This window comes from Schistosoma haematobium, chromosome 1, assembly GCF_000699445.3.
Source record: "Schistosoma haematobium chromosome 1, whole genome shotgun sequence".
NCBI classification, from domain to species: Eukaryota; Metazoa; Platyhelminthes; class Trematoda; order Strigeidida; family Schistosomatidae; genus Schistosoma; species Schistosoma haematobium.
Genome location: NC_067196.1, coordinates 58,077,989 through 58,193,355, shown reverse-complemented (window position 1 = coordinate 58,193,355; position 115,367 = coordinate 58,077,989). Strand labels below are relative to the sequence as shown.

The window sequence follows — 115,367 nt, the reverse complement described above, 5'->3', positions numbered from 1 at the left end:
CACTGGGTAGAGAGTTAATAATAAATAACCGATAATTTTTCTGTCGGTTATTCATTTACTCTGAAGAAGTGGTTTACATTGAGCCACGAAACGTCAGAAACACAATTTTCCTACTCATCGGGATACAACAAAAACATCTCTATTATAATTACAAGTGGTTCAATTTTATTTATTATTCAGTGCTTAGGCTTGGTCAGTAATCTGATGATGGTTAGTTGTGATCAGTGAAAGAATTACCAAAAGAGAGTAGTGGTTCACCCAGTTCATACTGAAAGTGCGTTGAAGTGTTAGTGAATCTGATATTTGGTTAGATCTTACGATGAGTACTGACCCCATAATGTTCACTCAATCCAAAGCTAAATGCTCAAACAGCAAATTAGGAGAAAGCTGCAGGTTCTGAAGACAAATAGATGTTAAGGAAAATAATGTTGAATTAGTAAACACTTATTTCTTCAACCAGAATGTACACCAGTATTTCCTACATAACGATAATGAATGATAGTAAATAGAAATATACTTTCGATCATAGGTGAATTTACCAAACTAATATCCAGAAGGGCTTGCTTTGCCAGGAATCGTTCTCGTTGAATACGTTCTTTCAAACTACTTGGAACATCTGGGATGAAGAAATCTAGAGCGTTCGCCAAAACAAATGCCACGTGCTATAAAATTAAATATGTCGTCGTTAATGAAACCAATTATCTACTAAGATCAAAGTAAATTAAGTGAAATGTGTGTAATCGAAATAATTACTGTTAGAGAATATTATTTAGTTCCCTTGGTGATTTTCCTGATTACTTGTTGCACCAAATTAAAACAACCGACAGAATCGAGACAGCAATTGTGTTTGAGATGCATTCAAAGAACCTGAGAAGACAAAAGTCCCAATTATGTTTCATTTAACTGGACAATTTTGTAACAGAATCATTCGGGTGAAGAATATTCACTCACTGTGATCAAAACTAAATGTTAAACAAATGTGGGGATTTTCGACTAGTTTATTCATTGAACAAAACGTACTGTAATTGAGGTAGAACGTTCCCATTTTATCTGGTTGTTACGTTCTTACATAGTTGAGCGATTGCTCAGTTCTTTTTAATCGTGGAACCAAAATAATTCAACATTAAGAGAAATGGTGCTGTGTTTTTTTAAAATAAAAAACCTCCTAATATTCTCGGGAAGAAAATTTGGAATTGCACAAAACCAACCATACTTATATCATATCCGGATCACAGCAACTATCCTACAACCAATTTCGATTATGGTTAATTTTGGTTAAGGCCTTTTATTAACTTATTTAACAGACAATGTTATTTGAACAGTAACAATTCACATATTTCTTTGTTCTGTTAGGATCACTAGATCATCACATGACAGACACTTGCTAGAATGTTGATCGCTTAAATATCACTCGATGATTCATCCTGCTCCCCATGTATATATGTGCTCAAATCCTATTGTTGAACTTTGCCTTGACTTGCTGTGCCCTAATATGATCTGACTATAAATTAATTTGCCTATGAATTGGCTCGTACATGCATATTGGCCTCCATGCTTCGAATTCGCTGAATGTGCTTATAGCAATGTGATCTTCTTTCCTGTCGGCTGAAAAACTGTAGTTGCCGCTTGTTATTGCCTTCTGATTTGAAACGCCGTTGAAATTTATGTAATAACGGTTTCAAGGGTGATTGAGTAACGAAGCAAAGTTACTACATGGTTAGCAATAGGGAATACGATGACTCAGATGAGGTCACTGTGTTTATCTATATTGTAAGTAGCTGTTATTGTTTTATGCAAAGTGTCTTGTAACAAGTACTGTAATCAGAAATTAAAAACACTACATACAATTCACTAGTGCACATGAATAAGAATATGAAAACTGGAAATTGTGTTGTATCACGTAAGCAATTTCGCCCTTCTTATTATACCCATCTATCAAATGAACAGACTAATTTAGCAAACTGCTTAACAAAAATCAATTTATCATGCTGCAATATTGTATTAAAAATGTGATGCTTATGTGAAATAGACTATGGGTTTCTAAGACAATATTTTAGTAGTTCATATACACATGTTGATCAAGTTACCTCGAAAACGATTACGAACGCTAGACGGAGAGCCAAAAGTCTCCAGAAAAACATCGAATATTCACCATTATTATCCCGAAAAGCTTTATACCTGTAAAGTATGGTAAACCAACTTATGCAATTAGTGGATGCCTTTACATAAATTGTTTAATCCATCAAACCAAATGGTGCTTTCACAGTAAATTTGTGTTTTTTAAAAGGGAATTTGAATTCTACATATAAAATCACTGTATATTATGATTTAATATTTCGAGTGGAATTCCCGGAAGGAATTTATATGACAGTTATACTGATTTCCACCTATGAGAATATCACTTAACTGATTTATTACATTAAAAAATATCATTTATTTTGTATATCGTTGATCTATGTATACACTAGTTTAGATGTGACTGTTCTTCATATATAGTGTATCAATCTATGAAAACATGATTCCTGAGAACGCCGTTAAATAGTTCCATAATTGACTCGAAAGAATTTTTTGTGAGCAGAAACTGTTAGCTTTAGAGAATCTTAACTAGAAGGTATTAGTTGTTGATCAACGAGTGTAGTAATTTAAACTGAAAAATCTTATGCGAATTCAAAGAACATAATGAAGAAACGAGTTATGGATTCGAATTTCTATTATTTTCTCTTTAAGGTGCTATTAAACTAAATTAGAATAAGTGTGAACATTAATACTAACCCCTATATTGTTCTTTCCGTTTTATCATCCCTATTGAGACTACAAATATCAAATTCGCTCTAGCAGTTTTTCCAGGGAGATTTTTTTATAGAATAAACCTTACCTGAGGTAGGATGTCTTATGCGAATTCAAAGAACATAATGAAGAAACGAGTTATGGATTCGAATTTCCATTGGCTTACCATCGTCGTCTTTGATAGGTCTCTGTTTGTTTATCATATTTTCCTTGTAGTTTCTTCGTTGCGTCATGTAGCTGTCTCATATTTCCTTATCTTGAAGTTTTTTTCGCTGTGGTTGCTAGCTCTTCCACACCTTGTCAGCTCTAATGCTCATCTTCACTTGCTTGTTCGCTTCAGTGTATCCAGCTTGTGACTTGACTTTCTATGCTCCTCTTCTGCTATTGTTTATTTCTGTCTTCTTCTTTAGTTTTATGGTTCCGTTCAAAATGGAGCTTATTCATTTTTTTTACTTTACACGTTCACCATCAGAAGAATTGAAGTAATGATTATATTCATATTCACTACAACCAAGCTATAGTGTTGAATTTGTGTATTTACAATTAATATTGATTTTTGTTGTTTATATGATTTAATATTTATGAATTATTGCTCAGTATTCTGTACAATCGTCTTTTAACCACTTGGTCATGAGGTAAAATCTACTGTTTACTAAATGTAGGTAAAGTTTCAGTGGTACCATTGGCTTTCACGAACATAAATTAATATTATGTTGTATCTTTGATTGTTTTGTACGAACATTTAATTTAAAACTATCAATCTTAGTCAACATATCAAAGTTTCTAATTATAATTTGTCTATTCGTTTTTTATCAATGTTTGGTATAGTGAATTTCAAATGTTATCTGCACATGATTATCTAAATGTGGATATTAGTATTATTATTATTGTTATCATCATGTGTAACAGAAATCTCGAATTTTTCGAAAATAAAAGCCATAAATGTGTATCTCTATTGTTTATTGATTAATTTTATGTTGATTAAGATGAGTAATTTTCTCTTTGCTGATAATAATAATTCTATGTTGTCTTAGAACATTTCAATTATTAATAACAGTTGAATACTTTGCTAAAGTATTTCCAACTGATTTTTAGATAATGAGTGTTTTGCACTGAGCAGAACTTTATCTGAGACTTCGTTACATGTATGTTTCTTTATTAAGCCTGTACATACATTTTTTTCAGTTTACTACACCACATTAACATAGCGAAATGCAGAAGTAGAATAAGCACTAACAGTATACGTTATAGTAGGAAAGATAAGTATTAACAATATAATTTGTGAAGAAGGTATACATTCGTGGAATTGGAAAAGAATGTAAGATAGTTTAGAAACTTAGGTGCTAAGGGGAAGACAAAGGGTGGGTGCACCTAGGTCATCGATAAGGATTATATATATCCTGATCAGTGTAACAGGTTATTATTGTTCAGTTATTGAATCTAGGTTGAATGGATATTCTTACTGACTGTACAAATTTCTAATTCTGTATTGTGATTTTCGGAATTGGAATCCGTACATGATGTTGGTGCAGAATTGACAGCCAATCCAAAATGGTACTGACAATATGGATTGTATTGTTAATGTCATATAAGTGACACTTTGTTTATTTTGAGTGATCTTTAAAATAAATATATGTGCTTATATCAATATCCATCTGTGTATTTTTAAATACTTCATTATTTTGAGTGTATTCACCTTATCATATATCGTTAATCAATTATACGTGGTAAACACTAATTACTGAAACGTGATTAAAAAATAGCTTGAGGTAAGTTTTGATAAACGAACCGATTAAAGGTCGAATCACATGAAAAAAGAATCAGTTGAATTGACTTTTTTAAAATATCTTTAGGTTAAATCATTCGAATATCATAATCAAAATGTCATTTAACCTTATCGACCTATTAATGCTACGAAATCATCTGGCATCCTTTTAGTACTCCTAAACATGAACTATCTTGACTAAATACTTAACCATAATCGGATTTAGTCTCGATTCGCCACGTCAAGTAGTCTGTGTTCATATCTGTTATCATCAATTTGTGTAATAAATTTACTTTTGACATTTGGATTGACAAAATTTTCCACTTATTTCAGCTTCTTTTGTGATAACGAAAGTGACCACAAAACATGTTTTGATACTAATGAATAAGAATTGAATGGCATCTAATGGAATGTGTTATATATCATGTTGTTAACATCAACATCAACAAATTACTAGTTAGCTGAGCCGTATTTATCTGCTTACAGTTCTATTAAATTATCGTCATATTTTATCACTGACAAACGAATAAATGGAAAATCTAAAGTTGAGTTTTTACTATAGATCCTACTCTGTTAGTTACAATAGAATTATCGTTTGAGGTAACTGTTCATTCAAATGAGTCTGGACAGTGAGAACATGATTTTTAATTTATTTCAATCGTCTAAATATGTTGAAGATATTTAGTGTATTAAAGGTGTAAAAAATTAACCACATGATAAAATAGTATGATGTATAAGTAGGTAACGCATAATAACTGTCTTTTCCAAGTACATCGTTTTATTATGTGAATTATGTAGTTTTAAAAACAAGTGACAATCATCATATTGTTATATGCTGTATACTGGTGCTAATTATAATACTATCATGTTGTTTTCAAGAATATAATCTAATTATTTGTAATTGTCTGGTATAAGCATGCATCATCTGTGTATTTCTCTTAGTTATTCGTATTTTTGATTGCAAAATATAATAAATCACAAGACAGTTATAATTAAGACCTAATTTTATTCACTCAGTAATTTCAGTACGCTCAATAATGCTTTTGAGTTTGTCAACTGTACAATAATAACCCTTGTTAAATTTGAAAATCCCACATTCAATAATGAGGAGTTTAGTGGAATCGCGCTATTGAAAAGTCCCAAATTTCTGTGAAACAACTCTCAGTCGCCATTTGGTTAAATATGATTTGTGACAGTTGATTTATGTGTAAATCTACACCTACATCTACAAAATAGACTTCCTACTTTTGTAATATTTTTACAGAACATTTAAGGCTATTTATTTGTGTACGCATAAGATTAATTTCTAATGTATGTGAAAAAGTTAAAAAATGTAAATCATTTGACTTGAACTCGATTTCTGAAGTAATATTCTAGTCACTGTGTAACTCACTCCTGTGTTTAATCGTGCAGAATTTAAGTTAGATTTGATCAAAATGTTTGATAAAACAGTTATCCAGTGGTGTTTAGCTTTAATCGATCTGCCATCTTATTTTAATCAGTGAATAAACTATTATTTAACTTAGTGAAATCTCAGATCATCTTACTTCAGTCTATTTTTATCAATGGAAGCTGGTCGTCAAATTCTGCAAAATTTATTGTATTGAATGGATAAACTAGTGAAACTAAGTTCTTTTTTATTGGTTGCAACGATGAATTATTCAAAAGTTGACTAATATTCTCTTTAATCAACTGTATTTTATTGTAATCAAAAGTGTTCGGTCTAGTGTTGACAAACATTTGGACATATTCTAGTTACACTGATATATTTAAATCCCAACTGACTGAAGACATGAAATCTACTGTCCAACCAGTTGAGTTATCTAAAGAATTCCAAAAGGTATGCAACTTATACTGATCAATTTTTCCTTTAATTGTGTCCTATTACAATCGATAAATGTATTGATTTTGTCTGTTAAGGTTTCCGGAAAATATTTATAAGTCAAAATTTGTTTCATTTAGTCACTTTCTAACACTCCAACCCATGGTTTTAAAAATAATTTAGAAGCTTAACTTAATTGTTCTCAATCCTTACCAAACTGAATGTCTAGAAGTCAGCTTGTTATGGTATCCTTTAATCTGTCTTGTAAAGTTTCTTTGTAGTCATGAAAAAACTGTTAGCAACCATGTTATTCAAATTGTCACAGTTGAGAAACAAACTCGAAAACATTTCCATTGCAATAATTTATGTGAGAAGTTTAAGTTCCACCTACTAATAATTAAAACGAAGAAAAGATCCTATCAATTATGATATAGTGAGAAATGTATGGGTATTACTTGATGCAGTTGGTGCGATAGTGAGCCTTCAATCGATACTGTTAACACAAATATTACGCACGCCAGACGAGCTACTTCGACGTATGCATTTTTGTAGTAAAACTGAGCGTGGCAAACTGAAAAGTGGCATCTGTCCACAAAACTGTGTAACTGGACCGTGTTGGTTCAGACTATCTGCCCGATTTTTCTAGCTAAAGGTTAGAAACGAATAATGTGACTCAGACTCGCTCTCAATGGCTCAGATGCATTCACTCTTAGTCTTCTCTTGGTAACTAAGTTTCTAAACCATCTTGTATTCCTTTTGAATTACAGTAATCTATATTTTCTCAAATCATATTATTAGTACTAATCTACCAGTAATACTGTAACTACCGATTTGATTGATATGCTTTTGACGGTCAGTCACATCGAGAAGAGGATTTCATGTATCCAGGCCTAAGTTTTTCTACAGCATTTGAAGATTTAAAAAGGATCCTTACAATTATCTCATTATAGCAGATCCTGATTGATATACATCCCTTTTGAGGTATAATTATTTGAAATCTATGTTCTTGTTCATTGCTTTCAAGGATTCAGAGTTTTTATAGTGAAGAGTACTTCTTAACGATCAGTGGAAATAATATGATTCAGGTTCAAATGAAATTTAATCTGTACAGATCTGAAATATGTTGTCGGATAACATTATTCTTATCAGTTGCTAATTTACATTCAGTCACTAGTAGATGTATATTTCTCTTCACTAAGAAATAAAATAAGGACAATAGCAAATGTTCGTGAAGTATTTTACATGAAGAACATTGTTTGGTTAAGAGATTTTTAAGAAAAGACGTCGTGTGTAATGTAATAAGATATTTATTCGAAGTATCTCATAATATATCTGTTATCATTGGTCTAATAGATGATTGAATGAGGTTGTATACAAAGTGTTAGTTTCTGTCGCTTTTTAAGTGCATATCATTTTTAAGACTCATTATGCGTAGAAATTATGTCTGCATTATCTTATCAATCGAAATTTAAATAATCCCAAAGTTTCACCCAGCAAAGTGGCACGAACTTATTCAGAGAAATTGCATTATTGCAAACCTAGCAATGATTTATCATCAGACATGGTTCTAATATTAAGTTTATTTCACTTTAAATATATATAAGGAACAAGTAATAAGTAAAAATGTTTCTTGCGATGTGTGCATGTTTTATAAACTCAGCAAGTCATTAGTAATAATATAAATCGAAGTTAAATCTGAAAAGTTATCGAGTTTGAAATACATCAGTTGTTTAACCTCCCAATTATTATTTTTGATAAGGACATTCAACTAAATCATAACAATTTAGTAATTAAAATATCCCAGAGTGTCATTGAATAAGAAAAAAAGAATTCAGCGAAGAAAATTTTCTTCTCGACGAAATCATTTACTTAAGCTGTATTTTCGTGTATAAAGTTATATGGAAAATGTATGTCTATAGGAGGATAGAAAAAATTGCATCACCAAAATGAATTCAAGGATAAATAACAAATGAGGTTACGTACTAATCAAGGGGTAAGGAAGAAAATCGTTTATCGGTCAGATAATAGTCCAATTGACAAATATAAAGAAGAGCGACAAACACAAATGTCATAATAATAAACTGAATAATAATCAAGAAAACTTGTATAAGGTAATAATAATAATAATAATAACTGACTAGGGTTTAAAGTGGAAAATAGTAATTTTAAAAATTCCATAATAATCAAATAAAAGTGCAGAAAAAAACAGAAACATACCCATTAAGGGAATTAGGGCCAAGGAAGGATGAGAGGTTAGACAAATCGTTTCTGCACGCAAAGTTCGGGCTTGAGTTCGTAAATTGCCAATGCCAAAGTAAAGAGTGAATTAAGTTCCTCTTTCTACTCAATGGTACCCAACACTAAGTCCTGAGTTCTCCAATTCCTTTGACTTTGTTGAACCAATTAAAAATATCAACGTAATTGGTAAGAAAATGATCTCATTAGATGTCACTTCGCTTTTTATAAATGTTCCGCTCACAGAAACTATATGCTTTTTATGTGACTACATTGAAAACAACAACCTTGATATATGTATCCCTAAACATTATCTAAAAGAATTACTTCTACGATGTACGCTCAATGTGTAGTTTAGATTTAATGATGATTTCTATAGACAAACAGATGGAGTTGCAATGGGTTCTCCATTGGGCCCTCTCTTGGCTGATTGCTTCATGATCAATCTGGAAAATTCTGTACTTCGTCCAAGAATTGAGTGATTTCATTTTGATAAGAGATATATGGATGATACTTTCATTATTTGTGAAGAAGACATTGACCTAAATGAAAATTTGAAAAGTTTCAATAATTGTCACCCCTCAATTCAATTTACCCTAGAAGCAGAGGCAAATAATGAATTTCACTTTCTTGACGACGGATTAAAAAGAATGCCCGATGGTTTTTTTACAGAGATCTATATATAAAAAACCTACTTGGAATGGGCAGTACACTAATTTCCATAGTTGTGTCCCATTGAGTAGAAAGAGGAACCTAATTCACTCTTTATCCTCTAGGATCAAGCGAATCTGTTCCACTAACACAATAGATGAGGAACTAATTTAACTTCGACAAACTCTCATCAGAAACGGTTATCCACCTAGATTGGTCGATAGTAACTTAACACCTAGAATTCATCATGTGGAAGTATCGACAATACAAAAGAAAACTATAATATTCGAATTATCGTATGAACTAGGAATTCCAGAATTAACGCAATTGAATTAAGAAGACACAGGCACAAACGAATGTATTGTATTTAGAATTCGAAATCGAGCATTCAACAAGTACAAAGATATCGTTAGTCCATTCAAACACCACATCCGCCACAGCTTAAATAGAAGTATAAGTGTTTGTAATCGGTTGTACGTCTTCTTGTTAAGTTCATCCTGAGTCTGTCCGACATTGTATAAGATAAAAACTTTGTAGTATCTAGAAAGTACTCATTAGTATTGGAATGAACAAACGAAATCGGAACAGACTCACCTGGAATTGTATACAATCAGCATATCGGTTTTGTACTGAAATCATTAATATCTAGAATTTGAACCATAGATTTTCAACACTATCCTCCCCCACGAAATAATGTTGGATCTTTATATTCCCAAGTTATGAATAATGTGGCTTCATTTAAAACATATTTCTCACATTGTTTAGAGTAAACATTAGAACTGTTTTTGTGGTAAGGGTAAACAGCAGTTGATATGAAATCATCCGAAATGTAATAAAACTCGAGGTCACTTAGTACTCATGCTTCACATTGAGCAGGTTTTTCACAAGGATCAAATGCATTATGAGGATAGGTAATATATGATATGACATCAGGATTTGATTCTTCTGAAATATTCTCATGAAATTCATTAGGACTGTCATTGCAGAGCGTAGGATCGTTAGAAAAATCAGCATCTATCCAAACCACATCAGGTTTTTGATCATGATTAGGTACATTTAACATATTTTCCTCCGAATTGCAAGTAATTTCATTAGAAATATGTGAATCATTAGGAAAAGTCATACCTGGTACAATGGCATGAGAATTCTGATAAATCGGTTGATTAGGAACTGTTGTCTCACAAGAATTCTGGATTTCATTTAACTCTGAACTGCCATATGACTCTGCACTGTCTTTTGAAATCGTTGATAAAGATAAATGATCATCATGAATACTCGACTCAGTAGAATCAGAATTACAAGACTTAATATTAGTTGCAGTAAGATGAACATTAGCACTACAAACTGACTGAACTTGTCCAATATCACGACATTTGAAGCACTTAGAATTACGAAATTGACATGAATTAGAAGAGTGGAACTTGCAACAGGACAAACACTGACCAAACTTGTCCCCATCCTCGTGAACTGCATCCAAACTCAACGAATTGTCTGCATAATCTTGAGTATGAACTGGGTTGGGGTGACGTAATGTGGTGGACTTTTTTATATCCTCATGAATCATTTTACAAAATCTTCCTCCTTTACGACATTCGAAATTTGTATACTGAACATAGTCTAGCAGCAGCTCCTTGAGAGCTGTATAAGAAAGAGAAATGGGCTTTTCCGGCATAGCCAGAGTTCTTAATAAGCTGTATGTTTCTTTTCCAATGAATGTGAGGAAGTGTGCCACAATATTAACATCCTCATCATCTTCCTTGGTCATAGCCCAGATTTCGAACCTTTCAAAGTAATCTTCAAAAGCTTCAGGAGTTGAATGAATATCTAACTTTTTCATTGCAGGCTCCATCGCGACGCCAATATAGTATTCGAATTATCGTATGAACTAGGAATTCCAGAATTAACGCAATTGAATTAAGAAGACACAGGCACAAACGAATGTATTGTATTTAGAATTCGAAATCGAGCATTCAACAAGTACAAAGATATCATTAGTCCATTCAAATACCACAAAAACCCTGTTCATGAATATGGAATTTAAAGGAGACACGGCTGCTGAAATCTTAAATAAACGGATTTCAAAATCACTGAATAAAACTTTCTACACAGCCAAGCTCCGAATTGTTTTCTCAAGCCGGCCTACCACTCCTGGATGTGTTAAAGATAAACTTTCGCTTTGGACCACATCAATGTGTATTTATAAATTTACGTTCTCATGTGAGGCTCGTTATGTAGGCCGAACAAAGCGATCACTTTCCAAACGCATCTCAGAACACTATCCGGCTTGACATTAAAAAGGAAGAATGAATTTGTAAAATCTCAGCGAAAGAATTTGAAGTAATTCCTTTTAATGTCTCACATTAACTCGGCGCCCAAATATTGTGAAATTATTCTTTCAAATTTAGACAAAAGTTCTTATTTACTATCCGGCTTGGCTTGTAAAAGGAGAATGTAAAACAATCACTAGTTCTATGCAGGAGTATTTAATCAATTATAGACACACCGCTCCCAAGTACTCTTCTTTTAAAGTGATCTACAGAGTCAAAGGAATTGGATCGAAGGGGTGTCGAATCAATATTCTATGCACTGCTGAGGCATTGGCAATTCACGAACTCAAGCCCGAACTTTGCGTGCAGAAACGATTTGTCTAACCTCTCATCCTTCCTTGGCCCTAATTCCCTTAATGGGTATGTTTCTGTTTTTTTCTGCACTTTTATTTGATTATTATGGAATTTTTAAAATTACTATTTTCCACTTTAAACCCTAGTCAGTTATTATTATTATTATTATTACCTTATACAAGTTTTCTTGATTATTATTCAGTTTATTATTATGACATTTGTGTTTGTCGCTCTTCTTTATATTTGTCAATTGGACTATTATCTGACCGATAAACGATTTTCTTCCTTACCCCTTGATTAGTACGTAACCTCATTTGTTATTTATCCTTGAATTCATTTTGGTGATGCAATTTTTTCTATCCTCCTATAGACATACATTTTCCATATAACTTTATACACGAAAATACAGCTTAAGTAAATGATTTCGTCGAGAAGAAAATTTTCTTCGCTGAATTCTTTTTTTCTTATTCAACAATTTAGTAGTTGTATTCATGAGTCATTTGAAGCTAGACCACTATTGAAAATCGTGGAGCACTGGATGGCCGTTTCGTCCTGGCTTCAATTGACTCATGAATTCTACTATTAAATTGCTGTAATAACCACAAAACCCCTCTCTGATTATAAATCATAACAGCTTATGTTTTTCTATCTCTGTTTGGTTTCACCCACAGATTCCGTAAATGAATTGAAACATTCTATATTCAGATAACTAATATCTTTTCGTAACCAGAGTGTTATAAGTATCCTGAATAAGAGTACTATTTTGCATATTGATACATTGTAGTACATTTGATCGTCTCTTCAATACAACAGATATAAACGAAGGTCAGTTAATTATTTGTTTTTTTTTAAGAGTGCCTTTTACTTCTTAGCATCATACCAGTGAAAACTGTTCAACTTGCTGTCTAACAGTACTGAATTGTCAGTTACATAATTTACTATACAAAGAAGTGATAAAGAGTGATACATTATCCTGATAGTTTATAGTTATTCCATTAATAGTAAACCAATTAATTAACTTTATATTAACTTTAGATAAATTACAGTAATGTAATTAAATTTACAATTAATAGGTGAATATTGCAATTAACTTGTAAGTATCTGATATACACAAATTTACAATCTATAAATTGATTTTTGTATTTCTTCAACAGAAAATAGATATCACGTTCCGATTGAAAAGTTTATCACAAAAATATGAAATTTATTGGAGACGGATTGATAGAATTTTGTATAGATCTTTTAAAAACCAAGGAAGATAACAAACCAAGACATTTTTATGACAAAATTGAAGATATTTTATGAATACTGTTTTCTTTTTTTTAAAAAATTAAACTTTCCGGCCAGTGTGTCATATGTTTGTTCATTAATTGATCAATCACTAACATCCTTTTTAGTTTCCGGTTGTCTTGATTCCTACAACAATAACAAAATAAGAGTAGAAAATGTGGTAGTTTGGAAAAAAATTTCAAGATCCTTAACAACGATTCATTGTGTAACTATCTGAGTAGATATTTAGCTTGAAATTCTTTGAAAAGTGTGCATATTTGATACAATATCAAATAGTGAAATGAGTGCTTCTTTTACAAATCGTTTACTGTAGATTACGAAAATATCAGAGAAATTCATACCACATGATATCTTAAGGTAAGTTAATGAGATTCCGCATCTTTAGAGCTATAAGCTGTCTTTTGAATGACTTCATTTTAGAATAAATGAATAATAAAAGATCAGTTTTGAACCTGTTTCCTTGTTAGTTGTTTAGATGGTTGTTGGCAAGAATCACTAAACGAGAAAAATCTATCTGAATAATCGTCTAAAATGTTGGTTTAGAAGAAACTGATGTTTGCTTGAGTAGCTTAAATACCAAATATTGAACACTAACTACATGTTTTTACAAAAAACTTATTTCCCTCTTTTCTATCATCATCTATCCCTATTTTTGCATAACAATGAAGGTTCACTTACTCGACATCTAATAAATGGAATTTAGAAACAAAGAAACATTTATGTAAATAAACTATGAGTAAAAAGTACTAACAAATAAATTTATTAGTGAATTAAATAAACATTTAAAAGTCTAGTCTTGTAGAAAGATTGATAAAGTTATGATACATTTCCACTGAACAGAATTCGCTGACTTATAAATAAGGACGGAAATTTTACCTTCTGACGCTCCAGACCATACAGAACATTTTTATTGAATCTGGATATGATATAGTTTTTAGTTTGGTGAATCTGTGAGCTGCAGTCTGAGAATAAACAGATTGATATTGATTCAGTGGAGCCTCTTCATAAACCTACTCACTTTCGCTCTGATGATTTGAGTCCATGCTATACTAACATCAGTCGATTTTATCCTAAATGACACATTTGTCACGGTTCATGATCTAACTAGCAACCCCGGAGCTTAAGGATGCGAAACGTGTAATAATGGTTTGTTCGTACGAAAAGATAGTGAAGCTGAATAACATTGAGATTAGGTACTTGGTTCAAATAAATCTATCCATATGCTTGATTTAATGTAAGCGGCGTAGAGATAAAAATATTGGTTCTTTTGTGGAGTTAGAAATTATAGAATGCAGAGTTGGTTATTACATCCACAGTTGTTTAAGATAGCGCCGATATTCAGACATGCACCTACCAAATATAAAGCATCCGCCTAGAATGTTGTTCAAAGCTATATCAATGTTGAAATTTAATCAAAATACGGAAATAATCCCAAATGAACCATATATGATGAAAAATGTTTTTGTTGTGGCACAAAGTAGCGTGATATGTATAATTTTGTTACATTACGACAAATGGTATCAATAGTAAGGTTTGACTTGATAGTTTCAAATAAATTGAGCACTGGGTAGAGAGTTAATAATAAATAACCGATAATTTTTCTGTCGGTTATTCATTTACTCTGAAGAAGCGGTTTACATTGAGCCACGAAACGTCAGAAACACAATTTTCCTACTCATCGGGATACAACAAAAACATCTCTATTATAATTACAAGTGGTTCAATTTTATTTATTATTCAGTGCTTAGGCTTGGTCAGTAATCTGATGATGGTTAGTTGTGATCAGTGAAAGAATTACCAAAAGAGAGTAGTGGTTCACCCAGTTCATACTGAAAGTGCGTTGAAGTGTTAGTTAGTGAATCTGATATTTGGTTAGATCTTACGATGAGTACTGACCCCATAATGTTCACTCAATCCAAAGCTAAATGCTCAAACAGCAAATTAGGAGAAAGCTGCAGGTTCTGAAGACAAATAGATGTTAAGGAAAATAATGTTGAATTAGTAAACACTTATTTCTTCAACCAGAATGTACACCAGTATTTCCTACATAACGATAATGAATGATAGTAAATAGAAATATACTTTCGATCATAGGTGAATTTACCAAACTAATATCCAGAAGGGCTTGCTTTGCCAGGAATCGTTCTCGTTGAATACGTTCTTTCAAACTACTTGGAACATCTGGGATGAAGAAATCTAGAGCGTTCGCCAAAACAAATGCCACGTGCTATAAAATTAAATATGTCGTCGTTAATGAAACCAATTATCTACTAAGATCAAAGTAAATTAAGTGAAATGTGTGTAATCGAAATAATTACTGTTAGAGAATATTATTTAGTTCCCTTGGTGATTTTCCTGATTACTTGTTGCACCAAATTAAAACAACCGACAGAATCGAGACAGCAATTGTGTTTGAGATGCATTCAAAGAACCTGAGAAGACAAAAGTCCCAATTATGTTTCATTTAACTGGACAATTTTGTAACAGAATCATTCGGGTGAAGAATATTCACTCACTGTGATCAAAACTAAATGTTAAACAAATGTGGGGATTTTCGACTAGTTTATTCATTGAACAAAACGTACTGTAATTGAGGTAGAACGTTCCCATTTTATCTGGTTGTTACGTTCTTACATAGTTGAGCGATTGCTCAGTTCTTTTTAATCGTGGAACCAAAATAATTCAACATTAAGAGAAATGGTGCTGTGTTTTTTTAAAATAAAAAACCTCCTAATATTCTCGGGAAGAAAATTTGGAATTGCACAAAACCAACCATACTTATATCATATCCGGATCACAGCAACTATCCTACAACCAATTTCGATTATGGTTAATTTTGGTTAAGGCCTTTTATTAACTTATTTAACAGACAATGTTATTTGAACAGTAACAATTCACATATTTCTTTGTTCTGTTAGGATCACTAGATCATCACATGACAGACACTTGCTAGAATGTTGATCGCTTAAATATCACTCGATGATTCATCCTGCTCCCCATGTATATATGTGCTCAAATCCTATTGTTGAACTTTGCCTTGACTTGCTGTGCCCTAATATGATCTGACTATAAATTAATTTGCCTATGAATTGGCTCGTACATGCATATTGGCCTCCATGCTTCGAATTCGCTGAATGTGCTTATAGCAATGTGATCTTCTTTCCTGTCGGCTGAAAAACTGTAGTTGCCGCTTGTTATTGCCTTCTGATTTGAAACGCCGTTGAAATTTATGTAATAACGGTTTCAAGGGTGATTGAGTAACGAAGCAAAGTTACTACATGGTTAGCAATAGGGAATACGATGACTCAGATGAGGTCACTGTGTTTATCTATATTGTAAGTAGCTGTTATTGTTTTATGCAAAGTGTCTTGTAACAAGTACTGTAATCAGAAATTAAAAACACTACATACAATTCACTAGTGCACATGAATAAGAATATGAAAACTGGAAATTGTGTTGTATCACGTAAGCAATTTCGCCCTTCTTATTATACCCATCTATCAAATGAACAGACTAATTTAGCAAACTGCTTAACAAAAATCAATTTATCATGCTGCAATATTGTATTAAAAATGTGATGCTTATGTGAAATAGACTATGGGTTTCTAAGACAATATTTTAGTAGTTCATATACACATGTTGATCAAGTTACCTCGAAAACGATTACGAACGCTAGACGGAGAGCCAAAAGTCTCCAGAAAAACATCGAATATTCACCATTATTATCCCGAAAAGCTTTATACCTGTAAAGTATGGTAAACCAACTTATGCAATTAGTGGATGCCTTTACATAAATTGTTTAATCCATCAAACCAAATGGTGCTTTCACAGTAAATTTGTGTTTTTAAAAGGGAATTTGAATTCTACATATAAAATCACTGTATATTATGATTTAATATTTCGAGTGGAATTCCCGGAAGGAATTTATATGACAGTTATACTGATTTCCACCTATGAGAATATCACTTAACTGATTTATTACATTAAAAATATCATTTATTTTGTATATCGTTGATCTATGTATACACTAGTTTAGATGTGACTGTTCTTCATATATAGTGTATCAATCTATGAAAACATGATTCCTGAGAACGCCGTTAAATAGTTCCATAATTGACTCGAAAGAATTTTTTGTGAGCAGAAACTGTTAGCTTTAGAGAATCTTAACTAGAAGGTATTAGTTGTTGATCAACGAGTGTAGTAATTTAAACTGAAAAATCTTATGCGAATTCAAAGAACATAATGAAGAAACGAGTTATGGATTCGAATTTCTATTATTTTCTCTTTAAGGTGCTATTAAACTAAATTAGAATAAGTGTGAACATTAATACTAACCCCTATATTGTTCTTTCCGTTTTATCATCCCTATTGAGACTACAAATATCAAATTCGCTCTAGCAGTTTTTCCAGGGAGATTTTTTTATAGAATAAACCTTACCTGAGGTAGGATGTCAAAATGATCTTAAACAGTGTTTTGTGTTTCAAATATAATAAATACTTTACCTCTTTCCATTTTCCATGCCTCATCATGATGATATACACAACACTTTCTATGAGACGCATGTCTTCATTTTATAACACTAACCAGACGTATGTGTTTCACATTTCTCAAGATATATGTGTCATAATGTTGGGGAATTGGTAATATTTATACTTAGAGCTTCAAGTGTTTTATTTTCTTTATCTTTAGAAATTCTTAAAATAATAAATAAACCCGTCTACTTAAATGTACTTCATTATTTTGACAGTTTCTTCCGTTACTTACATTAAATCTCTCTAAAGTTTGAAGAGACAAACAACTGTTTCTTTATTCAATGTTATTCTACCATCTTTGTTTCCTTATTGTTTCGTAGACTAGAATTGATGTATATATACTTGCTTTCATGCAAACTAAGTTTTTTTAATGCTCATTTTCTCTGCAAAGCTTTTTTCTATCATTGTAAAATATCTAAACTCATGGTTTTTAATTCCTCAAGTCAATTATTTATTTCAACTTTTAGTGTTTATCATCGCGATCGTTACTATTACAAAGCAGATATCTAAATACCGATGTTAAAGACCCCTAATATCAGCTGTTCATTTCACTTTAGACGTATATCTATCTAATATATCTAAAAAGTTTGTATATTTCTCTTTATAGACCGATGATATACCATAATCTAAGAGGAAACTGTAACACCGATGGTCTAATTTAGCTCATTTTATTTCGTTATAAATATAATCATATGAACAACTAACTAAGTATTTCGTAAATATCATCAATCAAAAAAAAGAAACGTATATATGTGAACACATATAGAAAAGGCTCAAAAATAACAGGATCCACTATGAAGACTGTATACATGGACAGGTTATTACAAATGTTAGCTGTTTACTGACCAGATATTTTTGTGACTAAACTAATTATTTGATTGAGGTGTAGTAGTAGAAATAAAATAATATTTTGACAGTCTAATTCACAACTTGAGATTGACTCATGAATTCAACAGTTAAACTACTACAATCTCCACTAATCTTTATACTGAAAATAATATTTGCTTTAAAAATACAGCTTGACAAGTTTTACATAGTGATATCTATAATGTTATTATATTTACAAATACATGTTATGAAATATAAAATAATAAAGTCTACGTCATCATTGATCTTGTTAGCATGGTTTTTGATTATTATGTGATAAATGTGATAAATACACAGAAGTTATGTTGTTTGAGAAAAATTGGTTAATAGTCAATTATTTTGGACGTGATTTATTTAACATTATTTATATGATGAACTTTAACATGAATGAATTTTACAATCGAAGAGTAGATTTCGTGTATACTTTGATTGTAGTCGTTTAACCTTTCCTCAAGGTATTGAGATATGATTTTCAATTATAGCAACGTTTCACTTAGACAAATGAGAAAATATCATTGTTCAACTAAATAGTGATGAAATTATTTTGAATTTCTTTCAGCATTAGGTAAAAATAACAGAATGACATAAGTTTCATTCAATTTTTTTATTGAAAATTTATTATCATTCAGCTGAAGTAACTCAATGACCAATCAATCTATTTATTAATCGGTAATATTATATATCATAATGAAGCTGCTGAGTTTGACTGTATATCACTTTATCTCTGATTTCATTATACTCAATAGCTACCAGGTATAGCAGGAGTCAGGAGTAGGCACTTTTGTAATTTAATCATTATTCTCTGAATATTAAGTATCAATGTCAAGGTTGGACTTGATAGTTTAAAATAAATTGAGCATTGGGTAGAAAATTCGTAATAAATATATTTTTTTGTTATATACAAATGATATTTATACCAATGAATAGAAAATTGTATTTCTGATGTTTCGTAACTTAATGCAAGTCACTTCATCACAGTAAATAAACAACCGAAATAAAATTAATCCAAGTTTAAATAGTGCAAAGGAAACAATACAGAAAATATTTAGTACAATCAAAATCATAATACGTTTGAAGTCATCAATGTCAAGTTATTCTTGGTCAAAATGAATTTGTGTGATTTGTCACTGTATTAATTTGTGCGTCCGAAGGTGGGTATGAAAAATGTGTACAGTTCTACAGGATTGTTAGGTCTTTAAAAAAGTTACAAGTTAAATGAACAATAGCAGTACATTCTGTTTTCATTAATCACTAGACTGATGGTAAAAATACCAAAATAATTCAGAAAGATTTTCCCAACTACAAAGAGAGGAGAGTAGCCGAAGCGTTTCATATCTGCTCTCATTAGGAAATGAAGCCTAGTTTGTTTATCTAACAACTGCATTTGATTTTATTAATTTTCAACACAAACAATTTCAACCCCACTGCTTTATACATTTTTCATACCCACATATTATGATTTTTATTGTACTAAAAATTTCTGTATTGTTTCCTTTGCACTATTTAAACTTGGATTAATTTTATTTCGGTTGTTTATTTACTGTGAAGAAGTGACCTACATTAAGTTACGAAACATCAGAAATACAATTTTCTATTCATTGGTGTATATATTATTTGTATATAACAAAAAATATATTTATTATTAACTTTCTACCCAACCGTTCAAGCTTAATTATTACAAAGAGAATGGCTAGAGTTTATTCGTACTCTGAGATAATTCCAGTAATCATTTTGAACGTTATAAACAAAACATCAGAAACTGTTTAATATCAAAATCAATCGACTTGGAACTGTGTTTTCAAACTTTTGGTGTTATTTGGTTGTATATTTAAATCACAACTATAGTGTGATCTTAGCTTATTGGTTTAGCGACATCGTAATAAGTACTAACTTAAGTCACGCAAATTGTAGATAATTTACCCATTGCATCCACGTTATTAAACAGATACTGTTTTGGCTGGGTTCTTCTAGTTATTGCATTTAGCTGTAAATCTGTCACCAGCTATAGCTGTCAATTATCAACATGTAGACAGAATATTTTGAAGACTGAATTAGTGGAAAAGGAAAACACATGAACTACTTTTTCTTGTAATGGCTTATATCCAACTTCTATAAACATGTATGGATTTGATTACTTTTAGAAATAAACTTGCTTTATTTCACAACAAAGTAGTTAGTAGTAAATATCAGAAAATTCACTAACCTGCATGGTTGTGATGTAGTATTCGGAGGAGCCCACGCTAGAGTAAAATTAGTAAATCCTACTAAATCACTTCTAACTTCATGTTTATACATGAGTTCAGGAAGAAAACTTGACCTGAATGCAATGATGAAGGCCTGCAACAATAGATTGAAAAGTACACATACAAAGTATCATTTTCTGAATGAATAACATTTACTCGAATAAGCGAATTTTATTTAATTCATCCGTGATAAACACACGAAGGTTACAAAAATAAGATGCATTATTTTCCTCTACAGATTTTTGAAATGGAGTCTGTCGATCAATACAGGTGCAGATGCCTAAAAGGCAAGTGGTTAATTGGAATTATGTACTACATTCTGATGAGAAGCATAAAGAAATTGGACTTACGTCTACGACTCGTTACGAGGTCTTATTTACTTTGGTGTGCAAATGGAGTATGAAGTGATAATTTGAGAACAGCATTAAAACAAAATGAAATTCTAATCCACACATACTTAGTGTTTTGTTAGCTGACAACAATCATTAATTCTATTTCAGTCGGTACATATTGTGGTAGATTATCGTATGGATATTAGCTTCACTATAACCTATATTCCCATAATAGCACTTTTATGATACGATTTTGATCTTTAAGATCTAAAAAACTCAGGTTTCACGGCTGAGAATAGGGATGAAAGTGAATGTGCTTTTGTATTCAGCAATACTCTGCCTCAGTGTTCATTATTTAAAATACTGCTGAAAGATTTGCTCAGTGTTATAATATTGTCGTTCATCATATAGACCAGCAGTCTAATAATCTGAAAACTGGTCCTTTTACTAACCCAACCCAGTTTCTTACGTTAATTTATCTTAACTACGTAAAATCACTTTAGAAACTAATGACGGGAACCATTTGAAAGCCAGATGCTTGAGTTTATTTGTTTTTGGATTTTCAGCTAAATAGTTTGATTTTAATTTTTGTATTTTTATTCGACATAACATCCATTTGTAATTCGTACCAAAGATGTTGACTGAAACGACATAGGTTGCTTTGAAACTGTTATTTTGAATATATTTTTTGTGAACATTCATTCAACTTAAACATTGTTTTATCGTAAATTAATATCAGCTGATAAAAGGCTGGAAGCAAGTCAGAAAGGCCGTTACATCCGAGATAAGAAATACTCAAAAGTAAACACATACGATCTTAGTAGTGGACAGAAAATAGGACCTTCAGTCTTCTTAGTGAGCATAGCACGATTGAACTCCCAAGTCGGAATTTAGTCGCTTACTTGTGATATATCGAGTCGACAATAAGCATACAGTTATTAGTTATGTTTCTCCGCAAGTTTCGTTCATTATAACGATAGCTTTCGCCACGAATAGATATTATCCGAACTGCGAATTATGAAATAATATATTTGAACGTTTCGTTTTTGTAAACTGATTTTCAGAGTTAAAATGATATAAAACTGGCTATTTTTCATACATTTAAACGGATGTAATATGTAACTTATGTGTTAGTAAATCGTCTGACAGGTTTTTACTACTGATTAATGTTTCAACAATATTTTATGCATTAAAGTTTGATAAGAAAATTATCCATCCGAATCGAAATAATGAAATATCCAGTACCTGGAAAGTGTAAAAGTGAATGTATTCATTGCTCTTTCACCACACTATATAAAGAAATAACAAACTGGTTGAAAACATATTGTTAGAATGAATAAATTGAAAGCTATCTATGCATCTTAATCATATATCTTCATTGTTTCAACGGATTAGATTTTATGTAGAATGAATTGTTGATGGTTTATCAAAAATAATTTTAAGGTCATATATTTAAAACACATTATGAACTGTATTTAAAGTTAACTTCTATAAAGTACAACTAGCAACACATTGAGTTTCTTTCTCAACTAGGGAATGCTGACAGAATTGATCAATTGGAAATTTAACTAGGCTAAGAAATAATTTAATAAATTTGTAATTTAAGGGCCACTTAGGAGTTTACTAAAAGAAACTCTATTGCTTAGGAAGTTGATTACAGAACAAAATCGCATGAAAGTTTTTTTAAAACCTTACCATATAATGTATAGAGTATTAGACTAAGATTTTAGCTTACTAGGCAATTATTTCAATCAAATCATACATACATGGAACTCTTTCAAAATATCACTTTGTCATAAAAAAAACTTTTATAAGAGAAATTCAGTAAGTAACAAGTTTTTTTTTTAAATCTCAGTGTACAAGTTTCACTTTATTATTTCAGCCTAGTTACATACGTCAATGCTACATTATAAATGTTAGATATTATTATCACCTGCCAATTAAAAACGTGTTGATTTCATACATGAATCAAATGACACGTTAAATAATGATAAAAGAATTAAAAATAGAAAAAATCTGTCTATGAGATATCACATTGTTAGTAGTGATACAAATTTTAAGAAAGAACCACAAAGCATGTACATGACAATAAGAATAGATATAAAACATTTAAAATTTGTTCAACCAATTTGCAGTTACAGTTCAGTCTGACTAATAAAATTGGTTATCATTCGTATATTTAAAAAAAACAAATTAATTTTACTTACATTTGAAATTACAGCCAATCGAACAAGAAACTCTAATATTCTAAACCAAACGCCTATATTTTGTGCTCGTTCCGCCAATGGTCTACGTGTTTCACATACTAATTTTTTGGCATCTAAACGAATTTCAATCCAATTGTTAAGTAACGCAAAGAATGGGGCTAGTGGAAAGGCAGCCACAAAGATTGTAATGAACCCGAATTGAAGAACTATAATAAAGTTCAATAGAATTTAGGTTATAGTTTTTGTTATGTATAGTATTATTTTTAGTATTCAAAATATTAAAGAATTCAATTTTATCTAACCAAGTAACCTATTCCTAATCTACTGATTAGCTAGGATTTCTACAAAATGTCCAATGTAATTTATCTGTATTAATTAATTTAATGATATCCATTTATTTTACTGCTTTACAGAACATAACTCCAACGAAGTATTTAAATGTACTGACTCACTTTTTTTCGAACCTATGCTATTACTCTACTGGGTAATAAGAATAGGCAGAAATAATTTGTGTGAAACTGTAGATTTGAGTAGTCTATACAATTTTGTGAATTTTACTTATAATTAATTACATTTCATAGGCATATTAGAAGCATTATTTTGGAGGAAATGTATTGTCAGGAAATATTGAATGACACTTGGATTTTATACCAAACTGTTGAGATCACTCACTGATTTACGTTAGATAATCACTGGACTGGATAGAAAATTCATTCAAATAAGGTGGTCCCGAGAAGTATGTATCCATGATTCTTACAATTCCTACAACTGAAGAACATGTAGAACTCAAAATACTATCAACCGATATCGAAGTCAGAATCCTCAATACAAACGTCAAGACAGTTCTGTTGAGCTGAAACATAGAGAACTACTACAACCATCATCAAAAATGTACAAATATTTATAAATATCTGTCTACAAATGACACTCCATATCTGTTGACTAGACGCTATCAACAACAACCTGCTGTGGCGGAGAACAAATCAGACATAGGGGAAATTAAGAAAAGACGCTGAAGGTGGATAGGACACACATTGTGGAAGTCATCAAACTGAGTCACGAAGCAAATACTAACTAGCAATTCTGAAGGCTAAAGCAAAAGATGAGGATAAAAGAATACATTGCGCCAGGAATAGGAGCAGACATAAAAAGAATAAATAGGACTTCTTTACAACTGGAAAGGAGAGTCTAGAACAGAGTTAGTTGTAAAATCCTGGCCAGCGGCCTGTACTCCGTCCAGTAGAGGTAACAGGCGTTAGTAAGCAAGTAGTAAATATGTATACATGTAATGAGAATAAGTTTATTGGATGAAAACGTCAATGAAAGCTGCTACCTTTTTGAGTAGTTGAACAATAATTATACCATAGCTTATTCCAGTATGGCATATCAAGAAAGAGCTTAAGTATTGTGCAAATTTCGTTGAAACGTTCACTCTCTATGTATTAGATCATTGTAAACACAACCAAAATGTTGATACCCTGCTACAGTTTTTTTAATGCATTCTTTATAAAAGTGAGATGATCACCCTCACATTAAAATCATTCTCGACTGCAATTTCAACCGAACTGCATTTTTCAAAATACTATTCTGGTGTATGTGTTTATAGATTACAGGACTCTTACCTCCCTGTCATCATATGTATGACTTCATTTGTGCGCTGAATAGGTTTTAAGCACTGGGGTGCCGGAGTTTATCTGCTTTAAATCCTAATGCGAACATAGTGGATGTATTTAGCTGTTTTAACGCTCGGGGTTTCCTCGTCTTTACAAATGGGACGAATATCTACACTAGATTCCTTCCCAGAGTATATTCTACGGGACTTCAACACAACTCAGATCAAGAACACGTGATTAACCTGACTAGAATGTAAATATATCTCCACATCAAAAGCCGACAACAAGTCGACACAATCTAGCAACAATCAACAATAATAATAAGGATAGCAGAATATGTAACTTATCTAACGCCTGTTAGACTATCTACAATTTTGACTAAGCAAACAACCAATCATTATCATTTTCGTCCACACATCATTAGCTAAGAATACTATTTTGTTCATCAGCTAGCTGAATTTATTTATTTAAAACAGTTCAGGGAAAATAAATATCCAGTTACTTAATTGTGTTCTTTGATCACTCTAAATTACCACCGTAAACTGTTTCGGTAGCTTTCACCTAACTTTCAAAATAAAATAACTGTTACTATGATTTTCACCCTAAGTTTCCAAATATATATGAATCGCTCTTACGTTCACACTTAAATTCATTAATCGACCGTTAGGAAATAATAAACTTTCGATTTTGTATTTATTTGCTCATATAAATAAAGATTGTTTTTGACACTGAAGAAATATATTTTTTCCCCAGATATGAACTATTTTCCCTAGTTGTCATCGTAGTTGAAACTGTTAAAGCTAGGTCAGTAAGTATGGGATAGCTGAAATTATTTGGCTTATCTATCCAATTAGAAATGTATGAAACTCACCAGTTGATTTGTACATAAAGAATTATTATTATGATGAAGTGAAAACAAAAATTTATCAGACATCAGAAAGCGGAATAAGATGATAAAAGTGTATTCTGTTAAAGGGAGTAAATATATTAAATATTTGAAACAATAGTTATAATTTTAGTATACTTGAATTATGAATACCATTTGAATTCACAATGTGGGTTTTATTCAAATGGTAGCAATAATTATTTAAGAAATTACAGTAGTGTATAGAAAGACTTACCCATTTCAAGATATTCATCAAATAGTCCTTCATATGGTATTAATTTATAGTCTTCAATAAATATATGCGCTGAGCTCAGATCACTAGTTGAAGCAACATTCCTCTTATTTAATCCCTTTCGATATTTATGGAACCAAGCACGTAGTTTACTGTGTAATAATTCAAAGATGAATCAGCGAAATTTAATTTGTTTTTTTTTGAGTTTTACAAATCATTCTTTCTAAACATTTTTAATAAATTAGATAAAAAGGAACTTAAACAAAAAGGTACCTGGACTGGGGAGTACACGTATTTCCTTAGCTTTGTACCGCTACAGTACAAACGAAACTTGATCAAAACCCTTAGTTACCGAATACGCACTATGTGTTCTGCGGATATAGTTGAAGATGAGCTTAACACCTTGCATAATGCACTTAGGGAGAACAGTTACCCTAGAACGTTTATAATTAAATATATGATCACGAAGGTGAAAATAGGCGAAATACAAACGGTGAAGAAAACATCTCTGTTCATGTACCTACAATTCAGAGAGGATGCAGCTAGTGAAATATTAACTCAGAGATTACGCAGGACAATACAAAAATCTTTTAACGCCGGAGAACTGTGATTAGTGTTTTCTACGCGCTCAATGGTAACACCTTGGCTAAAAGATGAACTACCTAGAATGATCACCTCATTTTGTATTTATCAGTTTGGCTGCTCCTGTGGAGCAAGTTATATTGGTCGAAGTTCTAGGGATTTACATTTTCGTGCTCGTGAACACCTCCTAGTGTTTCTAAACAAAGGTTTGATGAAGAAAGTGAACAGGTCGATATTGGACCATTCAGTACAAATTGGTCATAGTCCCAGCATAAACCAATGTTTTTCAATTATTTATGGGGTCAGTAAATTTTTGCCACAACTTATCCTTCAAACGGCTGAAGGAGTAGCCATCCGGATGAAGAAACTGGAATTATGTGTACAGAATAACTATCTTCAACCACTCCACCTCCCCTGGCCAACCTCAAGGCCAATTAATCAGTGGTAATCTTAGCTATTGAATAACCTAATTTAACTTTTGTACTTACGACTTTTCGTAGTCAAATGCAATTGTCTCTGTTATCTTTATTCACAAATCTTTGTATTATTATTATTATTATTATTATTATTATTATTATTATTATTATTGGTTAAACATCATTATTAATCTCCACTACAAAGTGGTTCATTCACTCCTCATTCATCCCTCCTTAATACGTCTTACGAATTTTCGACACAGTATAGCCTTTCACTAAACATTTGATCGAATTGTAATTGCACTATTATTTCTCTCAACTTATTTGACCCATATTTATTCTGATCATGGATCTTAAATTTCCACTTAACATATACACAGATTCAAGTTAACATTCTTTATGAGTCATATCAACATGTTTTGTTTAACAATCTTAAATTGTCATGCTTTAAACGATGTACTTTGCCCCTAACTTGACCATTTATCGGATTATTAATTTGTATATATAATTGTAGAACCTGAAGAGAATTTATCGAAAAGAATATTCTTTGTTTAAATATTAGTCTGTTAATATGATGGAGATCTTTAAACAATCAGATAAATGATAAATAGTGGTTTATAGTGGTTCCAGATCTAACCATTTATCCTAAATCTTCATTTACTTATTTTTCTTGTAAATTGTTTAGTTTTTTCAGTAGAAGCTTACAGATAATAAAGCCGTTGAAATTTGTGAATTTACACTTTAAAATTACGTTGAACTAGGTTTATAAGGTTTAGTAGTTAAAAGTTAAGTGATCACAATTATTTCTACATTTGTGTTATAGTGAGAATTTTCATCCCAGTAAATGAGAAACAGTTTGGATATACTTTGAAAATCATATTTTTTTCAAAAATAACAAACTATTCTCATCATTACTGTAGTCTATAACTTAATCCTTCAAATCTGATTAATTTCTAAGATGATATCATTATAAAAAACTAAACCATAGACAATGCTTTCTATTAATGAACAAGTGTTTTACTTATAGATGGAAAAATTACAGCTATTTCTATATGTTTATCATGTCTCCTCCTTTCAATAAACTTAACTTTAATTGTAAAACTTTAGCAGTATTCACACCAGTAATTCAACATGATGTGTAGAAAAGTATTGCTAGATCTATCAGTGTTAAATTTTGATCCATTGTTCAGTATCATTTATTACGATTAACAGCCTTATTGTATGATATTGCGAAAGGTTTATTTCATTGATTGACTTAACTATGAATTACATTTTACCTGAAACTAATCTTTACATTTTATGGCTAGTATCCCTTTGGGCTTCAGTTTAAAACTATAAATCTGAGTCCATCAGCAAAATGATGATTTCATCATTATATAATAACTTACGTAATTGAAAAAGTAGTCATCTAGACCGAGAATTACTGTCAAAAAATGTTTCAAAATATTGTGTACTCACGGAAGCAAAATTTCTTGACAATTACTAATGATTTGTTTCCCAACCATTATAACAAGTAATTGTTGGGCTAATTCAATCAAACAACCACCGTTATCGCATGCTTCGTTACGTAGGCCGAAAAAGGATGTGTAATGACCAGGATAACCAACCATTCTAGATTTAAAAATATGAATAATTTGATAAACCTTAAAAATACATTAAACTTCATTACTATGATGTAATACTACATTTACGATCAAATAACAATTTTTCCTAAACAAAGCAATACTGGTCTTAGAGGGAATATGATAACCAGTTACAAGGTAAGTTAAAATTGACCGTATGGTTTAGGATTTTAGCCAGACTTTATCACCTACAAGGATTATGAAACAATAAGTACAAAAGGTGGATAGTAGCTAGCAGTGGAATCCACGACACGAGTTTAGTCCCATTCGGGACTCGTCAGCTGGATGTACCTGCATCTCAGAGCTGATGTTCACTCTGGGACTCAAACCCAGTACCGTTCACTTCAAATGCCATCGCATTATACACTCAGCTACTGAGTTCCGATAGCCACTAGCTTGTGCAATGGAGTGAATTTAAATTCACTTGGTATTGTGTTTCCTGAATCTTCCCACTGAGGCTTAAGACTGCAATTGATCAGTCTGTCATTGGTATATGTGTATACTGTGCACAAGCAATTGGCTATGAGGACTCAGTAGCTGAGTGGATAATGCGGTGGCGTTCGAAGCGGATGGTACTGGGTTTGAGTCTCAGAGTGAACACCAACTCTGAGATGCAGGTACATCCAGCTGACGAGTCCCGAATGGGACGAAACTCGTGTCGTGGATTCCACTGCTAGCCACTATCCATCTTTGCTTATAAAAGTCTGTGAATTAAGGTAATATCGAGGCATACGCACAGTATGTACATATGCCAATAACAGACTGATCAATTGCAGTCTTAAACCTCAACGGGAAGATTCAAGTAAAACAATACCAAGTGAATAAGTATAAAATAAATACAACGTAAATGAAAAGAACAGTTTAAAAATCTACATAGAATGTTCAAAACTAAAGAATATTTGAATGAACTGTGGTGTGTGCTACTGATGTCGACAGATGTAAGTAGTGTGTATCATCAATCGAAAGTGCAATGTCTGGCGGCAGAAGGTTAAGAAGATCAAAGAAGAGATAACAAGAACAGAGAGCGTTTGGCATGGAAACGAAGAAACAGTTAGATCTGAGACAATTGATTGAAATTTTGCAAATGTAGTATTTAGTATATGGTTCTCATATTTTACTAAGAGATTCTGTAATTTTGCGATCAAATATATTTGGTTGTTCCCACTTATGTTTTCAGTGACGACATAAACTATTGATTTTAAGAAATCGATCAGCAGCCCATTATTATTGTAATAAATAAGACGTGGCAATGTTACGTTTTAAAAATAGTGAACTTTTGCATCTGTTGCGACATAAATAATTCAGAACAATTAATGATAGTGTCACGTTATTGACAATAGGATAGTAATACAATAAATCGTGTGAATAAATTGTCCGCTCAAATATTCTTTGTTTTTGAATTGAATAGGGTTTTAAAAGTGAGCTAACGTCTGAATGAGATCTTTTTACTATAAGTTCTAATTCATTGTAATGGTTTAGCTTCGATAATCAATCACCTCGATAACTGTTATTATATAAATCCCACGGTGTTCGAAATCAGAAGGAAATAAGAAGCGGCGAGTACAACTTATTTGCGGACAGCACAGATAACAAGGCTACAAGTACATCGAACGGATTTGAAGCAGAGAGGCGAATGTGTATATGCGAGCAAATACAGAGGCGAATTTATAGTGAAATCGAATAAGGCACAGCGAGGCAAGGCAAAGGCTAATAATAGGATTCGATTGCATATATACATGCGGAGGAGAACGATTCATTCGGCGATATTTAAGCTATCAACATTTAACCTAGAGAGAGATATGTACATAGGCTGCCATCTGATCAACAGTACACGTTTATACAGACAAGATAGAGATGATAATAGTACAGAGAAATAGACGAATTATTACTGTTCGAATAACATAGTCTGTTAAGTAAGTTAATAAAAGGGCTTAACCCAAATTAACCATAATCGGGATTGATTGTAGGAGAGTTGCTGCACATCTGTACATATGTAAATATATTTTAATATCAATATGCAATTGAAACCTGTACATGTGGAAACATCGATAGTGTATTGTGTGATTGACTATTGCAATTGTCGTCGGTACTCGTCCGACGGATGAGATTGATATTGACGGTGAGTGAGTGTGCATGATATTGGGTCAAGAGAGTTGTTTGTTGGTTTTATTAGTATATTGTGTGTTATAATGTGATTGATTGTGGGAAAGTGAAGGGGACACCCGGGTTCAAACCGGGGACCTCTCGATCTGCGGTCGAATGCTTTACCACTGAGCTATACCCCCGATTTCACGACGGTCACAACTTCACTACCCGAACACAACACAACACAACACCACACCACGTTCAACTATAAACACTATAATCAACGCACAACACCACCATCACCACAATCCCAACAAACAGCCACACACAAACACTCACACGCATGCTTCACCTGCACATGCAAACAATCTACCACAAAAACACGAAACACCAACACCAACATCAACAACAACAAAAACATCATTAACAAGAACATGCACATCCACACTGCCAACAACCAATCCATGAAGGTGTCGCGATGCAAATCCCTGATGCCCATTCATACGCTCTCTGGACAAACGGAGTGCTCTCAACAAAGCCGACTGAACACAAACATCTGGTAATCGGTGTTAGAGGCATGTGATTCCTCGAAGTCGGTCGAGACCTACAACAGTGTGTGAGGTCGCGAGTCAATCACCAAAAACACAATATCACATGATCGTCTCATCAACACACGTTTGAGTGTGATCGCGGCTGAGCGCGTTGATGAGCATTTCAATGTGTGTCTGTTCGTCGATGCCAAGTGGTACGTGAGGAGGTTACAAACGAGTCGGTCGTGTATAGCATATTAGCAACAACAGCAAAAATAGCATAACCGATTTTTAGTCTTGAAATGGACATCGTTATTATTATCATCAATTCCTACCAACAAAGAATGATACAGTTCCTCTGAGGAATAATGAAATTATAATTGTTTCTTAGATTAAACGGTTCTTAAATTTTTAAATATAAACCATAGTGTATTATATCATTATTCTTGATTAACTCATAGCATTCTATCTTGTTTTTTCGGTCTATTTTTTTAGTTTCAGATACGTTGAATATACAACTTCATCAAAAACGTTATTCTCTTTAGAGCATGTCTTTGAAAAAGTCAATTCAAAAATACACAACAACAACTCACTGTCCTTTGAAAAATGCTACATAGAATATGGATGAATAGAAATTCACAAATTGAAACAGAAAAACTTTAAAAATCAGCTGGTTGTCAAATTCACTTTGAGTTCGATGCATCTCTTTAAAACAAAACAAAAATAAACGAATAAAACTGTATTTTTATTTTACTACTTAAAGTTTAAGGTTTCTAAAATAAGTTCTAAATCTTAACATGATATTAGATTTTGATGTTTCAATGATAAAATTCACTTTAATCTGATATACTATTTTGTTTCTTGAAAAGATACCATAAAACCTGTTATTAGTCAACCTTCAAAATGTTTGTTTAGTCTGACCCTTTCCCTCTCTCTCTCTCTCTCTCTCTATATATATATATATATATATATATATATATATATACGATTGTTTAGAAATATAGTTTATATCTGTAAATGAGTTGTATATTTATTATTGGTTCGTTTAGTTAGTAGAATCCTCCCACTAACATTTGGTTGATTCACTCAAGTATCTGGTCGTGCGTTTTAGAAGTATCTATATCCAAATCAGGCTTAGATGACCTCACATAGTAACATAAAGTTACTCGTCATCCAGTCTCTTTTGATAATATTTATACATTTTGAAGGAACGTAATTTCATACAATGAAGGATCACAATAGTAAAAAAAGTGTGAGTAAATTACTCTTTACCGTTCACTGATGTATTCATCGGGTTCAACTAGAAATGTATTTTTTGTCTCATATCCAGATGTGTGATCAAATTTATTCCCTTTTTAGATACTTAACAGCCAAATATGAAATTAAATTGAAATCAATTTATTACAAGTATATCAAGTCAACAAGCCAAAAGTAAAGCAGTCAGACGTGTCAAGGCAAAAGAATGTGAAAGGCGTTTTAACATAACTATGACTGCATCATACATGAACCACAAATTATTCACTACATACGTTTACAAATATAATTTAAAGCAATTAGTCCCCTTTATGAATTTCGATAGAGCAATTAGAAGACGGATCAACTCCGTCTTTTTAGAAGAGAAAAAATTAATCTCTTGAACGCCTCATGATAATGATTAATCTTTTTTAGTAGCTGAATTCATGAAACGATTTAAGTAAGACCACCATTGAAAACCTGAAAGCACGCGAGACCGAAGGTCTTGGGTTCTAATCCCATGTGCGAGATTGTGGATTCTCACTGCTGAAGAGTCCCATACCAGAGCGAAACGGCCATTCAATGCTTCCAGGTTTTCAATGGTGGTCTAGCTTACATCAACTCATGAATTCAACTATTAAATTACTAAAATCTTCACAGACCCCGTTCTAACCATAATATTTTTTGGTCAATATTTTGAATTTTATGTAGGCGAAAGATACTTTGAGAATTTACTGAATTGATTGAATTACATTCTGCATTCGTAAACATCTATTAGGATGATTAGGTAAAACCTTCCGATTAACTTATTTCAACTATAAATCATAGAAAACATTGATTATAGTTTTACGGACCTTAGTACCGGAAAAAACATATGTACATACGAAGTTTATCATGCAGACATGGTTTTTTTTTACAGAAGAACATGATCTAAAGTCATCTTGCCTTAATTTTAAGAGTCCTACTTTAAGTAATACTATAATTTATTAATAACAATAAAGATAATACGCCAAACAATTTCAACATCACATATGTAAAAAATAAATGTGTATCTCACCCCATTGAGTCATTTTGTAGGCTAATGTTTCATACACTTTCCCCAAACACATAATCAGAATAAGATTTACAATAGCTGCTGAAAGTGTTGCGTATATTTCTGCATTGGAACGAAGTAGTTTATTTTGAAATAATGGAATTTTTATTAAAAACCGATAAATAATTACAGCTACTATGAATACCAATACCAACATAACCTACGAATGACAAATTAAAAAAGAGAAACATTTAGTCTTCAAAAGAAAGGCTTAGATTTTAACATTTGAAATAATTATTAAGGTAAGAGACTAAGTTAATCTACAATTACTTGAATTATTAGTTTGGACTACTTTAGCCTTAGTAACTGTCGGAATTGCCAGGGTACTCGCATTTTAGAATAAACTCATATGTGCAAAAACCACAGCAGCTGAGTGCTTTGTAAAATATACTTTGTCGTGTAGACTCCCTGGTTTATGATGCTGGATATTAAGTGTTTATTTGTGCATTTTGGATATATATTCTAGTTGAGCACCAACAAAGAGTATGGGTGAACTCAAAGTTATCTAGCTGGGAAACTGTGCTTAGTGGAGTGTTCCAGGATACAGTTTTGGGGCCAGTACTATTCCTGTTGTATGTAAATGACCTTCCTCGTCTCCTATCATCATCGGTCTTGCTATATGCTGACGATGTCAAGATATGGAGAACGATACGATGTGAGGGTGATAGCTTATAACTCCAAAATGACTTGAAGAAGTTATCTGAATGGTCTCAAACCTGGCAGTTGCCGATAAATACTTCCAAGTGTGTTGTGATGCATATCGGTCATCAAGGTACAGATACATACACGATGAATAACACTAAGCTACCTGTCATCCAGACACATAATGACTTAGGAGTCATCGTTAGCCAATACTTAAAGACCATTGCACACTGCCGTGCAATTAACTGATTACAATGAATAATTGTAATGTTTATCAGTTTCAGAAAGCACTGTGATCATCTATATGAAAGCAAACACATGTGTTTTTTGTGTTCTCTCCTCATTGTAAATAAATATGTTGTAATTTCTCTGCTTGAAATCATAAACGCTAGGACTAGTTGGCAAATAATTTAGATTTTTCAATAAATGCTGTAATGTTAAAAATAAAAAATATGTGACTAGAAAATCGTTTGATTAGTTTAATGTGTTTTTAAATTTTGTATTTTTTAAACTTTATTTCATATTGAAACTCATTTGTAGATGGTAGTGGTCAGTGGTTTTTTTTCTGAAAGTGAAACAAATAATTTAAACAATTTAAATGTTGCTAAGATCATACAAGTACATTTGATTTACCTACTTGTATAAATTTGTTTAATTTTACCGCTGTTACTAGATAGTTTCCAGAGACTTATACATAATTTAAACTTCTATATAGCTGTCATCTGTTATAAAACAGACTAATAAAACTTAGTGATATTGTGGGGTGATGGATATCTGAATTACATAATACTCATTTGTATAGATTTATGTTCATATGAATCCAGAAGGACTCACATTAACATTATCCAAATGGCTCTATGGACTATAAGACTGATGAGTAACAGATATTCGAAAACTATGATATTTCTGAGGAAGAATGTATTTGTAAAATCTCAGCGAAAGAATTTGAAGTAAATCCAACGATTCACCTGACAATCTGGTCCAAGCTTTTTCAAAGAAAATACATTCTTCCTCTTTATTGTCTCACATTAACTCGGCGCCCAAATACTGTGAAACGATTCGATCAAATTTAGACGAAAGTTCTTATCTATGATATCTCCTTTTTCCCAAAGATTCTATTCTCTGGGCTGGGAAAACAGATTGGTAGAATAAAATGGTTAAAAGTGTAATTTGAGTGTTTATCGGAATACGTTATTGCTCATACTTACTAACACATTCTTTATACACTATTTTAAATAAACTTATCAACCTAACCATACGTACACCCAGTTAGATTTATTTATAAATGACATATGCAATCAAAATTCTACATTGTCGATTAGAAAAGAACAAGAGGGACTTTGTTACGTTTGGAAAGGTTGAGTGATAGGCTTTCTTTAGATCTTATTTTGTGAAGGTGAAACGGCATTTTTTAAATTAATATAAATTATTATAATTATCACTGTCTTTGCAAATGTAGTCATCATTAATAGACTACTCATAAACGTTTCAGCAGTCTAAAATACAAAACGAAATTTCCGACTAAACCAAGCTCATACGGAAATATATATTAAGTGAGTACGTCATTTAGGTTTCCATAAACTCACATTCAACGTATAAACATTGGGAATATGGGCTGATGTTAACCACAAAGTTTCCGTTTTCACTGATTGTGTTTTATTCAGTACATCATACTATTCTTCTGTTCCTTTGGTCAGTGAGTGATAAATAATGAGGTGTGATTTCCTTAAATATTTCATTTCACAGCCCCAACTTTCACCATATTTGTGTTTTTTACTCTAAATGTCGGTCTCTCCCATACCGGAATTATCCATAACACACAGTATTAGATAGCTCAACCAAATATGTCTTCATTCTGATAGCAATCATGTGCTCACTGATGACTAGCATCAATATATATTTCCTGGAGTTCTAATGAGTGGGGGTGACCATTGAAGTCCAATCTGTGTCGGGTGTAAAACAGTTATCCACCTTAGACAATGGACCAAGGGTTGCGCAAGATCATAGATCTATTGAGGTTAGGCATTAATACTGTTGGATCCCAGCTCAGTGATCTAAAAGTTAAGAGTTCGCAGGCGAGACTGAAGATTTATGTTCGAGTCACGTGTGTGAGGTCGTGGATGTGCACTGCTGAGGAGTTCCATACTAGGACAAAACGAACGTTTAGTGCTTTTAGGTTTTCACTGGTGGTCTAGCTTACATCGACTCATGGATTCAACTGTTTAATTTATGACTTTATTTTTTCGGACAGAGGCGCGAACAATGGTCATAAAACGTTTAATGAATATAATGTAGTAGAAACCAACTATATCGCCTTTAAATTAATTCTTGTTTGTGAAAATACACTTGTCCAATCCCTGTCTATATTGTTTATAGGACTCATGGAAGTATTTATCAGTCAAGCTCTTTGGGTGACCCATCGTTTTTACAAAATCCCAGATGGCCGAAAGCTATCTTTTCAAGTCTAGTTCATCAGTAATCAATGGGATTTTGAGTCAGAGGTTCGAAAACACTAGAAAAGTGAAGTCATTGGTGCATTTATCAATACAAGGGAGAAATCATCATCATGACCTTAGATAATATTTGCGATCTTGAAAATAGATATTTTTTCTAATGAATCAACAGTGCTTAGAGTGATGGGTTTCTGTCTAATTGCACAAAACTAGGGGAATAGGTTTGGAATTGTCTTATTGGTTTGTAATCAAGCACTTAGATCAGTGATGGGAGTGGTGATGCAAGCTGAGTTACATAAATGGCTTCAGTAACAAACATAATTTCACTGTTTTTCTCAATGGATCATTTTAGATTATATTGACTTAAGATGGGAAACTTCATAGAAAGAATTCAGTCAATAAACGAAAATGACAGTGGTTACTATTCAATGACCAACTAATGTAAATATCACAGACTACGGCATGGGATGATATTGGTTCGAATTCTACAGAGAAAATCAGCTCTTTCATGGTTGCAGATGCATCTTGAAGACCGATGACAACTAGTATGAAACGTAGAATTATGATTTCCTGTTGATCACCTGTTAGTTTTAGACTTTTACCTAATTAATTGTTCTAGTTTTGTAAAACATTTAATAATATGTTATGAGTGAACAAAATTTTGTAGTGTGGTAGGAAGAATAAAGCAAAGACTATTGACGAAGGTTTGTTATACCCCAGAAATAGATTAAAAGCATGTGTGAATGCACTTCATATAATTTATTTTATTTGGTTAATTGTGATATTTTGGATAAATTCAACTGAGTTGAGCTTAGTACACAATAATCAATAACTTATAATATAAACATTATTTGCAAATATATCAAGGTTGAAACTTTGTGATTCACATGTGGAATCGACTAATTGAGTTATTTGTTTATTCGTTGTCCACACAACCTTTTTACATTTTGAGTACATGTAAAGGAGTTTGTTGGAAATCAACATGTATAGCCGTTCTCCTTCTTCATAATAACATCACATTATTGCCTATTGTCATGTGCATAGAAACAATCTAAAGACAGATTCATACTAACTTACTGCTCTATCTTCAAATGTAATAGGTTAGATTTTATGGGAAAAAATCGAAATAGTACAACAGAACGTTACGAAGAATTAATTGTAACATATGAAGGGAACAATATCTTACCATCACCATGACACAAATCAATCCAGCAATAATACGAGCAACACGAGCACGAGGAGGAAAATATGGTTCAAGAACATCCGTAATGGGATTTTTTGCATATTGTGTACAGTGGGCAGAGTATTGTGGGCGCGGTCGTTCTTCTTCGATTTCATAATCCAGCACATCCCATCGATGAGCTAATTTAGCATTTTTACGCTTCCAATACTCTAAATATGTAACACCTACGAAAACAGAGTGATTGATATAAAGTTCAGTAAATATAAAATATTAAATTAGTATTTTGTTCTTACAATTTTGTCAATAATTCACCCAAATCACATTGTTTTAAATGATGTTATCAAATGCCCATCTTAATACAACATGTGTTATAACCTAACAATCTCGCGAAATCTTGACTCGTGCCAAAGAACATATTAGATACACAAAGAAACCTCCTAAGAATCCCGTAGAATTGGATAGACTTCAAATTAAATCGGCAATAGCAGTTCACGCCATTTTCAACGATCACCAAATCGACGTCAATAATATCGAAATATTGTAAAAAGGCTTTTCCAATTACAAGGAAAGGAGAGTAGCTGAAGTGTTCCATATAATGCTTAATCTTACTGCTCTCAATAGAAAAGAAGGCCTTACCATACATCCTACTTGGACTATCTATCATAGCCACCTAGTCTGATGCTATTCACAATTCACACTATGATTTTACAAATTAAACTATCCTTTATCACCATAAAGATCACACATTTTTCATCCTTAACAGTGCACACTCACTTATACACAACTTTACATACATGTCGCTTATGAATCACCTTGACCGAAATGACATGACATTGATTTATTCAGACCTGTTTTTTGATTGATCACATAATATTCTTGTTGTTCCGTTGTACTGTTTAAACTTGGATTAATTTTGGTTTGGTCATTCATTCTCTGAAGAAGTGGCTTACACGTAGTCACGAAACGTCAGAAAACCTATTTTTTCTACTAATTACTTATTATAAATATATTATTCATTTATAACAATCAACCCAATGCTCAATTTATTCGAAATTATCAAGCCAAACCTTGATAATGATACCTACAAACTCATGTTATTATTTCACAGGTTGAAATCATGAGTCAATTGAAACTATTAAATCTTAAAAAAATAATTATATATTAGGCTCTATGATTGGCCTATGGTAACTGCTATTTACAAACCGCTGAGGATTCTTATAGCACGAGCTAGAACTAATATGACCTCGATTAGACAGGATGTCTGTCACACAACAACACTTCAACATTACTAATATATACACTAATATGAGATAAAGAAGACGTAACTTCTCGAAGATCTTCGTTCCCGTAGATGTCTGGCTGCTTAAGAAAATCAACTTCTGCCAAAAAATTAATGTCAACAAATATTACTCTGAATAAACATTTAGATCGACTACTCAGTTCACACAAAAGTCAACCGTTTTAATGATGATTGAAATTGCTTTTACTCCTTTAATCTTGTCCTGAATGTAACCTGTTAAAATTCTATCAATTTGTAGCTGTTCAACTATTCGTGTGTTAGATTTTGTTATATGAGACTATGTACTCAGAGAAACCACTGTATTAGTCATAATGAAATTATTCAATTCATTTCTTTCATCAAGCCTATCAACTCATTAAATAAATGTTTACTTAGTTTCTGATCCCTAAGAATACACAAATCTTATAATCCCAGACACGAATTTTTCATTCTGTACAAGAACTCTTTCAAGGTAGTGGAGAAGATTTGTAGCTCAGGTGGATAATTTTGATGGAGTTTTGTTATTTGAGCTGGATGGTTTGGCTATGGAGCTTTCATCGACAAAACCAACCAGCTCAGAGAATGAAACTCTATCAAAAAGAATATTTTTGAAAATCTAGTTATATGTACGAAAGAATCTTGAAATTACTTAACTAGTTACAAACATTAATTCTCATATACAATCAACAATATTACATATGAGGAAAAAAAATCCCGAGTTACGTACCCCAAATTACCATAAAAATAGCGTAGAATACAGAACCAGGATGGTCGAATAAGTAGGACATTTTCAAGTAGAAACATAACTCTCGTAAATTCCAATATCGACACCCGTGGGTGATATCACAAGTTGGACACATAACTGTGTCTCGTTCACAAGCTTCTTTCCTGTCAATAATTAAACAATTAAGGGAATGTAGGCAGGTTTTTTTATTTGTTGGGTATATTAGTAATTGCTAAATGGTATTATTGGTACACTGCGAATTGCAGTGTTCATTGAACATATGTTTAACTGTGACAAAGAAAGGTGAACTGAAATTCGACAAATATGAATATCTACTTAATTTTTAAGAGCAGATTTCAAAAAGTGATATTAGTTTACAGTTTATTTAAGAGTCAGACACGTTTGAAAAGACTAAAGTAAATAATCGGTCTGTTCTACAACGAAAATCAATTTCATTTTTATCTTTTAATGGATGATGAATGTAATTAAATAGGATATTAATTGTATGTTATCATATAGTATATTAGTTATTGGCTTCAATTTTACATCTTATCCATATAATGACTTTCATTAACCTCATTTCCGAAGGGATCAATTCAAAGCATGGGACGAACGTTCTAAGGTTTTTAATTATCAACCTTATTTAAGAATTATCATCCATTTACATAAACTCTAAACGACATTATTAAATCTTTCATTTGTCCCCTAGGGATGATCGTGAATTAATTAGACTTAGTTATAAAAATTTATCGTAATTCTAGTTATTTGATTGACTGTACTCTTAACTGAAATGTCAAGAAATTTAAACTTGCTTCAAATAATCTTACTGTCGTATTTTTCTGGAAAATCATTTCAAAACACCAATCAGTAATAATAATACTAACCATCTTCTAAAGATATAAACTTATTTTCAGAATGGGAGTTAGCAGTAATTTTAATAGTTGAATTCATGAGTCGGTGTAAGCTAGACCACCATTGAAAACCTGAAAGCACTAGACCGTTGTTTCGTCCTAGTATGGGACTCACCATCAGTGCACATATACGATCTCACACACGTGACTCGAACATAAATCTTCTGTCTCACGCACGAACTCTTAACCTCTAGATCACTGAGCTGGCATTCAACAGTATTAATGTCTAGCTTCAATCGATCCATGATCTTGCGCAATCCTTTATCCATTGACAAGTAAATTTTGCTAAAGATAGGTTATATCGTTTGACGAATCAAAGTTATACTGATGAAGTTCATCAAAATGCTATTTTCCACAAAATTCCGTAAACAGTTTAGGTTCCGAGAATGCATATTCTTTTTCTATCCCAAACTTTATATCTAACCTGTTCACTTTAATATTCTGACGTCATCAATGTCTCGATCAGATATACCTAACCTGCAATACTTCTAAATTGTTCAACATTTATTTAATTTACCGTCAGTTGACAAATAATGAATAGTGTTTTAACACTATAAAAACATAAAAATAAAAGTATTACGAACAATCATTCATCATCTGAAATTTCTTTTGTAGAGAACGTTTTCTAAATAATGTAAGAGAAGATTGCCTATTATTTAGTTGGAAATATTTTAAAATCTTGTTAAACAAATACAGTGATAGGAAGTATAAATGTAATCGTGAGATCTCTGATATACTGACTCATTGTTATTTTAGTCATTCATCATGGGTGTCATAGAGAATAGAAAACTGACCGACAACTGAAGTAGGTGTTTAAGTACTTACTTACGCCTGTTATCCTTCGTGGATTGGCATAGGCTGTCCATCAGCACTCTCAATCCAACCCTGTCCTGGGCAATCCTTTCCAGTTCTTTTCAATTGCTATTCATCTTTTTTTTGTCTGCTTCCAATTCTCAACGTAGTGTCTTCTTTATTCTTCCTCTTTTCCGTTTCTCTTCAGGATTATAGGCAAGCACTTGCCTCGTAATGTAGTTTGATGATTTCCTCAATGTGTGTCCTATCCACTTCCGACGTCTTTTCCTAATTTCCTCCACAGCTGAAACCTGATTTGTTCACTCCCACAATAGGCTGTTGCTGATGTTATCCCGTCGACGAATATTGAATATCTTGAATAAAAAATTGTCGTATAAATACTTGTACCTTCTTGATGATGGTTGTAATAGTTCTCCAAGTTTCAGCTCCGTATAGTAGAACTGTCTTGACGTTCGTACTGAAGATTCTGACTTTGATATTGGTTGATAGCCGTATCGAGTTTCATATTTTTATTATTGGCAGTGAATAGCTGATGCTGAATTAATTTGAAAGTGTAAATAGCTAACCACTAACAAGTGGTTTATGCTGTTTCTATGATATTAATTTATAATGTAAAAGTATTTCTGTGGATAAACGATTTAATAGATAACATTTATATCTAATCAATACTTACACAGGAACATAATCATTTATAGTTACAAGTCCATATATGAAAACAAATATTCCGACCAATGCAGCTGGTAATAACCATGCAGTGTATAAACCTATGAATAAATTAATATAATGTAAATAATATCATAAAATAATTTAATGGTAAAGATACTATTTCAATCTTTGCTATTAGTGATAACATTTCCGTATAGGCACTGAGAACTAATAATTCACCTTATAAAAACATTTTCCATTGTGTTATTGAATAAAAATGAAGAGAATTCAATGAAGAAAATCTTATTTTCGATGAAATCATTTACTTAAGCTGTACATTTTGTATTTGTGGTTGTATGGTAGAAACATGTCTATAGATGAACAGAAAAGATTGCATCCTAGAGTGAGTTGAGATTTCAAATATTAAATGCGGTTGCGTAATCATCATGGGGTTAGAGAAGAATACGACGAGGAAAATAATTTACTAGTCAGAATTATGAAAGATAATTGTCCACTTGATAGAAAAACGAAAAATATAAAAGTCAACTAACATTAATCAGCCCAACGCCAAAATTTAGTATGAAAGCCTCATTCATCAGACAAGTAATCTTACCCTCATATCTAATAAAGATTATGAACATTTCAAAACAACTCTTGTAGACTCTTACAATCAGTAATGTGAATACAATACTTACAATTGGGCGATTACTCATCAAAGAACATAAATCTTAATTATTCGATCTTCTGAGAAATCAGGATTTAGCTCTCTGTCGCTCAGATAAAGATACGGGAATTATCCAAATGGATATTATCAGACACTGTTAATTTCTTTAAGAAACTATTTAAGAAGACGCAACTGAGAAAATAGAACTGATGTTAACCAAAATCTTAAGAAAGATGAGTGATGAGTCCATTACGAATTGTGACCTTTATGAACATCTTAGACCATCGTGTTCCGCTTTACCAAGACTATGTGGACTTCTAGTGAAACAATAGATGACGAACTACCTCAGCTTCGACAGATACTCGTCAGAAATGGTTATCCACCTAGATATGTCTCTAGGAAATTAACACCTAGAAAACATCCGGAAAAAGCGCAAACAGTTCAAATGAAAACTCTTTTTATGAATATCGAATTTAAAGGAAATATGGCTGCTGAAATTTTGAATAAATGGATTTCAAAGTCCCTGGATAAAACTTTTCATTTAGCCAAGCTTCGTATTGCCTTCTCAAGCCAGCCTACCATTCACGTATATGTTAAGGATGAAACCTCGCTTTGGGTCACATCGATGTGTATCTATCAATTTGCTTGTTGCTGTAAGACAAGTTACATTGGCAGCATAAAGCGATCACTTTCAAAAAGCATCTCAGAACATTAGCTGGTGTAGCCTTTAAAAGGAGAATCCAAAACAATCACTAGTTCAATACATCAGTACCTAATGAACTCTGGACACGTCGCTCTACAGGAAGCTTCCTTTAAAATAATCTACACAATCAAAGGAACTGAATGAAAGTCAGGCCGAATTAATAAAGTATGCGCTTCTGAGGCGTTGGTGATCCACTGATTCAAGCCTGAACTCTGTGTGAAAAACGATACGTCCAACCTCTCCTTCTTTATTGACCCTAGTTCCTTCTTCAGTATGTTTTAATCTTGTTTGTTTTTATTATTGTCTTGTGACTTTAAACTGTAATCAGTTATTATTATCCTCTAACAATTTTCTGTGATCATTATTCAATAGTTATTATAACCTTAATGTTTTTCTTTCATTTTTCTTCATATCTGTCAAATGGACAATTATCTTTCATAATTCTGACTAGTAAATTATTTTCATCGTCGTATTCTTCTCTAACCCCATGATGATTACGCAACCGCATTTGATATATGAAATCTCGAATCACTTTAGGATGCAATCTTTTTTGTTCATCTATAGACATGTTTCTACCATACAACCACAAATACAAAATGTACAGCTTAAGTAAATGATTTCGTTGAAAATAAAATTTTCTTAGATTTTTTGTTAGATATCAGATATTGTCAACAATTTACTACAATCAGACGATAACTATATGTACAACTAACTATCTTTCCAACGTGTATTTCAGTTAGCAATTGGGAAATTTCATATTCAATCACAAATTGATATCATTCACAATTAATATCGAACTTTTATAATTCAATGACATAAGAAGTTAAAAGGTGTTATATCATTGATACTCTTAATATTGCATATTTTTGTTCTTTTTAGATACACTGAGGTTCATTCTTATACTATAAGTACTGAGCTATCAGTATGATAGTAAAGCTTACTTTACATCATCTTCTGATATAATGATAAAATACTTAACAGAAGTCAGAAATTCACTTGGTATTGTTTGGCTTGTATCTTCCCATTGAGGTTTAAGACTGCAATTGATCAGTCTGTTATTGGCATATGTGCATACAATACCAAGTGTTAAGTTTGTTTTACATTGTTCCTGCTCATTCCTTTCCTACTCTTTTGTATGTTGGTTTATACTACTTATTTATATTCAGTAAGCAGTTGTATGCCCAACAATTTTCACAATCATGTTGTAACTCAGGTTGTACTGTAACATTCTGAAATGTTCACATATATCTTTAATGTTTATTTTACTTATCATTGTATTTATCATTATAATCACTGTAATTTAATTGCTGTAACGGTTATCCACAGTTTTATGCATTTGTTTAAACGCAACAGTTTCCATATTGTTTGCTCTTGGTTCGAGTTTCGGTTGTTCATAAACTGTTATCAAATTTAGACACAGCTATCGTCTGTCTTTGGACTATCGTATGTTGTAATCATTCTTTATGTTGCTTTTACAGGAAGCCTTTACTATTTTCATTCTTGAACGACGCGTTTAAACGCCTAGACACCTCACAAGTTGAGGTTTATAACTAAATTTTGTGTATTATTTAATAAAGAACCGCCTTTGTAGACAAATCGTTGTTTTGGAACTTCGATTTTGCGCGTATCTCAATCGGGGTTACTTCGACGCTTCGATAGAATTAACACCAAGTGAATTTAAATGCACCCCATCGCACAAGCAAGTGGCTATCAGAACTCAGTAGCTGAGTGTATAGTGCGATGGCGTTTGAAGCAAATGGTACTTGGTTCGAGTCCCAGAGTGAACATCAACTCTGGGATGCAGGTACAACCAGCTGACGAGCATCCTGGATTCCACTGCTAGCCACTATCCATCATTGCTTACAAGAAGTCAGAAATCTTTGCATCTTTACATAACGGTAATTTCTGATATCTTCACAATGAAATGATAACCAACATATTTTTGTAAGTAGATTATAGATATTATTTGAACATTTATTCTTTTTTAAAAAGTGCGTTTTGAAGTTTGTGACTTTGTTAGAGGAATTTTCAAAATAATAAATACATCGTACTGTTTTCGAATCTGGTACTGATACACATTTTCTTCATAAGCGTGCCAAATCTAGTTGACTGAATAGGAAGACAGAGTGAAAAAAGACTTATTGACTATATCACTCTAGACATAAGAACATTTTATTATTCAGTCAGTATTTCAATAAATGCTGTGAACTGCAAAGTAACTGTTATTGAAATTCAACTAAAGATCTGATTTTTCATCATTGTCTTATTTTTATGTTAGTGATTATTTTATCTGCTAAAGGGAATAAGTATTTACTCAATGATCCCAAAATCACTATTTTATCTTTCTTCATCCCAGTTTAGAGTTTTTCATTCTACATCTTTGCTTAAATGGATTTTTCAATTATAATGTATATTAATCATTAACTGTTTGGTGAGAGAAGTTGATATACAATGAAGAATATATGTTTAATTCATGAAAATAAACTTACCAAGCCAAGCGAAATAGAAACCAATTTTTTCTCCAAAGTAATATCTGATATGATCCAGAGGTTGATATCTATACCAACAACCCCATCTTGCCCAATACCAATATAAAATTTGACGTGGATTCATTTTTTCTGGATTTTTTAAATCCTCTTCATCTACTTCATATGGACCCTATAATTAATCAAGAGATATATTACCCTTTGCTAGAACTAATGCTCATATTAAACTTTATTTAAATAAGAAATGATATCTACCACAAATTGAATTTCGTAAAAATTAAGTAATATTGTTTAAAATAACTAAAATGTGAGCGTCCGATTCATTCAACTAGTCAGTTTTGTGATGAATTTTATCAACTACTTTTTCCTGTTCAGTTTTTATCTCCTGTAATATCGGACCAGAAGTGTTTCTAAATATCGAAATTTTCTTCATTATCTGTACAAGATGTTATTCAGTCGATTTTTTAAAAACGAACATACCTTTTATTTTTATCAGATTTAATGCATCAATATAGATAAATATTTCTGAAACTACATAAGTGTTCAACTTTACTATAGGCAGGAATAAATTAGGATTACTTTTAAGTAATATCAGAAGGGGTTTTCTCACAATTGATTGATCACTGGGTGGTGATCAATTTCATGCGTGTCTAGTCCCTATTAATGCAGATCGAATGCTTTCGACCAGGGAGCACCAGTTCCCTCAAGATTACAGGTACACCTTGCTGATGAGTGCCAAGTAGTTTGAAACCCGGGTCCAGGGTTTCCTGCCGACTACCTCAAACCACAATCTAATCTCGAAGGGGTTTTGTGAATATTATAGCAATTCCAATGGTTGAGATCATGAGTCAACTGAACCTAGATCACCATGGAAAGCCTGTAAGTTAAAAAAATGTTTCCCGTAATATTTTGTTTAGTTATGGTACAATGGATAAATTAGGGACCTAAAGAGGGTATAATATGGTAACTTTATTTAAATAAATAAAAATATCACCATCATATACACTTTTATACAACAAATAATTGAACATGTGATAACACAAAAATGTGCATGATAAACACGTGATTGCATGTAACATGAGTTCTTTTGAGAAAATAGGTAGTTACTATATATATAATATTATTATTATTATTATGAACCAAGAAGAATTGGTAATGGTAATATGAATAACTGTGTGGGTGTTTACATTTGAACCGATTACCTCATGAATCGCGTACGCAGCATTGTAAACCTCTTCTTGTATAAGACGATCGATTCCAACTTGTGCCTTTTCACGGCTCCCATATGCTTGAGTAGCTAAAATATCATATGCTACCTGATGTCTTTGAGTAGGGGTGAAATATGATTCTTGATTATCATGTCCAATGAATCTGAAACAGTATTGTAACACATGTATGAGCGACAGACCTTATTTTAAATAAATTTTACCGACCTGTTATAAAAGAACTCCGCCCGGATAAAGAAGGAGGTTTGGGCATGGAGTTAGAGACCCCATCCCGTAGAATACTAGCTCGCTAAAAAAACGCTAACGAGAAAAAATTATTCAAACCATTTGAACTCTGCCCTGGAAGTCAGAAGGTCTTCATTTAGAAGGGTTATGACGCCTCATGATGAAAGTCGAGCTCCTTCGGAAGTCACGAGGCCGATGCCCCTGCTGATAACCAGAGCAACCATTTATTTAGGTACATGGAATGCTCGTACAATATGGGAGACCGAGAGAGTCTTCCAAATCGCTGCAGAAATGAGGAGGTACAACCTAGAGATGCTTGGGATCAGTGAAACACATTGAACGCAGGTTGGACAACAACGACTAGCTTCAGAAGAGCTTCTGTTATACTCTGGCCGTGAAGAAAATGCCCCACATACACAAGGAGTTGCTTCGATGCTGTCCAAACAAGCACAAAATGCACTTATAGGATGGGAATCTCATGGACCAAGGATCATCAAAGCCTCCTTCAAAACAAAGAAAAAGGGCATTTTAATGAACATCATCCAATACTATGCGCCTACCAACGACTAAAATGAAGACGCTAAAGATCAATTCTACAATAGGCTGTAGTCAATCGTCGAGAAGTGCCCAACAAAGGACCTGACCATTCTGGTGGGAGGTTTCAATGCCAAAGTTGGAATGGTCAACACTGGATATGAAGACGTCATGGGACGACACGGACTGGGAGAAAGGAACGAAAATGGTGAGAGATTTGCAAATCTATGAGCCTTCAATAAGCTGGTCATAGGCGGCACCATATTCCCACATAAACGCATACACAAAACCACATGGACTTCACCGGATCACTCTACACAAAACCCAATCGACCATATTTGCATCAACAAAACGTTCAGGAGGACTATAGAGGACGTGAGAACCAAGAGAGGAGCTGAAGTAGCATCAGATCATCACTTGCTGGTCGCCAAGATGAAATTGAAACTCAAGAAACACTGGACAACGGGGCGGACAATATCACAAATGGTCAATACGGCCTTTCTTCAGGATGCTGACAAACTCAACAAATTCAAGATAGTCCTCAGCAATAAGTTCCAGGCCTTTCATGATCTACTCAATGGGGAGGAAACCATTATGGAGAGCAACTGGAAAGGGATAAAAGAGGCAATCGGAAAAGCAAGAGCAGTATATTTACAACTGAAGAACATCTGGAACTCAGAAAAACTGTCAACCAACACCAAGTTCAGAATTTTCAATACAAATGTCAAGACAGTTCTACTGTATGGGGCAGAAACCTGGAGAACTACGAAATCCATCATCCAGAATATACAGGTGTTTATTAACAAATGTCTACGCAAAATACTTCGGATCTGTTGGCCGGAAACTATTAGCGACAACCGACTGTGGGAGAGAACAAACCAGATCCCAGAGGAGGAAGAAATTAGGAAGAAGCGCTGGAAGTGGATAGGACACACATTGAGGAAGCCACCCGACTGCGTCACAAGACAAGCCCTCACATGGAGTCCTGAAGGCCAAAGGAAAAGAGGAAGACCAAAGACACATTACGTCGAGAAATGGAGATAGACATAAGAAGAATGAACAAAAATTGGATAGAACTAGAAAGGAAGGGCCAGGACAAAGTGGGTATGAGAATGCTGGTCGGCGGCCTATGCTCCATTGTTAGTGGCAGGCGTAAGTAAGTAAGTGAGTTATAAAAGAGTTATTTGCTGTAATGAGCCATTACAATCATGTGATTTTTAAGACCACTTTCATTTATCGTATACTAAACTTGTTACCTAGACCCTAGTTCTGAGAACCGCATAGTATCACTGTATTTTACAAGAAAAGTGTAAATCATGTCTGACTACGTGAATCTGTACTGTAGTGAATGAGTTTAATAAGAAAAAACGATACCAAAACTACTGAAAACTTGAGAGAATTTATAAAACAAATTGATGTCAATTATAATGTTTTACGACCTTATCACATAATTTTTCCAAGACTTGTTGGTTGTAATCAGTTTGATTAATAAACACATAGTCACTATAGTGTCTAGAAAAATAATCGAACTTAGTATTTATTTTCAAAGTCTTTTGATAATTTCGTATCATCAACCAAAACGGTGGTTGTGCGCAATTTATGGATAAGCTAAAACATATAACATTTAAAACTTTAGAGAAATCATTTAATTAAAATATTGAAGTTGTAAATGAAGGATATCATATCAAAATAGAGGAAGCTTTCTCTGTTTTATATCAAGTTCTAAAGAATCTACCTCAAGGAGCTAGATTACTGTTGCTCTAAATAGCCGAAGCCATCTGGATTAACTCCAAAAAACCGAAGAGGTATATCCAGCCTCTATGCTTACCTGGGCCTATGACTGGATCACCGGATACCTAAACTGAATATTATAAACCTCTTACCACCTTTCTATTTTTTTAAAATTATATTTATCTTAATCTTCACATCCATCATTCCCGATTCACATGAATTCTTTTTTATCGTAATTATCTTGATAACATCCTCCTTATTACATACCATATTCACACAACAATATTATTATTACTTCAGTTAACAAGATGAAATTCTCCTACTATGCATTTTATTTACATGATTTTTTATTTTTGTTATATTACTATTATACTTCACTTGGTGTTGTTTTGCTTGAATCTTCCCATTGAAGTTTAAGACTGCAATTGATGAGTCTATTATTGGCATATGTTCACACTGTGCGGATGCCTCAATATTGCCTTAATTCACAAGCTTTATAAGCAAAGATGGATAGTGGCTAGCAGTGGAATCCATGACACGAGTTTCGTCCCATTTGGTACTCTTCAGCTGGATGTACCTGCATCTCAGAGTTGATGTTCACTCTGGGACTCAAACCCAGTACCATTCGCTTCAAATGCCATCGCGTTATCCACTTAGCTACTGAGTCCTTATAGCCACTTGCAAATAAAAGACTGATCAATTGCAGTCTTAAACCTCAATGGGAAGATTCAAGCGAAATAATGCCAAGCTAATTTAAGTGCACCCCATCGCACAAGCAAGTGGCTATCAGAACTCAGTGGCTGAGTGTATAGTGCGATGGCGTTTGAAGCGAATGGTACTTGGTTCGAGTCCCAGAGTGAACATCAACTCGGAGATGTAGATGCATCCAGCTGACGAGTCCCGAATGGGACGAAACTCGTGTCATGGATTCCACTGCTAGCCACTATCCATCTTTACTATTATACTCTTTGTGACTGGACACTTTACTAATCTTTATTAAATGACTTTTCTAATTTGCAAATAACACAATCGTGAAGTATACATACCGTAACTGGAGCAAATCTTCACCATTTTATTCATATAACATTGTCAAATTCATTAATACATGTCTTATTTAAGCTTCAGTAAAATATCATAATAATTATGGACTTATAACTGTCAAACCTGATGATGTGGTGATTGAAAACTATTGTTCGCTCAATTATTCTTCATTTTTGAATATTCTATAAGGATTTTTAAACTACTGAAATAAAATTTCGAAACTTTTACGACTAATTTCTATATGAAATCAGCTTCTAAGATTATTAGTTTTGTTTTTTATACGATACTTTTCAACTGTCTTGAATTACAATGAACAATATGTAATAATGAAGTCTGAAAATATTTGTTTAATATTCGAAGTATTTTTGTTTTCGATCTTCAATTTATTTAAAAGTATTAAAAATCAACTAACTCGTTAGATTTTTTTTAGAAAAGAAACGAAGTTTTAGTACGTAAACAGTACAGTCTACATGATTGATTATATGCTATGAGTTAAAAAAGTTATTTAGTTTGATTAAATCGACACTTTTTCTACTCATGAGAGGCCGTGACCAATGGAGCTAATCCGTGTCGGGTAGAAACAGGTATCTACCTCAGTACAATGGAAGATGATCGCGCAATTTCGTGGATTAGTTAAGGTTAGACATTAACAACACTGGATGCCGGCTCAGTGGTCTAGTTAATTAAGCGCTTGGCGCGAGACTGACAGGTCCTGGGTTTGAGTCTCGCGAGGTGCGGGATCGTGGATGCGCACTGCTGGAGTCCCATAATAGGACGAAACGGCCGTCCAGTGCTTCCAGGTTTTCAATGGTGGTCTAACATCAATCGGTTCATGGTGTAAATAAAAAATTTAACAATCTTCACAACCCCTAAACTGATAAACTTATTGCTTAATCAGTATATTTACTAGAACAAATTCTGAAGTTATACATTTCAATGGTTATTTGTGATGCTGTACATACTTCACATATATTATTGATCTTAGTGTATTCTTAACCAAAATCAACTATGATAACAATATATATGGTTGTAGAATTTTTTTGAACAGACTAAATCGTCAAGATAAAAATTTAACTTGATTAAATGGCTCATTTGTTTTTTTACATTCAACTATCATACTAGTTTTTATAATTCATAAAGTGAAGTGTAGACCATGATGTAGTTTTAAAGTTTCACTATAAGGTTTTGAAATATCATATTTACAAGTCTTTAAACTATAAAATGAAATCTCACTACAACATTTCAAATAGTTGATTGTCTACAGAGTAGATAAATTTTAAGAAGTCAAAATACACATAATCCTGAAATGTCACTTGAACAAGGTGGGAAATTTAAATAATGTAATGAACATTTAGGATAAACGAGTATTTTCTTGTTTGGTTTGTTTTTGTTGATAATGTTTGGCATGTGGTTTTGGGCTTTCACATTAATCAAGTTGAATTGTTTATACTTTTAATTTTAATGTAACGAATATATTTTTTTGAACCATTAAAATGATCAAGCTCTCACAATTGAATTTCAAACTGAAATATTGAGAGATACAATGAACACTACTGACCAATATCTTCTACTATACAGTCAAGGAATTTTCTCTTGTCCCTTTGTAGTTCTACTATTATGACTTATATTTTTGTGAATATATATATATAGCAGTATAAATCAATGAGACATACCAGATAGCGTGTGTGAGAGCACAGCAAAAAGAACTCGTTATCATATACGTTTCGTATGAATGTATGTTTTGTTTAGCATGAAAGTGAGCCCATAAATTCATTTTCAAATTCAATAAAGAAAAAAAACATATCAGTTATGTTCTCCAGTTTATTTGGTTTAGTTTTCGTCACTTAAATAGTGGTTCGAATACATTTTAAGATGAAAACTAACTAATGGAATGTTAAGTCACAATCCTAAATACTTAAACCAATTAATTACTAGGGTATTTTTCTTGAATATGAAATTAACAGCATATTGTCATTAATTCACAAACTTTGTTTTTTATCAGAAGGGGTTTTGTGAAGATTTTAGAAACTTCACTGATTGAAATCGTGAGTCGATTGAAGCTAGACCACCATGGAAAACCTGGAAGCACTGGATGGCCGTTTCATCCTAGTATGGGACTCCTCAGCAGTGCGCATCCACGATCCGGCACCCCGCGAGATTTGAACCCAGGACCCATCAGTCTCACGCCAGGTGCTTAACCAACTGGACCACCGACCTGGCATCCAACGGTGTTAATATCTAACTTTAACCAATCCACGAAGTTGCGCCACCGTAAACCATTGTCATCAGTTTGTTTTTGTTAATTTCCAACTGTTAAACACATTGTAGATAATTAATTTTCAACAAATCAATAAAAATAAATGCACAAGGTAAATAATTATTACGAAAATAAAATTACTCACTTTTCTAGTTTACTTTTCTTAAACGGACAAGTATAATATTCAGGTGGAGGATTTGGAACATTTTGCGCCATTATAGATGGAATCCCGATTGTTTTCAAAAGAATCTCAGACCAGTTTTTCATTTTAGTGTTTTGCACCTTGGGATATTTTGATAGTTCAAATATAAGTTTAAAAGGATATTGACAAAAAAACTTTGCTTAGTTGGCTAGAGAAAAAATACAGCCTCTACTAAGTATTTTTTATCAAATTAGTATATTATCTCGTTGTTAACCGTGAAAATCATGCTTATGATGGAGATTTGTTCTCTGAGCTGGATAGTTTGGTCGTGGAGCTTTCATTGTTCTTCTGAACGACATCATCAGCACAAACTTCTACCTGAAGTTTGTCGTTCAGGAGAATGACGAAAGCTCCATGACCAAACCATCCATCTCAGAGAACGAAATTCCATCAAAATCATTCACTTGAACTACAAATCTTCTTCAGCATCTCAAAATCTTGCTTATTTGATCAAGTTGTGTATCTGAAATAACTCAGTGATAGGCATCATATTTAGTTGTGAGAATTTCGTTAAAACTACAACAAAGGTTATTCAGTTTCATTGGATTGATGTTAAACTAAAAACTATCACTAATTTTAACTTGCTAAGAAATTTTAACCCGAGTTCCTCAAAACCATTAAAATCACAGTTAATGATTGGTGTTACTAAGTGCTGAAGTGAGTTTCAGCATTTATAGAGCTAGAAAGATGGACATTTTTTCTAAAAGACATTAAGCATTGCACATTCAGAAATGTCACTAATCCTTAATGCTGATATTGAAGTGAACAGTATATGTTACGACATTATTTTCCATAAATATTAAAGCAGTCTTAGCATTTCATTTATTTTCATTTCCTAATAACTAAATTTGTTTTCGGCCAGTTATCTTTTACTTATATGCATCAAAGATATCCTGTAATACCTGATAAAGATAACTGCTATCAATGATTATTCTGTTTTAGAACTTGAGTGTTTATAATTGATCTTTTGTACTTATTTGCTCTGAAATAAATAAAAAAATTTCCACCGTCAATGAGTAGATGCGGGGTAACAAATGTGATTTTCAGTAACACCTGATTTACAAACACTTTTGTTTCTTAAATAAACATGAAAACCCATAAAGTATGGGAAAATTTCTAACGATGTCTTTTATTTTCGTGTTTATTTCCAACGAGTATAGGTGTTAACTGGAGAATAGTTAAAAACTAAAATGTGGTGAATTTCTGTTTTATCCTAGACTGAGTAATCTCTTGATTTTAAAATCCAGATTTCGCATACGATTTAGGCAAATATCTTTGGGTCACTCATCAACTACGTTTGATTACTGAGTTATAATCGCAACAAAGCTGATCTATCATTCAATATTAATGATGGTACCAATTTACACTTGTAACTCTAGAAAATTCGGCCTCATATAAGCACTTCGTTTGAAATCACATTAGTGGTAGGCACTAGATAGACTGTTAATACTTCGTAATTATTTCGATGAGATAAAGAATAATTTTAATGAAATATTTATACATGCGTAGAGTGATCCAATTAACACTATCTCGGGATAAAATGTGGATCCTGATATAAATCAGAACATAAATTCTGAAAGCCTGAGTGTACACGGAGTGGGAACGGAGCTATTTTAATTTGGCCAGTAAATTTTAAGTTTAATGTGGTTCAAACGAAATGTATTATGAAACAACAAAATAAAACATCCTAATAAGTAACAGTTTTAAGACACTACACTGGAAAACACGCCTAATATTTAATAATGAAATACGAACATTCCACATACTTCAAGAGGAGCTCGTAGGTTTAGACATTCGGCATGATGGCACATTAAGTCCCAAGGAATATGCAGCTTCAAATAATGAGTCATCAAGCTTTCGCTCTTGACATCCTCCTAAAAAGTAAAAGTGGCAACTAAATTTTTTGTAACGGAACGGATCAGGAAATAAATTACATATTTTTATTGGAATGAATGGTTGTGGCTGGTTTTTATTGCGAGCTACTCACTCAACTTGAAACTTAAAAATTTTATAAATTCTTTCATATTTCGGAACATTAGCTGGATTGACGTTACTTATTACGCTAATAAGTGAACGAATTTTCATTATTGATAAGTCATCCACTTGTATCGAGGGATGGGTCATTTTTTAATAGCCTTTCAAAACAACTAGTAAAGTGTACTTATTTATAAAAAAACGTAGTGAATTAATTTGCAAATATCTCAGCTCCGGCAGCTTCCAAACTAAAGGTTTCTAGACAACGTTTTCGATTTATTGTTACCCTCACTGTTACTGCTTGATTGTCATATAATATTTGTTGTTTTCTAAAGCTCAAATCAGTTTCCAAAGAGAATCGACTAAGGTTGATGAGATTTTATTTCCGTTATTTACAGCACCATTGAATAGATTTTCCAATGTATATTTTCTGAAACTCTGTTCACAGTAGCACCAAAATACCTCTTCATGACAGGTTCATTTTAAGTCAAGTAATATTTACGCCACGATCCTATAAGGATGCTCGTTAATCAGTTTCAGTCCGTGGATAGTCCGAACTAACATAATCATCCTTGAATTGTATGAAACTGCATTATTGTGTAAATAATCTGAATTTTGCCGACAATACTTGGTATTACACTGTTAAGTCATAAGGGATATTGATTGCATCAACAAAATTTAGAATGATTTCCATGAAATGATATTATCTCTTGCCTTCATAATTGGAAGCAATGTTTACTTCACCTCATTATTGCAATAAAAAACACTTGATTAATTCGAGTACGAGGAAATTTATCATACACAACAAGATGACATTTTTAAGATAATTAGAGAGCGAAAACTATATACTAGTTATGACAATAAAAATGATGAATATTACATTCCTAAGAAGAATACAATCAAAGTAGATGGTTTTACTACCGATAGTACAATTTCCAATTCATGTATCGTAAAGCTACACATTACAAACAGATCTTCAGCAAAATGTGTTACTAATTATATCTGTTAATGTTTTGTACATACTTTTCATGACCCTTCCTAAGAAGTTATGATAAATGAACTCGCCACAACTATCTCCTTAAACCGATCGCTTCCACGCTTTTTTTTATTTCATTGTCAGAAAAAAGATTTCAAAGGAAATATTTTGATGATATCTTTAAATAAAATGCAATTTATCAAATTTAGTGTTCCATGATGAATTCAGTAGTAAATATATGAATTCTACACATACATCCATCCATTTTGTTGAACTTTCTCTTTGTTTACATTGTGCAAGTAATGCTTTAGATAGAGCCATCAAATTTGAGAGCCTTTATAAATCTTTAACTCAGAGAGTACGTTTTACAAACTTAACCCTCAATTGCTTTCATCGACGCACTATGTATCAGACTTGTTAAAGCCAAAAATGACCTAATACTATAGTTTATAGCTTCAGCTTGTAATGTGTTCAGGTTGAAGGACCCTAACATATATCAGTTGTTTTTATTAAAGTTGGAAAATGAATAGAATGTTACTATTTTCCTTCTCTACCTGACAACTTTAATTAATTAAAATCTAAAATTTTATTTTAAAATAGTATGGAAAGGAATGATAATATGGAGTAATTTCTGAATGTTACAACATCTATATATAATGACCATAAGACAATGAAAAAATTAGGGTTAAGAAGTTCAAATAAAAACAAATTCATATCTAAAACTCATATTAATGATTAGAATAAACAAAAGTGACTTCAAATATGATTTTTCTTATTATGACTAAAGCGTTTAATTATATCATGTTTATATTAATGGAATATCTTGGATTCATTTTTGTACTTTAGATTGAAAGTGTTTTCAGATTATTCGAACTGATCCCATAGTTCAGAAATATTATTGAGATTTTAACACATTTTGTGTGAAGACTGAATATAAGCTTAACAAATGACCCATAAAAGATTAGATTTATTTACAAAATGCCAAACTAAGCGTCATTTGAGAGCTCAGAGAGGATTAGAACTGGTAACACTAGTTCTAGAGCCTCTAGCTATCCAGTCATACAGTAATCTGATATGCATGGCAAATATATGACATAATAGTCAGGTTTTAATTTTACTGGCAGCTTAGTGGTTTACCTTTTAAATATCTAATCATCATGTTTACTTGTGTGTTGTTTTACCACGATAAAGTTTGTTGTCTGTAAAGGTATACGATACAGGATGGTGGCTAGCAGTGGAATCCAAGACGTGCGTTTTGTCCGATATTTGAACTCGTCAGCTGGATGTATCAGCATTCCAGAGTTGATGTTCAGTCCGGGACTCGAACTAGGTGTCCTTCACTCCGAACGCCGTAGCGTTATCTACTTAAACAGTATGAATTTTATCCGCTATTGTTGGCACAATCAGCAGCATAACCGTTTGGTTATTCAGGTAGTAATGACTATCTGAATAACTGACTTAAATGACATGACCGTTCTCCAAGTGTAAACCAATACCGAGTTGTTGAAATCCAAAATGTATCATAGCCTTTCCAAAAACCATTTTGGAAATCATTCAAACGATAACTTTAAATTCATTTTGTATTGTTTGTATTATTCACCCAATTGCACAGGCTAGTAACTATCATGACTCAGTAGCAAAGTGGGTGATGTAATGGCGTTTGAAGCGAATGATACTGGGTTTGAGTCCCAGAGTAAACATCAACCCTGAGATGCAGGTACATCCAGTTGGGGAGTTCGAAATTCGGACGAAATGCGCATCTTGGATTTCGCTGCTAGCCACTATCCATCTTTGATTATAATGCTTAATAAGCTCAAATATTTTTAAAGTTCATTAGTCAAATCCATGGTTTTGTTTTCTGATATTCATACAGACGACATTTGAGGAATCGTTTTCTGAATGAGGTATCCATCTGACAGCCTCAGGCTCTCCTGTATTTTACCAGTTATTTTCACTATTATAAAGTTCACTTAATTACTTATCACTCTGATACTTTGCTTTCATTTTCAATCTATCAAAGATTAAAAGACCTCACAATAGTTTGTTTTGTAAAAGCCAAAACTAATCGGATTAATTAATTGTTGTTGATTTTTGCACTTGATTAGTATACCATGTGATATGTTTAGTCCGTACTCTTATTGGAGATCGGAAACGGATTTTGTTTTGTCAATCCTGATTATGTTACGTATTTAAATCAAGTCCGTCAGGTTAAATATTTAAAAATTCCTTGTTATTACGCTTTCTATATCAAAAATCTTAATTTCACGTGTTTTACTTTATTTTATTCAACCAAATCATCCAGTTAAATTCGACTTGTTCAGAAAAAAATCCTTAGATCTTTTCAACCAAACAATTAAATGATAACGTAATGGAAAAGAAAACTTTTACTATACATAAAATGCTTCTTATTTCTAAGTACCAAAATCTATTTTGTCAAGCCATTTACCAATAGCGTATTTTAAAGCATACTAATATTTAATAGCTAGATTCATGAGTCATTTAAAGCTTGACCACCATGGAAAACTGGAAGCATTGGACGGCCGTTTCGTCCATGCACGCGACTCCTCAGTATGCGCATCCACGATCCCGCCCCCTGCAAGATTCGAACCCAGGACTTATCAGTCTGGCGCGCGAGCGCTTAACTATTAGACGTTTGAGCCGGCATCCAACGGTGTTAATGTCTAACTTCAACCAATTCACGAAATTGTGCCACCGCACACCATTGTCTTCAATGAGTAACTATCTCACAACAGATCTGGTTAAACTGCACTGGTCACAACTTCTCAATGAGCAGACGGGATCGTGGTTGCGCATTGCTGAGGAGTCTCATGCTAGGACGAAACGGTTATCCAGTGCTTCCAGGTTTTCTATGGTATTCTAGCTTTAATTGACTCATTAATTCGACTATTAAATCATTAAAATCTCCACAAATTCCCCTTCTAGTACTAACATTTATTTATTGTCGTCGCTTGTTGTACCAATCGATATCCAACCTAAATGAGTGTTGTTATACAGAAGTTTGCGCAGAAATTTCAAAATACGAATGAAAACTGTAGAGAGGCAACAAATATGTGAAAAAATCTGAAAAATGTCACTTTATATATATATATATATATATATATATATATATATACGGATTTTGATTATTTTAGTAAATACAACTTCAATGAACATTTTTCAACTGTTGTTTGCAATTGAAGTAGTCTGATTAACCAATAAACTCATAATCTCAGATATAACATCGAAATAACATTGAAAAAAACTGCATTATTTGTACGATAATAACAGATTGGCAGACGGAATGTAATAATATGCAAATGAAGATATCTTCTAACGTAGTTACATTTCTTATGCCGAGCTTTTGTGTATAAATTAATGAAATAAAAACTCGTAACGGTGGTTTCAAAACATAGAATTATTGCAGAAATACAATAAGGCAAAGTTTCAAACAATTCATTTTTTTAATGGAACATTTATTTTATGTTCTTTTCAGTCATATGCAGCCCTACAATACACTTGTAAGATTTATTTTGATAAATAACTAAACAATGATACATATATACAGCACATTTGATAAAAAACATTTGAAGCTGACTACCTATGCACTATCTCTTGTACTTATTAGCGTTTTTCCTCAGAAATCACATGACAATCCATATATTTATTGAAATGTCGAGATTCTAATCAACTGCCGAATGTTGTCGTTCGAACGCATTTTTTAATATTTGTGATTTCTGTTATGTAACTCTAGAATTTATAGTGCTGTATTGAGTGGTTTTTGAAAATCTCATCACCATATTAGATCAAAAAGCGCTATCATCATAAATCGAACTAACTATTTCAATAGCTCTGAAATTGCTGTTCAAACATGTTTTTTTAATTGTTCAGATTAAATATTTAGTTTTAGGTGGATAATTCGCCCTATTTCGTAAACAAGGTGTTATGCGATTCAAAGGGTCAAATTGATTTGTGTACACTATTATATCAAATGAATAGCTACTTAGATCTTGCTTCGGGATTCATTACTGTATTGGTTAATTTCTATCTAGCAACTTCACTGATGATACTTTTCAGTCTGATTTATCCTCACTGCCAGAGAAAATAATATTGTTTGAGATAATCAGGACTACTAATTATAATTTTCATCATTTACTTGGAACCTGCGGATATATTGCTGGAAACTAACTTGAGTGATGCGTGTTACACGACCTAAATCAGTGTTTAAATTTTAGACTCAGCTTGGTATCAGTTAGTTCTACCGCACAGTTGAGTGAATAGATTACCATTTTACAGCTGGTGATTATGATATTCAATGTACTGAATTAAAATTCGTAGGACTAAACTGTAATATTAATTTTGGCTGGGATGTTTTCTCCATTTTATCGAACGAACTCAATAATAAGTAAGTAATCTGACCGAAATTTGTGCAATTTTCTAAAGGTTTAATTGTAAAGAGGAGTTCAACAACTGATGAGAAATGGTATTTGACTCTTAAAAAAATATGAATTATTTATGTTGAGTAATCGGTAATCTTTGTTTAATCTATATGACCGTCAGAAAAGTTACATTTAAATGAGAATTAAACATGACGGTTACTTATTGATTGAAGCATTAATGAAATTAAAATTTATTTCCTGACCTTATACATAAACATCACGTTTCATTGTTTAAGCAATGATTTATTGAAGAGAAAATTCCTTGTATCAAGGTATTATTATTAATTAGGTCGCAAGTTCCATATTATTTCCCTTAATCATTAAATTTGAGGGCAGATATCTTACTTCTCTTTTTATCTAGAGTAGAGAAATTTGGCTGAATACTTTTTTTAGCATTAAATAAGATTAGAAAAAACAAAATCTCAGTTGACTATGAAGAAATCAATTATTAGTTTGGAATTTTATTCACTATCAACCAAACGTACTTTCTCAATTTGTACTCCGATTGTTTGCAAATTATCTTCAAATGTCTTTCGATAAATACTATTGATTTTTTTCACTTTATTGATTATAGTTTCATTAACTGGTTCATCCCAAACCAAAACATAATCTTGGAAGGAAAAATATAACACGTAATGAAATACATAATCATTTATTAAATGTAATTTTGAAGTCAATTCTTTTGTATATAAAAATTTGTTGTTGTATAATTAATGAAAAACACATAAGTACAGCGCATCCACGATCCCGCCTTCCGCGAGATTCGGACCTAGAACTTATCAGCCTCGCGCGCGAGCGCTTAACCACTAGACCACTGAGCCGGCATCCAACGGTGTTAATGTTTAACTTCAACTAATCCATGAAATTTAGCGACACATCTACCATTGTCATCAGTGAGCTGATATCTCACAACAGACCTGGTTGAACTCCGATGGTCACTGCTTCTCACTAGAACTCCAGGAAATGCCTGTTGAATTCAGTCACCAGTGAGTAGATGATTATTATCAGAAGGGGTTTTGCGGAGATTAATTGATATTAATTTTGCCTACTTATAATCTATAGTTGATTATTTGAAAGACAATTACTATATTTCACTTAATCCACCTAAGGATTTGGATGAAAGTTATATTTTAAAACTCAAATCAAAATCTTGTGTAGTCATCGAAATCCAAGTATTTGTATCCTAGAATCTACATATTTTAACTGTAGTTAATTATGCAAATAAAGCAAAATACTTATCGAAAACTTTTGATAACTTACTGTCTTATTTCTAACATCATTGACTCAAATGGTTATGATTTCTTATTACGGTTTTAATAAACCTTACCAAAACTAGTCACCAGTAAGCATATGGTCGGTATCGATTTTAAGACAATAATTACATTTCAATTACAAGAAACCTTTATAAAATTATCATCGTATGAAATAATTGTTGCAATATTTTTTTAATATCGAATAAAAGGTATCTGTACTTTGACAAATGTAATCACTTATAAATGATGATTTATCTCAGTGAAATAGACGCGATTATTCGTCTTGTAGATAAGATATAATGTTAAAAACTGTTTATTCAACATGTTTTCAACATTTGAATAAACGAACATGTTTCACTTCAGTGAATTCATTGAATGTTAGAATAAAACAAAGCTAGTGTAACTGTTTAACGAAAAAGTCTGCAAAGATATAAAAAAATGGCTTGAAATAATACAAATGTTTTCCGTTTGTATGAATAATCATATGGCTTATAAATAACATAGCATTTGTGCTCATTGATTCAGAAGTCATGGAGTTTCTATGCTATATGAAACAAAAATCTTCGGTACTGTTTATTTACTTACCATTTTAGAATCCAGATCTGTTCCCTGTGATAAGTCGGTGCTGTGAATTATGACGATATTCAGTAATTTGTTTTAGAACTATGGCCGTAAAATATGTATTTTGCAGCAAATTTCATTTCATAAGTTTTCTTAGATTTTGTGTAATCTTTATATTACAGAATCTGAGGATCGTATAATGTAACCATTTATTTAGAAATTTACTTATTTAACTATTGGGAACAACGATATCTGACATTAATCTCAATTAATACTAGTTTTATGAGCGTTTCAGATGTATCTATTAACATTGGATTATCTTTCATAAGTCAGACTGAAGTGTACGACAGTTTTATATGAAACAATGAAAACAATATGCAAGAGAAACCTAGAATTGTATTCATTCAAATTGTTATTTGCAATTTAAATATACAACCCATTAACTGACCAATTTTTCTTTTTCCATCATTAAAGTAATATCCAAAATCTGAGTGTATTTGACTCTGTGGAGAACAGGAAAAATAATGATGCATTAGATATCGGTAGTGAAAAACTCATAATTAGAGACGCGAATAGAGTTTATCGTAAAGAAATGATGTGAACTTATCGAAAAAAGAAGATAAATACCTGGATATGTTTCACTAAAATGATAGGTCTTTTAGTCCACAAGAGTTTTTCAAAGTATAGATAATCTTAACTGAATATTAGAGCAATTCATTTTTATATTAGTTGTTTGAATCTTCTCATTGATGTTTAGAACTGTAATTGATCAGTCTTTTATTAGAGCTCTTGTGTTTATTGATGTCTATCATTAAACTTGTTTTTGTCTTAACTATTACTAACATTGTCAATAGTCGATGTTTCAAAATCGAAATGTACGAAATATGTTATTTCTACTAAACGACAGACATAACAAAGTCGATTGATCCGAATGCATTTTAAATCTTTTACTGTTTCAGCTAGTGTGTATTAGCCATCCAGACTTGATTAAACTGGAGATGAATTATTGGCGAATCTTACGATGATAATTTATTTGGCGAGACTATAATTTATGGACGAAATGATCTGATTTATGATAACAGGTCTCGAATTTTTGTGCAGAATTCATTCGTCCATTTGGCTAAATAGCGTTTTGGCGTTTAAGCTGATGTCAGTTTGTGATGAAAGTATTGAATCTAATGCCTAACCCCAACCTTAACCATAATCATTATCTTGATTACTCACACTGGTTCATAACCCTCATTTAACACTAGCAAGTAGGTGGACACATTAAACGTCACTTTAACGTCGCTCAAAGGTCGTCCATGAATTATTGTCACACCATTTATTTAACTACGAAGTTATTGAATTTTCAAACAATCTGGTCATTAATCTTAGTGTTACAGCTACAAATTCATTTACTTCTGATGGATTTCAATATTGATTTGGTGGGTTAGTATTAGATAAACTCTAAGGTCATTTTATATAACTAGAGTAGTTGTATATGGGGATACGTTTCATATCGCCGATAGTCCTGTTCAGTAAAGAAGAAATAGTGAGAAATTATTGAAACCATTATTCTAGTTTTCATTATGTTACACACAATAGGTGAATTAATTAATCCACTCTAAAAGATTCATTCTTGATTGAACTTCTGAAATAAACGATGTTTGTCAGAGTCAATAGGACTCTGAACATCAATTATTACTTTCAAGTATATGTATGGAAATATGGAATAATAAATAGTGACAGAGTAGTTATATTTAATTTTGGTTGAAGGTTTTCTGTAATCATTTATACTGTTGAGTATTACAAAAGTATTACATAGCATGATCCCTCATAAAAACACAAAATAACGTTTTTGGAGCTAACAATTCATTTCAAATCATAAAACTTCTAATGACTGAGTTACGAATTGACTCAATAGAATGGATTTCTATTGTGTTAATAATAACAGATTATATTGGATAAATGTTATCTGAACCAATTGAATTGTTTCCTAGCTTCTTATAACCTGGAATCAGGGTATATTCGCATAACTTTATTCGTGTTCACGAATAAATATTACTTATTACAACAAAATAGTGCAACTACAGAAGTCAATCTGTACTTCCGGAAAGTAAAGTTAAAAATATAAAATATAAAATAGTAGAAAATATAAGCGGACAAAAGTACTAACAAACTAAATGAATAAATGAGCATATGAAATGGATAAGCTGGTGTGGAAAGAAAATATTAGTGACAGTAGTGAACTCGGTTTGTTTTAATACTTGGTTGAAAACTCTATAAGATTGAATCACTTCTTTGAATTAAAAAAATAATAATGTTTAATTAAATAAGATCTATTCAAAAAAAGTGATACATAATGATGGTATATGAACAATCAAATTTCTGAATTAGAACTTATTCTACAAAGTCAAATGTATGGGTTACTTTAAATGGTGCCTTCAACTAGGGAAAATGTTATAGTCAGTTCCCTACATCTAGTATTTATTTCATCATGTTATCTATTTTATGGTGATGAATGGCGAAATACAATCGGATGTGTAGTATCATACTCTATTTGTTATCTGTACTCTATAAGTAATGAACTAATGAACTATAATTAATTAAAGGTGAAAATTCCGAATATTTCTTTATTTTCTTAGTTGATCTTGTTTAAAAGACTAAATAACAATCATTAAATTTAATTAACAGAACAGGGAGATTTAAAGTAAAATGACCTCACTGGTAACTGTTCAGTTCATACAATCAATCATTAACAAATTCATTTTGTCAAATGTGGTTTGAATGTGTGTATTTACAAGTAATGGTTTCATTGTCTTAGAAAAGCAATACGTATATAAATGATTCTTTTATTCAGTATACAAAATATTTAAGTAGTATTTACTCATTACTCAAAAAAAGGAAGTGAGATTATATTTTAAAGCAAATCAAATGAGGATTTTACATAAAGGAGTCACTAATGAGTGGGTAGACATTTTAAAAATGGGTAAGATATTACTGATATAAGTTAAAGTAGGGTAAAGTTTAATACTCGATTTCACAAAATAAAGTTATGAAACTCTACAGTAAGAAAATCAAAATGTGAAAAGCTAAAAAAAATATAAGTTATACCAATAGAAGTGGTAAAGAAAACCAACTAGGTTTAATGCCAGCTTCGTGTTTTTGTGTGAAGTGTCATTGATGAGTTACGTAAAACTAAGCGAAACACCATTTTGGGCTTAGTTTGCCTGAATACAGTAATGAAGTAATTAGTGACTATACATCTCGATATTTTCAAAATGTTTTTTTCCTTTACATTATCATTTATGTCACGAATAAGTATTGATGGTATGTTTAGCTTTTATTAAATAGGTTCAATGCTAGTACTCAAAGACTGACAACTGAAATAGTTAAACAAAATGACATCACATTTTGTTAAATTAATGTTCAGACCCCATGAAACAGAAATTGGATTGTAAAACATGTATCCTGTTCATTATGTTTGATTTCATTGTAGAAAATGTCTAGACAAAAATAAACTATTTCATATCATATTCAATTTTATTATTCAGTGATTAAATGCTATGTGTATTGTAAATCTATAGAAATATGAAGAATGGATATTATCTGATGTTGATTATTAGTTTTACTTTGCTATCATTTTGTATAAAATCATTTCTAAGCATTATCATTTGTGCAGCTATCTTAATTTAAAGTTATATAATCACTGAACGTATTTCTAAATTTGAATAGTTTATTCATTAAACACCATCAGTATATTACTACTTAAACTAGTGGTTTAAATGACCTTGTTTCATTAAATAAAGTTAAACATTATTACCGTTTGATGCCGGCTCAGTGGTCTAGAAGTTAAGAGTTTGTACACGAGACCGAAAGTTCTGAGTTCAAATCCCGCGAGTGGGATCTTGGATGCGCACTATTGAGGAATTCTATACTAGGACGAAATGACTGTCCAGTGCTTTCAGATTTTCCATAGTGATCTAGCTTTAATTGACTCATGAATTCAACTATTAAACCAACCATAATTAAATGAACTTGTGTTTACAAATATCCTTTCAACTTATTTGTTTTATGCAGTTCTTCCTGTTTAACATATTTGAATAAAGCAAGAAAAACAAACTTACCAGAATAATTATCATTCAATAATATTACATAAAATTGTATTAGGTTAAAGAGAATTTATAGAACAAGTGTATTCATATTAGTCTGCTACATATATTCTTGTTTTTTTCTTTACAAATTTCTTTCTTTCAATTTAATCATGCTAATAGAATATTACCATTTATGAAAATTCATCTACAATGAAAGTTTAGAAATAATCACCTTGTATTTGAAAATAATCCAGCTCCATTGAATCCTCATCAAAGCAGCACATACAAACCTTCCTATAGATGTCACTCCACTAACAACCCAAGAAATCAAGATGACCACTAGACAAATCAAGAGCGAGAAAGTAGCAGGACCTGATAATATACAAGTTGAAGCACTGAAGTCAGACATTGATGCAACTACAAACATGCTTCACCTTCTATTCAAGAAGATTTGGGAGGAGGAATAAGTGCCGACGGACTGGAAAGATGGATAGTTCATCAAGATTCCGAAGAAAGGAGACCTGAGAAAATGTGAAAACTACACGGGCATCACATTACTATCAGTACCGGGAAAAGTTTTCAACAGAATGTTGCTGAACCAGATGAACGACTCAGTAAACGCCAAACTTCGAGATCAACAGGGCGGTTCCGTAAGGATAGGTAATGCACAAACCAAACCACGACACTACGTATCACCGTTAAACTCATCACTATACATCAACGTCATAGACTATGAGAAGGCGTTTGGTACTGTGGACAGGAGAAAATTATGGTAACTTCTTCGACACTATGGAGTTTCTGAGAAGATTGTCAACATTATCCGGAACTCATACGACGGACTACAGTGAAAAGTGGTTCATGGAGGACAGCTGACAGGTGCATTGCAAGTAAGGACCGGAGTGAGATAAGGCCGTCTACTCTTCCCATTCCTCTTTCTTCTGGTGATCGACTAGATTATGATGACCTCGACATCTGGGGTAAAACACGGAATAAAATGAAGAGCTAAGAACCAGTTAGACGATTTGGACTTAGCAGATGACCTAGCCCTCCTATCGCATGCACACGAACAAATACAGAAGAAGACAGCTAGTGTAGCAGCAGTCTCTATATCAGCAGGCCTTAACATACACAAGGGGAAAACCAAGATCCTCAAATACAACATGGAGAACACCAACCCGATCACTCTTAATGGAGAAGTTCTGGAAGAGGTGGAATCTTTCACGTACCTAGGAAGAATCAGTGATGGATAAGGGGGATCCGATGCAGACGTAAATGCGATAATTGACAAAGTTAGGGCCGCATTCCTACAGTTTTAGAACATATGGAACTCGATACGGCTGTCAACCAATATCAAAGTCAGAATGTTCAATACGAACTTCAAGACAGTTCTACTATACGGAGCTGAAACTTGGAGAACTACTACAACCATCATCAAGAAGGTAGAAGTATTAATAAACAATTGTCTACTCAAGGTGCTCAATATTCGTTCAGGGAATAACATCAGCAACACCCTACTGTGGGAGAGAACAAATCAGGTTTCAGCTGTGGAGGAAATTTGGAAAAGACGTCGGAAGTGGATAGGACACACATTGAGGAAATCATCAAACTACATTACGAGGCAAGTGCTTGCCTATAATCCTGAAGAGAAACGGAAAAGAGGAAGAATAAAGAAGACACTACGTTGAGAATTGGAAGCAGACAAAAAAAAGATGAATAGCAATTGAAAAGAACTGGAAAGGATTGCCCAGGACAGGGTTGGATTGAGAGTGCTGGTGGGCGGCCTATGCTCCTCCACGAGGGGCAAAAGTCTTAAGTAAGTAAGTAATTTGGAAATAATTCTTTCTAAATAAGTTAATCTATAATAAGTAGCCTGGATTTTTTAATCATTATTTTTCTTTACCCATATATCTTTTTCTAGACCGTCTCACTACTCATATAATTTTTAATATTTATCTAAAATCGATGTAAGAATAACTGAATATGTCTTTTTTTTAGTACAGTATTAATTGATATACTTCGGACTGCTTTTTCCCCGTTAGATCATTTCCGCTTTCGGTTTAAGTTATTTTATTATGGGATAGGTTTGATTATTTAATGTAATAATTATATGGTATATATATATATATATATATATATACTTATGTTTAGAAATTTAGTTTTAATGACCACTTTTTAAAAATTAACCATTTTCATGGTTCATATACAACTGAGCTGCTTGACTGATTTAATAAATTTAAACTATCTTTTGATATGATTTTAGTTTAATTTGTAACAAATAATAATACTTTGGACAAATTGAGTTTTGACATTATAGCTGATATCAGTTCATGATGAAAATCTTAAATCTAATTCCTAACACTAACTATCAACTGTAAATCATAATTCTAATCCCTCACAATGTTTCATAATACTAATTTGATCCTAGCAAGGTCAATTCAGTGTCACTCAATGGTCGTCCATAAATTGTAATCTCACCCAAATTTTTCTTCTACTCTATGAACTATACACGAAATTCATTTTTTTGGTTTTTGACGAGTATAGTTTCTGGATATATTGTAAACGCAAATGAAAATTGCACTGTGATTCCTTCAAGAAATAAAAAACAGATAGCTTAAGTGTATTTACAGTGTTAAGCCGTAGTATATGCTATTTATGTTGAAAGATATAAATAGTACATAGCACTAGTTGGGAGTGAAAAGCCTGGTATTAGAAGATTCAGTAAATTAAAATGAAAGGAAATAAAAAGTAATTATGTATTTAATATGTGGTATTCATATTTTGTAAAAACATTGAAATTTCGCATTATTTAATAAATTGGTTGTCTTCACCAGCGTTCTTCCTTCACTACAAAGCCACTGGAAGAGCTACTAGAATGTAAACATTTTTCGTAAATTCAAACTTGCAATTTTTTTATAATAAATGAAACATCATATATATAAACGAAGACTTCGACCAACTGTTGAATACTGTATAAAATCGATAGGATCATGTTAAGATGTAACAATAAAATAATATTGTTGTATTCCAGAACTTAGATAGGGAAACCAATTTATTCTTCAGTACAGAATTAAAGAGTGCTTTCACAAAATATGTAAACCACACATTAAATACATAATTAACACATCTTCAGTCAGTTTTCCTTTACATACTTTGTGTTTCTTTCAATTAGTTTCTTGTTATTACAATTACTTTTTATTTCCTTTCATTTTAATTTACTGAATCTTCTAATACCAGGCTTTTCACTCCCAACTAGTGCTATGTACTATTTATATCTTTCAACATAAATAGCATATACTACGGCTTAACACTGTAAATACACTTAAGCTATCTGTTTTTTATTTCTTGAAGGAATCACAGTGCAATTTTCATTTGCGTTTACAATATATCCAGAAACTATACTCGTCAAAAACCAAAAAAATGAATTTCGTGTATAGTTCATAGAGTAGAAGAAAAATTTGGGTGAGATTACAATTTATGGACGACCATTGAGTGACACTGAATTGACCTTGAGAGTGTCCACCTAATAACTAGGATCAAATTAGTATTATGAAACATTGTGAGGGATTAGAATTATGATTTACAGTTGATAGTTAGTGTTAGGAATTAGATTTAAGATTTTCATCATGAACTGATATCAGCTATAATATCAAAACTCAATTTATCCAAATGGATGAGTGAATTTTGCACTAAAATCAAAGTTATCTTATACCTAATTGGTTCGTCCGTAAATTATAATCTCACTGAAATTTGTTCATATAACTAGATATCTTGAAGTAATAATTATAATAATATACTTGCTTACCGCCGCCCTATAGTTAAATTTAAGCAATTTTTATTCTTTTTTTAAATCAACTCATTCCCACGTAGACATGTTCCTTATTTTCAGAACATGTTACTAATTGTTTTTGTTGACGGTAATCTATTAAACAAAAAAATTGTTTGATTTCACTTAATTTTATAGGAACAAATAATAATAATAATAAAGAATATTGTATATCAATGGTATGATTTAGTTTCACATTGTAAATAATAAGTGTTTGACAGTTCATTCATGGGAATCAATCCTAAAACCATTAAACCATTCCATTTATGTATTCACTAATTAATTCATTGATCAAGTATGCTGGTATAATTAGTGTCATTGTGAATAACAGAATACAGGGTTTAAGAAAATAAAAATTAGAAGAAAAAAACACACTAAACAATAAATATTTAATTTGTAAACAAAAGGAATACACATACTTTCAATTGTACTCGTTAACTGATTTTGTACATGAATGAATATTGAAATGAAATAGTAAATGAAAAAAAACAAAAACAAAAAACAAATACAAGGAAAGTATTCATAAAATATAGTTATTGATTAAATTCGTTATAGTTGATTCAAATATAATTGAAGTGAATAAAATACAACCCGCTTCACAATATAGCAACTCATATACAATTGAGTTTGTTCATATTTCATTTGGATAAACCGTTTTTTTTAACTTATTTAACGGGCAGAGTCATTTGTACAATAACAACTTATCTATATAATTGTATCTTTATTTATTTATTTATTTTCTGGATTGAGACCATGAACCGATTGATGTTAGACCACCATTGAAAACCTGGAAGCACTGGACGACTGTTTCGTCCTATTATGGGACTCCTCAGTAGTGCACATCCACGATCCCACTCGCGGGATTCGAACCCAGGGCCTTCAGTCTCAGATGCGAACGCTGAACCTACTGGACCACTGAGCCGGCATCCAATGGTGCTAAGTTCTAACATCAACCACTGCTGAGGAATCCCACACTAGGACAAAACGGCCGTCCAGTGCTTATAGGTTTTCAATGGTGGTCTAACATCAATCGACTCATGATGTCAATCAAAAACTTAACGATCTCCACAACCCCTGAACTGTACCATTATTATTGTTGCGCTTGTATTAATAAGTATGCTTAAACATTGCTTACCACTTACTCGGATATTCATTTTGCTAGCTTTAATGTTAGTCGCTTAATTGATTCAACGATTCACTCGTCTCCCCATGTATATATGTTTACATTTTCATCCCATTTATTGAACTCGCTCGCTTGCATTGCGGCATTAACCTATCATTCTTGTTTCGCATGTCTGTGGTTTTGGTTATCTTTGCGTCGTGCAATAATAAACGCGATCAACGCTTCGTACTCGTCTTCTGATTTATATACCGTTGGGGACATTATCTAATAACGGTTATCAGGACGAACTGTTTACAAAGATTAAGGATTATATCGAATACCGACCACTACAACAAGACATTTATACAAAAGATTTGAACTACATTTATTTATGTTTTGAAAAACAATCAATCAGAGAAATAATATGTCTATTTAATATCATGTCATCGTAGTATTAATCTTTTTGTCTCATTAACTGTAATAGAGGATCATGTTATGAAAATAGCTTCAATAAAATAAAATAAATCCAAGCAATTTTGTTTAACGATAATTTTAGAAATCTAAAAATACCTATTTACTGTTTAGTTTTTACTTCAGTTAATCAGGTAATGTATTCAGAAAATTTATAAGACTCACTCGGCAAATCTGGAATAGACCTTCATTTTTATTTCTCGAATATCATAGTAGGTACACTTAAACTAATCTATAGTATAAAATCATTAAAGTGAAAAAACAACTGAAGTAATAAAGCGATAAGCAGTTATTTTATAAAGCCTGAAACATTTTAGGACTTCTCAGTTTCATTGTATTGCAGTCAATATTCAATGTTATCTTCAACTTTACTGACGGTTATCTGTGAGCTTTAGGTTTTTTAACGATATCAGTTCATGATGGAAACTATCATCAAATTCAACAAATCTTCTTACAAAATTCCAATCTTAATAGTATTGTCACCTTATAGTTTTAGTGTCAACATATCAGAAAGAATATCACCTGACGTTAGTCACTTAGAAGGAAATTTATTAGATCCGTAAAATCATGTTTTGTGATAGTTGGGACTCATCAACAAGGTATTTGTGAAACCCTTGTCAAAACTGATGTACCTATGAATGTTCAAATCCACACTAACAGACATTGTAATCAGAGACGTTACAATCAAGTAACTTTGGATTCAGCAGATTTTTTTTGCGAAATTCAGGGAGTTACACGAATCTATCACTAAGCAGAAATCAACGTCCAGTTTCTAGTTTACAATGAACTACTTTTAATGAGTAGTAAGTGCTAACAAAATGACATTATTCCCTGCTTATTGAGTCGTTAATAAAGATTTTTTCTACTAAAACAAGATATGCTTGGGAAAATTTCACAACAAAGCTTAGATTTCAATATTACCTAGTGTTGAAAATTAATAAATGTTTCAAGAAAAAATACTGTATGCAACATCATGCTATACCCATAATAGATATAACTACTTTCAAATATCATGGTTTGGTTAGTAGATAATAATGTTTGTGTTTTGGGTTGTTCACACTGTTAAAATGAAATTCTTGTTTTGAACTATTACACATTCTAAATTTTAAATATGGTAATATCTAGAACTCAGCTTCAAGATAATAAACTATTTAAAATCTGTAATAATAAAGGTAACCATTTTTAAAATGCAAAAATAAAACTGACAGAAACTCCATGTAGATCTACCTCTAAAAATCAATATTAGAAAACTATTAGGCTTAAAAATAACTTCGACTTGCGTTTGTTGAACTGTACTATAATAAGGCTGATTCAGTTTCTTGAATGAATACTTTAACAGTTTTCAAATATGTAGAATTACCATTTTAATATCGTTTTCTTAATTATTCACATCACTAAATGAAAATCCAGAATGTGATGATTCGGAAGAGATAATGAATTCATTTGAATGATGTAAAAGGTCTAAAGTAACTAGTGTTTTACCTAAATAAATGAATCGTGATTCTTTTATTTACGCTACCTAAATCACATACTTCAATGAAAAGTGAGGTATGAACACCATCAAATTTTGGAGATCTCGATCCAGTAAGAATTATTGAGCCACCGATGAATTTATCAATATAAAAATGGTATATTTGTAGAATTCAACATATCTCAGTTTCAGCACTCACAGTGACGCTACTCTACATTTCCATATTTACTATTAAAAGTAAACCGTGTACTTCGGAAAATTAGTATTTTGCAATTGATACATAAACAACCTTGTATTTAACTGTTGAGATAATCTATCGGTTTTATCAATAGTATGTACAAACCTAAACATCTTCATAATTGCCTTAGTCGTGCAGTACAAGCACTTGTATGTATCGATGACATGGCATTTATGCAACGATTATTTGATTCAAATACACTAATTTTTGAAAATACAGTCAAAAATTGGAAATTAGGTTCACAAGCACGGAAGTACACCAACTCTATTTCCCAAGACTGCCATATTTTACGTGACCTAATAAAATAAAACAAATAGTGGTTTAATATCATGTAAAATTTTAAAACCTTAAATGTATAGAATAGTCTATGATAACTGTGATGTAAGCATTCTCTTATAGCACCTTTTAAAGTTCCATAAATGCAACTAGCTGATATCATGTTTGGTTTTTTCTATACTACAGATTATATAAAATATGAATATATATAATTTCATAATCGATAGATTCATGCCTGAATTGGTGGCTTTTTTCAATAAATATTCGTAGTGAGAAGAAATAAGCAAGTCATCTTCTTATTTACCAAAATATCATACTTGAACAAGTTCTACGCTATTGGTGTTGTTAGTAGACAACTATTTGACTTTATAGTCATCAATCTAATTTGTTCTCATCAGTTAGTAAGCTCTGTGTTAGTGTAACGGACACTACTCACAAAATTGTTTGTGAGTATTCTGTAGCGGGATGTGGCGTCGAAGTTGCAACAATTGTCTGCTTGAGTGAAGGGTTTCAGTGCATCAAAAGTAGTGTTGGGAGAATACTTGGAGACCAGATGAGAAGAGAGTTAAGATGGCGGAACGCACCGAAAGATGCAAATGAACGATTGAATGCCATGTATATGTATTATGCAAATACTTTGTAATTCTCTATGAACGTATAAATTCCTCCTGCACATTGCTTTCTCTACATTAATGTTCATGTCATTACAAACCAGCAAAGTGATTTGATGTTCTTGTTGAACCTCCCGTTGACAGTCTTATGTTGGAATTAAAATGGTACTTTAGGGTAATCTTTTGTTGAACAAGTAGCTGGATTAAAATAAAAGGTGAGTTTAGAACAGAGATTCTCGTTTCTGGAGTTTAAAATAGGCGAAAATAGATTTGGAAAAGAAAATAAGTAATGATAAAATTCTCTATCCCATTAAAGAAATGTATATAACATCCATCTGTTCATTCGTGTCATTGTAGTTTTACCCTAAATTAACTCCAGTTGAAATGTTTTTAAAGTTCTGTGAATGTTAGTCTAAAGTACTACTCTGCAGTTGTATGGTCTGTACATTTTTCTCGGATAAGAATCTAATATTATTAACCAAAATCTGAAATTGATAATATATCTGTAATAATTATTTTGTTTCCTGCTTGTGGATAACTTTTTGTAGTGCAGTAATTAATATACATTTGGTGTTTTTATAAAGTCTGTTGACTAAAGACTGATTTCGAGTTGCTTTTCTGATATACTAGTGATAATTCGTGGCGGTTCGAGTTTAATCAAATGCATTGAACGACCGTTTTGCCATATCGTTAACTAACTGAAGTTGGAAATGTTCACCTCGAGGTCAAATCATTGAAATAATTGAGTAACTAAAGAATTTCACTTTATAAAATCTGGTAAAGGTAAACTAAACAATCTCTTAGAACGTGATTGTTTTACAACACAATAGTAAGAAATTATTAAACAGCTCTTTTTTGAAGAATAACTAAACAGGAAAATTATTCAGAGTGGAGTATTTTGAAGTTCAGTTTTACTCACAAACTGTCTTAACTTTTACGATTAACTATGAATAAAAAATAAGGTTATTTCTGGGTAAATATTTACCACATAAAAAGTTCAAATGTAGGGGGAAAACTAATTCAAAATTTTTTTCTGTTCACAGTTAATACTATCACTTAATTGTTATGTTTTAGGATACCGCCGATTTAACATTTAGCAAATCTTACAGATTATGCTTGTGAAAAGAAATACAATCATTTCAAATGAAGTTGAAAAATGATTTGAAATACATGAAAATTATACAACTTATCTGGTTATAATATTCAAAAACATACGGTTAGGGAACAACTATTTTTACCAAAAAATATAAATCATTTACTAGAAATAGTTCCCAAGCTATTTATTACAATTTTAAGTAGAGAAAGATGATGACTAATAGTGGAATTCAGGATATGCGTTTCGTCCTGTTTGGGATTCGTCATTTATTCATCACAATATGTATTATTCCTTTCTACACAAATATGCATAGTAATAGAGAAGAAAATTCATTAATTTTCTATACACAGTTTCTAATACAACTGGTGAAATAGATGTATTTAACTAAAGCATAGTTGACAAAATTGATCATCAGTATAGGGGTTGTGGAGGTTAAGTTTTTGATTGAGATCATGAATCAACTGATGTTAGACCACCGTTGGAAACCTGGAAGCACTGGACGTCCGTTTCGTCCCAGTATGGGACTCTTCAGCAGTGCGCATCCACGATCCCGCTCCCTGCGAGATTCGAACCCAGGACCTATCGGTCTCGCGCCAGGCACTTAACCAACTAGACCACTGAGCCGGCATCCAATGGTGTTAGTGTCGTTAGCCGTGACCAGTGGAGCTAATCCGTGTCGGGTAGAGACAGGTATCTACCTCAGTATAATGGAAGTTGGTCGCGCAATTTCGTGGATTGGTTGATGTTAGACACTAAGACCATTGGATGTCGGCTCAGTGGTCTAATTGGTTAAGTGCCTGGCGCGAGACCGATAGGTCCTGGGTTCGAATCTCGCAGGGAGCGTGATCGTGGATGCGCACTGCTGAAGAGTCCCATACTGGGACGAAACGGCCGTCCAGTGCTTCCAGGTTTCCAACGGTGGTCTAACATCAATTGATTCATGATCTCAATCAAAAATTGATCACGTTTTCTTTTCTCCACGTTATGTCTAGTCAAGTATCAACTGAAGTGTAATAACGCGACAATTGATATATTTCTATATACTGGCACAGAATTCAAAATGAATGCATGATATTGTTATAATGACTAATTTATTGTCTTAACTAAAACTTAGTTCCTCCATAGTCTTTACATATAATTTTTTAATATACTTAACATATTTTAACGTTCATTCTTCATCAATGTTTTTTACATGACTTTATTAAGAAAAAATTGGTTAGAAGTATTATGATAGATCATACACCTATTTTTAATGTGAGTAGAACAACAAGTACCAATCGTACAACTAGTGATACTGTTTTAAATAACATAACTAATAGACCATAGCTTCTACAGAAAGACATAATAGTTTAAACGTTGCCCATCACATTTCCGTAAATGTTAATATGGTATTCATTAAAAATGAACAATACTCTAGTCGTTTATAAATGTGTAATATGTGTTTGAAAGTAATGTCAAAAAAATAATGAGAGACATCCTCGCCAAAATAGTATTGTGTTAATGAGTCAATCACTAGTAAATAAAAACAGCTTCTGAAACTTTGTAACTGTCCTAAGTCAGGGTTTTCTTCATTTTGTTAAAAAAGAAAGGAATTTCTAGTCATAACCTTTATTGCTTAACTATAATAAACGTTTCCACTTACTTTTATACTAAAGAAATTTCTGTCAAGGTGAACCACAGTTTAATGACTTTTTTTCAAACTATTCCTATAAGGAAAAACAGTGGAGAATAAACTGTTTTCTAAGTACCTAACTGTATATTCATTAAAAGCTACAGATGGATCAAAACAACTTTCACTGATCCCTTGTACAATTTGAAACATTCTATGAAACATTCTGCATACTAAAGTTATTTACATTTATTACTCAAGTTATTTGTGATATATAGCTCATAGGTGATGTATACATTGATCAAATTAGCCTGTTTATTACTAAAGATATAATTCAAAACAGGGAAATATTTATTATAATTATAAAAACAATTCGGCTGACGAATATAATTTATTAAATCATACATCAAAATGTTTGATACGTTAGATTTGTTGTATATGCACATCAAACCATGCACGTTTCGATAGAAATAGAATCACTTTTTGTGAGTAAATAATCAAGCCAAGAGATAGTTACCATTTATATAATAATTCTTTCTTGGTAAATAAAACCAACTATATTGAAAAATAGCTACTGTTTAGTTTTTGTATAGATTGATGCACTGCCAAGTACGCGTGTCTGTAATAAAGGTTTAACAATTAGTTTTAATCGATTTAAGATGAAATTCCATAGCCAATATTTGTATTTATATAGTACATAGAAAATGCCAGTTTTATACACTTTAATCTGTGGATATATAAATATGCGGCGTAATCAAGATTTATTGTATTATTATGCAAACGGGTGTTTATGAATACTTGATTTATTGAAGATAATATCGCATCAAATCATTATCAACTGTAGAAGTATTAAAAATTATAAAGAACTAAATAACTAATTTATCTTCATTGAACATTCATTTTAACTCATAGAAACGGTTTCATATAGAGATTTGTAAATTGACCAATCAGTCTACTATCATCAATAACGACGAATGATTTTCTTCTAAACCTACAACTTGAGTAAAGTTGAAAGATGTATGCAGGCGCATTAGATTTCAATAGATTAACCGTGTTGTGTTTACCATAAAACTTGAATGTTCTTATCTGAACAAATGTATAAATTCCTAAACATTTTACAGACTAAAATGAGGCAACTGTTTATTAGCTTTTTACACTGTAGTTTATATTTGATATAGGACTCCTTAACATATGTATTACACACTATATGTAACACTTTAAGTATACAATTAGTGATCGTTTACATTAAAAAATGGACTATATTTAAGAAATGATACATATTACATCTCAACTATTGGAATTACTACAAATTCCACAAAACCCCTTCTGATACTAATCAACATATGCTTACTAGTGATTGGCTTCAAGATATATATCCTGGAGTTCTAGTGAGAAGCAGTGAACAGTGGAGTTCAACCGGGTCAGTAGTGAGATGGTAACTAACTAGTGACAATGGTAGATGTGTCGCTCAATTTCGTGGATTAATTAAAGTTAGACGTTAACACCGTTGGATGCCGGCTTAGTGGTCTAGTGGTTAAGCGCTCCCGCGCGAGACCGATAAGTCCTGGGTTCGAATCCCGCGAGTGGGCTCCTGGATGCGCATTTCTGAGGAGTCTCATACTAGGGCGAAATGGCCGTTCAGTACTTCCAGAATTTTCATGGTGATCTATCTTCAACTGACTCTTGATCTTAACTATTGAAATCACTACAATCTCCACAAAACCCCTTCTAACACATATTACATACTTTAAATCATAGAGATTTTATTTCATTTTTTTTCTATCGAATTAAATTTACATAGAGCTTATCCTTTCACATAAACAAACACTTGAATTAAGCTTATTAATAAACTTATCAACATAAAAGTGTTTGATACATATTATTGTCTAAACTTTACAGCTTATAGAGAACAGTTGATTTCATACAAATAAATGAAAGAAAAAAAAGAATTAATTCGGTTAATACTTTAAATAATAAACAAAAGGAAAATCATCGGACAATCGATTAACTAGTTTATAATAGAACTCATACACAATGTATGTATCAAACGGTAATAGATTGAATATGATTGATACAAAAATAAATAACAAGCAAACTAATAAATTATAGAAAGTAATATATTTAATCTTAATAATTCATTAGGGAATATAAAAAGTCATTCTTAAAAAAAAAAAAATGACAATTCGACTTGTAATTTACACAATAAGATGATCAATTTATGTTTTGTATTGATAGACGATATTTATTTTTTCTTATCAGTTACCATGAGAAACTATTGATGAGAATATTAGATTTGAAAAGGTTTCTAGTGTAATTCAATAAACAGTAACCTAAAGTTTATTATCAACTTAACTAGATATGGATCACAAGACTTTCTTATTAAATACTTAAATTGTACTAAAAACTATAAGAGAAAATATTTATTTTAGTAGAATTATTACCAAGATAGATGGAAGATAGATTATTGTTTAAAAAAATTCAGTATGGTTTTGATAATATACTAACCAATGACAATTTGAGGGTATGAATGTATTATCGAATCTCTTTATGATATTTTATTTGACCCAGTAAATTATTTTTGCTGGTTATGATTGAATGAAAAGATTAGATATAATTGGAAGTAATTTTTTAATAGATGAATTCATAAGTTAATTGAAGATAGATCACTATGAAAAACTTGAAAGTACTGAACGGCTGTTTCGTCCTAGTATAGGACTCCTCAGAAGTGCGTATCTACGACACCGCCCCTGAAAGATTCGAACTCTGGACCTATCAGTCTTGCACTCGAGTGCTTAACTTTTAGATTACTGAGCCGGCATCCAATGGTGTTAATGTCTAACTCCAACTAGTCCACAGGACACTTGGAAGTTTTTGATTTAAGCAGTCATAAATTTAGGATTTTTTCGTTTAGAGTACTCAAATAATGATAAGTTATTCATCGCGTTCTTAACATTGTTTATCTAGTTCCCATGTATAAAGAAAGAATAATAGTGATTCATTTATTTAACTTCATAAGGATCCTAAGTACTATTTTCTTAACTTTCTAAAAACATCACATCCTATTGTTTGTTAATGGGTAATATAAGAAATTAAGTTGGAAAACATCTAAAAGTGTATAGTTTTTCTAGGTTATTTTACGTAAAATAGAATAAATTGTTTTGTTGAAATCGCATTATAGAAATAGGGTGAATGTTTAATTGTCATATTAAAAACGAATACCACAAACAAAACATGGACATGAAGCTAATGAAATTATAGCATGGTAAGATAATTATTTCCAGCTTATTTAGTTAGAACCACAAAAATGATAAACTGGGTATGAAATATGTCCAATCTTCAGGAAAAAAATATTTATGCAAAAAAATCGAACAGCTAAAAACACCAGTAAGTAATAATATAATAATATAGTTTTAGGCTTTCTGTCAATTCAATGATGTAACAATGGGTAATTAATGTTTTATTGGAGAAGACAGTCATACCACATTAATATGATAAGATGAGTTTACCGCCGAAATGAGGTTAATCAGTAAAAGTTACTGAAAATCCTGAATAGTTCAAGCAAAGGTGCTTTTTTGCTTGATTATACTCAACTGTATTATTATCTTAAGTATAAAAAACTTCTGAAATACATGAACTTTCTAACAGTTTTGTACTTCTTTAGATGATCTGAAATTTGTTTTTGAGGACACATCGATGCACCACAATATTCACATTAGCGTTGTGTGAACATTATATACGGTTTGAAGATAAGTAGTATCTGGAGGTTATTACAGTTGTAGAGTTCAACGATAAGCTGAATTCACAACAATCTAGATAAGTATTTAAAAACAAATATCAAAATTGTTTATCGATTATACAAGTACTAAATTTCACGTGTTGCCATTATTCTACTGGTTACTTCATTGATTCTACCATTGACTATAACTTGGAAAGCATATTTCTTGAACCTTATTACATGAGTAGAAGATCTATAAAATCATGTAGTATATATATAATAAATTACTTTGTTTAAAAATTGACATTTGCCAAATATTCCCAAGTGTTTTGATAACGTTTATAACTTTTAAAACCTCTCTAATGAAATTAGAGGTTATAACGATTGAAAGTGCTACAAAATTTATTGATGAATTGGTTGAAATTTAAATTCAGAACCACTTGAAGTAAACCCAGTAGCTGAAAATGGAATGTACTATCTGTAAAGATTTAGAGTTCTGTGTTTGATTTTATAAGTTAATGTATGTTTAGAGTTATATCTCCAAAAATGTTTGCAATCCTTTTTAACCGATAGTATGCTTGGTGATTAAAAAACCTTACAGGAAATCAATGACTCCAGCTAGTTGTAGAAACCTAAGGAAATGGAATTTTTCTTATTATATAAAATAACAAAGAAAGTCACTTTTCATGAAATAAATAGGTTTTTTCTGATAGAAAAATACTTTTACTTCATCATAACAAAAAAATTTTAAATCAGAACCATAAAATAAATAAAACGTTAACTCACTGAGAACAGTTTTTCACTATCATTTGACATTGGTGTTTCCATCTTGACGACTTCCGATGCACTACTATCCATTCCCATACAAATCAGTCAAAATATAAAACCGGTCACAAAATATCAACCGATTGTTTGATTAAAAACTACTAAAGTTTATAAACTGGACGATCAATATGCCTATTTCTCTCATACACTCACAATCGAAAATTATCTATACGTAAATTTACATAACTAATTCTAGAGTATGGGAACCTATTTGCCTGTGTTCAGTGTTGTGTCTTTCATACTATCACCTCATGAAATAAATCGTAAATAAAACTCTTGGTAAGAACAGCCAATCGAATCACTATAGTGGGGGTGGGATGAGTATACAAAATACTGATTAGTTGTTAGTTAGGCTAAAAGAATTTTTGACTCAACTAATGTATTTTTCATAAAGCACATTTAAGTGGTGTTTAAACCTATATATGTCTGTTATGTATATTTGGCTTTGGTTAGCACAACAGAGTAATATACAGAGTAATGTACATAGGAAATTAATAATATGTTATACTATATACCCATAAAATGTTTTAATTTTATGTACTTCGAAAATGTAAAGCAATCGAAAGTTTTGGGTGTAACACGTTTTCTTCGACTAGATCCCAAATATTATACTGGTTTGTATAATTTGTACAAACATAACATTAAATTGAGCTTTAACATGTAAATAAACCAACAACACTGTATACGATTGGTCAGGATTAATAGGTTTGTTTCAATGATATACGTGGATTATCTGTTTGATACTTCGGTACTTTAATATCTATCAGATAAGATGCATTTATAATGGTTAACAGGTAAGGGCTGAAAACTTTCTAAAAGTTAAAAAAGAATTTTCTAATTTAGCAGTAACATTAGTTTAGGATTTTGAGTTACTTTTTCTGTATGGGTATAAATTACGTATAACAGGTGGATTAATTTTTTTAAACAAACTTCAACTAGCTTTAAAAAACTTGTATTGTGGCTGATGCATGAAAATCACATCATATAGTTTAAATTAAAAATAAATAAGAGTCTTAAGGCTAAGACTTTGGTTTTGCACGGTAATGTCATTTACCTGGATAACTCATATTCAATACCTGTCAACACATGTTTTTCTAGGATAAAATTACCGCTTTCATACTGATCAGTTAGAGTCACTTTATTTTATTAATTACAGTACAGGTTATTTAGAACTGCAAGTTTTAATTTATCGTCACTGATACAGAGAAAAATATTTATACACAGAACTGTTGATGATGTCTTCTTTAGTTTTGTGGCTTAATAAATTGATCTCATTCGTCATGTAAAAATCAATGACCCTCACTTTCGACATAGTATATTTTCGTTACTGGATATGTATATAAAAGTAAAGGTGAGTGAATTTATCGGGAACTAACTGTAAATATTTGTTTTGTAAAATCTACACAATCATCAGAACTATTCAAAGTGCTTTTAATATATATTATGTGAACAGTATTTGGGTCTAAGACAAGAGTCTCGTCCTATTTGTTAGCTTGATATACCTGAATTCCAATGTTGACGTTCACTCAAACCCAGTATTTTTCACTTCTAATAAAAACATATTATTTACTGAACTACTGAATTCATGTAGCAATAAACTTATTCAGTAGATATGAAAGTATTAGTATGAGTTTGATCAATTGCAGTCCTGTAAGTTAACAAAGTGAGATTAAAAACCTTTACTTATTTTTAAACGATTAAAGATTATTATTAGTACAGAGTGTAAACTTCAAGTTTTACTCTGTTCAATATTTATCACCTACGTTTTCTAATTAATAACTGCCTATTTATTTAAATGATTTTTTAACGATATGTTATTTGATAAAACATTATGACCGGGATATTTTGCATAATTTATTTTATCAAGGTGTAAGTTATTGATTATTATTATTGTCAATTATTTACTTATAATTAAGTTTTATTTGGTATTGTATTAAATTTGTCTTAGTAATTAAGTTGTAGTATCTACTAAATAACATACTGATAATTCACAATTCAACTTCAACGTATTATGTCATCATTATTCAGAACAATAAGTTTTAAAAATAATAATTAATTTCTTTTCTTGTTGTTCTGTTTGTACTATTTTGTTAAGGACGTTAGATCCTCAGAACTCACTTGGAAAGGGACCTAGTTTTGTAATTTTATTTAGAAAATTTGAATTCTTTTGTTCTCACGCCAAAAGCTCTCTTTTCACCTTCATATCGTATTTCCCACTTGGGGGAATCTTAAATGCTATTGGTCTGTTGTGTCTTTTAGTATACTATTTTGTAACTCTCCACAAGGACGGTTTTGTGCTGTATATACATATTTTGATTTGTGTTTGTTGTTATCGCTCGTTTTCTGGCTGTTTGCGGAATATACTTCCTCATTCCAAGCTTGGACTTCTTCCTATAGTTAGAGGGCCTGGGGAGTATCGAATAGCTAGCTTGTTGGTCTTCGGTCACCGAGTCTTTGTTTCCGTTCTCAGTCTAAGTGACCTCGTAACCGCTTCAAACCTAGCATATTTAAACTTGGATTAATTTTGATTTGGTTATTTATTTATTCTCTGAAGAAGTGGCTTTCTCGAAGTCTCGAAACGTCAGAAAATCTGATTTTTTTACTTAGTTGGATATTACAAATCTATTAATTAATCAATAACAATCGACCCAATGCTCAATTTATTTGAAATTATCAAATCAAACCTTGGTAATGATACCTACATATAGGATTAATTTTGATTTGGTTATTTATTCTCTGAAGAAGTGGTTTATACTAAGTCACGAAACGTCTGAAAGTCTATTTTTTTCACTTATTGGGATATTACAAATATGTTATTTATAATAATCAGTTTGTTTAATACTACATACTTAATTATAAAGAAGATCATTCCGAACAAAACATGAAACATATAACTTGTGAATGACTCAAAGTCCATGTATAAAAGGGTATAAATATTTACTTTAATGATCATATGGACCTTTAGTTTACTTGTTTTTCTCTACGGACTACAAAATTTGAACATGTAAAGTTGAATATTGTCATTCAGATTTCGTTCCAGGATGATGATTTAGAGTTGTTGTTGTCTGAGAAGAAGTATTTTTAAAAAACCTCAGACAGCATGTAGTTGTGTAAATATATTTATTGATCATTTACTTTTTATACAGAAAAAATCGATAAGTGCTTCGTGGTTCAGAAATCGGAATATGATATTTTTTGCTATAGTGTACTAATATATTGACATCATACAAGATAAAATGTTTTATTTTACTTCCGTTTACCATCAAGTAATGTACTACTTAATCGATAGTTTCTGATCAAAAATAAATAAATAAACAAACCAATAAATCTATAAATTTTCATCTGATCTATAATATTAAGACTACAAACCTTTTAATGCCCCCAAATGCCCTGGTACGGCCGAGAGTGGGGAGAGTCTGCTCTTCCTCTCGAAATGCTCCCACATGGCCACGCGTATATAGCCTCTGCCAGGGAAGTCCTACTCCCTGCCTTCTCGTGGCAGGGGTGTTGTTTACGAAGTTGAGAGGACGAAACGCGAATGTCCGGCGCTTTAACCGGGTTGGTGAACATGGGGAGTCCACCTAGGAGGTTGGAAAACCCTGATTCCAAACCAATGGTGCACATGGGCTCCAGTATCCTGCGGGAACAAGTGGCGTATGAACCAATTGTTGGTCACCGGCTTCCATGGGACTGCATCTCCTCACGATGCTCCACTGCCTTGTGGATCAGACCTTCAGGTCGAAGACTCCGGGTGTGGCCCCCTAAGAAAACCACCTGCTTCGGTTTGGGCACTCGGGCAGTATCACAGCCCTCACACATATCAAATGAGATTTATGTGGCGGATATGTATTTGGTGCCTCCTTTTGCCAATATCTATATGTTAAAATAAATAAATAGATAAAAGTCATTTTACTATTTTCTAGGATATGTTCATTAGTAAAAGAAAGAGATTAGGCAATGTTGTTTTTAAATTTAGGCATTAAATTAATTATTTTACTCAAAGCATATTGGTGCAAGTACAACGGATTCTTATACATGTTTTTATTGTTTCTAACACTTTTATTATGTATTACACTTTAAGAATCGTATAGGTTTACGTGAGTAAGTTAACATTGTGACTATCAGTGTTTTTAATAGGACCATAATTTAGATCGTCTAGTAGTAAGAGCATTTAGTTATACATTAATAGATAATGGGTTCAAGTTCACTCTTTTGGTTTGGCAAGCCTTGCGGTTATGATACTCGCCCCTACATACATAAATCTGTATTTAGTGACCGGGTTATGTCAAGGTTAAACTGTAGAAAGCTTTATTTTAAAAATTAGTTCTTCATGTCACATTTTTTCCGATGAGGACTAATGAAGCTGGAAACTAGGATATTTTTGTCTTCTAATATTTATCAGTTATATTTGTACTCTTAAAGAAACTCATAGTATATGAGATTTTAAGGCTAATTTCAAAAGTCAATTTGTAGTGCATAATGTTCAAGTTTAAGATAACTCTTAGAATCCATGCATAATTACATATATTGTTCATGTCAAGCAATAAGTGTTAAACTTTTCCAAGATTTACCTTCCGAAGGCCAATTAAAATTTGCTAATATTGTAACATATTGAAATCGAATGAAACCTCTTTAGCTAGATTTTTATCGAGGACGACTATAAAATAATAAAAAATTCCGGTATCATTTACTTATTTCATGATTCTAATCATCATACATTAATATTTCATGAAATAAATCTGGTAAAAGGAGAGAGAAAATCTACCACAATCTTTGTCAAGCAACAATAAGTTTTTAACAGTCAAAATCTTCGTTTTAGGTTACTCTTTTGTGTATGTTATTGAATACAATTTTAATATAATTGAGTATATTGGTATACTAAAAATGACAAATTGCACTAAACAACTTTTGATACATCTCAGTTTACTTGTGACATAATAAGCAATTGATCGAAGTTAATGAAATGATATGACAGATTGATATGAACTCTTCTGTTAACTGATATTAGGTGAAACACATGTAACTTGTTTACACTATTAGTTATATCGTATGTACTGATAAAAAATTAACCTTGGCATATCATTCACGTACATTCCATACATAAATGAGCTTCTAAGTATGGATATATATTTATCCATTTTCGAATCTTATTTCTATGTTTTTGAATTATATACTAGTTCATTTAAAGACTTGTACTGGGAGTTGATGTAAATTCGGTCTTCAAACATTATCTAATCATTCTCATCACAGTTTGTCTGTTCATGCAAATGCATGAAATATAATCTTCAGGTTACCTTTCGTATTTGGCTTTTAAATGCTTACGTTACATAAATATAGTTAGTCAAAGTATCATATACGAAATTAAATATGAGATATATGGCATCTTTATGGATTAAAGTCTCACTGACAAATTCCAATCTATAATTCCTGAAAACTAATATTTATTAAACACAACTATTTACTAATGTATTTAATCAAACTAAAACTACAACTAAGTGGTTGGGTGATTTGAGCTAATCAATCTCAGTGTTCTGTCATAATCAGAACGACCTACCAAAAAGATTTTACCCTAAATTCTCCATTTTCGGGTTAATAACGATTCCTGTCGACTGATGTGAATAATTCATTTTAACAAATCATATTCAACCATTCTTTTTACACGTTGACGTACCTAGATGCAGTACGCTCGCAATATCCATATTGTTTCTAGTTATCATTTTTTTAGCAAGGTTGTTTTCTACGGGATCATGTTACTGATCCCATCCCCAATCTTCCTCTATTACCCGGGCTTGGGATAGGTAGTAACCTTAGAAGAGCAACAGGTGGAGTTACATAATACTTATAATACAAATTTAATTTTTGAAAAAATATAAAGAACAAACAAAACTCTTATTCTCCTAAAGTAAAAAAAATTGATTGTTTTTATTTACCATCCATAGGAAAGATTTACATCAGTCCCTATATTCACCATTTTTTACATCATCCGTATAAACCGATGAGTTATGTTATGTTTGTCGAGCACGTAAAATGATTATAAATCATATTATTTCTTCTCTTTACTGTTATTTACATTTATTTGAATAATTATCCCTGAAGTTTATTTACTTTAAAGTTCCCTTAAACTTGTTATCAGTTACAATCTACTACAGAAATTATACACTAAGAAAAACTTACTGAACGATTCTGTATTCGAATTCTATGCAAGAAAAGGGTAATTGATGTCAACTTTGAGATTTTTGTAGTCAAAAATCTGGACTCATAAATGAAGATGTCGAGAACACATTGGAAATAATATGTCCCTTTCACATATATCCATGTCTGATAAGAAATATTGTTTGAATTCTGAGCAGAATTTTAGACACGTTGTCAAATATTCGTTATTTTAATTCGAATGTGTCATTTTACTGTTTAGTTTTAGTAAATTAAACTTATGTTATCATCAAATTTGAATCGTAATTAATTATGTTGTAATTTTCATACTAAAATATCTGTTCAAACGATCAACCACGTATGAGGTTTTTTGTAGATGTTTGTATTCTGTCAACTTACGTGATAACCGGACATACTGCTTGAGTTACTAGTCAGTTAAGCTTCCCTCTTTTAATTTAAGTTACCTAGAGTAATTGATCGACTAATTGAGACGAATCACCCGAGACGTTGATCATTATTGTTTTGTCACAATTACTATGAACTGTTTATTTCATAATGAACTAACTTAGGTAAACATGAATGACAGAGTTATTTATGTATGAAAGGAAAACAATCTAAATAAATCCTATATTATGTTCATAATATAAGGACTATCTGGGTAGATAGTGACTTCAATCTAATTTATAATTCATTTTACTCATGCATAGTTTAATTTGTTGACAATCGTGATTACTTATTAGTAGAAAAATCAATATCTTTCTAGAAAGTAACTACCAAATATATATTTCGTCTGAATTATGTACATAGAAGCATATTACATTGATCACAGTACATAAACAAATACTTTCATACATTCAAAGTTCGTGGATGTTTTTTTTTATTTAAAGAAAGGTTTTTCATACAAAATAATATTAACTAACGAATCACTGATAACTAGACAGTAATAGACAAGTGCTTCGTTTTATTATGGGTTAACACTAACATGAGTATATAAGATACAATATCGGGTTTATTCAACAAACTGTCGAGCGTGTTGTATACAGATCCCATTCTTTTATGATAACATTATTAGAAATTTTTTCAAATAAAAAACGAAGTTCGAATTAGATCATTTATATCGTAGTGAATGCACTTTCAGATGTTTACGAACTAAGACGTATAGCATTTCTTTTCCAACAAATGTAGCAGAATAAGATGACTCCAAGTTATTTCTTGGTTTTTCTTCAGCTGCTTACAACTTTATATCATTTAGCTATATAAATGTCCCTTGTAACTCTTCCATAGTTATTACTCCTTTTAATAATCTCATATTATGACATGAATTCGAAACCAGGTGAAGAAAAACCAAGATACAGAGCGCACTGATCCCATCAAGTTCGTTGTTTTTGATATAATCTAATTACGGTGAGACTATAATTTATGGACGACCTTTGATCGACGCCAAAGTGATCTTTAGAGTGTCAACCTACTTACTGTGGTTAAATGAGGGTTATAAAGCAGTTTGAAGAATAAGCATTATGATTTACAATTGATAGGGTTAGGAAATAGATTTAAGATTTTTCATCACGAACTGGCATCAGCTAAGATGTCAAGATGCTATTTAGTCAAGTGGGTGAGTGAATTTTGCGCCAAAATCCAAGACCTGTTATCCTAAATCTGATTGCTTCGTCCAAAAATTATAGTTTCGTCATAATTACTCCATGGGACAAATTATATGAAATTTCTTCGGGTTTATTTTTAATAATTATTCCAACGACGGACCGGGAAAACATAAACTGCAGAAAGTATAATAAACTTTTGAAACTAATCATCATTAACAATCGTGTTGTAGGGCGTTCAAAAGCGTACCAGAGTTCCCCTGTTTTCTAAAATCTTTGGAAATATCAGCACAAAGGATCGATGCAGTAAGGTTCATCACATTTTGTCACCTCTTTTAAAACTCATATTTGGTAACTAAATACTGAGTGCTTAAACTGTAGACTCCTTTACTTGTTATATAACTAATTTCTTCATATTGTTCTAAAGAAAAGTTCGGCAACTTGAATCGATACATATTTACACAAAGTGCTACATTAGAACTGCCAGGCATCCTATTTTATAAGAAAAATTTATGGTGAAAATGAAGTGATTACTAGTAAGTAACTAAGATTAAGCTTTAGTTCTGACATAGCAGAAGATTTTTAAAGTCTGGATGTGTAACTGTATAGCGGGTGTCGGCTAACACGAAAACCTAATTCAAAATTTCTGATGTTTATTTTAGTATCTAAAACTTTCTTTCTATATCACCAACATTGTATCATGAATTCAAAGTCATTAATATTAGAGATTTACCTTGAAAATAACAGTATATATATATATGGAGTTTTTGGTTCAAAGACTTAATAACTTTTTTGACTGAACGTTTAGTAGTAATTGTTGTTAGACTATGTGCAGTCACAATATGCATTATTCAACATCTAGTTGTGTTTTTTCAGAGGTATTTTCATTCATGATTTATACTTAGTTACAAACGTGTTTTTATTATTTAGACAATTGCAACATTCATTAACAATTTTTACAATTACATGCATATTAACAATGAAAATTTAAATACATAGAATTTCCATGTGAAATACTGTAGATATACTGAATTAAATTACAGAACACTGTAAATAGAAAGTTTATTTGAATAATAGAGTCTGGAAAAAACAATTACTCCTTCAACGCTTTTAGGCTTATTTATGTTATATTCTCTTTGTCTTAATTGATAGATTACATACTCAATAAGTGAGTAAATATCCATTTGGTTTCTGTTTATTAGACACCGTAGTTGTAGTTTATGACCTAAAAGAAAATGCAGCTGTATGTTCTGAACTACCCACCAAACGGATAATGATTATTTTTAACCTACTTTATTACGCTATAATAATCAGATATCCTTATTTGCATTCTCATATTGCATTTTCCATACTGGATTCGTTAGCTCTCTTCAGAGTAAAGATCAAGTAACAGAAACATTCAATCTACTTTTTATTAATATAAAAACATTAAGGAATTAGTGGAAGTAATTAGAGTGCCAGTACATTAATTCATGCATTTAGATGTAATTCATTTACTAACTAATAGTTCATGCACCCAACTTTGTACCAAGCATTTTGTGCTACTAATGCAGCCCTGGGTATCTAGGTCGAAATAGATGAGGAAAGATTTGAACGTTTGACTTAATGGTTGAATGCCAAATGTTTAAACCGGTATAGCATCGCCAGTGGATACATATTTAAATACTTTAAGGTAACAGTTTTATTTTTTTACTACACCTAAATGTAATTGTAACGGTTTTGTGAAGCTGATCAGAATTCTCCCAAGTAATGATTGCTTATGGTAACCATCTTTTATGCACATGTACGGCATCGTTCACAATGCTTCAAATGATTGGAATGTTAATCAGAATATTTTATATAACTCTCTAATTTATTCCTGAATATGATTTACGTGGGGAATAACAAAAGGTTTTTTGTTTAAATGGTGGACAAAAATAGTCAGTATCAAAGAATTAGGAATATTTTTAAGTGTAGCGAGGGGTTTATCTCAGTATGTGGAACTTCAATAGTACAGGCGATTAAATAATATCATTACTATTTTCATTTAGGTTGTAAATGAAATTTTTGTACAATAAAGAATATCTGATAATGCATAATAGTACAACCAACATTTGAAGTACGAACCGTACTTAAGGCATTCGAATACCATAGAGATTGACAAGTATGAAATTGAGTAGTTCATATAGTAGGTAGCTAACTGAATTGTTTTATATTGCACTACTTTCAATATGAAATTACTTAGGCCTAGAAAATACTATTACTGAGTTAAAAGTCATTTCAAACAAACTGACATTTTTTACATTTCTTAAATTTATTTTGATTGTTAGAGTTGAATATAAAAGATATATACTTATATCCTATGCTTTAGCATTCAGTTAAAAAACTTATTTATTTGTGTTTTCAATACACACATTAGTTGTTTCTGTCACAAAGTTACTCTTTGTTTAGCCATAAAACTCACCCCTTCACTAAATAAGTACGGAAAAGTAATAAAAGCCCTGATACTTCCGGACACATGAGACAACCGCCATCAAAATAGAATACCTTTGATTGCTAACTTAATTACGGGTCTATACATTAGATGTATTTATCAAGGAAAGTTTATTCATTAATGTATTTGTTAACTAAGAATTAAACGGATAATTTCCCATAGTAAGTGGAAAGCTAAATATAATCATAGTCTTCTACTTGCTGTGGACTATTCTCTTGTATTTTTTTAATTTCGAGATTAATGAAATATCAGTACTGAGATTTGAAAAACAGATGTCCAACTCATAGCCTAGGTCACAGCTTCTCACTGAAACTTTGAAAGTTCCACTCAAATTAGCGCTTGGTTATTGTTAACCCAAGTTTATGAAGACTGTTCAGTTTATAAAACGGACAACTTCCTGGTTTTTGATAATTATCTAATGTCAGACACATATACAAACCACAACTTGGAAAGTATCCACAAGCTTCCCATGTTAAGATACTTTAACTTGATGAGGGAAACTACATAAATGGGATTTAAGGTAACCCATTGTGTCATTGGATAAAAATAAAGGATTCAGGAAATTTTCTTTTCGACGAAATCATTAACCTAAGCTGATAATCATCTCCCATAATTCTGACCCGTAAATTATTTTCATCATTCTACTCTTGTCTAACACTTGATTATTACGTAACTTCATTTGACAATTGGAGTCTCGAACCACTTTATGGTGCGATCTTCTCTGCCCTTTTATAGGCATACATCTTCCTGATGTGAGTTCCTCATCCGATATTTCAATACCCTATCTAGCTGCTTTTGTAGTGAGTGACCACTTAAGTGGGAAAGACCAATTTATTGTCTAATGGACATTCATACAGTGGTTTAGTAAAATGTGAAAATCATACATCATCTGTACACCTTTAGTTCTCCTTTACATCCTTCATAATTCTTCCAATTATTTTTGTTCCGATTCCTTTATTCTGTTCAATCTTCTTTTGACAAGCATTTTACTTCTGGTGTTACGTACTGCTTATGTTTTTCAACATAAGTAGCGTTCACCATACCTTTACCACGCTATTGTTATTTCAGTTGATATCTGATGAATAAACATGTTCATATGTGGGATCGTTTAATTTTAATGTAGCTTTTAAGGTATACCATCTTCTTAATTGTTACATGCAGGGCAGATACACATAATGCATATGTCTATTTGTAAGGTTTACATAGTTAATACTCACAATTACGTTCTTTCTTGACGAAAACCATTTAATGCAACAGCTTTTAAAGCTACACAAAAAGCAATTAGATTACTTCTAGTAGTATAACTAATTAAAACTAATTTTTATCTTGACTGATCCATCAGACAGATGATACACTGAATTAATTAAGACAATCAGTCCGTCAATACGAAACCATTCCCTTAACGTCAAGATTACTCTATGCTTACATCACAAGCAAACAATGATTTTAATGCGTGTAAAACCCAATTATACAATGCCTTCTACTTTCAATTACAGTCAATGAATTACTAAGTAATGGTCGATGTCATGTATATCAGGTTTTTTTCAATGCTGATGGAATTCTACCTATCAAGTTGTAATCTAGCCACCAGTCTATGTGACTCGACATCGCGTACAATATGTTGAGATTTAAAATAAGTATAGTCGACAGGGATTCCTATAAACTACCTCTAACCAACCTGTAATCGTAATACATGTTCATACAAATAAGAAAATCCAAATGAAGAGTGGAAATTGCAAACTAGAGAAAATACCTGTTGGTAGGAATATATGTGCAGCTGAACAGAATACCATCAAATAAAATTGGTCAAATTCGACAGTAAATGACTTACTGTCAAATGATAGTGTTCATTCGTAATCAACTCACAGCTAATGAAGTTATGGACGCTTAAAATGCTCCACTAATACACCACATTTACTAACTACATATATGTGTAATAGGCTTTAAACTACACCTTATGTATGAGGGCTAGTAATATCACCAGGTTGCAAAAACTGAATTAAACAGATAAACATTTAAAGTTCTAACTAAATGGTTAGAACCTGAATTTTCTAACCTCCAAACTACTACTTGATACTATTTGGTTAGAAATTTCATCTCTTAAATGTTTCATTATTATTAATTACATTTAAACAACACGAAAATGTGAGAAATGTCCATTTTTAACACAAAAAAATTCACATAGCATGCTAAAATGAAAAATCCTTTTTTCTTCTGTCTTAACAACAACCAGATAGTTAGATATAAATTTCCTTATTTGGTATCCTGATAAAACAAAAAAATTATTTTATTTTTTTGAAAAATATGTATTTAATTCTGTAACTACTCTCTCTCTCTCTCTCTCTCTCTCTTATATATATATATATATATATATATATATATATATAAAAATAAAATCAATAATATAAAACTTTTATGAAGGAAAGAAAATAGATTACAAATTATGACGGATATGATCAAGAAAATAGGTCATCCATAATATGTGTGATGGTAAGCAACTAGACATAAACAACGACAACAACAATAATAATAATTACGGAAAACTTCAATCTGTGTCATCCATCTAAAATAAAGAAAAAAAACGTAGTATAATGTATGTTCAATTAAACAACTTATTAACAAGTTAAAACATGCTAATGTACACTTCATTAAATTTTAAATACTTTTTTTTCAGTTGAAGAGAAAAGATTATAATCCACAACAATCTATTTATGAGCATTATTGTGGTACGATATATGCAATTTTGTCAATTAACGTTTAAATGATAGTTGTTATTATAATTTATTCATTGGTTGTAATGTAACAAGCTGACTATTGTAGAATGAATAGTTAATTTATTGAAATGAATTTCTCGACAGTTTGCTCGGATAGTGATATTAATTTGGAAAATTAAGTATATAAGTAAATCGTTATAGTGGATGATGACAAATAACTATGTGCTTGTGAGTTAAAAATATTAAGGAACTAACTCTATAGTTGGTGTATAAAAATGATGCCCGTATATTCATTCTGATCTGTTTGGTTAAAAGATATTATCAATTTATACGTTATATGGAATAAATAACACACTAGAAGACTTCTTGCTAAGAAAAGTCAAGAAGTATAGAATGCTCAAAAATTTCACTATTTGTTAGCTTTAATAATTCTGGATAATACATTACTAAATGTTGTTACTCACTGAGTAATAACCAATGTCATGGTATTTAGTCCATAATGATGAAAGAATACTAAAGATTAAGTTGTGATATGGACATTACGGAAAATAGATTAACATTGGAGTACACTTCGTTTTGATGTTACGTGGTTGGATTTAATCGCCTGAAAGTCGTTTACCTAAGTTGTTTGTTAGTTAGAATCCATAAGTAAAGCAACAACGATCGGAAGTTCATTTTCCTTTCAACATTAAAAACCAAGAAGTCTGTCAATGTCCGAAAAGTTCAAATGACAAGCAGCATAAAAATGGATAACACTTACCAAATGCTCAACTTTGAGAACACAATTGCGCGATACAGACTGATTATCTTTTGTTTCAACAAAATGAGGTATTGTAATATCTTCCAAGTTCAAAAACTTACGACTTTCTGAATGAGTAACACCGATTCCCGGGATATCGTCATTGCACAAAAGACCGAAACCTATGCATTTGAAGAGGATATATTATAAAGAATCTAATACATTACAAGTTAATCGATATATCTTTTTAAGTATTCCATCTACCTTCTAGAGATGAGATAGATAAGTCTATTACTTACGCCTGTTACCCCTCGTGGAGGAGCACAAACCGCCCACCGGCATCCTCCATCAAACTCTGTCCTAGACAATTCGTTCCAGTTGCTATTCATCCTTTTGATATCTGCTTCCGATTCTTGGTACAATGTTTTCCTTGGTAATCCTCTTTTCCTATTCCCTTCAGAATTCCAAGTTAGTGCTTGCCTCGTCATGCAGTTTGATGATTTCCGCAATGTATGTCTTATCCACTTCCATCGTCTTTTCCTAATTCTCTCTTCATCTGGAAGCTGGTTTGTTGTCTTCCGTAGTAGGCTGCTGTTTATGGTATCCGGCAAACGGACATTGTGTATCTTATGTAGACAATTGTTTACAAATACTTCTACTTTTTTATGATGATTGTGGTAGTTTTCCAAGTTTCAGCTCCGGACAGTAGAACTGTATTGACGTTCGTATTGAAGATTCTGCCTTAGATATTGGCTGACAGTTGTTTTTAGTTCTATGTGTTCTTCAACTGTAGGAATGAGGCCCTTGCAGATAAGTCTATAGTCGTTAATAAAAAAATCAGCTCACTTTTACATGATTTAAGAGCTGATGATGTTATCCAGAACAACAATAAAAATCTCTCAATTAAACTGCCAGCTCATAAAATGCAATACAAATCTTCCCTATCATTTTATAACACGTTGTTTCTTGTGGTCACATGTATACAGGTGCATACTGGCCTTTTTATCCTGTTTATATATAGTTTTCATCTCAAATACGAAAAAAATAAATTGGTATAGACAATATACATTTAAATACCTTGTGTAATTGTTTCCAGCCAAAACGACAACTTGCTATCATTAGCAGCACGTTGAGATGAGACATTACCTCCGAGAAGATTACGATCGATAAGATCCTGGCGCCAACTACGAATAAATGAGTTATATGCTCGAGCAATTTCAAGATGATATGTGCTGCTGTTGGATGTAGCATAATTAATATGATTGTTTTCATTACTATTATTGACGATTTCTCTACTTGGTTGAGCATGCTTACGATAAGCGAACAGGTAAGCGATAGCTTTTGGACGCAATAAAGTTGCAGTGAAAGGATCAGTCACCAGTTGAATTATTTCTTTCTCCAAAAGTCTACAAGCTAAATCATGCAAAGTGAGTAGTTTAATAAATTCAAGTACTAGAATAAACCTTAGTTCCAAAACATAACTGGTAATAGAAACACACGATAGACTTTCATAGAAAATACCAAACAAACATTGGTGATGTGACATTAGGTCTCCTGAGGTACTAAGCCGAACTTATGTAAATTTCTTTCTTATGTTCATGAAGTAGATGTCTCTAATTAGCTTTTTACTTAAGTATTAAAAAATAAATAAATATAGTTTATTATTCTTTCTAACCAGACGTTTTTTAAACTGAAAAGTACTTAGGTCGGAAGATAAAAATTATGATGAAGCTAACAATTTTTGTAGATTGGAAATTTATTCTACATTTAATAAATCAAGACCTTATTTATTATTGTTATACTAAAACTGTATTCTGTAAAAACTATGCGAAGCGATGATTACCTATAAAATCCAAGTTATTTCTGTTACGAAATAAAATATTGAAAAACAATGGATCGTAGATTATCTCAAACTGCTGCCAAAATTTCAGGAACATATTAGGCACCATAAAGTCTATAACATGGGTGATGGGTTCATTTTTACACGCTTTGGGTCCCCACTAGAACTCACTGACGATTGCATAACAGAAACCTGAGGCATTGCTTTGACTTCTGTTGTGATCAATCCAAGTCCTGTCGATTGAAAAACTATCAACGCTTTTCCTAGAGAAGGGAGCTTCGTTTATACTGTTTTTCTTCCTCCTCTACATTTGACGATGAGTGATCACAATGAAGTTACATGAGTTCGTCTCGAGGCTGTATTGCTTACAACGCAGGAAGGCTCATCATGTTAATAACTGTTCTTTTACACGGTCTACTGTCATTATTCGCTCAGATAACATCATATAGATGCAATCGCTTAAACTTGAGTACAGAGGAGGAAACACAGTGACAGGATACAGCAGGACTGCTAACAACAGGTTAGTTATCTATATATGGCGCAACCAGGCACATGTAGCAGTAACACAGCTCCTAGCAGACTCTCGACGACTTACTTGCCTTTCGTACTAGAATCTATTCTAAAAACCATCACATATGATGGGCTTGTAAATTATTACAGAAAGCATGTAAGAAAGATCGCACTTAACAGATAGAGTCGAGTAACATCACATCGTGAATAATGTTCTGAAATAATTCTTAGCATCAACATCATCATTGTTAAACAACCTAGTATATACTACAGTAAAATGTCATAGGATCGATTAGTAGTAGTAAGTTTAAGATCATGGCTAGTCGACTAGGACTTGTAGTTCGTGCATAATGAGGGACAGCTTCATTTCGGAATAAAAAGTCCTTATATTTTATTTATTCATTGGTAAAATCTTTGCTAACTTGCCAACTTAATTTAAAGTAAAAATTATGTGGTATGTCAGTAGCTTTTCTTCTAATCCAAAATGTGAGGATACTCCAATGAATTTTCCTTTAAACAACGTACTCACAAAAAGAACGAAAAGTGGACAGGCAGGATATAAGTAGAAACAAAAGCCCATTGTAGCTATCTCATCGATGAACCCATATACGATACAACAACAAAAAGGCATAATAAATGATGAAAAACGAAAAGTGGACATTTTTACGCGAGACAGTGTAGTTTAACGAGATCTTTAAATAATGTCAATAATGATCACTGTAATGCTACATGAAAAATTTCATCATATGAAACATACCAACTTCAATTTGTTGTTGGGAGATTAGGTCTTCAAAATCTTGAACTGAGTTTATTTGAATGGAATTTGATGCCAGTGTGTTTTGAAGCAATGATTTGCTAGTTAATTCCGAACTTGCAGTCAGTTGTTCGCTTGGATATTCACTGTCTATTTCTTTCGTGAACGAGGAAGTAGCATAAAGTTCTTCATCCGCTAAACGCCGTCTTTTCGCCAAAAATTCTTCTGTCAAATCGACTGGATCACTAGCAGGACGAAGAGGTGGAAATGAATTAAGAAGAACATTACGGGATTCAATTACAGATGCAGTCTCGGAATTAGTATTGATTTGTGTGATGATTTCCTCCAAACCAGGAAACATTTCAGGTGACAGCCAAACATCAGAAGAATTTGATTGCTTTGAAATTGGAAGTGGTACTGATGGATTAAGACCCCGTTTTCTAAGGCAGGCAAAGAAACGTTGAATCCAAGGGTTTGATATCCGTTGAACTTTTAAGCTAAATTTAGGCAAAAATAATAAAGCGGTAAGTTAATAGAAGAAAAAGTATCTTACGCTTTACTGTCTACGGGCAAATATTTATTTTTAGACTATGAAAAACATTGACGCTTTACAGCTACACAGTATAATATACTTGTTAAGTTTAACTTGAATTTGTGTGGTGTGTTAAAGAAAAGTTAAAACATCATCATGGTCAATATCCAATAGACATGTCACTATTAACATAAATATTATTGGTGGTAGTAGCAGTATATATGGATTTGTATATACATATTTGATAGCAGAAGATCAGGTAAACCAACATGTACTACAACACTAATTCATAATTACAAAAAATTTGTATCATAGAACATGGTTGATAGCTTGCATTTGGGTGTGAAAAACTATTAATTTTGAGCTAAAGAAACAGAATATAGTTTAAAAAACGTGTGATCTCGATATTGCTTCCACACTTAAATAACACAGCAACCCATAATACATGGAACTGAAGATACAGAGAATCAATGTGCATAACTGGTGATAACAGAAATTAGATTATTTAAAATCTAATTTAGAAATTACAAAAGTGGAAAATTATATTTATGTTAAAGAGAAAACTTAGCGCCAATATAGTTTAGTAAGTATTCAAGTAATTTCATATCCATCTTTCGAATACTTGTAAAAACCAACTACACAGTACATGAATTTGATTATTGAATAATTGTCCGATTAAATATGAAACAAATAAATGAATGGTCAACTGTTACAAGATGCTTAGAATACTGTAGTTCATAAAACAAAGTATACAAATGAAAGACAATAATTCATTTGTATAAGTCTAGATGAAATGATTTAGAATTGATAAACATCTACCAACAAATCCACTACAGTAAATTAATCACAGACCGTTTTATACGTTGCTGGCCTTTGTTTTCAATGAAACTGTCAGACCAAATTTCCCTAAATATAGTGCTTAAGATGTGAATTCAAGGAGAAATCGAACTAGTTTGTCATTGACTAGAATGTGCTCATTACATTGATTAAATGTACTGAGTATAATGATAGTGAAGCGATGAAAGTATGAAAAAACTACTTAGGGCCATAAAGACTGAAGGTATCTTAAGAAATACTTGATGACAAGAGTTAAAAACAATTAAATGACTGCCAACTGAAAGATAAATCTTATTCACTGTTTTTGTTATTGAATAATGCATATTTGTTGTACAGGTCATGTTACGTAATAACCTTTCTGAACCTCACTACGTCTGCAAAATGAAAAAAACTACGAGGAACTAAAGAAGTTGCTGTGTCAAAATGAACTGTACAAAGCGAAAGGATCAACTATAGGATAAAAAAGGTTAGGAGAACTTCTTAGTGTTAAGATTATAGTCAATAATACTCATAGTTTTAACCACTATACATTACACTAAATACAAAACATGCTGAAATGTGTTTTGGAATTACTGTATGTTAAGATGTAACCCACTCAATTAAATCACAACTGCTTAAACTTCTTTATTTGATTGTTCGTAAACAAATATGTGGAAGTTAAAGTATACAAGAAAACTAGAGAAATCTTATGATCTGTAGTTAATTTGAAAGTTAATAAAATCATATGTAAAATCACTGCTCACATCCTGTTTGATGAAGGATTTTCCACGTCGTTTTCGTCTTTCTTGTTGAGTTCACCACCACCATCATCATCATCATCACTTTCATCTGAATAATTTAACATCATGGAGTTAATAAAAGAATCCATAACTGATAACTGTTCCTGAGATGGGCAATCTTTACGCAATTTCATAGTGTTTGAAGACTTAACAGAACATTCCGTATTGGAAGTAGAAGGCTCACAGGAAACTGGTAAACTTGGAAGTTTCAGATTGCGAATATCTTCACTAAACGCCATATCAGTATACATGAGCGATATCTGATCACCATGAATTCTAAAAGGTCAATGGAACAACATTTTAAATGGTAATAGTATTCCATTGGATTTTTTGACTTTGTAAGTACATGATAACGAAAAATCACGATGCATTTTTATTTTCGTATAACAACTGATGATTGTGAATTAAACCCAAACTAACTTGGAATAATAACAAATAATCACTTCTGTAATAAATGACCGGATACATGCATCTACACTAACACTATCACAACTGAGGGAAACATGGCCCCGCAGTGAATGCTTATTAGCGAAAGCTATAGTTACATCTGTTTTTGAAATTGTTAGCTAGGATAAAACCACTTGTTTAACATCTTGTCGTGAAAGTAAACAGAAATTTACAGACAAACAAACAGATGAAAAACCAGTTATTGCTTACTCTGGAGTTAAAACTCCTAGTCTAACGGCACTTGTCTGATTGTACACTCTCCGGACAAGAGCAACACCACTAATCTCATAAAGTGCTTGAGCCAACGCTGCCAAAGCTGTTGAACAGGATGGGCGATTGGTTACATCATCTCCAGATTGTTTGACTGACTGGGCAACAAAAACCAACACACTTTCCCCAGTGTAAAGGTTATGAGGGATCTGGTCAAGGACGAATGAGAATGAAGATAAACACATACTTAAGTTACGTAGATAAATATAGGCAAACAGTTTCACTAACTGACAGTCTATTTGCCTATAATTACATACCTTACCCCGCCGAATGCGTGGAATAGTGGGAAGATACCCATGATAAAATGGCTTTAATTAATACATGTATCCGTCCAAAGAGGTCATGAATCACAATCATAGAACAGCACATAGTAGACTGCGTATAATGTACCTTACAGCGATTCTCTTAAATGACTAGAAAACCTATTTGTACCCACTTTTTGTCTCGATGCCACAAGTTACCAAGTCAGGGAATATGTCTCTTCATGTTTGAACGCAAGCTTGGTAAGGAACAAGTGGTTTCTGGAACATAATTATCGACGATTATCAATGTGACCGACTTGTCACAATAAATTTACTATTTAAACTGATGAAACGTCCAGGCGTTGAAATCAGTTAGTAACAAAAATCTCAGGCGACAGTAAATAGTATTCCATAGGGTCAGATTACAAGTAAATGTTGCAGAGTAAGTGATTATATACGTTGTGAGAGTGATGATGTCAGCAAAAAAAAAAACAAGGAGAGCCAATGAAAGGACAGAGTTCGAAAATGTCACTGTTTCTAGAGGGGAATTCTGTGTTATTAAATTTGCAGAGTTGTACTTCGGGTATATTTGCAAAATTTATTTACTTGAACACATAAATATTGGTACAAGAGTGCGCCAAATATATGTGCGCCACACAAAACAATGAGAATTTAAGGAGAAGGAAAAAGAAAAAAAGGTAAGGAGCGTAAAAAAGAACGATAACGAAGAGATTGGTGTAGGGTAGTTTAATAATAATAATAGTAATAATGGAGGAACGGAAAGGTACAATCAGAGGAAATCTTTCAGTTAAGGAAGATACAACCACTTTTTACAAAGAAAGTAAAAGAAGGTTGCAGCAGGATCGCCACTGGATTCTATTCTGAGCCATATCTGATAACGTCTCTAGCCACTGTGTAGCACCATCTCTCGGACCCCAACCAGGAGTCGTGAAGGACCAACACAATCCAGTCCTTTGCAGCTTTCTTTCATGCCACGACACCATGTCGTATACTGACCACCTCTCCGCTTTTTCCAACCAGTCCCAGAGTCGGCAAATAATGCACGGCGTGGAATTCTCTGGGACGACATTCGTAGAACATGTCCAAGCCACCGAAGTCGGTGTTTCAAGATGGTGACACCGATTGCATTATCGTCTCTGTGCCCGAACACACGATGTCGAACCTCTGCATTACTGACATGGCATTGCCACTGGATGTCAGCGATCCTTCGGAGACAACGATGATCGGACACAGAGAGTCGTCTAACGTCCTCAACTCGGAGAGGCCAGGTTTCACAGGCATAGAGCAAAACTGCTCTCACCGACGCGTTGTAGATCCGACCTTTTACAGCCAGACTAACATCACGAAGGCTCCAAAGATGGCCCAGATTGGCATAAGCCGCTCTGGCTTTCACTATACGTGCATTGATCTCATCACTCACACCCCACCAGCACTTATGCAGCTACCCAGATACACGAACTTCTCGACTACTTCTATCTGTTCACCATCCAGAGTGAGTACAGGATTAGAATCCTGCCAGTCTTGTAGAAGTGCTTTGCACCTTCGAAGGTGCAAAGCACATACCATACTTACGGACACTGATTGCCAACTGATTAAGTGCGGATTGCATGGCTTGGGCATTATCGCACAGTAAGACAATATCATCCGCATACTCAAGGTCGAGAAGTTTTTCTCCAGGCAACAGATCTACACCACCATTACTTACATCCATCAGAGCTGTTTCCAGAATGTCGTCGATGGCAAAGTCGAAGAGGAATGGTGAGATTGGGCAACCCTGTCTAACCCGACTGCTCGAATGGAAAAATGGAGAAAGGTGATTGTATGCCCTCACTCTGCCTGAGGTGTTTGTATATAGGGCTTTAGGATGTTAATAAACTTCTCAGGCACACTCTTCTTCAATAGACAATCCCAGAGAACAGTCCTATCCAACGAATCGAAGGCAGCCCTGATGTCAAGAAACACTACGATTGTTGGCCTTTGATAAGTATGGCGGTGTTCTAACATTTGGCGGAGGGTGAAGATATGATCAATACATCCTCGACCAGAACGAAACCCAGCCTGCTCCTCGCGAGTCAATCTTTCTCGGGTTTTGAACAACCTACGAAGTATGACGGAAGCCAATAGCTTGGACGCAATCGGAAGTAGACTTATCCCCGATAGTTGTTACAGGAACGACGTGAACCCTTTTTAAAGATAGGGACAACCATCGACTCATTCCATGACGTTGGTACACTCTCTCGCTCCCAGACCTTTGTAAACAATGTCGTCAGTTCCTTAGTCAGAAAGTCACCACCATCTTTAAAAAGGGCCGGAGGTAAGTCATCTGGGCCAGGTGATTTGTAACGCTTCAAGAGTTGGAGTTCCTTGCGGACTTCCACCTCATTTGGTGGATCAGTCGTCACCGGCCATGGAGGGCAGAACAGTCTGACCGACGCTGCCGGAGCAGCAGGCCGATTGAACTGCCCTTCGAAAATTCTGCCCACCGTCCGAGACGTCGATGGATGTTGGTGATTGGCATCCCGTCATTCTCGTAGATTGTTCCGCTCACACCAGACTTCTTGCTGCCAGTGGCTCGGATGAGTTGGAAGAGCTTCTGGTAATTACCAGATGCAGCTGCTGCTTCAAGCTCATTAGCACGCTCCGACCACCAGGCTTCTCGGTCCTTACACAAGCTTTGCTCAATTTCATTACGTAACATCCTTCGCTTGTGGTCAAACTCACGGTCACCCGGAGTAGACCGACGGGTTTCAATAAGTTGTAAGGAACCAGAAGAAACCCAGTGCTTATAAACGGGACGTTTCGCGAACCCACAACTGACTGTACCCGCCATTTTCATGGCGTCATGCAATTGCAACCAATGCTCATCTATACTTTTCGGTGGAATGGTAGCTAGCCTAGAAGCTAGCTCGGTTCGATACTTACTTGCAACAGAAGTTGCAACCAGCTTGCTAACATCAATCCGTTGGTGGCGGTCACTTCGTTGTCCACTAAAAAGTAAGGTAAGATTGGCGCAGACCAGAGTTCAGATAGGTACTCCAAAAGGAGCGGCAGTCCTATACACAACCACACCAACGGTAGCTGATCGCGATGTGATCAATCTGAGTCCAGGTTTGGGATGCAGAGGGAGGACGCCAGGTGGCACATCGGCGACGACTGTGCCGAAAGTTAGTGCTAGCCAGAAACAGGTTGTGGTCTGTGCAAAGTTGCAGTAGACGGTCCCCGTTACCTGACCTGTGACCAACGAGTCCCCATCGGCCACCTAAACGACTCTCTTCTGTGCCTAGACGCCCGACCTGAGCATTCAAGTCTCCGGCTAGTACTACAATATCTGTCGAACGCAATTTCTGGAGAAGGACAGATAACTGGTGGTACAACTCATCCTTGATTGCATCCGGGCTGCATTCTGTCGGGGCATAGGCGGAGATGACGAAAAGACATTGTTTCTCACGCCGATTTCTTCTCACTTTGATCGAACTCTCTAATCGATTGGATCCCCATTTACAGTCGGTTATGTGCTGTTAGATTAGACTGGACTCAGATTGATCACATCGCGATCAGCTACCGTTGGTGTGGTTGTGTATAGGACTGCCGCTCCTTTTGGAGTACCTATCTGAACTCTGGTCTGCGCCAATCTTACCTTACTTTTTAGTGGACAACGAAGTGACCGCCACCAACGGATTGATGTTAGCAAGCTGGTTGCAACTTCTGTTGCAAGTAAGTATCGAACCGAGCTAGCTTCTAGGCTAGCTACCATTCCACCGAAAAGTATAGATGAGCATTGGTTGCAATTGCATGACGCCATGAAAATGGCGGGTACAGTCAGTTGTGGGTTCGCGAAACGTCCCGTTTATAAGCACTGGGTTTCTTCTGGTTCCTTACAACTTATTGAAACCCGTCGGTCTACTCCGGGTGACCGTGAGTTTGACCACAAGCGAAGGATGTTACGTAATGAAATTGAGCAAAGCTTGTGTAAGGACCGAGAAGCCTGGTGGTCGGAGCGTGCTAATGAGCTTGAAGCAGCAGCTGCATCTGGTAATTACCAGAAGCTCTTCCAACTCATCCGAGCCACTGGCAGCAAGAAGTCTGGTGTGAGCGGAACAATCTACGAGAATGACGGGATGCCAATCACCAACATCCATCGACGTCTCGGACGGTGGGCAGAATTTTTCGAAGGGCAGTTCAATCGGCCTGCTGCTCCGGCAGCGTCGGTCAGACTGTTCTGCCCTCCATGGCCGGTGACGACTGATCCACCAAATGAGGTGGAAGTCCGCAAGGAACTCCAACTCTTGAAGCGTTACAAATCACCTGGCCCAGATGACTTACCTCCGGCCCTTTTAAAGATGGTGGTGACTTTCTGACTAAGGAACTGACGACATTGTTTACAAAGGTCTGGGAGCGAGAGAGTGTACCAACGTCATGGAATGAGTCGATGGTTGTCCCTATCTTTAAAAAGGGTTCACGTCGTTCCTGTAACAACTATCGGGGATAAGTCTACTTCCGATTGCGTCCAAGCTATTGGCTTCCGTCATACTTCGTAGGTTGTTCAAAACCCGAGAAAGATTGACTCGCGAGGAGCAGGCTGGGTTTCGTTCTGGTCGAGGATGTATTGATCATATCTTCACCCTCCGCCAAATGTTAGAACACCGCCATACTTATCAAAGGCCAACAATCGTAGTGTTTCTTGACATCAGGGCTGCCTTCGATTCGTTGGATAGGACTGTTCTCTGGGATTGTCTATTGAAGAAGAGTGTGCCTGAGAAGTTTATTAACATCCTAAAGCCCTATATACAAACACCTCAGGCAGAGTGAGGGCATACAATCACCTTTCTCCATTTTTCCATTCGAGCAGTCGGGTTAGACAGGGTTGCCCAATCTCACCATTCCTCTTCGACTTTGCCATCGACGACATTCTGGAAACAGCTCTGATGGATGTAAGTAATGGTGGTGTAGATCTGTTGCCTGGAGAAAAACTTCTCGACCTTGAGTATGCGGATGATATTGTCTTACTGTGCGATAATGCCCAAGCCATGCAATCCGCACTTAATCAGTTGGCAATCAGTGTCCGTAAGTATGGTATGTGCTTTGCACCTTCGAAGGTGCAAAGCACTTCTACAAGACTGGCAGGATTCTAATCCTGTACTCACTCTGGATGGTGAACAGATAGAAGTAGTCGAGAAGTTCGTGTATCTGGGTAGCTGCATAAGTGCTGGTGGGGGTGTGAGTGATGAGATCAATGCACGTATAGTGAAAGCCAGAGCGGCTTATGCCAATCTGGGCCATCTTTGGAGCCTTCGTGATGTTAGTCTGGCTGTAAAAGGTCGGATCTACAACGCGTCGGTGAGAGCAGTTTTGCTCTATGCCTGTGAAACCTGGCCTCTCCGAGTTGAGGACGTTAGACGACTCTCTGTGTCCGATCATCGTTGTCTCCGAAGGATCGCTGACATCCAGTGGCAATGCCATGTCAGTAATGCAGAGGTTCGACATCGTGTGTTCGGGCACAGAGACGATAATGCAATCGGTGTCACCATCTTGAAACACCGACTTCGGTGGCTTGGACATGTTCTACGAATGTCGTCCCAGAGAATTCCACGCCGTGCATTATTTGCCGACTCTGGGACTGGTTGGAAAAAGCGGAGAGGTGGTCAGTATACGACATGGTGTCGTGGCATGAAAGAAAGCTGCAAAGGACTGGATTGTGTTGGTCCTTCACGACTCCTGGTTGGGGTCCGAGAGATGGTGCTACACAGTGGCTAGAGACGTTATCAGATATGGCTCAGAATAGAATCCAGTGGCGATCCTGCTGCAACCTTCTTTTACTTTCTTTGTAAAAAGTGGTTGTATCTTCCTTAACTGAAAGATTTCCTCTGATTGTACCTTTCCGTTCCTCCATTATTACTATTATTATTATTAAACTACCCTACACCAATCTCTTCGTTATCGTTCTTTTTTACGCTCCTTACCTTTTTTTCTTTTTCCTTCTCCTTAAATTCTCATTGTTTTGTGTGGCGCACATATATTTGGCGCACTCTTGTACCAATATTTATGTGTTCAAATAATAAATCAAATAAATATATTGATATTTTAAGAATGTCATTACCATATATTGAAACTTACTGGAAATAAACAGCCAATATTCATTTTCAAAAGTCTACATAAAATGGATGCAACTCACTTCATGAAACAAAATATACCTAGAAAGTACACGTAAAAGAGAGTAGGTATGTGAGACTCACATTGTCAGCACTCGTAAATCCAATAACGCTGAAACACTTTTCTGAAGTGGGTTTTATGGAGGCCATATCTTCTTCACCAAAGGGGACTACAGTCCCACCATACCGGTAACCTTTATTGTAAACAGTAAGATAATCGAAGAACACAGTTGTGGGACAAACATATCTAGGACGTAATTACTTGGAAACTAGAAGACGAATCAGTATCCTGAAGTTTAATGGTCTGACGAATCCATCAGTTTATTTATTTATTTTAACACATAGATAGTGGTAAGAGGGGTCCCAAATACATATCCGCCACATAAATCTCATTTGATATGTGTGAGGGCTGTGATACTGCCCGAGTGCCCAAACCGAAGCAGGTGGTTTTCTTAGGGGGCCACACCCGGAGTCTTCGACCTGAAGGTCTGATCCACAAGGCAGTGGAGCATCGTGAGGAGATGCAGTCCCATGGAAGCCGGTGACCAACAATTGGTTCATACGCCACTTGTTCCCGCAGGATACTGGAGCCCATGTGCACCATTGGTTTGGAATCAGGGTTTTCCAACCTCCTAGGTGGACTCCCCATGTTCACCAACCCGGTTAAAGCGCCGGACATTCGCGTTTCGTCCTCTCAACTTCGTAAACAACACCCCTGCCACGAGAAGGCAGGGAGTAGGACTTCCCTGGCAGAGGCTATATACGCGTGGCCATGTGGGAGCATTTCGAGAGGAAGAGCAGACTCTCCCCACTCTCGGCCGTACCAGGGCATTTGGAGACACCCATCAGTAGATAAGTTCACAAGTTAATTGACAGGTTGGATGCTCAACAAGCGACCTCCAGTTTTCATTCTCTTAAATCAAAAATGATACTCATTAATTAGGCAAAAATCGCAGCTGGATATATATCTACTTGAAAATGTGTCGAATGTTTAGGCATATCAATATAAATCAACTACATATAGAACTACCGTTAGTCTTTAGATTGTTCTGTATATTAACAACGATGTTTAATCCCTACTAATAATTCTTGCTTAATCAATAGAGAGGATTATACATCACACAGATAGAGTGGCCGAATTAGTAGTTCAGATGCGCTGTCACAATCACAATATTAAATTTCGAATATCTTTTTGTTTTAAAATACCTGTAGAAGTAGTATTATTTCCACACTTCTGCCTATTGTCCGAAAAACAAACATGTAACTCTGGACGTTCCAATAGCCCATTGTACCCAAAGATTCTGTTTATATTAAGCTGGTTATATACCAGGATAGTAAAAATTAAACTTATTACGGAACTTCTAGTACGTGTTATATAGTTTATTCAGATTGATATATGATTAAAGAATTGTAACTAAGCTTAAGTTTTCGAGAACATTTTAAGTTAAGTATTATTCGACATTAAAGATTGTGAACATTTTACAGAAATCATTATTTTAACTTCACAACGTTTACCATAAATTCCTTTTGTAGAATTCTTACCTCGAGTAACTTCAGAAGAGTTTAAATCAGAAGGATCTGCATCTTGTGTACAATATTTTGTAACAGCGCGCAGTGGAAGAGAAGGATCTGGGGCGTACAGTATCTTCATAGTTGGTGGATGAGCCTCCTTTATATGTGTATAGCCGACAACTGGGATAGTGATCGAATCGCCAATTTGCAAACCTACATTCCAACCACGTTGCGAAACGCTACGGGTTTCGAATATACTCAATGCAGTGACTGCATCGCTTAAGAGAATAAAAATAAAAACATTTAGTAGGTTTGTCTCAATAGATACACACTACACCAAATACTGAAGGGACTACAAAAAATTCTAGCCAATATATGAGCTTAAGCTAGAACTGTCGAAGTTAAGGTATTTTTACCATAAAGAGAAGGCAGGGTTTTACATATTGAGCGAAGATTGAATAATTAATTATTCAAGCTACTTCATAACGGAGTCAACAACTGAATTTCTTTCGTGGCGTTAGGGAATTGTCTGACAATTCATAGATGAATCAATCACGTACTCACGTCTCCGACCAAATGGCTTAAGCATGGTGGTCCAGTTTCAGTTACTAGACTGGATGAGAAATTAGCTATAGTCTGGAAACATGACGTAATCTCACCTCACAGGTCTTGATCACTGACCGTTTTAGTTTATAGAAAGACAAAAAAAATCCTGGTGATAATCACAGAACGATCAGTTAGACTAATATAGTGCCTAAAGTACCACCCTCCATAATCATCTAGAGCTTAAATGGGGCTTGCGAAAAGCAAACTCTGGAAAACTAGGCTGACCTCAGACTTAGATGTAGACCAAATATTCCCCATTTGCCAGATCTCCAAGCACAAATATGCCTACCGCCGTTCAACTATCGTTGTATTTTGACCTAAAGGCAGCGTTCTTTTGTGTTGATAAATAGGTTTTATTGAAGGGTATATCATTGAAAGTCGTACCAAAGTACATTAACCTTGTACACTACTTAACATAGTCTTATGACAGCCTTTGAAAACGATACAAGCATGTTTGGAGTGCTTTCTTCTTCATCTAGATAAATGTTGCTTAACGATTAGTTCATGCAAACTGAATTAACAATCGAGAGTAAAGTACTTGGGTATCGATCACTTGATTTATATTTCTTAATCTTAACGTTGCAGTAGAATTTTGTATTACGAGCATTATTATAATCCAATTACTCAACATAACCTTACGTAGATGAAGAGTCGGTGAAGACTACTTGAAGCAGTGTTTGGTATGTCTTTAACAAATGAATCAAATGAAAAGACCTCCCATTACTTTTTCCGAAGATAAATTCAACATTTTTTCTGTTCGACAAAATGAAATAGCTAGGAAATTTCGGAATTCACAGATTTCGTTATAATTCGCACTATCAAGACCACTCAACACTGTTGATTGCTTTAATACTAAGTTTTGATAAATCATTATTTTAGTTACTTCTGCTTCTCGTGATGCTTGGAGGATTACACTGATCTTTTTGGGACTCATGAAAGCATCTCTATTTATTTTTGAGAAACAGATTACGCAACACTTCACTAATACCCTTGAACTGTTATACCCTCATATCTGTTGAATGCTCATGAGCTTTGATAATTTCGTGCTTTCACATTAATTCGAATGGTAGACGCAACTTATGTGAAGGATCTAGAAAGTACAGGGATATTCAATAGTTTTCAAAATTTAAAAGAGGAAAATTTGTGCCACTGTGATTCATTTTGAGACACACTACTATGCGGGATTCCCGCCGACTGATTTTTGCTACTCCGAAGGCGTTATTCAAAAGGTCTAAAAAATGGGAAACTCGAATGAACAACTAACAGATCTATAGACTGATATGGTGTTTTTTATGCTACTGTCCAACCTAATCTTGCTTCGACAAACATCCGTCGAAATAAACAGCGACTTTCTACACATTTTTTCATGACCAAACAATCTGAGCAGCTACAAGTTCAAAATCCGATTGTTTAATTAAACCTTTCTAGAATAATGCACCTAACCTCATCACTTACGACGGAATGGTTCCGCTAAACACAAAGTTTAGTATGTAAATATCCAGGACTAAACAATTATTAGGTTCAAATAAGACAAATAGCGCTACTAACCTACCTAAAATCATATGATTCTCCGTTTAGTTGATCCCAGAGTTCAGCTAAAAAAGAAATGGAGGGTCTAGTTTTTGGTGAAGGATGATGGTGATGAGAAATGGCATGAGATGGCCCAGGTTCATCTCGGTTTTCAGGTGAGATATTAATACTCTTCTTCAAGTCACAACCAATCAAGCTGAATTTAATACCTGAAGACTGGAGGCTTTCAGATACCCTGGAGACATCAGAATCGTCAACCGAACCATATAAATTGCTGACAAGCAACAAGTGCTTTTCTTTTATGTTTCTTTTATTCCTGAGAGTTGGGGATACAAATGAATTATGATTACTTGCAACGATTAAACAAGTGGTCAGCGCCTACCATTAGTGCATCAACAACTATATATAACTATTAAATTCATTAAACAGTACCATCTCCTGTCGAGAGTGATAATAAATCTGGGTCTAGAAATTCCAAGACCTTCCAACTTATAGGAGCGAGTTCAAAAGCCAAACATATATTTTGAAAACTTCCTTCTTCATCAGCTAAAGGATTGTCAGTAGCATCAGAGCCGCAGAGAATAAGTGCAACTTCATCTTTTGATTCGGCGAAAAACTAGATAAAATATGACAGGTTGACGGCAATCTTTTGGACTTACTTTCTTTTCCAATAACAGCCTTACGCACTCAACAGCTTCTCTGAAATTAGGATTCATATGAATTCCTACATCGAGTACAACTCCAAGAGCAGTCTAAACACTGTGACAAATAAAATCAGCTTACTGCCATCGTATCTGTAACGGCTCACTTTTAGCTTGCAGGTACTTCGGGTGCTAGGGGGGGGGTGCAAAGCAGCGTGGACGAGAAAAGTTGGATAGGAATAGAACAAGAAAAAAGGTAAGTCATCGAATTAGTACCCACACAGAATGGACTTAACTTTAATGAGTGGATAAAACCATACTATGCCGATCGCCCTAAGGCCAGTTAGAATCAATTAAACCGGTGTTAAATACTAGAACGAACTTAAAATTCCTGTTGTGGATAATTGGTGGATGGGACCCATGATTCTCACCATATTTTGTATTTTGAAATGAATGGACGGTCTTTCATGTGGAGTGAATTTTTAGTTAGTATGTTAGTCTGAAGAGCATTATGGTTGAATGCTAGTGTTTAGCAGTATCAGAATAGAGTTAGGGAAATTTAAGGCTGAGAATTAAGGTCTGGTAGGGTTGTATAACGACAGATTTTGGCCTAAATTACTCTTATTTGACCCTTACACGTTTGTTAACTGTGATAAAACTCCAAACCGCTTGCACTTTCATCGTTTTTCTATAGTTTAGAGCTTTTCCACAAAAGCTGAATTCTGCCTTACTATTTCTGATCAGTTGATCTCGAGGTTATCCTTAAGATCTCCCAAGGTTGTTCGTATAGTATGGTCTTACCTGAAAGTGATTGACAGCAATCAGATGTATCGTGGGATGACGAATGTAAATCCTAAGTATAATGACATACGGTCACGAGCCCGTCACAGTGCCCTTGACTCATATTTGGCGCATTCCCAAATTTCGAACGGTTGTTGACAAAACAGAAGAATCTTTTGTTTCAAATGGTTCAAATGGTTGTGGACGAAATAGAAGAAGCTTTCGCCTAACAGGCTTCCGCGTCTAGTAGAAGTTGTGTCTACAATCCGTCCTGTTGTGCTGTCTCTAGTTTCTGGTAGTTATCCCTTAAGTTGGCATTGGGACTAAGCATAAGTAGCTGTTTGAGCGGATGTCCAGAAGTGTTAAGGATACTGTAAGCCATCAGAAGGTCACCTTTTAAACGCCTATACTCTGCTGGTAAAGGTTAACTGATTGGAGGTGCTCTTCATATATATATATATATATATATATATATATATATATATATGGTTAAACCGTCAAAAGCTTTTGAGTAATCAAGGTAAATGATACCAACCTTTCCCTTGCGATCGAGGATGCTTGTCCATCTGTCCACCGTAATCAGCAGGTTGGTTATACAAGAGCAACCCTTCCTGAAACCATACTGTTGGGGCGAGAAGAAATTTAAGGACAGTAGATAGTCGTATAAACCGTCGCATATCAGGGACTCCATGAGCTTTGAAGGTACGGAGAGAAGAGCCACCGGTCGGTAACTTGAAAGTTTGCTGCGTCGACCTCCTTTGAAAATTAGTGTGATATGAGCCAACTTCCAATTTTCCGGTAGTTTGCCTCGGCTTAGCGAGTGTGAGAACATCACGCTAAGCGGCATGGGCAGGATTGAGGCTGCTTCCTTCAGTATGGCAGAATGGACCATATCTAGGCCAGGAGAAATGTCTATTCCTAGGTGCTGCAATTTACGGAACACCAAGTCGGCGCTTAGGTTCACTTCGGAGAGTCCTATGGAATCGCAGATGAAACTGTCATCAGTAAAGTTGATGTCGGTCGGTTGAGATGTCCGAGAGTATAGTTCAGCCAAAGGGTTAGCGGCGTCGCCGTCGTTATTGGTCGGGCTGTTAAGACCTGTAACAGCTTAGGTTGGTTGGTTAAGAGTTGACCCCAAACAACCAAGCATATGCCAAAACAGTATTGTTCAAGTATTCATTCACTTCCTTGTTTTGTATAAGCGTTATATTCCCTATTATCTTATATTGAATGTTGAGAGCCATTGTTTGTCTGAACAGATAATCCCACGCTCCACTGTGACCGCGCTAAGATCGAAATAAAGACCTATTCACTACTTGTCTGGTTTCTTCTATCAATAGCACGAGGGTTACTTTAAGGCACGAAATTGGTGAGCCCTTTTTGAACACAAATTTAACCTCATTTCTGTTATTAACATTTTTTTTACTTAATCGTAAAAGTAGACCTGATTATCCGTAAACTAATTTGAGTATATAACTAGTTTATTCCGTATTATCTTAAGTTATTCGTGTTATAGTAACCACTTTTTGTGCTAACTTTATTGCTATATTTGTCACATACCTCATGTCAGGCTCAATAGAAACCCATAATCTGGAGGATTTGTCACCAATGGAGATAGACACTGTTATGACTACGAAATCCCGACTTCCAGAATTTGATCGTAGTGATCCTGAGTTGTGGTTTGCTCAACTAGAGCATTATTTCACGAGACACAATATCAAATCTGAAGGGATTCGCTATAGAGACTTGTGTTCTATCCTTCCTACTTCAGTCGCCAAAGAAGTCCGTGACTTGATTTTAAGTCCACCATCACCACAACCATACACCATCTTAAGACGAAAGATAATGAACCGTTTATCATTATCAGATAGTCAAAGAATCCAAAGACTTTTTCAAGGTGAAACACTAGGTGATCGGTCGCCGTCACAGTTTTTACGTCACCTCCAAGTCTTAGTGGGTGATAACACAGTGGGTGAAGCAGTCCTAAAACAAGGATGGATACAAGCTCTCCCGTGCTACGTCCAACACTGTTTGGATGCACAGGATCCTGAAACCTCATTATCTCATTTAGCGCGTATAGCCGACAGAATAATGGAAAGAGGTCCTCCAACTGGATCAGGCACAATAAATCACACACAAAAAGTAGAATCAGCAAAAGACCCCGTAATAGAAGGACTCATTGCGAGTGTTAAAAGTCTCACTGAGGCTGTCACCAGAATGCAAATGGGTCATAGAAACAGGAGCAGGTCACCACAACGACCACGATCCAAGTCACAAAACAGGTCACAAAGGTCCAGACAATCTGGGCAGTTTTGTTGGTACCACTGGAAGTTTGGTGTCAACTCAACCAAGTGCATGCAACCATG

At 33.2% G+C, this 115,367-nt stretch overlaps 3 protein-coding genes across 5 annotated transcripts; all 3 read right to left on the bottom strand.

The window, feature by feature from the left end:
- Positions 1-11,260: 11,260 nt before the first annotated feature.
- On the bottom strand, positions 11,261-82,197 carry ANO7_1 (Anoctamin-7). 2 transcript variants are annotated; one of them, XM_051209175.1, is made up of 19 exons: positions 81,839-82,197; positions 63,013-63,067; positions 61,236-61,360; positions 55,131-55,238; positions 53,308-53,444; positions 47,351-47,519; positions 46,152-46,320; positions 42,324-42,414; positions 39,930-40,090; positions 37,927-38,147; positions 33,610-33,805; positions 31,913-32,024; positions 28,541-28,693; positions 26,088-26,236; positions 23,354-23,559; positions 20,775-20,908; positions 16,824-16,914; positions 15,276-15,398; positions 11,261-13,297 (listed from the first exon to the last, which is right to left on the bottom strand). In XM_051209175.1, the coding sequence occupies exons 1-19, from the start codon at positions 81,914-81,916 to the stop codon at positions 13,256-13,258; spliced, it is 2,520 nt and encodes an 839-aa protein (XP_051074606.1). In that variant the 5' UTR covers positions 81,917-82,197; the 3' UTR covers positions 11,261-13,255. The 2 variants fall into 2 exon arrangements, with proteins under 2 accessions (XP_051074606.1, XP_051074605.1); XM_051209174.1 differs by having other exon boundaries at positions 11,261-15,398; positions 26,088-26,307; positions 39,930-42,414; positions 46,152-47,519.
- On the bottom strand, positions 73,615-76,233 carry MS3_00001705 (uncharacterized protein). The gene is made up of 2 exons (XM_051209176.1): positions 73,851-76,233; positions 73,615-73,807 (listed from the first exon to the last, which is right to left on the bottom strand). Exon 1 carries the CDS (start codon positions 74,182-74,184, stop codon positions 73,861-73,863), a length of 324 nt encoding a protein of 107 aa, XP_051074607.1. The 5' UTR covers positions 74,185-76,233; the 3' UTR covers positions 73,615-73,807; positions 73,851-73,860.
- A 10,100-nt stretch (positions 82,198-92,297) lies between the features above and the next one.
- XRCC5_1 (X-ray repair cross-complementing protein 5) lies at positions 92,298-113,135 on the bottom strand. Of its 2 annotated transcripts, XM_051209173.1 has the most exons (14): positions 113,023-113,125; positions 112,364-112,413; positions 112,240-112,332; positions 112,013-112,196; positions 111,931-111,979; positions 111,603-111,896; positions 109,475-109,722; positions 108,017-108,126; positions 101,461-101,669; positions 100,768-101,079; positions 98,659-99,152; positions 96,629-96,964; positions 95,573-95,733; positions 92,298-94,661 (listed from the first exon to the last, which is right to left on the bottom strand). In XM_051209173.1, exons 2-14 carry the CDS (start codon positions 112,367-112,369, stop codon positions 94,644-94,646), a joined length of 2,514 nt encoding a protein of 837 aa, XP_051074604.1. In that variant the 5' UTR covers positions 112,370-112,413; positions 113,023-113,125; the 3' UTR covers positions 92,298-94,643. The 2 variants fall into 2 exon arrangements, with proteins under 2 accessions (XP_051074604.1, XP_051074603.1); XM_051209172.1 differs by adding an exon at positions 107,898-107,974 and having other exon boundaries at positions 92,298-99,152; positions 111,931-111,958; positions 112,364-113,135.
- Positions 113,136-115,367: the final 2,232 nt, after the last annotated feature.

Coding starts and splice junctions, on each gene's coding strand:
- MS3_00001705 (XM_051209176.1), bottom strand. CDS start 74,184: ATGATATCAGCTAGTTGCATTTATGGAACTTTAAAAGGTGCTATAAGA.
- XRCC5_1 (XM_051209173.1), bottom strand. Junction 111,897..111,930: donor CACTTGTTTAATCGTTGCAA/GTAATCATAATT, acceptor CCCAACTCTCAG/GAATAAAAGAAACATAAAAG. Junction 95,734..96,628: donor GCTGGAAACAATTACACAAG/GTATTTAAATGT, acceptor TCAAATGCATAG/GTTTCGGTCTTTTGTGCAAT.
- ANO7_1 (XM_051209175.1), bottom strand. CDS start 81,916: ATGGGAATGGATAGTAGTGCATCGGAAGTCGTCAAGATGGAAACACCA. Junction 40,091..42,323: donor ATAAATGATTATGTTCCTGT/GTAAGTATTGAT, acceptor AATTATTGACAG/GAAAGAAGCTTGTGAACGAG. Junction 13,298..15,275: donor CCCTTCTGGATATTAGTTTG/GTAAATTCACCT, acceptor TTATTGTTGTAG/GAATCAAGACAACCGGAAAC.